This window comes from Nomascus leucogenys, chromosome 9 (assembly GCF_006542625.1).
Source record: "Nomascus leucogenys isolate Asia chromosome 9, Asia_NLE_v1, whole genome shotgun sequence".
Classification (NCBI taxonomy): Eukaryota; Metazoa; Chordata; class Mammalia; order Primates; family Hylobatidae; genus Nomascus; species Nomascus leucogenys.
This window is the reverse complement of record NC_044389.1, coordinates 92,255,524-92,399,702: the sequence shown is the minus strand read 5'-3', so window position 1 is coordinate 92,399,702 and position 144,179 is coordinate 92,255,524. Positions and strand designations below refer to the sequence as shown.

The following is a 144,179-nucleotide window of genomic DNA, read 5'->3' as shown; positions in this document are numbered from 1 at the left end:
TATATTTGCTCCATTCTAGCTAGTTAAAAAATCAAAACATCTCTCACCCCTATCAATGCTCTGGGAATTTTTTTTAGCTTACAGCTCTGTTGCAAGGCCTCATGGAGTTTTGCACTCCATATGGACAGCTTAGTAGTCAGCCAAAAGCTCAATAGAACTTTGTGTAGATTTGCAGGTTTCTGGAACTCTCCACAGTTCCCTCTTCCCCAATTTTCCACCCTGCAAACTCCATTTACCTTGACATCCCCAAACTCCAATCCCTCTCTCCTCAGCTCATGAAACTATTGTGGTCCACTTGGTTCCCTCTCACTGAAAAATGAGCTGACAATAGACAAGATTAATCGGAGAAAGAGGCATGCAAATTTATTTCGTGTGCACTGCATGGGGGAATTGCAGGAGAATGATTACCCTATAACCCAGTGAGGACTAGATGTTACACACCCTTCTTCACAGTGGTAGAGGAGAAAGAGATGTAGAAGTGAATGCTTCTCAGGGGAAATGAATGAGCCCAGAAAACAGGGCCTGAAACAAAGTTCTTCTGAGCTCTGTGGGGCAGTGGTGGGAAGGTGAGGAACAGAACTTCACTGTGAACAAAGATCATAAAGCCTCCCAGACCTCCCTCTCTCAGACCTGCCCTCAGGAAAATAGATGAAAAGTTTGTTTAGGAATGGTAACTCCCAGTATCTTCTCTGGTAGTTAATCCTTCCTGGTTGTTTGATGTGATTCCTAGGAAGGAGGTCTTAAGACAACTGCATTCTTCTTAGAAAGAAACTTTCTTAATCAGACGGAAATTCCAAAGTTAGTCACTCTTGGTGCTTAGGGAAAGTTTCTCTAAACAGGCAAGCAGGGAAAGTTCAGAGAGAGACCTTGAGGCTGCTTCCTTCATTCAGCCAGCATGTCAAAATGATATTTTGGGGTACTGCTTGCTGAGCATAATAGTTTTAATCTGTAAAGTGCCTCTAGGTGAAAACAATGATGATCATCAGTTTCACCATATTTGTTTTGCAATATCTAAAAACTGTTGTTTCAAATCCCATCAAAAAGTGGGCTAAGGACATGAATAGACAATTCGCAAAAGAAGCTACACAAATGGCCAAAAAACATATGAAAAAATGTTCAACATCACTAATTATCAGGGAAATGCAAATCAAAACCGCAATGAGATACCACCTTACTCCTGCAAGAATAGCCATAATCAAAAAAAAAAAAAAAAAAGATGTTGGCATGAATGCGGTGAAAAGGGAACACTTTAACACTGTTGGTGGGCATGTAAACCAGCACAACCACTATGAAAAACAGTGTGGAGATATCTTAAAGAGCTAAAAGTAGAACTACCATTTGATCCAGGAATCCCAATTCTGGGTATCTACCCAGAGGAAAAGAAGTCATTATATGTAAAATATATTAATACTTACACTTGCATGTTTATAGCAGCACAATTAATAATTGTGAAAATATGGAACTAGCCCAAATACCCATCAATCAATGACTGGGTAAAGAAAATATGGTATATATATATATATACTACGGAATACTACTCAGTCATAAAAAGGAATGAAATAATGGCATTTGCAGCAACCTAGGTGGAATTAGAGACCATTATTCTAAGTGAAGTAACTCAGGAATGGAAAACCAAACACTGTATGCTCTCACTCATAAGTGGGAACTAAGCTATGAGGACACAAAGGTGTAAGAATGATATAATGAACTTTGGGGACTTGGGAAAGAGTGGGATGGGGGGGGTACGGGATAAAAGACTACACATTGGGTACAGCATACATTGCTTGGGTGGTGGGTGCACCAAAATCCCGGAAATCACTGCTAAAGAACTTATTCGTGTAACCAAACACCATCTGTTCCCCAAAAACTCATTGAAATAAAAAAAGAACCTCCCCCACCAAATAAAAACTGTTGTTTGTTGCAAATATTTTGCCCCATTTTCCAGTTGCTTATGGCTAGTTCAGTATCAGGTTCTCTGTCATGGCTGAAAGAAGAAATATATATTTTCTCTTGGTTGCATCATTGAGCCACAGAATCACATAAAAATGACCTATACCATGGACTTTTTAGATATATGATCCAATAAATTTCTTTAAGACAGTATCAGTTGGATTTTTCTCCTGCCTACAACCAAAATGTGTATAAGTGGGACTCTATATAATGACTTGGATTTGCTGCCAAAAATGGAAATATTTAGTATTCTACCATTTTACCTGTTCTTTTTTCAAATTGATCTTTATCAATGCAAGTAGTGCTCTAATTTAGTTGCCACCTTCTATACACATTTACTGAGTACATAAACATAATTTAGATGCTATGCTAGAAACGAAGAGAGTAAGGGTAAAGAGCTTCCTGCTCTCAAGACATTATCAGTTTATTAAGGAAAATCTGCATATAAGCAAATAAAAGCAATACAGTTTGTTTTAGGTTGAATCACATCCCTCAAAAAGATATGTTGAAGTCCTGACCTCTGGTACTTGTGAATGTGATTTTTTTTTTTTTTTTTTCTGAAATAGGGTCTTTGCAGAGGTAATCAAGTTAACATGAAATCATACTGGATTAGGGTAGGCCCTAAGCTGATGACTAGTGTCCTAATAAAATGGGGGGAAATTTGAACACAGACGCAGAGAGGAGAATACTATGTGGAGAGAGGAGAATGCCATGTGGAGAAAGAAGCACAGAGACACGCAAGGGAGAAGGTCACATGAAGACAGAGGCAGATATTGGAGTGATGCATCTACATGCCAAGGAATGCCAAAGATTGCCAGAAACCACAAAAAGCTAGAAAGAGGCCGAAGGAAGGACTTGGAGAGCCTTGAGGAGAACAAGGACGTGGCTACACCTTGATTTCAAATTTCTAGCTTCCAGAACTATGAAAGAATAAGCTTCTCTTGTTTTAAGCCATCCAGTTTATGCTACTTTGTCACAGTAGCCCTAGAAAACAAATAACACAATTTTGTATATACAATGGTGGAAGTACATAGTAAAGCAGCAGCTACTAGGAGGGATTAGAAGGACCTGTTAATAGATTTTTATCTAGGTACTTTGTATCAGTCAGGAGAAGGTAATCAAGGAGGAAGGGCAGAAAAATATTTGAAGAAATATGGCCAAAAATTTCCTTAAATGGATTAGAGTCATGAACCCTCATATCCAAGATTCCCAAGTCTCAGTGACTGAAGACAACAAAGATTTCTCACGCACACAAAGTTCACTGAGGCTCTGGGAGATCTGCCTCAGCTTTTAAGACAATGTCACACCATTCTCAGTATGGTCCCCAGTGCAGGACTCTTCAGAAGAGCAGTCTTTGCTCCAGAGTTCTCTCTTTCAGTGGCAAAGACCCTGCCCTGTCTGTACTGTGGTCTGATGGCTCCTGCTGCCCAGTGCTGCTTTCTCCCTTTTTCCTTTTGTAAATTTTACTTCATAATTAAAGGTTTACACCCCTAACTCTGTCACTACAACTACTTCCTGGAGAATCTAACATGTGACATATCCCTTCCTTTTTCGCCCCACCATCATGGAAGGAATTTGGAAATCAAAGTTAAGCAAATTGAGAAAGGTCATTTCCCCACTTTTTGGCTCACAAAGAAGTATTTTCCACTAAATTCAGAGCACATTTTAATGAAAACAGGCCTAGGTAGGAGGCAAATATTCATTTAGCATAGTAAGAGGCTGTCTTAGTCTGTTTTGTGTTGCTATAAATATCAGAGACTGGGTAATTTATTTAAATAAAAGGTCTATTTGGTTCATGGTTCTAATGACTGCAAAATTCAAGATTGGGCATCTATATCTGGGTGAGGGCTTCAGGCTGCTTCCATTCATGAAAGAAGGTGAAGGGGAGCTGCATGTGCAGAGGTCCCATGGGAAGGGGGGATGTTCCAGCTTTTTAACAACCAGCGCTCATAAGAACTAATAGAGTGAGAATTCATTCACCTCTGAAAGGAAGCATTGATCAATTCACGAAGGATCTGCCCTCATGATCCAAAGGACCCCCATTAGCCCCAACCCCAGTGTTAAGAGATCAAATTTCAACATGAGGTTTAGAGGGGACAAACATCCAAACCTTTGCAGGGGTATTATTTTGTAAGACAAAAGGCCTAAGTCATAGTAATAGGAGGAAAAGACTGTCATGTGGTCTTCAGAAGAATATGAATTCTTAGTGGAGTCAGAGGAAGCCAGTTGTGGTCTATCCCTGGGGAGAGAGAGAGTTCGAATGGTCTTGCTCAACATTTGCCTCTTTTTCTTCTTTCAGAGCCAGGCCACAGTTGGGCAGAGGAAAACCCATCAACACCCAAGTGAGGCTTTTATTGGCAGATTTTGTAAGCCCAAGAAGACGTGAGATAAAGGTTCTTTTATTTCGTAGGATAATTAATATTCCCCCAAATTGGCCATATAAAGAGATCTTAGCCCCCAAAATCCCAACCAACAGTTTTCTGGAGCTGTGCTACTATAGGATGTTTACTAGAACACCTGAGTAATATTTTCATTTTTTATTTTTTCAAAGGTTGCTTTTATTCCATCCCAGTTCAATGTGTTTAATCTGGGGAGAAAAACACATGGCAGTACTTAGAAAGGGGTTGCTTCTGTTCCTAGCACTTGGCTGCTCATTATCTGAGCTTTTGTACCAACAGAGAGAACAACTCTCTAACTTTCTCTTAATGCTCCTTCCCTCAAAAGGGCCATGTTTAGTGCAAGGAGAAGGGATCCTTGTTGTACTGGTGATACATACATCTGTCTGTGCATCTAGGAGTTTTTTGGTGCAAATTGGTCTAATTTTATGAACCTCAGTTGTTTGCTTATTTTATAAAGTAGTTTCTCAAAGTCTGAAGTATGAGTCTCATAAAATTCAAAATGCTTCCACAAACCCCTTGGGCATAAGGTACCATGCTATCTTCCCAGCCACATCTCCTGCCCCTTCTCATGGGCTCCATCAGCTCATGTCGTGATAACTTTCTTGCCGTCTACAAAATGTATTTTGTCAATAATATTTCCTCTACTTGAAATAAGATATATCCATTGTCAACCTGGCTAAAATGTGATCATTTTGTGAAATTCAGCTTAAATCACTTCCTCCTAAGAGCTGTCTTGGGAGCTGACTCTTTGTCTTTCCTGAAGCTGGCAGTTTTCTGTCTTCTTCTCTGACTCTTCTCTCCTCTAATCACCTAGACTGAGAACTGGTAACTTAGTGTTAGGGTTTATATAAAAGACTAAAATTTTCTTGTAAATATTGTACATGTATCCCTAGCTCTGTTCATATCACTCAAATGAAGTAGAAAACATCTATAAAATGACAATGCTTCTTAAATAAATACTGTATTAGTCTGTTCTCATGCTGCTAATAAAGACATACCTGAGACTGGGTAATTTATAAACAAAAAAAAAGTTTAACAGACTCACAGTTCACATGGCTGGGGAGGCCTCACAATCATGGCAGAAGGCAAAGGAGGAGCAAAGGCATGTCTTACATGGTGGCAGGCAAGAGAGAGAGTGTGCAGGGGAACTTTCCTTTATAAAACCATCAGATCTCGTGAGACTTATTCACTATCATGAGAACAGCGTGGCAAAAACCTGATTAAATTACCTTGATTAAATTAAACCCTTGATTAAATTAAATCAAACCCTTGATTAAATTACCTCCCACCAAGTCCCTCCCACAATATGTGGGGATTATGGGAGCTACAATTCAAGATGAAATTTGGGTGGGGACACAGCCAAACCGTAAGAAATACCTTACTAAAACAAAGCAGTGGTATAAATAGCATCATTGCTATTCTCTTTAATATATATTACTGAAATAGGAGGTATTTAGTTCAGAAATATATGATGGGCCAAAATCCTGGAAGAGAAACGAAGAGAGAAATTTAATTAATCAAATTTAAATTTTCAAGACTCTTCCTTGGTTTTATCAAAATTTTGCTTCTGAATCTCTATTTGTCTAGTGAAGGACTAGATTAACTTTCTAATTCCAGAGATGGAGTGTGGGCAAAATATAAGTAAGTTTTTTGCTTCTTCTTATCCTCCTGAGATGCAAAGGGGAAAAACAAGAAAGGTCATTGGAGAAATAGACAGTGGAACATTCAAGTTTCTTACAATGCGGGATAGGGTAAGTGCCCATTGGCAGTAGAGAGGTGGGGATAGATTTGTTTCCAAAATTCATAGATTTCTAAGGAATTACAGTCTTTCTTGATGGTTGGCTCAGGAGAACACTGGCATGGCAGTCTCAGCAGCAGCAGAATGGGCTGGCTGTGTGTCCTATCACCTCAGACTGCCCCTACAGGTGAGGACCATTGTCCCTGGATTATGGAGTCAACTCCATATCAGGATATCAACTCCAAAATCAGGACACACCCCTGATTTTGTCAAGGCTGGTGGGATATTTTGGGTACAGGCTGCCTACACACATTAATTAGTATTTGTTTTGCTTTAATTTTCAATTTAAACAGTACTTTGTTTATCTTTAAATAGGTAATATAATCATGTTACACAAAAGGTACCAAATATTATACTGTAAAAATCAGTCTCTTTCCTACCCTGTCTAGCCATCCATTTCTCCTCCCCAGATGGGACAGCTATAATTACCTGCTTGTGCATCTTCCTCTCAACCAATGGTAGCATAATAGTCACATGAGTCCGCACCTTGCGTTTTTAACTTAATAGCTCTTTGAGATTATTCCAAACCAATACGTATGTCATTTCCTTTTTTTTTTTTTTTTTTTTTTGAGACAGAGTCTCACCCTGTCACTCTGGCTGGAGTGCAGTGACTCGATCTCAGCTTACTGCAACCTCTGCCTCCCAGGTTCAAGCAATTCTCCTGCCTCAGCCTCCCAAGTAGCTGGGACTACAGACGCATGCCATCACACCCGGCTAACTTTTGTATTTTTAGTAGAGACGGGGTTTCACCATGTTGACCAGGTTGGTCTCAAACACCTGACCTCAAATGATCCACCACCTCGGCCTCCCACGTGTTAGAATTACAGGCATGAGCCACCGTGCCCAGCCTGTCATTTCTTTTTTTTTAAACAGGTGCATAGTATTTAATCAGTAAATAAATCATTTAATCAGTCCCCTCTTTAGAGATTTATGTTGATTTTGTTCCCTTCAATTACAAATAAAGCTGACATGAATATTCTTGAACACATGCCATTTCTTATATGTGTAGGTACGTGCATTTAGTCTTTGATATTAGCAATTTATTCTACAGAGGTTGTACCTATTTAAAATCCCATAAGCTTGAGAGTGCCTGTTTTCCCATACTCTAACAGAGAGTATTATCAAACTTTTGATTTTTGATGTTCCGACGAGTGAAAAATGTTATCACATTATGGTGACAAATTGCATTTCTCTTATGTGCAGGGCTGCCATATGGTTGTGCAAGTTGTGCACTGCATAAATCTGGGAAGATTGTTTTAAATACACCCTGATATGAATAGTGCCATGTCAAAATTCTTGATGTCCAATCTGTATAACCATGGGCGGCGGCCCTATTCTGTGTGAGGCTGAAGTTGAGTCAACTTCACATGATTGAAAGTCATTATGTAGTAGCTCCTTTTCTATTAACTGCCATATTCCTTATTCGTTTTCTATAGGTTGTTGGATTTTTTAAATTGTAGGAGTTTTGCATATATTATATATTACCACATAGGTAGTAGTATACATTTGAAATATATTTTTCTAGTTCATTGTATTTTGATTTTGTGTATGTATATTGCTTTCATGGAAGGATTTTTTTTTGGTTATATGCTTAAACTTATCAATCTTTTCATTATGGCTACTTTTATTTTGGCCCTTTTTTAGAAAGCTCTCCTTGATTCCAAAATTTTTGTTCAGTATATATTCTCCAATATTCTTATGTAAATGGAGGAAAAACAAGAACTCTTTTTTTTTTAACAATACAAGTCCAGTTAGTTTGTGGAGAAGAAATGATAGAAATAAATTATTGTTAGGCAAACAAGATAGTAACAATTGTAGGCAAGAATCACTGTTGGGTGCTAAAATTAAGGGTAAACTTGTGATGAGAAACAGATAGGATGTTGCACAAAGTATCTCTCAACAGGTACTCACTAATTCCAAAGGGAAAAAGAATAACTTTATAGTGGAGACACCACCATAGATACCACCTTAACAAGTGATCAAAATGCACACTATCCATGGAAAGAAATTGACACCATGTGCCTCCTGATATGATGTGCTGAGAAGGGCACCTCATCCCTTCTGTGGGATTCTTGCCAAAAATACACAGTCTCAATCTAATCATCAGCAACCATTGACAAACCCAAACGGAGAAGCATTCTACAAAATAACTGGTCAATGCTCTTCATAAGTGTCAAGGTCATGAAAGACAAAAAAAAAAAAAAAAAAAAAGACTGGGTAATTGTTTCATATTGAAGGAGACTCAGGGAATTTGGCAACTAAGTGCAATATGGAATTTTGGACCAAAAACAAAGGACATTAGTGAGAGGAGACCCCTTCCAGTTTGTGAGAAGCCTCTGACCAATCTTGTATTTTTCAGAGAGGCTCTGCTTTTTCCTTTAAACCCAATCTGCCCTCTTTATTTTTTTCACAGAGGACACTGAAGTTCCATTAAGCCTGGAACCTGAATCATTACTCCCCAAAATACAAATTTCCCATTCTCCAAGGGTAAGGAAGTGTTAGCATTCAACTTTCTGAGGTGAAGGGCATTCCAGTCCCTCTATATTTCTATTTCTTCTAAGGCAAATGGAGAATAAACAAACAGGACAATCTGAATAAATATTTGTGTTTCTACAAAGAAAACTTATTTCCCATGTGGAGGTTCTCTACTCCCTAACTGCTAGGGTTGAGATGTTGATCTTTGCCTGAATTAGAGTTTCAAAAACAAACTTCTCATATTGGAAACAGTACCTTTCTGCATGTGATTTTTCTGCGGATACCCAAGAGTTACATTGAATAAGGTTTTAAAATAGAAGTAATGGCTTTAATATAGGTTTTGTATCTACTGAAACAACTCATGATTAATTCTCTCTTTAAAAAATGGTGGGCTCAATTTATTAAATAAGTAAATCTAACTCTTGTAAAAAAAAAAAAAGAGATGCAACTGCAGTCTTCTTTAAAATAATAAAAACAGAAACAAACACAGCATTCAAAATATAAGTAGCAGAAAATAAGTTGATGAAATTCTCCAAATGAAAGATTCAGGTTCCCAACAAAGAGAACCACTGGTTCTCTAATTTATATAAATAAAGATGTTTATGAATGAAAAGAGAAAAGAATTTCTGAAAAAAATATGATGGCCTTTCATTGCTTTCTCTCTCTCAGGTTTTTCAATTATTTCCTTGATTTCAATTATTTCTTATGATTCAGTAGTATCAGACTTCTAGAATAAATGAAGGAGCAAGTAAATAATCTCTCTTGAATTACATACCAACAAACTATGGAAATAGGGACATATGAAATACTCAGATAATTTTTAATTTGTGCATTTTAGGCATTATTCTCATGATCATTTGTATCTTGGTTCTATAGTGAGTCATTTTATCTGAAAATGATATATCCTTTACTTAAATAGGGTTGGCCAGGCATGGTGGCTCATGCCTATAATCCCAGTAGTTTGGGAGGTTGAGGCAGGAGGACTGCTTGAGCTCAGAAGTTCAAGACCAGGCTGGGCAATATAGTGAGACCCCATCTCTATAAGAAAATTTTTTAAAAAAATAGCCAAGTGCGGTGGGATACGCCTGTGGTCCCAGCTACTCAGGAGGCTAAGGTGTGGGGATCACTTGAGCCTGGGAGGCTGAGACTGCACTGAGCTGTGGTTGTACCACTGCACACCAACCTGTGTGACACAGCAAGACCCTGTCCCAAAAAAAAAAAAAAAAAAAAGGGAGAAAAAAGCAAACAACAACAATAACCTCCCAAACACAGGGTCAGCAACTGTATTTTCAGCATTTATTCAAACAGTTCTAATAATCTAAGAGTCAGTCAGTGGACTCTATTTTCACTTGATCATTTAAACTTTCAGTTCATCACTTTTTGTCAAGAAAAATATGTTTATAAATTACTTAGTATTTTCATATGTTTATATAAAATCTTCAAAATTCAGTTTTTCCACCTTAAGGCATGGAAATCTGTAAATTATAGAATATGAATTTTACTTTAAAAAGAATTTTGGCTTTTCTTCTAATATTGCTGGTGTTGCACAACAATGCTTTATAAGGTAGTTTTAACCATCATATAATTTTCCTAATAGTTATAATATTGGCAAATCTACATTCATGCTTAATTACATATTTCTACCAGTTACATATCTCCAAAACATTGGATGCTTTGCTTGGGTCATAGGGCAAATTGCCATGGAAATGGAATCTAGTGGCCTTGGTTTTAAGGCCAAAGTAATACATGACAGCTTGACTTTAGCTCTTAAGGTGAGTTTTGTCTTGCATGGAGGACCATCTTAGGCCCTTTACATCCTAAGTTTCCGTATTCAGGACTAGTGGATGATGGAACTTCTAGCGTCATCTGCTTATTGTCCATTTTGACGAGTAAATTACAATTCAAGATTTTGTAGTTAGAGTATAGAAATTACAAATATTTCTTTTCACAAAAACTAATCCTCTTTAACACAGTTAATTTGCATAAGTATAAATTATGCATTCTATTCAAATTAATTAGTTTCCAAGTGATGCAATTAGTAATGCCAACCTTAGAACAATATTTTTTTGAGTTGCATTATGTTCACTAAAATGCTCAAAGATGTGTATGGAAGGCTGAGCTGGGAGGATCCTTTGAGTGCAGGAGTTTTAGACCAATCTGGTGAAATAGTGAGACTCAAAAAAAGAAAAAATGCTCAACAATGTAATGAACATCCAAAATTGCAAGGCCCACATGAAAAATAATGTGACAATCAACATGAACAGACTCAAAGAAAAATAAAATCACAACTGTTGTTTAATGACTGTTAGAATTTGAATGTTAAAGACTAGGACTAGTGTATTAGTCTGTTCTCATGCTGCTAATAAAGACATACTCCAGACTGGGTAATTCATAAAGGAAAGAGGTTTAATGGACTCACAGTTCCACATGGCTAGGGAGACCTCAGAATCATGGTGGAAGGCAAAGGAGGAGCAAAGGCATGTCTCACATGGCAGCAGGCAAGAAAGCATGAGAGTCAAGCAAAAGGGGTTCCCCTTATAAAACTATCAGATCTTGTGAGACTTATTCACTACCATGAGAGCAGTATGGGGGAAACTGACCCAATCATTCAATTATCTCCCACTGGGTTCCTTCCACAACACATGGGAATTATGGGAGCTACAATTCAAGATGAGATTTGGGTGGGGACACAGCCAAACCATATCATTATACCCCTTGCCTCTCCTATGTTTCAAAACCAATCATGCCTTCCCAACAGTCCCCCAAAGTCTTAACTCATTTCAGCATTAACTAAAAAGTCTACAGTCCAAAATCTCATCTGAGACAAGGTGAGCCCCTTCTGCCTATGAGCCTGTAAAATCAAGAGCAAGTTAGTTACTTCCTAGATACAATGGGGGTACAGGCACTGGGTAAACAGAGTTGTTCTATATGGGAGAAATTGGCCAAAACAAAGGGGGCTCTAAGCCCCATAAGTTCAAAATCCAGTGGGGCAGTCAAATATTAAAGCTCCAAAATCATCTCCTGTGACTCCATGTCTCACATCCAGGTCACACTGATGCAAGAGGTGGGTTCCCAAGGCCTTGGGTACCTCCGCCCCTGTGACTTTGCAGGGTACTGCCCCACTCCTGGCTCCTTTCATGGGCTAGCATTGAGTGTCTGTGGCTTTTCCAGGTGTATGGTGTAAACTGCTGGTGGATCTACCATTATGGAGTCTGGAGGATGGTAGCTGTCTTCTCAAAGCTCCACTAGGCAGTGCCCCAGTGAGGACTCTCTGTGGGGGATCTGACCCCACATTTTCCTTCTGCACTGCCCTAGCAGAGGTTCTCCATGAGGACTCTTACCCTGCAGCACACCTCTGCCTAGACATCCAGGTGTTTCCATACATCCTCTGAAATCTAGGTGGAGGTTCTCAAACCTCAATTCTTGACTTCTGCGCACCATCAGGCTCAATAAATACCACATGGAAGCTGCCAAGGCTTGGGGTTTGCACACTCTGAATCCATGGCCCAAAGTGTACATTGGCCGCTTTTAGCCATGGCTGGAGTGGTTGGAATGCAGGGCACCAGGTCCCTAGGCTGCATGCAGCAGGCAGACCCTGGACCCAGCCCATTAAACCATTTTTTCCTCTTGGGCCTCTGGGCCTGTGATGGGAGAGGCTGCCATGAAGGTCTCTGACATGACCTGGAGACATTTTCCCCATTGTCCTGGTGATTAACATTTGGCTCCTTGTTACTTATGCAAATTTCTGCAGCAAGTATGAATTTCTTCTGAGGAAATGGGTTTTTCTTTTCTATCGCATATTCAAGTTGCAAATTTTCTGAACTTTTATGCTCTGTTTCCCTTTTAAAACTGAATGCTTTTAATAGCACACCCAAGTCACTTCTTGAATGCTTTTCTGCTTAGAAGTCTCTTTTGCCAGATACCCTAAATCATATCCTTCAAGTTCAAAGTTCCACAAATTATAGCAGGGACAAAATGCTGCCAGACTCTTTGCTAAAACATAGCAAAAGTCACCTTTACTCCAGTTCCCAGTAAGTTCCTCATCTCCATCTGAGACCACCTCAGCCTGGATTTCATTGTCAATATCACTATCAACATTTTGGTCAAAACCATTCAATAAGTCTCTAGGAAATTCCAAAGTTTCCCACATTTTCCTATCTTCTTCTGAGCCCTCCAAACTGTTCCAACCCCTGCCTATTACCCAGTCCCAAAGTCGCTTCCACATTTTCAGGTATCCTTACAGAAGCACCCCACTCCACTGGTACCAATTTAGTGTATTAGTCTGAAATCATGCTGGTAATAAAGACATACATGAGACTGGGTAGTTTATAAAAGAAAGAGGTTAATTGACTCACAGTTCCACATGGCTGGAGAGGCCTCATAATTATGGCGGAAGATGAAGGAGGATCAAAGGCATGTCTTACATGGTGGCAGGCAAGACAGAATGAGAGCCAAGGGAAGGGGGTTTCCCCTTATAAAACCATCAGATCCCATGAGACTTACTCACCACCACAAGAACAGTATGGGAGAAACCATTCCCCATGATTCAATCATCTCCCACTGGGTCCATCCCACAACATGTGGAAATTATGGGAGCTACAATTCAAGATGAGATTTGGGTGGGGATACAGTCAAATCATATCAACCAGTAGCCTAGTATTGTATGTACAAGGTCTCATGTATAAGGACCATGTAGTCATGCTGTGACTGTAATGAAAAAAATTATGTAAGAAGTGGGATATATGTAGAACCACATTTTCCTTTTGGCACAGGTAGAAATGTGTTTACAAAAGGTAGAGATGAAAGTTGAAGTAAAAATCTCACCTTATTTTGAGTAACAGAAAATGAAATCTCTTTATTTTGGTATTTTTTTCTTTTTGGACTTTTTCTTTATTTCAATGTATCAGCTCCATGATGAAAAACTTAGACTAATGTGATATAGAAAATTATTTCTGTTTAATAGTTTGTTTTGTTACCTAGTCTTTGTGTGAAGTTGTTCTCAGTCTTTCATTAAATAAACATTGCAGAATATTTTATTCCTCTTGAATTCTTTAATTCTTACAGGAGTCACATTTAAAATAAATCCACCATGCCTGCAATCAGCTGTTCAAAAAATTATTAACTCCTTCAAGATGCCTTGAAGTTTGAGGTCTATTAAAAATTTAAAAATTTTTAACCCTTTGATTTGGCAACTAATCTCTGGAGAATCATAATTTTCATCACCTTACATAATTTCACTTGTTAATATCACAGATTATACTCTACATGAAACTAAAAATTAAAACTTTAAATACTTAATAATTAAAACTTTTCACTATTAGATATATCTATCTGCTATAATAAAAAAAGTGGGATTCTTTCCCTTCCACTTATTTCAAAAGATCCTATAGTTGATCATCTGCATCATCCTTTGCTTATTTTTTCTATTGTACAAGTATTTGAGTCAAACCTTAGTTAATTGCAAGTGTTAACTATTTGCATATGTTTTAAAATCTTGAAATGAGTGACAGAAAATATAACGATTTTGAAATGAAAGTGTATTAGTCCATTCTCACATTGCTATAAAGAAATACCTCAGATTGGGTAATTTGTAAAGAAAGAGGGTTAATTGGCTCACAGTTCTGCAGGCTGTACAGGAAGCATAGCAGCTTCTGCTGCTGGAGAGGCCTCAGGAAACTTACAATCATGGCAGAAAGGTGAAGGGGAAACAGGCACATCTTACATGGCCAGAGCAGGAGTAAGAGAGAGAGAGTAGGGAGGTGCCACATACTTTTAAACAACCAGATCTCATGAGAACTCACTATCGTGACAACAGCACCAAGGGGGGGATGGTGTTAAACCATTCATGAGAAACTGCCCCCATGATCCAATTATCTCCCACCACGCCCCACCTCCAGCATTGGGGATTACATTTCAACATGAGATTTGGGTGGGGACAATTCTGCACAATTTTAGACCCCAAACTCTAATAATTTGTGGAAACAAAACTTACCATGCCCAAAATAATGCTGCCTTGGAACCAGATGCAAGCAGACTGGCCTGGGCCTTCAAACATGAAGAGCCTTCTAAATGCAGGCCATAGGATCCTCTCTAATCAGGGTGACAGTCACCACATGTTACTGGAAAGACTCAAGCCCAGACTTCCTTTTCTAGCAGTAATCTTGTATTATCTTGATCAAGCCAAAATCTCTGGTCCAATTTGGCCAGAAAACCCTAGAGAGATCAGACCCAGGATCCTGGTCTCAGTAGTTCTACATGCTATAGGATTACCTTACAGCTCACCACAACAGGCAAAAAGAAGAGCTCTTTGATCCATTCCCTCTACTTTCAACACACTGGCCTTCTGGGGGAGCCTCTCAACCACATTCTACTCAGTATAGTTTATTCTGGTGATTTGGAACTGGGTCTTAGATCAACCTAGTTCTTCTCAGTTCAGGAGATCGTTTCTTAAGCACAATTACTCTGGTTTTTGTTTGTTTTTTAAGACAAACTAAATGTCAGAAGCCAACCCAGGGGAATCAACTTTTACCAAGACGTTGCTCTGACAGGGGTACCTACTGTTTATCCACCAGTATGGATTACACATTCCAGGTAGAAGGATTTCTTCCACTACTGGAATAAGCCATTTTGAAGCATCCCTCGCAGAAGATGTTATCTCAAAGGGGTAGGTTGTCTCAGACATCTGTTTTTACTCTTTTTCTAAGTGAAATGTACCCTATTCTATCTTAAACTTCACAACCACTAGCAAACAAGCTGCTATCTCCACAATGCAAATGACAGAAACCAAGTTCAGAGTCAAAAGAATGTAAAAACTTGTCTAAGAAGTAAATGATTGCTACTTAGGGACCTTGTCCACTAAGTTAAGCTGATTTTAAAGGCCCGGAGTCAAGTACACAATGAGCCTTATTTACTTTGAAACTCTATCATTCAGGCTTTTAAATAATCTTTTTTATAGAGTGGCTGCCTCTCGTCTGAGGGGATCTTATTTTTCACTGTGGGCACTTGGTAGTGTTACCCTTCTGAATAGCCAACAGGGCTTCCCACTGTTTCATGACCATTTGCAGGGCAGTGTCAGTCTTTGGAGCCATTAATTTTTTTTCTTCTTCTCGGTACAAGAATACAAACACTGAAATTGTGCCAAGATTTTGCTTCCCCCATAGCATGAGGTAAAGAGGATTTACAGGCAAAGAGCTCCCTTGAACGGCAGCCAACAAAGCAGATAACTTTTAAATAACACAATGTGGTGGAAGAAACTGCCTTGTGGCAATCTACTGTTGAGAGAAACAGCAACTATTTACTGTACATATTGACAAACTATGTATGCTTAAGCTCTAGAAACGGTGAAAGTTTACCATACTATTTATGGCTTTCCTTACGTAGGTAACACTGAACTGAATGTTAAAGAAAACAGAAGTCTACATTTTTATTATTTATCTTCAACTAATTTCAGTTGATTTACAACAATAAACCATATGACTAATTCAATTTGGATGGAAATGAATTCAAAGACTGCATTAAAAGGAACGTATTATGATCATCTACCTCGTATTGTACAGATGTACCCTTTCACTTGAGGCAAATTTAGATTTCAAAAGTAGATAAATGATAGATAATTGCTTTCTTTACTGAAGAGTTTTCTTAGTTCAGGTTGCTATACAAATACCACAAGTGCGTTAAACAACACACATTTATTTCTCACAGTTTTGGAGGCTGAGAAGTGCAAGATCAAGGTGTGGGCAGATTCGATATCTGGTGAGGGCTCTCTTCCTGGTTTGCACACAACTGCCTTCTTGATATATCCTCATGTGGCAGAGACAGATCTCATGTTTTTTCCTCTTAAGGGCAGTAATCACATCATGAGGGCCTTACCCTAGTGACCTAATATAATCCTAATTATCTCCCAAAGGCCCCACCTCTAAATGCCATCGCATTGGGGATTAAGGATTCTACATATAAATTTTGGGGGGACGCTAACATTTGGTCCCTAGTAAAGGTTCTTTGCTTTTTGTCTGTGAAGTAATTCATTCTCAGATTTCTCTAAATAGTAAACTCTCTTACTGTTCTCAAAGTATAATTAGATTTCAAAAATTCTTTTTTTAAAAAAACCTATTTTCTAGAACGTATCTACAGAGTCAAATGAAGTTTTTTTGTGCTAAGACTCTCGGGTTGCTAAAAATGGGAGAGCTGATACTATCATGTGGTTTAATTAGTTTCTGACACTAACAGCACCAAAGTACTTGTGGGTAGCACATGGGAGATAAAACGTCATCTAGGCATGGAAATAGATATGTTGACTAAGACACAATCTAGGGGAGAAAGATGCTGAGTCTGAAGGTCCATAATGACTTAGATGCAGCAAGAGTGTTTTCCGGGGTGGGGTGGGAAAATCCATCATGATTTCTTATCTCTTCTAGTCCTAGTTTATGTTCACCTACAACTATAATTATAACATTGCAAAATTAACATGAATTAACATAGTTAATTTCCTGCTCAAATACTTCAATATCAGGAAAGAAAATTGGCTGATTTAGGGAAGGTAAGACTAAGTTTCATTTAAAATTATATAAAAGACACATTGCATGATCTCTGCATGTATGGATAATGCCAAGTTACTAGATTAGGACTGTTGGGAACAAAATTCTGTAGATCCAACCAGGAACTTAATGGCGGTCAGTAAGGCTTTAGATGAGTGCCTCTCAACCTTTTTCACACCAAGACACTTATAGAAAATGATAATATTTGTAAGTCACACTGAGCCTTCCAGTCAAACTGGAAGAGATTTGGGGAAGTCAATAGGTTAGAATGCAGTGGCACTATCATAGTGCACTGCAGCCTCAAACACCTGGGCTCAAGTGATCGTCCTGCCTCAGCCTCCCAAGTAGCTAGGACTATGGATACAGTAATTTCTCAACAAAATCTTACATATTCTTGATAGTCACCTTGCTCTGGAGCCTGGGCAACAGAACAAGACCCTGTCTCTGAAAACAAAAAAATAAAAGAAAATAAATTACATGCTGCATTTTCAAGTTGTAAATGAGATTGTGTATGTGTGTGTGTGTGTGTGTGTGTGTAAAATATTTGCAGGGGCAAAGCCAATGATCTCATTTAAAAATGTGAAGCTATTTATATTAGTAAATGTTTTATGAGATCAGTATTTAATATATCCACACTAATTTTTATTTCATTTTCTTTATCATAAATCTATAACAAAGAATATTAATTTTTTTCACTAAGGTGATTTGGTCAGAGACTTTACACAAGTAGATGTAAAAAGTGGCAAATTCTTGCTTTGTCTTTAATGAATGAAAACTGCTTTCTGGCTCTTATCAGATCATTTGTTCTCTGACCTTTTAAAATCATATTTCATAGGCTTATCACTTTTAAACACAATTCCTTTCTTTGACAAATGCAACATTGAAATACTTTGAGATAACAAATGGTTTTGAATCTTTTAAAATGTTTTATTATTTCAAAATTTTAATAAAGTGCTTCTTCCAGCAAAAATAGATACAGCTTTACTGATTTTTCTAATTCTTTAGGATACAAAGTCCAACACTTACTAAACATCAGTAGTGATTTCTTAAGTCCATGGATATTGACAGTGCACATTACTGTATTTCTTGTGGTCCTTCCAAACTTGGATCATGTGTATTAAAATGCTTGAAAATGTTTGTAAACACATTTTTTTAAGCTTACAACTAATCTTCGACTCTGTAAAGTAAGAATAATTTATACTCACATAAATTTCAATTATTATTTGAGCTCAGCTATTCTTAACAAAAAATTTCATTGGTTATCCTCCGTGCTACGAACCAGGAAAGAGTATTTTTTTGATCTTAATTCTTTACATAGAGCTGAAAACAGATATGACTATAGTGGCTTGGATTCACTATCTTGAGAATATCATTTAATGTGGACTGTAGATTCATGGAAAAATTTTTACAGTAACATTTTTGTGTAATTAAAATGATGGATTCTTTTACTCAGAGTATTTGAAATAAACTTTTTATGTAAAGACTTTAACCTACTATGAAAGCAGTATCATACCCATTTAAACAGTGTTTCTAACGTATCTTATTTGTTCTGACATATTCATATAGTACTTTAAATATCTTATTTCAAGAACTTTGTTTTGGTACCTCTTTGTAGGACAAATAATGTTTTTTTCCAAGCCTTTCTCTTTGGGCAGACTTAACTAGATTTATTAACTGCACATTACTAGAAACGTCCATAGAGTCATCAGTCTTTCTTTGATTTAAATATTTTCTAGAGTAGTGCTTCCTCTGTGTCACCTCACATGTCATAAATGCATCTACAAATGGTACTATACAAAAGTGACATCTTTTCTATGACTTTGCCTTGCTGTTCTCAAATTTTCACATGGGCTGTTAAATTGAATGATTCTGCAATTACACATGGAACTTGGCTTTAGCTATGAAATTGAACTTAATGTAATACTGGCGAATCTCATTTCACAAGAGAATTTTGTTTCTTATTTTGAACTTGCACATGCTTTAAGAAGTTCAAAGCTTTTTCTCTTTGAGATATAAATTTTGTGGGGTGGAGCTGGCCTGATTTGCTGGGCACTATTGTTTCACTTGATAACTTTTCCAAGACAAAAAAAAAAAATTAGCCTAATTAGGGTGAGGAGGAGAAAAATTAGTGAACATAAATGCCAAATCAAGATTAGCCTCATTATTCTGCTTGAAAGTGACTTAAACTTCCTGATCTCTTGGCTTTCTTAGTTGACCATTTCTGCAATATTATTTTGAAATTCTTCTCTCTGGCCAAGTGTGGTGGCTCATGACTGTAATCCCAGCATTTTGGGAGGCTGAGGCGGGCGGATCATGAGGTCTGGAGTTTGAGACCATCCTGGCCAACATGGTGAAACCCCATCTCCACTAAAAATACAAAAAATGAGCTAGGCATGGTGGCACGTGCCTGTAGTCCCAGCTACTCGGGAGGCTGAGGCAGGAGCATTGCTTGAACCTGGAAGGCAGAGGTTGCAGTGAACCCAGATCGCGCCACTGCACTCCAGCCTGGCAACAGAGTGAGACTCCATCTCAAAAAAAAACAAAAAAAAGAAAAAAGAAAGAAATTCATCTCTCAAGCTGAGCCTAGAAACTGTTCCTCCAGCCCTTGCAACCACACTACATGTTAAATTCCCTGCTAGTTAGAATTGATTTTGTTTTCTGCCACAGAATGATATAATACTTAGAACCAGAGTGGTTTTTGATCTTAGAAGGTCAAAGATAGAAATCCAGGACTGGTGATTTGACCTGCTTGAATTTGAAAACACTAAGAATCTGCTTAATTTGAGAGAATGTCTTTAAAAATTGGAAGTCATCTGTGGTTTTCTGGAAAGAAGTACCCATTGGACACATTTTTGTTTTTTTTTTTAAGAGACAGGATCTCACTCTGTCACCCAGGCTGGAGTGCAGTGACGTGATCATAGCTCAGTGCAGCCTCCAACTCCTCAGCTCAAGTCATCCTCCCACCTCAGCTTCCCAAGTAGCTGGGACCACAGGCATGTGCCACCACACCTGGCTAACTTTTTTGTAGAGATTGGGTCTCGTTTTGTTGCCCAGGACATATTGGACACAATTTTGACCGGTGGCTACTGCCATAGCACAATGTGGTAAACAAAAGAACTACAAGGGACATGGGATGGGCAGATTACTTCTGGTTATACCTGTTAGTTCTGAGACAAAAAAGGATAGGTTTAGAGTTTTAAATGCCTAGTAGAAGCCATGGCTACAGGACAAGAGAGTTCCTATGACTGCCACACACTGATTATCTTACCTCTTGTATCCACAGTCTGGACCTGTGGATTTCTGGTTTACAATGTGTGCTGAATGCACGGCTTCATCAGGCTTCTGAAAAGGCCTAGAAGCAATGATTGACCCAGCAGCAATGAACAACCTAGTGTCTAGATTATGGTCTCTAAATGCCATTTTCCAGTATAATGAACCTAGGTTCATTGGATTCCAGTTTGGGGACATAAAATATGTAAGATGAGCTGGAAACGTGTTTCATACCAAACAACAGGGAAGCTATCAAAGGCTACTGGAGTCACATCAAAAGGACACTGGACATTAAAGGGGCTCTCAGGCTGGGTGCAGTTGTTCACAGCTGTAATCCCAATACTTTGGGAGGCAGAGGCAGGAAAATTGCTTGAGGTCAGAAGTTTGAGACCAGCCTGGGAAACATGGTGAGACCTTGTTTTCACAATTTTTTTTTTTAATTAGCTGTGTGCCTATAATCCTAGCTACTCAGGAGGCTGAGGTGGGAGGATCACTTGAGCCCAGGAATTTGAGGTTGCAGTGAGTTATGATCACACTGCTATATTCCAGCTTGGGTGACAGAGCCAGACCTTGTCTTTAAAACAGACAAACAAATAAATGAAAAATTTAAAAAAGGGCTCCCACTGACCAATATAGGACAATTTATCAAAAAGAATAGTGACTATGATTGATTTTAATATATCTGTTAGAAACCCATGTGTTCATATTGCTAATAAACAAAGAACCAAAACTCGTTAATTACCTTTGGAGGTTCTAGGTAACAATGTATTACCCCCCAAAAACTGGTAAAAACAAGGAAAGAATAGAACATTTATCCTGCCTTTCCTATATGAACTGTATTTTCTGTTAATCAGATAGTTGATGATGAAAGATCTTAGAACTATAACTAATAAATTCAGAAGTAATGGAGGACATAGAAGATCACCATTCTGCAAACATCTAATGAAATCATGGACCCAGAAAATTATGCTCAATGGCTACTCAAGCTAATAGATAAAAAAAGAAAGCTGAATGGAATGTTACAGAGGTGATATCAGGCTAATAACACCTGAATCCACTCATTAAATCATCAAAAGGGAGATATCCAGAAATTTTATGTTTTCTGATGTGACACAATAGGAAATATATAGCATCGCCTGTGATGGGTTATTGTCAAAAATTGCACCTGAATGTATCACTCTCTGGATATAAACACCCATTTATAGAATAAAACAGCCTACAGACTACCATGTTAAATGGCATTATGGAAAACAATCACGAAAAAAAGGACAAATAAGTTACCTGGTTTCTTTAATAAATAGATAGCAAGATTTAACAAAGAGCAGGGTGAAATTGCTGTATGTTTTTTAAAACAAAGTTTTAAATTTAGAATAGTTTTAGATTTACAGAAAATTGTAAATATAGTATGGAGAGTCTCCATATGTGCGTCACCCGGTTCCCACTGTTGTTTACATTTTATATTACTATGACACATTTGCCACAACAAAAGAACCAACACTGCAACATGACTGTTAACTAAACTCCATAGTTCGTTCAGATTTTACTAGTTTCCCCCTAATGTCTTTTTTCTGCTTTTCAAAATGTTTCTTAATTTGGGTTTTTCTGATGTTTTTCCATTGTTAGACTGGGGTCATGGGTTTCGGAAGGAAGCCTGCAAAGGTGAAGTGCTGTTCTCATCACATCTTTGTTTCTTTATTATTATTATTATTATTATATTATTTATTGAGACAGGGTCTTGATCTGTCATCCAGGCTAGAGTCCACCAGCACAATCACAGCTTACTGCAGCTTCAACCTCCTGGGCTCAAGTGATCCTCCCACCTCAGACTCCCTAGTAGCAGGGACTACAGGTGCATGCCACCGCTCTTGGCTAATTTTTTGTCTTTAGTAGAGATAGAGTCTCACTATGTTGCCCAGACTGGTCTTGAAGTCCTGAACTCAAGTGATCCTCCCACGTTGGCCTCCCAAAGTGCTGGGATTACAGGCATGAGCCACCATGCCCAGCCACCATAACATTTTACCAAACTACATTCTACAAACATGACTTATCATGGAATAATGTTAACCTTGGCCACCTGGATGAGGCAGTGTTTGCCAGGTTCTCCACTCTAAAGTTAGTGTCCCTCTCTCCTTTCCATAATCTACTCTTTGGAAGCAAGTCACAAAGAGCAGCTTACACTCAAGAGTGGGGATATGGAAAGAGTTAAGCTATACCTCTGAGAAGGAGGATTATCTACATAAAACATTGGAAGTCTTCTATTTGTTTCCTCACCCCCATCTATTTTTTCAATTATTTATTTAAATCAATATGAACTGATGGGTATTTATTTAATACTTTGTGTTATAGTCAGTACTATGCTATTTATTTGGGTGCTCAAATGCTTCCAGCTTTGACCTCTAAAAGCTCCTTCAGGTTGACTCCTTTGTCCTTCTAACATACCCTCATCTTTTTGTTTTCTGAGCACTTCCTTACATTCTGGTAATACAAGATGCTCCAGATTAATCTTATATATATCCTGCCCAAGACTTAGAATAAATTATTTCTCCAAGGAGCCCCGATTTCCTTTATTGGAGAATGGTATTAGAAACAAAGACCTGGGTGCTAGAGGTACTTATTTCTGGAATGTCACTGCCTCTAGGTCCTCTTGGTAGACAGAGTTAGGGAATATATGAATGTATACTGACTCATAGAAACACATATTTATGATTATTTCTGCATCTATTCATCTGTGCATATATTAGGCTAAATATGAGTTTGCACTGATTCTGATCCAATCCTAGTTTGTTCTAGTCCTCTGCCTTGCTTATCTGTAATTTTTCTTTACAATAGTAGGAAACATGGCTCCCACCGCTTAACATACATTTATTTGCTCAACCTCGAAAATAAATGTACAATCACTCCAGAATTATCAACCTTCATAAACTCTATGAGAAACAACTTTGCCTGGTAAAATACACTATTTATTTACTGTTCCATTTGTTTTTAGTCTTAGAGTTTCCAGTCAAAACATGGTTTCCCAAAGTTAATTAGATCAGTTCATTTTCCCTGCCTGCTTCAGTGAGGTTATGTCACACATTTGTAACACAGTTAAGCTCTTTTATCACAGTCTGTTTCCCATCCTAGGCTCTTCCAATCCCCCGAATAATTTTTTTTAATTTGCATGCATTTAGGTTCATTTCTTATGCTATGGGTTTTGGCAAAACTATGGGTTTTGGCAAAAGTATAGCCTCATGTATCTACAACTACAAGATCATATTAGTTCCATCACCCTAAAAATTCCGTTTCCCTGTGCTTCCCCTAGTCAAATACATTTCCTGCTATAAAACTCTAGCAACCACTAGTCTGTTTTCATCCCTACAACTTTGCCATTTTAAAAATGTAGCATGAATGGAGTCATACAATTTTGTAGCCTTTTTGGTTTGGCCTTTTTCATTCAGCAAAGTGAATTTACAATTCATCAATTTTATTATGTAAATTAATAGCTCATTTCTTTTATTGAGGAATAGTATTCAATTATAAGAATATACCAGTTTGTTTATTTAATCCCCCTTGGTTGCTTCTAGTTTTTAGTGATTATAAATAAAGCTGCTATATACTTTCATTTGCAGGTTGTTATATGGATATATAATTTTGAATCTATTTTTTTAAATTATACTTAAGTTCTAGGGTACATGTGCACAACGAGCAAGTTTGTTACATAGGTATACATGTGCCCTGTTGGTTTGCTGCACCCATCAACTCGCCATTTACATTAGGTATTTCTCCTAATGCTATCCCTCCCCCAGCCCCCCAACCCCCCGACGGGCCCTGGTGTGTGATGTTCCCCTCCCTGTGTCCACGTGTTCTCACTGTTCAACTCTCACCTATGAATGAGAACACATGGTGTTTGGTTTTCTGTCCTTGTGATAGTTTGCTCAGAATGATGGTTTCCAGCTTCATCCATGTCCCTGCAAAGGACATGAACTCATTCTTTTTTATGGCTGCATAGTATTCCACGGTGTATATGTGCCACGTTTTCTTAATCCAGTCTATCATTGATGGACATTTGGGTTGGTTTCAAGTCTTTGCTATTGTGAATAGTGCTGCAATAAACATATGTGTGCATGTGTCTTTATAGTAGCATGATTTATAATCCTTTGGGTATATACCCAGTAATGGGATGGCTGGGTCAAATGGTATTTCCAGTTCTAGATCCTTGAGGAATCACCACACTGTCTTCCACAATGGTCGAACTAATTTACACTCCCACCAACAGTGTAAAAGTGTTCCTATTTCTCCACATCCTCTTTAGCATCTGTTGTTTCCTGACTTTTTAATGATTACCATTCTAACTGGCGTGAGATGGTATCTTGTTGTGGTTTTCATTTGCATTTCTCTGATGACCAGCGATGATGAGCGTTTTTTCATGTGTCTGTTGGCTGCATAAATGTCTTCTTTTGAGAAGTGATTGAATCCATTTACAAATTAGTAATATCACAAATCAAAGTGGGACATCACTATAGATAATACAGATATTAAAAGAATAACTCAGGAAAATACTATGAACAAATTCATACCAATAAATTTGACAACTTTCCTACACTGGACAAATTCTTCTAATTACATACACTACCCAAAGCTCACTGAAGAAGAAATAGATAATCTCAATAGCTGTGTACCTACTAAAAATAAAATTCATAATTAAAAACCTTCCCACAGAAAAAAAGAAGATAGCTTCACTGATATATTCTACCAAACATTAAAGGGAGAAAACTTACCAATTCTACATCAACAATTCCAGAGAATTGAAGAAGAGGAAATACCTCCCAAATTATTTTCTGAGGCCAGCATTATCATGAAACCATGATCACAGACATTATGAGAAAAGACAGCTACAGACCAAAGTCCCTCATGAGTATAGATGCAAAGATCTTTAACTGAATATTACCAAATCGAATCCAGTTTTGTGTAAAATGGTAATGCATAATATCCAAGTGGGACTTTATCCAGGAATGCAAGGTTGGTTCAACATTTGAAAATAATTCTGTGTAATATCAGCATGTTAACAGACCAGAGAGGAAAAACCATACAATTATTAAAGTAGATGTTAGCAAACACACTTGACAGATTTCAGCTTAATTCACTACAGTGATTCACCAGCAAACAAGGAGTGGAAGGAAACTTTCTTGACTTGATTAAGGGCACTTTTTAAAAGTTTATATTTCATGGTAAAGGCTGAATGCTTTCTCCCTAAGATTTGGCATGAGGCAAAATGTTCTTTTACCACTTTATTCAAAATTTACCTTGAGCAACAGGGCAAGAAAACTTTTGTTTCAAAAAGAAAGCCAGATTGGAAGCAAAAGTGTCTTTATTGGTAGATAACATGATCGTCTACATAAAAAATCCTAATGAATCTACAAAAAATTTACTAGAATAAGTGAGCTTAACAAGATCACAGTAGAAAAGATCAATATAAAAAATCAAATGTATTTGTTATACTAGAAATAACCATTTCAAAATTGAAATTTGAAAAATACTCTTTACAGTAGCATAAGAACTTACAAAAATACTCAGATGTAAGCTTTTAAAAATGTGTGAGACCTGCACATGAAGAAATAAATTTTAAAATACTCAAATAAATAAGGAGCTATACTATGTTAATAATTTAGAAAACTCAGTATTAAGCTGTCAATTCTTCCTGAATTTATCTATAGATTAAATGTAATTCTTATCAAAATTCCAGCAGGTTTTCTGGTGAAAATTGACATGCTAATTTTAAAATGTGTAGGAAAATGCAAAGGACATACAATGGCCAAAACAATTTGAAAAATAACAAATTTGATCTTTTTGATAATTCCTGTTACTTCATTTAAAGGTTTACTGTAAGCTACAATAAGCAAAAGATGGTGATATTAGTGTGAGGACAGATATATTGATCAAGGAAACAGAATAGAGCCCAGTAATAGATCCACTTACAAAGGGTAAATTTATCTTCGACAAAGATGCCAAAGTAATTCAATACATAAATAGTGTTTTCTTCAAGTGGTACTAGAACATTTGGACATTCATATGCAAAATTGTGATTCTCAAACCATCTCATACCATATACAGCAACTAATGTGACATGGATCATAGACCCAAATGTAAGAATCAAAACTGGAAGACTTCTAAAACAAAACATAAAAGGAAGTCTATTTTCTTCCCTTTGGACTAGGCAAAGATTTCTTAGGTAGGGCAAAAGCAAAATGAAATAAAACAAAATAAGACTAACCTTTGAAACAATGAATGAATTGGACTTTATCAAAACTGAAAGCTTCCAGTGTACAAAAGATATTTTTAAGAAACAAAATGATAAGCCACACGCTGTCAGAAAATATGTCCAAAATGTATATCTGACAAATGACCTGTATCCAGGATATACAGGGAACTCTTACAACTCAAGAATACAAACAACCCAATTAAAAGTAGGAAAAATATTTGAACAGGCACTTCACAAAAGAAGGTACAGAAATGGCTAATGATCACATAGAATGGGATCATCATCACTAGTCTTGAAGGAAATGCAGATTAAACCCAGAGGGAGAGACCATTACACTCCCACTAAAATGGCTAAAATTAAAAGGACTGACAACATCAAGTGCTGTAGAGCATATGAAGCAATGGCATCTCTCATTTTTGCTGGTGGGAATGCAAATACCGTATAGTTCCTTTGGAAAGCCATTTGGCAGGTTGTTATAACATTATACACGTGACATAAGACCCAGAAATTCCACTTCTGGGTATTTTCCCAAGAAGAGAGAAACATGTTCACACAAAACCCTGTATATTTAACCATATTTATTTATAACAGTCCCAAACTGGAAAGTACCAGAATGTCCATCAATCAGTAAATGGATGTTGTACATCTATGCAGTGCAATACCACTCAGCCATAAAGTGAGATAAGCTATGGATAAATGCAACACCATGGACAAATCTCCTAAACTATGCTAAATTAAAGAAGCCAGACACAAAAGGCAGCATATTGCATGGTTCTGTTTATAAGAAATTCTGGAAAAGTCAAAATGATAGGGAGAGAAAGCAAAGCAGTTGTTCCCAGGGAAGTGAGTTAGAGGGAGAGATTTGACTTCAAAGAGGCATGAGGGAAATTTGGGATGATGGAGATGGTCTCTGAAACTTCCCTGGGGTGATCGTTACACAACTGCAAACGCTTTTCCAAACCCATCCAACAGTATATGTTAAAATAAACATGATCGGCCTGGCGCGGTGGCTCATGCTTGTAATCCCAGCACTTTGGGAGGCTGAGGCGGGCGGATCACGAGGTCAGGAGATCGAGACCACGGTGAAACCCCATCTCTACTAAAAAAAAAATACAAAAAATTAGCCGGGCGTGGTGGCGGGCGCCTGTAGTCCCAGCTACTCAGAGAGGCTGAGGCAGGAGAATGGCATGAACCCGGGAGGCAGAGCTTGCAGTGAGCCGAGATTGCGCCACTGCACTCCAGCCTGGGCGACAGAGCGAGACTCCATCTCAAAAATAAATAAATAAATAAATAAAATAAATAAACATGATCTCCCGCACAAATTTGACTTACTCAGCAAAGACTAAGTCTATAAAACAAGAATGAAAGCAGTAGTTTTACTTATTTCATAAAAACACATCACAAGGGAACATCACACACCAGGGCCTGTCATGGGGTGGGGGGAGGCATAGCATTAGGAGATATACGTAATGTAAATGACGACTTAATGGGTGCAGCACACCAACATGGCACATGTATACAAATGTAACAAACCTGCACGTTGTGCACATGTACCCTAGAACTTACAGTATAATAAAAAAAAAATCACAACTTGTTGTAACACTATAATTTCAGGATGGGCTGGCATGATGTATTGGTGCAGAACATGGCTATAAAAGTCAAGCTGACCTTAGTTCAAGTCCTGTCTTTACCATTTACTAGTAGAGTGACCTTCTGCTAATCACCCTGTACTTCATTCAGACCTCACAGGATTACAGGGTAGATTTAATGGTGCGCTTTAACCACTTCATAATTGCCAGTCTCATAGTGAGTATTAAAAAAACTTTAGTTACTTGAAGAACATTTAGAAACAGCCTAGGTGGGGAGACATACATGTAAACAAATACATTACAATATCATGTGAAAATAACAAATAGAGCAAGTGTAAGGTACAGCTATAGCAACGAATGAGAAATGCTTCCCTCTGTCTGAAGAAGCTAATAAAGACTTTTTGGAGGAAATGATGACTAAGTTAAAATTTGAAAGATGAATAAGTGGTTTTCAGGCTGATTAGGGGAGTGAAGGGCACAAAATGTCATGGTGTACTTGGAGAATGCTGAGCAGTTTGCTATATTTTTGAACAATGACGGAAGCTATTGTAGTAGGAAGCAGTCAGTCAGAACAAGAAAGATATTGAGTGTCAATTTAAGAATCTTGTTGCATTTCATCATTTGTGTGTTAGAGCTGTTGGAGGCAGCAAGGACACAGACAAATTAAATTTGCATCTTAGAATGATTACTTTGATTGTCTTGGAGAAGATGAATTGAAGCTAGGACCAGTCTAGAGGATGGAAGACCTGCCAGAAGGCTTGTTAGATGAATTCAGGTAAAAGACAGTGACTTTCTGTACTTGGGCTATGGGAATGGAAAGGTGAGAATAAATTCAAGAAACTTTTAGGGGAATCCAACAATTAACTGTGTGAAAAGGAGAATAAGTCTAGGATGCCTGTCAGACTTGGTGGTCTGTTTGGGTAGACCACCTGTTGTTACCCCTAGATAAATGGAAAAACATGTCTATACTGGGAAAATGATGAGTTTAGGTGGGTAGTGTTGATGACTGAAGTGCCTGGGGGTATCCAGGTGGAACTGTGTAGCAAGTAGGATATATGGGTCTAGAGTTCAGTATCAGAGTCTGATGAGGAGCTACATATGTGCAATAGTTGAAGTCACAAATATAAATAAGATCACCTGGAAAAGCATATAGTGTGAAAAGAGAACAAGGGACAGATCCCTGGGAAATTTCAACATTTAAGATTCTGTAAAAAAACCACAAATGGGCATATATCCCTATAATCCCAGTTACTCAGGAAGCTGAGTCAGGAGGATTCCTTGAGGCCAGGAATTCAAGGCAAGCCTGGGCAACATAGACAGACCCTGTTGTATAGAAAAGATCTTAAATGATGGTCATAAAAGAAAGTAGGAGGAAGATCAAGAGCAAGTAGTATCAAGGAAACCAAGAAAAGAGTTTCAAGAATGAGGTGTCATTGAGTATTAATACAGCCGCAATGTCAAGCAAGATGAGCACTAAGAAGCATCCAATGGATATGGATAGTTTTAGTGCTGGGATGAAAACAGGTCACTATAGTCTGAAGAGTGAGTAGGAAGTTAAAAATGTGTAAGTATCTAATGCTGGCTACTTTTTTTGAAAAGTCATGACCAAGAAGAGAAAGAAAATAATAGGATAATGGTTAGAAGGAACAACAAGGGCCGGGCGCGGTGGCTCACGCCTGTAATCCCAGCACTTTGGGAGGCCGAGGCGGGTGGATCACGAGGTCAGGAGATTGAGACCATCCTGGCTAACACGGTGAAACCCCGTCTCTATTAAAAATACAAAAAAAAAATTAGCCGGGCGAGGTGGCGGGCGCCTGCAGTCCCAGCTACGCAGGAGGCTGAGGCAGGAGAATGGCGTGAACCCCAGGGGACGGAGCCTGCAGTGAGCCGAGATCGCGCCACTGCACTCCAGCCTGGGTGAAAGAGCGAGACTTCTTCTGAAAAAAAAAAAAAAAAAAAAAAAAAGAAGGAACAACAAGATCAAAGGGATTTTGTTTTTGCTTTTTAGATGAGGCATGGGAGGGGCTTCAACATAATTATATACCGACAGGAAAAAACGTGGAAGACAGGGAGAGGCTGAAAATACAGGAGTATATTATTCAAGGCCCAATCATATAACACTTGATGACGCTTATATCCTTGAAACTTCCTCCTTGGTTTCCTTGATACTACTTGGTCTTAATCCTTTTCCTACTTCTATGACCATTACTTAAGATGTTTTCTATACAGCAATCACACCGGATATTTGGCCATGGAAAACTGAATACAAATAATTGTTATAAAGCTGTTTATCAGGCAATTTAAACGGTGAGAAGAGAACATAAGATATATAAAAGTAGCAAGTATAAGAAGCATCTATCATTCTTAGGACTGGGAGACCAACAGGGGCCGGTAGGAGATGGAATTTGCAAAGTCTAAGAGGAGAGGGAGAGACTTTTCGCTAAAGGCAATCAAAAAGTATTTTATGACGATGGCATTTGAGCTGGGCTTAATTAAGTGGAAATGAAAGAATATTCCAGGTGTTGCACATGACCTGGGAAATAGAAGCTACTTTATAAATATTTGTTGAAAAATGAAGTGATGAACAGATGAGCAAAAAAGTTTAGAGAAAAGTGTGGAAAATTTGGGGAACAGTAAGTTTGGCTGGAGCTTGGATGGTGGAGATAGGTTGAAAATGTGGTTGCACAGATGGAATAGAGATGGAGCAGACGGTCTTAAATTCCAGGCCAATGTGTTGAAAATTTATCTTAGGAAGCCGCTGACATTTGAGTAGGGAAGTGACAAGACTGGAACGATGATTTCTGGAAGGCCGAATTGCCTGTGATATGTAGAAAGAACAGTAAGGAGAGAGGAACTGAAGTTATCAGCCAGAAGGCCAAAAAATGACGAGCTGGATTGAAGTCACAATAAGGATATGAGAAAGGGAACAAGCAGGAAACAAAATGTAAGCCGCCAAGAAGTGGCTGAAGTGATGACTGTGGTTGGGGGGCATGGGAGGAAGAAGGGAAATTGAAGCTCCTTCTGAGTCTAGGCAATTGGAAGAATGGCAGGAAGAGGAAAGAAAGAGGAAGAGAATGGGGCTTTGAAGGGCCATGAATTCTGTGGAAATGGATTGGACATCCTAGTGCAAGGAAATGTGGCAGTGCAGGTCTGCAGCTTAACGGAGCCTGGGCAGGTGGTGGCTGATGTGGGTTTCATCTGCACAGAGATTCTGGCTGACGCCTGTATTTGGAAGAATGCAAGAGTATTTGCGTATTTGAATCTACAGCCAGTCCTTGGGGCAGAAGCTGAGGCTGAACTGCCTCTTGATTTGCAGCTTCCACCGCCAGTTTCCATTCTCCCCTAAAGCACTAGATTCAGGTAATCGCGGACGCACTTGGCTCCTCCCGCAGTGACCGCTGCCCTCGGCGGGACAATGGGCGCCCTCGCAGCCCCGCGCGTTCCCAGGGCGCAGGCGCGGTGTGGCTTGGCGTCGCCTAGCAACGAGGCACAACAAGGGACTGGGGGTTCGTCTGCTGGGTTTGCGGAGCAGCTACTCGGCGGGATCTCCCGGCAGGTAAAGGTAACCCCGTGGGGTGGGGAGGCCCAAGGCAGAGGCCTGAGGAAAACCTGGGAAAGGAGAAGGTGCCACGTGGGCGCAGACTGCTGGGGTCAGTGAGGCAACACCTTGCTGGGCGTTGTTGGTTCCTGCCTCGCGCCCGCAGGGTTAGACGGGGCTTGGGGTAGGTTTCTTAAGCATCCTGCCACCTCCCATTCAACAGGTGACAAAACTGAGGCCCAGGAGGGGATCTGAGGTGAGATCAAGTCAGATTCCGTTACTTGACTGTGAGCAACTCAGAAGTGGCCTCGATTTCTCGAGCTCTCCTCCTCTTTAAATATTCTCAAAGCAGAACTCATTAGAAAATATTTAAAATCATAGGCTGAACGTTCACGAAGAACAAATACAAAGGACCAATCAACCTGTGAAAAAAAAAATGGCTCCAGTAGTCAAGAAGATGCATTTTTAGAGCAGAGTTGTTTGCATATCCAGTGCCCTGAAGTTTTCACCCAGTTAATTTACTGCTAGAGATTTTTTTTTATTATTATACTTTTAGGGTACATGTGCACAACGTGCAGGTTTGTTATATATGTATCCATGTGCCATGTTGGTGTGCTGCACCCATTAACTCGTCATTTAGCATTAGGTATATCTCCTAATGCTATCCCTCCCCCCTTCCCCCACCCCACAACAGTCCCCGGTGTGTGATGTTCTCCAACTGCTAGAGATTTATCCTAAAGAAATAGTTGGGGATACGGATGAAAATTTTATGCCCAAGGACGTTCTTTGCAGCCCTGTCCATATTTCCAGAAAATTAGAAAAAAAATTCAACAATCAGAGACTGGCTAGATAGCTAATGGATTTTAAAATATTTGAAATGGCATGTTATGCTAATCCACTGGAGATGATTGAAGCAATGAAGGGAAACTGAGACTTCATGAATTTATTTGTTAAGAATTTAGTAGGAATATGAACCCAGGAAGGGAAGGTGAAAGAAGGGGATAGAGATTGAGGCAGGATGGTAAAATCACTTTAGAAAAACACACAAAGCCAGGTGCGGTGTCTCACGCCTATAACCCCAGCACTTTGGGAGGCTGAGGCAGGTGGATCGCCTGAAGTCAGGAGTTCGAAACCACCCTGGTCAATGTGGGGAAACCCGTCTACTGAAAATACAAAAATTAGTGGAGCGTGGTGGCGGGTGCCTGTAATCCCAGCTACTCAGGAGGCTGAGGCAGGAGAATCACTTAAACCTGGGAGGTGGAGGTTGCAGTGAGCCAAGATCAGGCCACTCTTCAGCCTGGGTAACAGAGTGAGACTCTGTCTCAAAAAAGAGAAGAGAAGAGAAGAGAAGAGAAGAGAAGAGAAGAGAAGACAAATAGTATTGATCTCTCTGAGCTTATCTTTGGGTAATTTTTATTTTATTTGTTGTGCCCTTGTTTTCCAAATTCTCCACAGTGAAATGTATTACCCTTGTAAGGATCATCTTCATAGCTCATTGCCACTGACCTATGTCAGCTGTTCAGTCTCTCCTCCATTAACTGTCATACCCAATATGGTGATAAAGCACATAGGCTTTTTTGGGGGGGGGAGACAGAGTCTCACTCTGTCACCCAGGCTGGAGTGCAATGGCGTGATGTCAGCTTATTGCAACCTCTGCCTCCCGGCCTCAATTCTCCTGCCTCAGCCTCCCCAGTAGCTGGGACTACAGGCGCATGCCACTGCCACTCCAGGCTAATTTTTGTATTTTTAGTAAAGACAGAGTTTTGCCATGTTGTCCAGGCTGGTCTTGAACTCCTGACCTCAAGTGATCCACCCACCTCAGCCTCCCAAAGTGCTGGAATTACAGGAGTGAGTCACCACGCCAGGCCATGATAAAACACATAGGCTTTAAACTTCATTCTTTAGCTTAGGAGACGCTCTGTCATTGCAATACTGTCTGTGTAAGCTCTTCTAACCTCTGCACTATGCAATTGCTCAAAAACACTATCCTGAAGTAGGAAAAATTAGTTCCTAAGTGAAAATCAGATGATTTAAAACAACTTTATGCAGGTGTAATTAAATTGCTTCCTGAATATTATTCATAAGCAACTCTTTTATAAATCAAAGTCTGCTCTGTCTTGGAATTGGTTATAGAGTGCTATAAACTCTGTTTTTCCCTAGAGATTAATTGTAGGATAGATTCTCATTTGCCCAGAATAGTTTCTGCATGTCTGCCTGAAATATTGTAGGCATAAGGTCTAGGACCTGTTCACTTTTCAAGCACCTAAGGAAGATGTTTGAGATTTGAAAAAAAATGCTTATATTGGCTCTAAAATATGAAAAGAGAACTGAAAAATTAGTGTTAATTAAACGTTTTATTAATATAAATTTTTTATTACATTTGAAAACAATTTTCTCATTTTACAAGAATTTCCAGGTGTATGCACTGATTGCTGAGTAATTTCAAATACAAATTTCAAAAGTTTTTATGATGCAAATGACGTTTAATGGGTGATGCAGGCACATTTTAACATTTTAATATATTGGCTATAGTGTGAATAAGCTTGCCCAGGCCCTCAAAAGTCTTAAAAGTAGTATGGTCTGAAGTTAGAGACCTAGAATAAATGCCTTTCAGAAGTATCTAGGAGTTTCTATGAAGACGTGGCTTTTTAATGTATGTGATAAATTCTGGTCAGTGTCTCTAATGCTAGGAGTTACTTTTGACCCTTGACATACAATTTGAGCTAACCCTGACACTGACACTGTAGATTCTCCCCAAGGATTTTCTACTTCCTAGGATTTCTATTGAGACTATGGTGACTTCCTCAAGGCTATGATATACTGTTTAAGATTGCTCCTACTATATACCATTTAAGATGGCTCTGATGCTGAACATAATTCTACAAACTCTCATTGAAGAAAACTAGATAGATTTCCTGGGTTATTCTAATAGACATTAAGATCTTGAAAAGTTTTTTTTTTCTTTTTTTTTTGAGACAGTCTCACTCTGTTGCCCAGGCTGGAATGCAGTGGCACAATCTCGGCTCACTGCAGCCTCCACCTCCCGGGTTCAAGTGATTCTTGTGCCTCAGCCTCCTGAGTAGCTGGGACTACAATGCATGTGCCACCACACCTGGCTAATTTTTGTATTTTAGTAGAGACAAGATTTCACTATGTTGGCCAGGATGGTCTTGAACTCCTGACCTGGTGATTTGCCCACCTCAGCCTCCCAAAGAGCTGGGATTACAGGCATGAGCCACCTGCTCAGCCTGAGAAGTTCTTTGAACCTGGGCTGGGTTACTCCTCTGTGGTGTGTTAACTATGTATAAATTCCATTCCTTTCACTTTTTCCACACAGACATGGACATATGAGGACAAGTGGAAAGGAAGTAACCTCAGTTTCCCCAGAATGTATCTCTTCAGGTTTTTTAATTGTTTTACTGAGCTGTGGATTATATGAGAGAAAACATTTTGTTATCCAGGCAAAGGACACAAATGTTGATTCAAGACCTGGTAGATTTTGTATACCATTTATAAGATCATTACTCCTAGGAAAAATGGAGCTAATGAGGTTTATAAATATCAAATGCCAATTATGTACCAGACACTGTTGTAGGTGTTTGGGATAGATCAGTGCAAGATCTGCCTTTGTGGCACAAACATCCTTGCAGGTCTCAAAAGTAACTTGATGGGCTTAGTCTCTTAAGCCTATCATAAGCAAGCTATAAAAATGGTAAATGATTTCTTGTTATTTAAGTTATGCCACTAATATATTCACCTCCTTTCTAAACTGAAAGCCAGGACTAACGCTCAATGATCTTATCAATAAATTCCTTAAAATTGCAGAGTTTGAAATTGGGATGTAGGTGACATATTTGTACATATGTGATAATTTTTTTATGTATTGCATTGTGTTTTAGGAGGTAAAAATTTAAAGGAGAAAATAAACCTCCTCTCAAGGGTACAGGTAATTGAGAAATGCATGTGCAAATGTCACTTTAACCATATATTGCATCTTTTTCCAGGATGGGTAAAAAGATAAAGAAGGAAGTAGAGCCTCCTCCTAAGGATGTGGTAAGTTTCTGATTTGAATACTAGTAGCACTTTAACAACCAGTTATAAAAATAAATTGTTCACACAGTTTGGCATGTACCAGTATATACATGAATACGCGGTGGCAGAAGTCCAAAGTCTGACTAATGATAAGATTAGTCAGAGAAATCTAACATTATATAAACAAACATTTACAACATTGTCATCATATAATTAGCACAATTAGAGAGTAATTATTAGCTTTTCCAGTATGTAGATGGCATGTTTATAGCATAGTTAATGAATAAATAGTTTGGGTTGTTCTTTTAAATACTTACCATTTACATTTGCCAGCCTCTTATGTATGTTAATTAATCAAGTAAATTTTCAAAAATAACTGGAAGTTCTGTTATAACTATTAGATATGTATAGAAGGTTGTCTGGTGATGACCATTGCACGTGAGAAGTCCCTATCCTTTCCAGTTCTATCGAGAGACTAGCCTGGCATCATCATCTTTCTTCCAAATGCTAAGTAATTCATTCCCCACTGATAGCTCTTCTCTGTCTTTAAAAACAGGACTTTATCTTCTCTCTTTAAAGTTTATCAATTATTGAAAGGTTGTGTTAAAAGTGAAAAATGACCTTGGACAATTTTCAGTTTCGAAACTTATTTTGAAACAGACATTTGGTGTGATTTCCTTCAGATAAATCAGGAATAGAAAAGAAATCAGTGGAGTCCCCAGACTCACAGCAATTTCAAATTTGAAGGAAACTGGGCTAATGGCAGAAATCTGCCCCCCTGGGAGCTTTGTAGTTAAGATCCTGGGGGCCTTGAGCCAGCTCTGCCTCTTGCCAACTGTGTCATTGTGGCCAATTTGCCAAATTTGGCCAAGTTATTTCGGTTTTTCTTTAGCTCCTAAATGGGAATCATAATATCAAACTCGTTCCTGTTGTTGTATGAATTAAAACAAAATAAGTCACATAAAGGTCTTAGTGCCTGGCACGTAGCACTTGGAAAATAAGATCTATTATCAGGAGAATCCTCTGGACTCTGCTTCTGAGACACACACAAACACACACACACACACACACACACACACTTGCACCCCTGTGCAATCCACTAGGTATGATACTTCAATACAGTTGGGAACAAAATCTACAGAAGTGCCCATCTTCCCAGGTCCAGGCAGGATTTGCAGGGATATACATTGTGATCTCATTATGTTTCATCATTCTGGCTGCTTCTCTTAGGACATATTCCTAAAATGTTGCAGATTCTCTTATTTTTTTCATTGCATCCAAGGTTTGTATTACCCCCCTTTTTGCTACCAAATAGCATTAATGGCATCTTATTAGCAAAAACATATTCTGATTAAAATTAGAATTACAGGGCTAATAAACAATAGATGTATATGGCCAATACACTTTCTATAACTTCATAATGTCTTGCTGATATTGTCCTCTGGACTCCAATCCTTGGGGACACAATGGAGAACTTGAGAAACACAATCCTAGCATTAACAAAATAGAGCTCTTGCTTCCTCAGCTCCCAACAGCCTTGGAGGTAGCCAATGGCGAGTGTAACATTGACCAATGGTCCTTACTTTTCCCTGCCTTTCCCAGGGGACTTCTACTCTGACTATAAAACTGACAGAGTGTTGGGAGGCTGAGGTGGGCGGATCACGAGGTCGGGAGATCGGGACCATCCTGGCTAACATGGTGAAACTCCATCTCTACTAAAAATACAAAAAATTAGCCAGGTGTGGTGGTGGGCGCCTGTAGTCCCAGCTACTTGGGAGGCTGAGGCAGGAGAATGGCGTGAACCTGGGAGGCAGAGTTTGCAGTGAGCTGAGATCCCGCCACTGCACTTCAGTCTGGGCAACAGAGTGAGACTGCATCTCAAAAAACAAACAAACCAACCAACAAACAAACAAAAACTGACAGAGTGGTATTAAAATAATATCTAAGCCCTTTTCTAAAGTATTTGTTCTTATACTTCAAAGCAGTATGCCACAATTTACAGTATGTTAACCTGGAACTTGTTCCAGAATATACCTCTAAAGTCAATAAAGTTTTGTTGTACACATTGTAAATGAAAACCACATTTAAAGAGAAATATAACTACTTAAGAAAATAAACTTTTCTCTGTCAACTAATGGTACTTTGCTTCTTATATGTTTCCTAGAAATATTGTTTCCAAAGACTTTAATTTTTATCAGGCTTTCCTCTATAGTTTAAAATGAGTAATAAAGACAGCAAGAAAAGTGTTGGTATTAGGATTAGAACAAAAAGCTCCCTTTGCTTTTCTGAATATTCTCATTTGTTGTACCATTAATATATGCAGATATGGTACTGATTTACATTTCCTTCTCATAAAAGAGACACTAGCTAAGAAGACGCCTACATATGGAAAAGATACGGCTTGATCGACCAATACAACTATATTCTTCCTTTCCAAATCATTTCCATATCAGGCCAAAAGGTTGCTTGTGATGTGTTAATAAAAGGAAAATTTACTGTGGAATATTGCATAAAAGAATTCCTAATAGAAATGACTCTACTAGGCATGATTTAGTATAAGGCAAGATATTCAGTGTCTAAGAGTACCAGCTTTGGGGCTATCTCACCTGAGTTTGGGTCCTTACTCCATTATCCACTTATGCCCATCTATGAACTTGGGTGAACTTTCTAACCTCTGTGCACCACAGTGAGGATGTGATACTGCTTAATTCATTGGAATACCCACTCACATCAGTGAGGTAAGGTTAGATCAATGTAAGATGCTTAAAACAGTGCCTGGCATTAGGTAAGAGGTTGGTAGATGTTATTATTATTAATGATATAGTTGAGGGTGCTGTTCATCATTCTACAAAACTGAACAAGTTTGTATGAACTGTCAAAGGAGACAGGGAAGTCAGGGATGAGGCATGGAAGACCAGCTGGCCACTGAAGTCCCCTGAGGCCTGGTTCGTGGCCATCATGATTTATGGTCAGATCTTTGAGTTTGCAAGCATGGAAATTGTAGTCTTTTAATATTTCAGAGGTGATTGAGCTTCAGTGGATAAAGCCACAAGCTCTAAATTCCCGAGGGACTACGACCTGGCCCTGGAATCGTAATGATTAAGTATCAAGTTAACTGAACATTTATGTTAATGGGTCAGGACTTTCTTTCCTTAGTTAAATGCACACAGGAAGCTAAGCAGGGTGAGTACAGAATCAGAGCAATGGAAAGTAGTACAACATGCCCCCTCAGCTGCACAACCAAATCCAGTTCCTGGGAAGAGGGTGCGGTCTCCTGGGTTTTCCTGGACCTCCTTCATCAATCTCAGAACTCAACCTTTCATTCTTTGTCATAGACTGACAACACTACTACTATTATATTTTGCATATAATTTCACATAGAGAATGTACCTTCAAGGCCTACTGATAGCTCCATGGACCTCAGATTTAGAGCCCTCTCTCCTGACATCAGCAAACAGCACACAGTTAAGGCACTTTAAGGCCACAAGCATAAATAAATAAATAAATGGCCTGTGCTTGCCCTATTGGACAGCACAGAATCAGAACATTTTTATCATTGAAGATCTATTGGACAACACTATTCTAGACAGTATTATTCCTTAACAGAGACATAAAAATATTCTAGAAGCCTATGGCCACTCGAATTGACTGGGCTGAAAATTCAAAGCTTAGCCAAAATGCTTCCATTTACTTTCATTCTTTTTGTAAATAATTTTGTTTTATCATTTATTTTGCTATGTAAAGAAGTTATAAGGACTTCTTTTCCCATCTTTCTCCCTCCTGACAGTTAAACACTATGAATTAATAAAAAATATAAATTCATAAACAATATACATATATAAAACCATATGGATAATTTTCAGCTTGCTCACCTTACTCCAAAAGTTTGCTACTTTGATCAGGTTATAAAGTAAACTAAAAGGTATTTTAGCTACTTTCATTTTAATCTTTAGACATTTTAGCAAATCTTTCCTGATGTCTAGATATTCTCTACTGAAAGTTCCTATTAGATGAATGCTGTCTACCTCCTCCTGTTTATCTCTCTCTCTTTTCCTATACAATTAGTGTCTCATGATCTGGGACCACTGATGTGGTAAACATATTGAAATAGAAATTTTAAAAGCTTTTTATTTGTACTTATTGGCACCATAAAAATCACTCAGCTGTGATGATCTATTTTCGCTGAGGTCATCTTCATAATTTTGTATTTTTTTAAACCTGTGCTAAAACTACAGCCACTAGGCACACGTGGTTATTAAAATTTGAATTTATAATGATTAAAATTATTAATTTTAAAGGCCAGGTGCAGTGGGTCACAACTGTAATCCCAGCACTTTGGGAGGCTGAGGCGGGAGGATCGCTTGAAGCCAGGAGTTCAAGACCAGCCTGGGAAAAATAGCAAGACTTAAATGACGAGTTAATGGGTGCAGGAAATCAACATGGCACATGGATACATATGTAACAAACCTGCACATTGTGCACATGTACCCTAAAACCCTAAAGTATAATAAAAAATAAAAAAAAAATAGCAAGACTTTGTCTCTATTTTTTAAAAAAGAAGTTAAAAATTCAGATTCTCAGTCGCATTAGTTACATTTCAAGTGCTAAAGAACCACTTGTGGCCTGTGACTACCATATTGGATAGCACAAAATCAGAACATTTTCATTGCTGAAGTTCTGTTGGACGGCACTATTCTAGAAAGTATTATTCTTCAACAGAGACATAAAAATATCTCTAGAAGCCTATGCCACTCTAATTGACTGGGCTTAAAATTCAAAACTTAGCCAAAATGCTTCCATTTTCTTTCATTCTTTTTGTAAATAATTTTATCATTTATTTTGCACAGAGCATGAAATTATAATTTCTCAACGAGCTTGTTGGTGACTGACTTTCTCATGGGAAAGCAGATGGGATATGTAATGACAGCACAGTATTATTTATTTAGTCATGTGGCACTCTGTTATAGCTATCATTTATTCTCAGTGCCATTTTTAATAAAAAATTACTATAATGGTACAGGCTCTGTAGGAGAAACAAATGTCATGCCAAGTTTCTCTACTCTCTGCCAAACATTTGTATTTCTCCTTTGTCAGCCCATTGGATTGCAACTCTTACAGTCTCAAGCTTCCCTTTAAGTTTCTCATACCCCATATTATCTTTTTTTCTTTTTTGAGATAGGGTCTTGCTCTGTCTCCCAGGCTGGAGTGCAGTGGCACAATCATGGCTCACGGCAGCCTCCACCTCCCAGGCTCAAGTGATCCTCCCCGCTCAGCCTCTTGAGTAGCTGGGACTAAAGGTACACACTGCCATACCCGGCTAATTTTTATATGTTTTGTGGAGACAGGGTCACACTATGTTGCCCAGGCTGATCTCGAGCTCCTGGGCTCAAGAGGTCTTCCCACCTTGGCCTCCCAAGTGCTGTGATTACAAGCATGGCTCACTGCACCAGGTCTTTAAAATTAATTTTAACTATTATAGATTCACATTTAAATAACCAAGTGACTATTAAATGATATTTACTGAAGCTTATGTTTAATGTATTTTCGTGTACTCTACCTACTCCTCTGAGAGTTGTTCTTCTGTGGTGATCATGACATATCTGTCCTTAACCACAGTATCCTTATTCACACGCTTATATAATCAGCTTTAAAAATACAGAAACATGAGAGGTCTCTGGGGTGAAAGTTCCAACAGGGAAGGGAAATCTGTTTTGGATGTGGATTGGTGGAGAAGATGGCCAGCTGGGACGTAAGGGAAAGTGCCTTAAGTGGTGAAGATGATCTAAGGCTGTCGTTCTTAGAAGTTTGCAGGGCAATCAAGGAGACTTATGAAGGTAGGTTGAGATCTGTGGACACTCCTCCCTCTGAAATGTACTCCAAGTATTTTGCATATAATTTCACATAGAGAATGTACCTTCAAAGCCTACTGATAGCTCCATGGACCTCAGATTTAGAGCCCTCTCTCCTGACATCAGCAAACAGCACACAGTTAAGGCACTTTAAGGCCACAAGCATAGAAAAAGTTTCCAGGGGCACTTTAATACATTCCTTTACAGACATTTTCCAAGTACTACCATCACCCCAGTATTGTTCATAGGTGATGGAGACAGAGAAACAGCATGGTCCTTTGCCTAAAGAAATGTATTTATTTGCTGGACAAATATAGAGTGCCTACCGTATGCAAGCATTCTTCCACATCCTGGGCATAAAGATGGGGAGAAAGGAAGTTCAGGCCCCAAGGCAGCTTATATTATAATGGGAGAAACAGTCAATTAATAATAATATAATTCAGGTAGTGATACGATCAAAGAAGAAAAATAAAGTATGATATGGTAAGGAGTGTGATGGGGCCTTTTTAAATAGAATCTTGGTCAAGGCAGGCCTTCTTGGTGGGATCTCAACCAAAACACACTTAAATGAAATGAGGGGGTAATCTGTGCAAATATCTGGGAGGGGACCCCAGCCAGACCACAGTAACTAAAGCCTTACGCAGTGTGTTTGAGGAATGCCAGGAAGGTTGGTGTGACAGGAGATTAGTGAGCAAGGTGTAGGACGGGGTCACAAAGATGGTGAGATGGTGGCGACCACGTACGACATTAGGCTATGTTAAGCAAGTTGGATTTTTTCCTAATGTGCAAAAAGGAGAATTCGTTGGAAGGTGACAAAGAGAGGAGTAGTGACATCTGATTTATATTTAAAATGAAAAATAAGATCGTTCTAGCTACAATGTGGGAGAAACATGAAAATTGGAAGACCAGCTTGGAGGTTGTTACAGTAGTGCAGTTAAGATCTAATGGCAGCTTGGACCCAGGAAGTCACCGTGAAGAAGATGAGATGTGGCCAGAGTGAGGATGAGCTTTGAAGGTCGAGCTGGCAGGATGTGCTGATGGGTAGGACGTGGAGGGTGAGAAGGGGACAAGTTGAGAGATCAAGCCTGAGCAATGGAGCGAATAGAAGTACAACATACTGAAATAGACATGTAAATCAAAGACATAATGCAGTGTGTTAAATTCAGAAAAATGACAGCTGTGGAAGAAGAGAAAGAAAAGCAAGCAAGCAAGCCCAGTCGCCCAAGGAATTTCAACCCCCAAACCACCATGAATAAAAACAATAAAAAGTGTATCCAGAGAGATGGAGGCCTGACAATTAAATACACCATAACTCTCTGTAGTTTCAAGTATTATTGTATTATTTTCTTTAGAAATGAAATAAAACTCTCAAGAAGTCCTGGGTGACATGTGACATGGTGCTCCCAGATGGTGGCTTTAGTGAGAACTACTTTGGTAAGTTACTGAGGGTGAAAGTCAGATTGGATATGTGCAGCAAGGAATGAGAGTAAGAAAAGTAAGTATTCGTAAGGGTTTTGATTGTGAAAGACAAGGAAGGGTAACGTGGTGTACGGAGGATGATTACTATCTAGGGACAGATAAATAAACCAACTGGTTTTTATTTTAAAATAAAAGAGCTTCAAGAAATCGGAGTTCAAGGAGGATTAGGTGGCTGCAGTTTGCAGGGCAGAGTACCAAATAGAAGAGACCAACATACAGCAATAGCTCCAGAAATCCAGTTAATGGTCCTCTGGATTCTCTGAAATCTAATTTGTATGGGGTGAAACTCCACATGGCGAAGGACATGCATGAACAACTCTTAGGGTACCGTTAAGTCAAACCCTCTCTAGAGCTCACATGGGTCTGGGAAGCATTGTAATTTGCTTGGAAGGCATGGAGGGTCTTATTGAATACCTGGGGCATTAAGAAGAGTCCCCAGAAAAGTCATGCCTTAATAGTCGTGTGGCTAAACTATCCAGCCCTATAGTAAAGATTTCTCTAGTCCTGCCCTACCTAATGAAGCTTAAAAATGGGCTTTAAATAGATTAACCTGATCCATAAGTAAGATAACTGCCTGCCAGAACAAAATTCAATATCCTTTAAGGAACACTCCTCCTCCCCCAGCCCCCAAAAGAATCTAGATGCTCAGCTACGTAATTTTCACAATGCCCAGTATCCAATACAAAATTATTAGGTGTGCAAAAAAGGAAAATGTGACCTATAACCAGGAGAAAATCAGTTAATAAGCCAATAGAGGAGGTAAAATGGGATACCAAAAAAACCGAATTAACTGAAAAAAGGCAGGCTAAAAGGAACAGGGAGCAAATGTGACAAAATGAAAACAAATAGCAAGATGATCAATTAAAACCCAACCATATCAACAACCACATTGGATATAAATAACCTAATATCCCAATAAAAAGTGATTGTCCAACTGAGTAAAAAAGCAAGACTCAACTCTAACCTGTCTATAAGAATCCTCCTTTACATATAAAGGTACACATAAAAGTAAAAACATGGAAAAAGATATATACCATGCAAACACTAATCATAAGAAATCTGGAGCACCTATGTTAATACCAAATGAATTATATTACAATTGCAGGACAAAGAATATTACCTGAGAAAAAGATGGACATTTTATAATGATACAAAGGTTTATTTTTTTTGATGGTCGTAAGTGTTATGCACCTAATAACACAAGTTTAAGATACATGATGGCAAAAAAGGCTATGCGATAGCATAAGAAAAAATGAAACACTTAGACATCAGTTTAACAAAATAAAATCAATGCGTATATGCTGAAAACTATAAAACATTTCTGAGACAAATTAAGATCTAAATAACTGAAGAGATAAAAGTACTATGTTGGATACAGATACATTGCCGGTAGGAATGCAAATGGTAGAACTGCTTTGGAAAAATAAATTGTATTTTTTTCTTTTTTTGAGACAGGGGCTCACTCTTTTGCCCAGGCTGGAATGCAGTGGTATGACTGTAGCTCACTGCAGCCTTGAATTCCCGGGTCAAGTGATCCTCCCACCTCAGCCTCCCAAGTAGCTAGGACTACAGGTGCATGCCACCACACCTGGCTAATTTTTTCACTTTTTGTAGAGACAAGGTTTCACTATGTTGCCCAGGCTGGTCTTGAATTCTCGGCCTCAAGTGATTCTCCTGCCTCAGCCTCCCAAAGTGCTGGGATTACAGGCATGAGCTGCAGTGACCCAAAATTATGTTTTCTTATAAAGTTAAACATGCACTTGCCAGACAAGCCAGAAATTTTACTTCCGGGCATTTGCTCAAGAGAAATGAAAATATTTGTCCATAAGAAGACTTGTATAAAATGTGCATGGCAGCTTTTATACATAATGGTTCCAACCTGAAACAACCCAGAGGTCTATCAACAGTTGAATGGATAAACAAATCGTGATATACAATGGGATACTACTCAGCAGTAAAAAGAAAGGTAAAAACAAGTGAGATCCATGAAACATGGATCTCAAAAATATTCTGCCACATGAAAGAAGCCTACACAAAGGGTCCCTATGTACTAATTTCAGTACTACTAAATTATAGGACAGGCCAAACTGATCTGCAGTGAAAGAAAGGAGATCAGTGGTTGTCTGGGACCAGTCATAGGAGGGGAATCAACTGCAATGAGGCAGGAGAGAATGTTGTGGGGCATGGAAACCTTCACATATTGTTTGGAGTGGTTGGTTATACAGATGTGTATGTTTCTTAAAATTCTATAAAGATGTATACATTCCTCAAAACTCATCAAACTTACACTGAAAATAACTGCATTGTATTACATCTAAATTGGCCCTCTTTAAGCTGGATTCGAAAGAAGTAAAGGAAGAATTTAGTTGACAGGGAGGAGTTGACTACTCATGAGACAAAAGGGATGATTAATATAAAGTAAGATGAGAATGTGTCCGTTCTGTGAGAATAGGAGATTGAGTTACCTAATGTGCTAGTCTTAGCGTCTGGCACTTAATAGGGATTCAATAAATGTTTATTAAATAAATGAATTAATGAAGGTGAATGAGTTAAAAAGCCAAAGCACCTATTAGAGATTGGCCTTGGATATTTTCTCTGAGGTAATAGAATAACATGTGCAGATATAGGTAGATTTGAATCTGCAAGTTGGAAGTTGATGGAGTTTCCATCTGGTAACTTTATTTTTTCTGAAAATTTTGCTGGGTGAGGAGGAAAGAAAGGGGGAAGTAGGAGTGTTAAATGTTCAAGGATAGTAGAAATGTTTGAAATAATTTTGTTCTTTTGAGAAGAAAAATCAAGTTTACAAAAGAAATATAGAAACCTGATTTTCAGTGAGGACCCCTCAATTGCTGGTCATGAATTTATAATGATACTAGTTTTCTTCTAGTTTAACATTCTTTGAGAATGGTTGGACACTTGGGTATAAATGCAAAGAAGAAAATACTAGTGTTCACTTGTGGTTTGGGTTGAGAAGATTCATCTGATGAAAAGACAGAGAGACAAGGAGGTTTATGGTTTAGCAGAAGTGTTATTCAGATAATAGAACATGCAATCTAAGCAACTTAAGAGGGGAGGAAGGGAGAAAGCTGATAAAGGGAGAGAAAGCAGAGGGAGTAAATGGACTGGGGATCCAAATGCAATTGAAGAATCTCTGTAGTGGGAGTAGTTGAAAAAGTCAAGCTGTATCTTTCACCACTTGCTGGTTGGCTACCAAGAACCCCTCAGAGCCTGAACACTGTGGGTGCTGCAGGAAACCCATCTGTGGGCAGATAGAGAAAAATTAATGGATTCTCAAGCATAATAGTAGAAGACAAAGCTGAATGATAGATGGATGCTACTGAGTCAGTATTAGTAAAAGAGACAGGAGAGAACTTTCAAAAGTAATGAGAACACTTCTCTTCTGTCTAGGATATAGTGGAAGCAGGTAGCAGCAGGCATTTCTCCAGCTACAATAACTATGAAAAGCAGATGGATTTAAAACTATGATTGAAGAGCTTTGGAAAGGCAAATTAAAAAGACTGATAATACCAAGTGTTGGTGAGGATGTAGAGCAACTGGAACTCTCATTCATAGCTGGTGGGAATGTAAATTGATAAAACCACTTTGGAAAACTGTTCGACAGTACCTACAAAAGGGAAATATATGTCTACTCTATGACTCATCAATTCCATTCCTAGGTAAATACCCAAGAGAAATGTATGTATCCACAAAAAGACATGTAAAAGAATATTCATTGTGACTTATGATTTCCTCAAACTGGAAAGAAAAGAACCCAAACTGGTATATTTATATACTGGAATACATTATATAGCCATAAGAAATATGACTTAGCTATATAAGCAAAAATGTGAAAGAACTGCAACAGGTATTGCACTGAGCTAAAGAAACCAAATATGAAAGAGCGAATGTTGTATGATTCCTTATATGAAGTTCAAAAATGGAAAATTAAGTGATTATTTTAAAAGTCAGAATAATGGTTATCTCTCATGGGGGCAGGGTGGCTTAGGAAAGGAGTGTGAGGAAACCTTCAGAGATACTAGAAATGTTCTATATCTTAGTTGGAGGGATCTGAATTAATATTCTGGAAGATCAAGTGGAAGAAATACCCAATAACGCAGAGTCAATTTTGCTTTTTAATCCAATCTAACAGCCTTAGTTGGATTTATTTACCCTAGTGATGTATATTTTGATCATTGACATATTTGATTTTATTCCTATCATTTTATTTGAAGTTGTGGTTTTTCTTTGCTATGCTTTCATCTTGTAATTTCTTTTGTATTTTCTGTCCCTTTTCTGAATTGAGCAATTTCCCTTTGTTTCCCTTTCTTTCTGGCAGTGTGGAACTTCGGTTACTTGTTGGTAGCCTATCTATTAAATGCACATTTTAACCTACATTTTTTCTATTAATGTAAAAATAAGTAATAGCTAGGCAACATTCCTTTTTTTAAAACCAAAAATTTTCTTTACCTGTTTTGTTGAAAAAAAAAATCTGTTTTAATTCCAAGCCACTATTAGTTTTTTTCCTTATAAATCATTATCACTTCAGGAATCCTTTCTTAAGAATTGCATTGGCCGGGTGAGTTGGCTCATGCCTGTAATCCCAGCACTTTGGGAGGCTGAGGCACGTGGATTCCCTGAGGTCAGGAGTTCAAGACCAGCCTGGACAACATGGCAAAACCCCATCTCTACTAAAAATAGAAAAATTAGCCAGGCATGGTGGTGGGCATCTGTAATCCCAGCTACTCGGGAGGCTGAGGCAGGGAGAATAGCTTGAACCCAGGAGACGGAGGTTGCAGTAAGCCAAGATCACGCCATTGTACTCCAGCCTGGGCGACAGTGAGACTCCATCTCAAAAAAAAAAAAAAAAAAAAATGTATTATAATTCACATCATCTGCAACATTTAGTAAGCTAAACAGCAAAATACATTTTACTGTATTTTTTGATCCACTACAATTGTTTTTATATTTTAGTCCTCCCAAGTTGTGGCTGGAGATTTTGCCTGAGCAATTTGTTTAAGAGTGTATGGTTGATTAGTTTTTGAGTTTATGAATTCCTGAACATCTGAATGATAACCTAGCCAGATATAAACCTCCAGAGTCACAATCCTTTTCCCTTGGACCTTTGTTGATTATCTTCAATAAACAGTCAGGAGAAGGAAAGGTATAGGTCATTTGCTGAGGCCTTTCTTCTTATTATTCAATATTATTTCTGCTTCTTGTTGTAAATTTTCTATTTGGTCAAGCTAATATTTTATCCACCATAAACAAATATTCCCATTTTAAACCATCTTGTGTTATTTTCCCCATTTGCATATCCTCCCTTCTTATCGCCATCCATCCCATTTTATCTGTTCTTCAAATCATATCTGAAGTTCTACCACATCCATGGAGCTTTCTCTATTTACCCCAGTTTCAAATTAATTTCCCCACTCTCATCATAGTATTTATTGTCTCTGCCATATGTTTTGCACTTCATAAAATCCTAGAATTTTATATCTGGAAGAGATCATACTCCACCTTCCTAACTTTTCAGATTAAAAAAAGCCATGGTCAGTGAGCCACATGTGTCACCTGGGTGATGTGAGGTCCTCAGGCATTCTGGGGCTACCCTTTAATACCTAAAGAAGATGGTTCTCAAGCCCCAAACCCTAACTACATTCAGAAGTCCTCCCCTTAAGATTTCTGTGGATTTCCAGGGCCTTCTGCTCTCAAGATCAGTGTTGCAGCCAGCATCCCAGCCATTGCTCTTCACTCAGCTAGAGGCCACCTTTTCTCCCTGGATCATGTCTAGAAACACAAGTGCCACCAACTCGTTGTACACAACTGATTTTTTACTGAAGATCTGTCTTCTCTAAAAGGGTCTCTAAGAGGTTAAAGAACAAACAAGACTTTTGTAGCTCTTATAGCTTCTAGTATAGTGGGAGCCATAGAAAAACAGCAGCTTTACTTTGAATGTTAGACAATGCTGTTCTAAAATTCAGCAGCCATTTCTCCTCCAAAAGGGAAGTTTTATCCTGGCTATGTCCTTTCAGGTCATTGTTTCTTGCTATCTTCTTTCTTCTTTACTCTTCCAAACTCACACAATTATGTTTCCTTGGAGTAATGAGAGTAATATATTTCTTTATTCTCTACCTAAAACGAAACAATCTTAAAAATATTCCATGACATAGTAAGATGTCTATATAGGAAAGCCAACACAAAGAACCAGCTAAAGCTTTGAAATACAGTTTTTTTTCCTTTATCCTAAGCAGAACTCCATCCTTCATTAGTCTCTGGAAATGGAAGAAAAATAGTGTAATAATTTGTTTTCTCCTTGACCACAGAAAGCCTCTATGTGCTATGAACAATAGTTCGTTTCAATTACACATTTCAATTACACATGAATTCTCAGGACACAGGTCTTCTTAGAGTCCTATACTTTTCTTCAGACTGTATTATCATTTCCCCTGTTCCAGGTTTTATTCAATTTTACATTTTGTTATATGCTTTTTCTACTGTTTTTTTTTTATTATTTTACATATGTAATTCCTGCTTTTCTAGAGTCTAGTGGTTGGAAAGCAAGTATTGATTATTGAGATGGTCATGGAATAAAATATATACAGGTATTCAAGGATTTTGTGTATTGAGTAAACATTATATCATTTGATAAACATCCGTCATGTGCCAGATGATGTGCTAAGTGCTTTGTATACATGGCCTCTACTCCTTTCCTTGCTCCTTTGAGATGGTACCTTTGAGATAGGTACTATTATCCTCATCAAACAGAAAAGGAAATTGACATTTTAGGAGCATAATTCATTTGATTCCACATGGCTAAATTGAGAAACTAGACCTGTCAGATTCCAAAACATTTTGCTCTTCCCACCATACCCCAGGCATTCCAATGCTGACAATTGTTTCTCTAGCAGTTGATATATTTTTAATGAAAAACTTTGCAGTGCACTTATTGGGCAGTGACCACATCCTTTTTGCAAGATTACATTCTCTTTAAGTTTTAAGACCCATTCATTTTTAATGTAACTTTTAAAGCTCATATGTGAAACTGATAGCTTTCTTTCTGCCTTTCAGTTTGATCCATTAATGATTGAAAGCAAAAAAGCAGCAACTGTGGTATTAATGCTTAATTCTCCAGAAGAGGAAATTTTGGCTAAAGCATGTGAAGCCATTTATAAATTTGCTTTAAAAGGTTTGGATTTTTTTCAGTTTATCTTTCCGTTTCATTAATTTCTTAAAATATTTACTACCTCTTGGGCACTTTTCTTCCTAGTCTTTAACTTACTTGCTGTCAGATGAATTATTTCAGACAACCAGAATATTATTTAATGCATTACCTAAGAGCAATCTCTCTTCCTGAGTTCCTAGCTTAATCTTAAGGAGTAATTTAGTCACTGGGTAGAACGGTCATTCTGAAAGTTTCATTGTAGTTTTAGAAATTGCAAATGTCACAGAAGCTAAAAGAACTCCCAATAGTCAAGGCTGGAACAATTAGAACAACAAAGTAAAGCAGTATTGGCTTATAATCCGGGCGGAAAATAAGTATCCATGAGTCCATACTGATATAAATAAAATGGGTGAATAAATGGAAGAGACAAATCTCCTGTGCAGAAGAATTCCTAATAGTTTATGTAGACGCTCTTGACTTCAAGGAGGTGAAATATAACTTCCAACTCTTTGAGTGGGAGATCTACAGAGTGACTTATTTCCAAAGAGTACAATATAGAAATGGGGGAAAATAAGCTTACAGTGGATAAACCTGACAAACACCACCGCAGCTAGGTGATCAAAATCACACCACACGCCTGGGCGTGGTGGCTAATGCCTGTAATCTCAGCACTTTGGGAGGCCAAGGTGGATGGATCACTTGAGCCCAGGAGTTTGAGACCAGCCTTGGCAATGTGGCAAAGGCCCATCTCTATAGAAAAAAAAATACAAAAACTAGCCATGTGTAGTGGTGCATGCTTTTAGTCCCAGCTACTTGGGAAGCTGAGGTGGGAGGATCACTTGAGCCCAGGAGTTCAAGACCAGCCTTGGCAACATGGCAAAACCCCACCTCTACAAAAAATAGAAACATTAGCCAGGTGTGATGGCACATGTCTGCAGTCCCAGCTACTTGGGAGGCTGAGGTGGGAGGACTGCTTGACCCTGGGAGGCAGAGGTTGCAGTGAGCTGAGATTGTGCCACTGCACTTCAGCCTGGGCAGCAGAGAGAGACCCTGTCTCAAAAAACCAACCAACCAACCAAAAAAAAAAAAAAACAAAAAAAAAACCACCAACCGTGATAAGTCCTATCAATATTAGGTGCTCTTGATATGATGTGATGAAAATGACACTTTATTTGTGTTATTTTTCTTAAAAATCTATAACCCCAGTCTAATAATGATTTTTAAAATCAGACAAATCCCAGTTCAGGTACAAAATACCTAGCCAATGCTCCTCAAAACTGTCATGGCTATCTACAACAAGCAAGTTTGAGAAATTCACATAATGGAGGCATTATGAGTAATGACATAGGATCCTGGGACAGAAAGAAGATATTAGGTCAAAACTAAGGAAATCTGAATAACTAAGTACTTTCATTAATAATAGTGTCTTCAAATTAGTTCATTAACTGTAAAAAATGTACCATACTAATATCAAATGTTAATAATAGGGGAAACTGGGTCTGAGGTATATGCAAACTCTTTGTACTGTCTTTGTAAGTTTTCTGTAAAACTAACATTGTTGTAAAACATAAAACTTATTTAAAAATTATAAATATTACACAGCAGGTTCTACTGAAAGGTTTATTCATAGAGGATTTAAAAACATACAAGATGCTTATATTTTAGTCCTCATATTATTACAAATGATAAGATTATACTTTTATTATGTTGCATGACATTTTAATTGAGAATATTAATTTGAGAGTTTAGTGTAACTAAACTGATTTTTTTAAATAAACCATTTCAAACTAAGATAGGGACAATTTTGTTTTAAATAAATGATACTTGACATATTGTGTTGGAAACTGAATGAGAGAACAACAAATCATTCAATTAGCAAAGGGTACAATACTCACCTTGCTTTGTCACTCAGGTCATCATTGGGAACCCAGATGTAAACCAGAGTGTTTCTGGAAGGTACTATATCTTTTTGAGTGGATGGTATAGAATTCTGGGTCAAATTTCAGGGAGATATTTGATTGTGCATCTATGGCAGCATGAATCCCATTCAGTCTTATAGAGTCATTATACATCATCTGGCTGTCACATGTATCTATGTGTTATCTCTTTTTGCATGACATGAAGAAATAGGCATGTATTTCATATGAAATCAATACAGAAATAATTTTAAGTCTGATGTTTTATACTAGTAGTATTTTCTAAAATTTAAAAAAAAAAATGATAGGACTTTGGCTTCTGGCCACGACGGGACCACTCTACTGCCTGAAACAATGAGTGAAACAAACTCAATATGTGAAAGTAGAGTAGACTTACTCTATTGGCGGAAACAATGAAGAAAATAAACCAGATATATGAAATAACAGTTGACAAGACCATCAACATCAGACAATAAAGGGCAGTGACCACTGAGAGACAGGAAACAAGGGAAGTAAACCCTATGATTGCCTCAGATTTTTTACTTTAGAGAGCTTTTTGGCCATAGCACTGGAAAGGGTAACCTGGTGGATTCTCTGAGTTAAGAAGACAAACCTGAAAGTCCAGAGAAATAAAGGCATTCAGAGTTTTCAGGACAGAGTAAAGGAGAGGAATGAGTTTCACAGAAGGAGAACTCAGGAGATCTGTAAAGGGTCTCATTCTTGTCTTTAGAAGAGTAGTGAGCAGCATGTACATGTGAGGGTAATAGTTGGAACAAGAGGCACCCAAAGGATTGGGGTAACAGTGTGTGGTGCTCACATAGGGCTAGGAGTAATGCCTGTTTCCATCAGCCAGGCAGAAACTTCAGAATTCATGGAGCATTGTGTAGAATACACAGAGGAGTCTTGCCTCAGTGTGAGAAATAATTAGTCCTAGATTGTGCACTGTTCTAATACCACCTAGTAAATATTAAAAGCAAGACTTGAAAGGATTGAGTTGTTTCCAAGTAACTTAATTTGTCCCTGAAAAAAATCTTAATACAGAAATATCCATTGCCCAAGAAGGTAAAATTCACAATGTCTTTCATCCAATAAAAAAATTACCAGGCATGAAAAAAAGCAGAAAAAATGCATAATAAGATATAAACCAATGAGTAAATCAATTGACCCAGATGTTAGAATTAGCAGGAAAAGACATTAAAAGATTAATTACAACTGCATTCTATATGTTTAGAAAGTGAAAACATGGAAGCTATAAGACAGACCCAAATACAACTTCTAGAGATGAAAACTTCAGTGTCTGAAATGAAAAACACATAGGCTTTGATTAATGCAGATTGGGCATTGCAGAAGAAAAGATTAATGAACTTAAATACATAGTAACACAAACTGTCCAAAATGAAGGACAGTGAAAAGAGATTTTAAAAAGATGAACAGAGATTCAATGAGGTATGAGAAAAATTCAAGTGTCCAATATATGTGTAATTGGAGTCTCTGAAAAAGGGAGACAGGGACAGAAAAAGCATTTGAAGAAATAATGGCCAAATTTTCCCTAAATCTGATGAAAACTCTAAGTCCATGGATCCAAAAAGTTTGTCAAAACCCAAGTGCAAAGAATATGAAATAAACTATGCCATAGTACATTATAATCAAATTGCTTAAAACCAGTGCTAAAGAGAAAATCTTAAAAGCAGCCAGAATCAGTAAAAACATGTTACATTCAAATAAAGATAAGGATGACAATAGATAATAGCAAATTATAAATAAGGATGATTTATCATCAGAAATTATGAAAGTGAGAAGTCTGTAGAGCAACAATCTTTAAAGAATAAAAGAAAAATAAAAACTTTCAACACAGAATTACATACCCAGAAAAAAAACTTTCAAAAACGTAGGTGAAATAACGTTTTTTTTCCAAATATAAAAAAGCTAAAATAATTTATTTCTAGTAGATCTACACTACTACTTATAATAAAAAGAGGCCTTTTAGGCAGAAGGAAAATAACACTAGATGGAAATATGGATCTACAAAAAAGAATACAGAGTGCTAGAAATGGCAACATGTATGTTTTGTTATTTGCATCACTTCAAAAGCAAATTTATTATTTTAAACAAAAATAATCATATATTGTGCAATTTGAAACATATGTATAAATAAAATATATGGCAACAACAGCCCCAAGGTAGAAAGGGAAAAAATGGAAGTATACTATTGTTAGGATCTCATATGTGAAGGGGCATAATACCACTTCAAAGTAGACTGTGATAAGTTAAAGATGTATACTGCAACCCTAATGCAACCACTAAAATAACAAAATAAATGATAATATTAAATAAGCCAATGAAAGAAATAAAATGGAATCAGTAATATTCACAGAATACATAGAAAAGAAAGCAGAATATGAAGAAAAAAGAAAACATGGAATAATGGGGCATATAAAAAACAAATAACAAGATGGTGGATTTAAATCTAACTATATCAAAAATCAAATTAAATATAAATGTCCTAAATACCTTGATTAACAGGGAGAAATTGGTATATTGGATAAAAAGCAAGAGTAAACCACATGCCACCTTCAAGAAGTGCATTTAGAATATAAAGACAAAAATAACGCAAAAGGATGACAACAGATATGTCATGCTAGCATGAATCAAAAGAAAGCCCAAGCATTAGTAACAGAAATATTAATATTATAAAAGTAAACCGAGAAAAGAGCAGTACCAGAGATAAAGACGGTCATTTTATAATGATAAAGGGATCAGTTAATCAAAAGACTGTGAAAAATCTTTTTTTTTTTTTTTTTTTTTTTTTTTGAGACAGAGTCTTGCTCTGTCACCCAGGCTGGAGTGCAGTGGTGCGATCTCCACTCACTGCAAGCTCCGCTTCCTGGGTTCACACCATTCTCCTACCTCAGCCTCCCAAACAGCTGGGACTACAGGCGCCCACCACTACACTCGGCTAATTTTTTGTATTTTTAGTAGAGACAGGGTTTCACCGTGTTAGCCAGGATGGTCTCGATCTCCTGACCTCGTGAGCCACCTGTCTCGGCCTCCCAAAGTGCTGGGATTACAGGCATGAGCCAGTGTGCCTGGCCGAAAAATCTTAAACAGTTATGTACCAAATATGAGATCTTCAAAATACATGAAGCTAATAATACAAGGAGAAATAGATATCCACAATTAAAGCTGGAGATTTAAATACTCCTCTCAATAAATAAAAGAACAAGTAGACAGAAAATATATAAGGATATAAAGGATTTGACAATAACAATGAATTTAACCTAATTAATATTTATAGAACACTTTAAGAGCAGTAGAGTACACATTTTTTTTCAAGTGCATACAGAACATTTATCCAAATAGATCATATTCTAGGCCATAAAATAAGCCTCAATAAATTTTAAGTGATTCCAATAACACAAAATGTATTTTCATACCACCATGGAATTAAATTAGAAATCAATAATGCAGAAAACTCTGGATAATTGTTAAGTAGTTAGAAAATAAATAACATACTTTTAAATGACTTATGAATCAAAGAAGAAATCAAAACAAAAATCAGAATTGAAAATTAAAACACAGCAAAAGATGCCACTCAAAGTATTTAGAGAGAAGTTTATTGCACTAAATGCCTATACTGGAAAACAAGGAAAGTCTCAAACAAGTAATCTCAGCTTCTATCTTAAGAAACTAGAAAAAGAAGAACAAGGCTGGGCACAGTGGCTCACACCTGTAATCCCAGACGTTTGAAGAGGCTGAGGTGGGCAGATCATGAGGCCAGGAGATTGAGACCATACTGGCCAACATGGTGAAACCCCGTCTCTACCAAAATACAGAAAATTAGGTGTGGTGGCGTGCGTCTGTAATCCCAGCTACTTGGGAGGCTGAGGCAGGGGAATCTCTTGAACCTGAGAGGTGGAGGTTGCAGTGAACTGAGATCATGCCACTGCACTCCAGCCTGGCAACAGAGTGAGACTCCGTCTCAAAACAAAAACAAAAAACAAAAAACAAATTAAACCAAAAGTTAGTAATTATAAGGATATAATAGATATCTCAGTATGAATCAATGAAATAGAAAACAAAAAAAATTGATAGGCCATAAAAATGAAAAGCTGTTTTTTGAGATCAGTAAAAATGACAAACCTCGAGATGGATTGATAGACAAAATAAGAGAGAAGACAAATTATCCATATCAGGAGTGGGAGAAGGGACATCACTAGAGATCCTACAGATATTAACAGGATAAGAGGAATATTATGAATAAATTAATACCAATAAATTCTACAACTTAGATTAAGTGGACAAGTTTATTTCAAGACGTAAATTTCCAAGCTCACTAAAAAAGACAGCTTGAATAGCTCTATATTACAAAGACTGAAATTTGTAGTTAAAAACTTTCTCACAAACAAAACTTCAGGTCCAGATGGTTTTACTGGTGAATTCTATGAAACATTTAAGGAAGAAATAATACTAATTACACACAAATACTTTCAGAAAATTGAAAATGATGGCATACTTCCCAATTCATTCTGTGAAGCCACCACTACTGTATAAAGGCCCAAACAGCAAAAGGCAAGAAAAGAAAGAAATCTGCAAGTCAGTATGCCTTATTAACATAGATGTAAAAATTCTGAACAAAATGTTAGCAAATAAAATTTAACAATGTATAAAAAAAGCTAACACATCATGACTAAATGACTTATTCCCAGATTGCAAGGTTGGCTTAATAACTGAAAATTAATCAAGGTATTTTACCATGTGTGGTAGGTAGAAAAATAACCCCAAAATATCTACATCAGAATCCCTGGAAGCTATGAAAATAGTATGCTACATGACAAGGGAGAAATAAGAATGCTGATAGAATTAAGGTTGCTAACCAACTGACTTTGAGATGAGGAGATTACCTTGGATTATCTAGGTTGGGCCAACACAATCACAAAGGCCCTTACTGGTGAAAGAAGAAGGCAAGAGAGTCAGAATTGGAGAAGACATGATGGTGGACACAGAGGTCAGAAGGGTGTGATTTCTGGCTTTGAAGACGAAAGGGGCTCACTAGCCAAGGAATGCTACCTGGAAAAGAAAAGGAAATGGATTCCGCCATAGAGTTTAGCTCCTAAGGAGCACAGATAGCCCTGCCAACATTTTGACTTTCACCTACTGAGATATGTATCAGACTTCTGACTTCCAAACCATAAGATAATAAATTTGTGTTGTTAAACCACTAGATTTGTTATTACAGCAGCAATAAGAAAAAAATATATTTTTTAAAAGAAAAAAGAAAAACCGTATGATCATCTTAATACATGCAAAACAACCTTTTTTGGCAAAATCCGACATCCACTCCTGATAAAATGTCTGCAAATTAGGAATAGATATAAACCTTCTCTCCCTAATAAAAGATACCTACAAAAAAACCTATGGCTTACAACACACTTAATGGTAAAAAACTGAATGCTTTTCCCCTAAGATCAGGAGCAAGAGAAGGTTGTCTGCTATCATCACCTCTATTCAACATTGTATGGGAGGTTCTAGCCAATGCAATCAGGCAAGAAAAAGAAATAGAAGGCATCCAGAAAATTTGTAGTTAAAAACTTTCTCACAGATTAGAAAAAGGGGTAGAACTATCTCTATTGGATTTATATAAGATGACATAATCTGGCTCTGTTCACTCACCCTAATTATTTTGAGATTAATTCATATCGTAGCACTTCTTTTTATTGCTACCATTATATGGGTTTACCACAGTTTGCCTGAGTCATATGGTAAGTGTACATCAACATTTTAAGAAACTGCCAAACCATTTTCCAAAGTGATTTGTACTGTTTTATATTCTCACCAGCAATTTATGAGGGTTCCAATTTCTCTCTACACTAGCTGGCACTTGTTGCTGTTCATCTTTTTGATTATATTAATCCTTGTGGGTGTGAAGTGGTATCTCATTGCAGTTTTAATTTGCATTTCCCTAATGACTAATGATGTAGAGAAAAATGTACTTTATTGTCATTGTATATCCTCTTTGATGATGTATCTGTTCAAATCATTTGTTCACATATATTTTAAAATTTGGTTGTTTTCTTATTCAGTTTTAGAAATTATATATTCTGGATATACATCCTTTACTTCTGTATCAGGCATATATTTGCAGAATTTTTCTCACAATTTGTAGAATATCTTTTAAAAAAATTTTCTAGACTTTTTTTCTGTAAGCAATTTTAGGTTTATAGAAAAATGAGGCCAGGCACAGTGTCTTGTGGAGCCTGTAATTCCAGCACTTCGGGAGGCTGAGACAGAAGTATCACTTGAGCCCAGGAGTTTGAGACCAGCCTGGGAGACATAGTGAGACCCCATCTCTACCAAAAAAATCGAAAAAAAAAAAAATTAGCTAGGCATAGTAGTGGTTGCCTGTAGTCCCAGCTACTCAGAAGACTGAGGTGAGAGAATCGCTTGAGCCCAGGAGGTCAAGACTGCAGAGAGCCATGATCACACCACTGCACCCCAGCCTGAGTGACAGAGCAAGACTCTGTCTCAAGAAAAAAAAAAAAAAGAAAGAAAAGAAAAATGGGAAGTAGAGTTCCCATAAACACCCCTCCTCAATTTGTTTTCTCTATTATTACAGTTATCTTTTGCATTGTATTAGTCAGGATTCTCTAGAGAAAGAGAACCAATAGGACATACGTAGATATATATGAAAAGATTTGTAATGGGAATTGGCTCACATGATTGTGGAGGCTGAGAAGTCCCACGACAATACCATGTGCAAGCTGGAGAATAAGGAGAGCCGGGGTGTAATTCAGTCTGCGTCCTAAGGCCAGAGAACCAAAGCTGCTGCAAAGTCCTAGAGTTCCAAGGCCTGAGAATAGGAGCTCCGATGTCCCAGGGCAAGAGAAGATGGATGTCCCAGCTCAAAAAGAGAGAGGATTTTTCCTTTTTACACCCTCTGTTACTCAAGCCCTCAACAGATTGGATATTGCCCACTCACATTGGTGAGCGCACATCTTTACTCAGTTTAGAGATTCAAATGCTAATCTCTTCCAGGAACACTCTTGCAGACACACCCAGAAATGTTTTAGTAGCTATTTGTGCATCCCTTAGCTCAGTCGCTTTGGCACATAAAATTAATGTGATGACATCTATAGACAATTCTAACAAATCTACAAAAAAGGGCTAGAACGAATTAATTATGCAAGGAAGTATTTGTTGAGTGTCTATTACATGACCGGCACTGTCCAAGGCACCAAGGGTATGAGAAAATAGGGCAGGAAGGGCATCTGTCCTTATGGAGAGTTATCGTGGAGTAGGCAAGCAAAACCCAGAGGTTGTTAAGTGACATGACAAAAATACAGCAGGATAAAGAGGGGTGAGACAGACTTGGATGTGGTGACAGTAGTAGATAGGGTGATTGCAGGGGACTGCTCCAAGGAGGTGCAGTGTGAGCTCAGAACTGAAGACAAGATGAAGTCAGCTTTGTAAACAGGGGAAGGGAGAGGAGGAAATGTCCAGGATGCCTGTCCTTTAAGTTTATTCTGAGGGAAATATGAATGGAAGCCAAGAGGAATGTGAAAGGCAAATGGCAAATAAGAAATTGGAATGGCACAAGGCAGAATGCTGATGAGATCGATAATATCCATGTGGTTTTGTTTTACGTGTGATGTCAGGTGAGGAAAATAAAACAACCCTCCTTGAACTTGGAGCTGTGGAACCTTTAACTAAGCTACTCACCCATGAAGACAAAATCGTAAGAAGAAATGCTACTATGATATTTGGAATCCTGGCTTCTAATAGTAAGTATCAACTTTTAAAAATAATCAAATAATCCCATGTTAAAGCATTATCATTCTTTTAAATTTAACATTAAGGAATCTGTTTCAATTTTATTTCAACTGACTTTAATGTTCACAAAAACATTCTATCAGTATAATGCAGCAAACGTGTGATTTCACATTTTAAGGGATAATTTTAAAATAGGAAAATATGTGCAAGCACATCCATGCAAAAACTCCTGTCAGAATTGGGATGTAGTCCTACAAGCTGAGAGAGCAATCATTTTCTCTTAAAATTATTTTTCTTGAGTTAGTGTAATGTAATTTGCCTGCCTATACGTATCTTACATTTCATATATATTTCATAGTGAACAAAGCCTAAAGAGTTTTGATAAACTCATTTTTTTGAAACTGCAAACTATATTTTGCAAAAGATAAATTTAAATGTGCATTTAACCAAGGTAGGTGGATCACTTGAGGTCAGGAGTTCAAGACCAGCCTGGCCAACATGGTGAAACCCCGTCTCTACTAAAAATACAAAAAGTAGCCGGGAATAGTGGTGGGTGCCTGTAATCCCAGCTACTTGGGAGGCTGAGGCAGGAGAATTGCTTGAACTTGGGAGGTGGAGGTCGCAGTGAGCTGAGATCGCGCCACTGCACTCCAGCCTGGGTGACAGAGTGAGATTGTCTCTCAAAAGAATAAATTTTAGAAAGTGCATTTACTCCTTAAATCAGACCTATTACTTGCTCGGAATCATATATGTCATATTATTATATTAATATATAATATATAGCTAATGTTATGTAATATTAATCATGTGTACATGATTAACATTAATATGTGATTAATATCAATATATAAATATCAATAATTACTATATTGGTATAATATATTAATATGTAATTATATATTATATATTAAATAACATTAGTATCATATAATATGATGGTAAATATTAGTTAAAAGATGCTATCATGTCCATTAGAATATCAGTTTGAACACCATGCCAATAAACGCAGTCTGTGACTTATGAACAGGATATAGTTTCCTTGTCATTTTCTAATGGTAGTTTTTGAGTCAGCCACCAAAAACCCTGTAACTCATAATAAATTTTAAATGACACTCTTAGTGGAGACTGAATTCTAACATGAAACTTAGGCTGCTCTGAATAAGCACATGCCTATCATGGTACATGGCTAAAATCACTATACTTTCCCCATCTTACGATGATCTCAGCAAAACACAAGCAGGGATTCTTTCCTAGTCTTCCTGCCCCCCGCCCCCCGCCATTTTCCCTGGACCCCATGTGACGACAGTGAGGCCTCCTTATTCCTTGTCCAGCAGGGATTGTGGTATGAGTGTGTTCAGGGACAGTTATGAGTTATGAGTGGAAGTTGGGGAGAGACGTGGAAGGGCGGTTTTGTGTGGCATCTGTGCCATTACAGCCTCAGCTACAGAGACTGCATTTGCGGGCAGCTGCGGTGCTGGAAGCAGATGGGGCCCTGTGCGAGGAATCAGTGGAAGGCAGTGACTTTGGGAGCTCTGATGGTAGTCGTGCTGTAAGGCAGGGGCCTGGGAGTGTTTCCGGAGATGGCAACAGGGTGAGGACAGTCATGGCGGAGTGCATGTCCCACCAACTTAGACTATGATAATACTAGTTAACACTTCCATACACTGACAAGGGGCCAGGCACTGTGCTAAGTGCTATTGATATATTAAATCAATTAGTCCTATCTAACTGCCCTGTGAGGTAGGTACTATTATTATTCCCTTTACATCTGAGGTAATAGAGGCATACAGAAGTTAAATAAGGCAGTACTCAATTGAATTATGGGCCTTCCTAAATTTATCACAAAAATTATCTGTGTAACCATTCTATGTTAGTATCATAATGAATGTTTAACTAAAAACAAAAAAAGGAAAATTATAAGCAAAAAAGGGAAGATTTTTTGATTTCTTATGTTTTACTCTACTCACATACCATTGAATTTGAGAAACAAACATAGTTTGTGGCCAGACATGGTGGCTCACACCTATAATCCCAGCACTTTGGGAGGCTGAGGTGGGAGGATTGCTTGAGCTCAGGAGATTGAGGCTGCAGTGAGCCATGACCACACCACTGCACCCCAGCCTGGGTGACAGAGCGAAACCCTGTCTCAAAACAAAAACACACACACAAACCTTTGTAATACGTCTTATGCAACTCTTTATTTTAAAAGTAGGATAGATATCTCAAAGCATTAGTTTATTTGCCCAAAGTCATGCAGGTGGTTAGTAGTGGAACTGAGATTAGAGCCCTGCACACAGGCATACCTGTCTAGCTTTAATTAGGCTGACAAAAATAGTATAAAAATGCACTTTAAAACAGTCAATATACTTATTTTTAAGCATTTTTGGCATTTCTAATAATCAAATTGAATGTAAGCAATCAAGATGTATTAATTAAAATAGGCTGGGTAATTCTTACTTGCATTCTGTACAAAATTTATTAAAATCAGAATTTAAAAATACCCTCCCAGCAACACACACACACACAGATTACTATTACATAATAAATAAATGTAGGGCACAGTGACTCAACTCTTCTGATGTGTGTTCTAGGCACACTTTGCACTTTTATGGTTGTTTCTAGCGTCTTAGAAGGAAATACAGCTCATGATCGAGGAATATAGGCAGGCTAGAGAATGTGTGGGGTTGGCCCCACCTAGGTATGAAACCTGCCCCACCACTTGCTTTATGGTTTTGAGCCTCAATTTCCTTGTCTGTAAAATGAGATAATAATATTACCTGTCTCATAAGGGACTGTTCAGTAGATACTACCATTATCAGTATTATTATTTTGAGACAGGGTCTCACTCTGTTGCCCAGGCTAGAGTACAGCAGCGTGATCTCAGCTCACTGCAACCTCTGCCTCCCAGATTCAAGCGATTCTCCTGCCTCAGCCTCCCTAGTAGCTGGGATTACAGATACAAGCCACCATACCTGGCTAATTTTCATTATTTTTAGTAGGGTAGGGGTTTCGCCATGTTGGCCAGGCTGGTCTTGAACTCCTGACCTCAAGTAATTTACCCGCCTCAGCCTTTCAAAGTGCTGGGATTACAGGCATGAGCCACCACACCCGCCTATTATTATTATTAATAAACATCAATATTCTGTTTCTTCCTTTGTAGATGATGTTAAAAAATTGTTAAGGGAGTTAGATGTCATGAATTCTGTCATTGCCCAGCTTGCTCCAGAAGGTAACTTTGCATTCTATACCTGTTTTAAAAAATGGAACTGGTTTTTTACACTTGATTAAACTATATATTGAAAATCACTCATGAAATATTGTAAAGTGTAAAATCTCTCAAACCACAGCTCAATTTTGAGTTTATAAAAGAGGTGAGCTTTAAGCAAGATACAATTTGTGGAGCTTTGGTCTCCAAAGCATATTTTAAAGTAGTGGCTGAATAATAAGCAGTTGGCATACTTGTGTTATTTATTTTTGATACACAGAAGAAGTAGTTATCCATGAGTTTGCTAGTCTTTGTCTAGCAAACATGTCTGCAGAGTACACCAGTAAAGTGCAAATATTTGAACATGGGGGATTAGAGCCACTCATCAGACTACTGAGTAGCCCCGACCCGGATGTAAAGAAGAATTCTATGGAATGCATTTACAACTTGGTGCAGGTAAGATTAATTTCTAAAAAGTGTTCTGACGAAAGCTGATTTTAGAATTTATCTTCCCATTAAAAATAGAAAAAAGTAAAAACTCACCAGTTTTGCATCATCAGATCTTCTTGTTACTGGTATTTATCATTCAGAGAAAAAAAATAATGGAAGCTTAATGTAGATATCTTTCAATTTTCACATTTTGTAAGTCGTCGTCTCCTGTGAAAAAGTATTTTGGAAATGTATTTGTTTTTAAAGAATAGAATGGCATGCAAATAAAATGTACTTCTTTTGAAACAGGAAATCTATCTAATATGTGGAACCTATGCAGTTACTATTAATTGAACCCTGGTGGTCTAAGCACATTGGATGTAATATATACCCTATTCAATGTACTGAGATTTTGGTTTAGGCTTATTTGTTGCTAAAAATCTAGTGATTTGAGTATGCAGGACAGAAGTCATTGCCCACAATAGCAAGATGCTACCTCACTGTGCTGTTTTCCTTTGTCACAGAAAGAAACTGCCAACCTTCCCCTCCCCTACAGTCCTGTCTTTTGCACCCCCACCCCTGGAACACACACACACACACACCCTCACTCCCACAGCAGGTCAGCTTCCTGACACTTTGAACAGCCTTCTCTGCTGCTTAGATTCCTTAACAATCAGCATGCCCATTTGATGAGCTTTAGATCACCTGAAATTGGAAAGATGCAACTTTTAAATGGCCATTAATAGAGTAGGGAATGAGGAGATACCAAAACAAGAGTGAAGAAGAGGATTAATGGAGAGGCAACGTATTCAGGCAAAGAGAGACAAATAGGCTCATGTCAAAAGGCAGCAAAAGCAAAATTCCTGGCCCAGCATGCCGTTGCTACTCGACAGGACTGGTTTCACCCTCACCCCCACCTCCCTAAAAAAGACACCCTTATAAAGAAGCTCAGCCCCTCTTTTCCCTTCTCCGGTCACTTTGGCTTTACCTACTTGATTAAATATTCCTGTAGGTGTGTTGGTGTTTTAAATCCCAAGACTCCTTAGAGCACTATTTCCCTATTGTCTTAATCAAGAAGAAATCAAAATCATTACCTCCACAATTCTTAACAGCAGCACTGGCTAAAAACTGTGTATTAGTTTCCCAGGGCTGCTGTAACAAAGTACTACAAACTAGGTGGCTTAAAACTACAGACAGTCACAGTTCTGGAGGCCAGAAGTCCAAAATGAAGGTGTCAGTAGGACCACGTCCCCACTGAGACCAGCTAGGACCCTTCCTTTCCTCTTCCCAGCTTCGTGTAGTGGCCATCCATTGGTGGCGTCCCTTGGCTTGCGGCTGCATCTCAGCAAGCTCTCCCTCTGTCATCTCTCTCTCCTAAGGACACCAAATGTACAAGGACACCACTAAGGGCCCACCTTACTCCAGGATAACCTCATCTTAACTAATTATATCTGCAATGACCTTGTTTTCAGTAAGGTCACATTATGAGGTACTGGGGTTAAGACTTCAACATATATTTTGGGGGAACAATTCAACCCATGACAAAAAGCAACCTACAATTGTGTCTAAAGGAAACTGAATATTAGCGATCAATTGAAGGATGGACAGGGGAAAGCTAAGCTATAATTGGAGCCTTTTCCACCTTTAGTACTATTTACCATGTTTTGACTAAAGGTGTCATGTCTTAAAAGAGTTTGGGAGCTTTTCATGGCTGCTTGGCTTGTTTTCTTACACTCCCCCACCCACTTCTTCACTCACACAGAATCATAGACATACAGGCACAATTGTCTAGATTACAATGACCGCTTGATTGTGTAAATGTCTTAAATAAAGGTCATGTATCTGAATAAACCTGCTGTAAATTTGCATGCAGAGGGCCTGTCAACAGTACTGCATGCTAATAGGTATTTCATAAACAATCCATTTGAATGAGATAATAAGGAATGAGATAATAAGGAATCAATGCCATTTCATTGTATTAATTACTATTTGAAGCAGTATATTCAAGTGTGAAAAGATTTTCATTATGCATAGATTTTATTATAATGCTGTTTAATCAGAATTTGCTGTATAATAAACAATAGATACTACAAAAGTCATAGATCATGTATATTTTCTGTTGTAGACAATGTCTACATATTACAGTTAAAATAAATTTTGGTGTTGTCAATTGAAAGATTTCTTATTTTTGTGAGTTATTTTGGAAGGGAATCTGGAATAAAAGATGGGAAAATTGTAACTTATGTTCTTGTGTTAGAAAACAGAACTTCTCCATTCTTGAGAATGTATTTTGCTTAAAAAAATTGTTTTGTTCATCTGTATTTTGTGGCAGGATTTTCAGTGTCGAACTACACTTCAAGAACTAAATGCAATACCTCCTATCTTAGATCTCTTGAAGTCAGAATATCCAGTGATTCAGTTGTTGGCTCTCAAAGCCTTAGGTGTTATTACAAATGATAAGGAGTCTCGAACAATGCTAAGAGACAATCAAGGATTGGACCATCTTATTAAGATCCTAGAAACTAAGGTATTTAGTTTCATTCATTCCACCCTCTATGAGGAAATGTATCTCTCCCAAATGTTTAAAAGTGAAATTTTATTTAACATGTATTAAGTATAATGGATTAATTTGCATATTGCTACATAAAGTTTACTGGCCTGCTTAAATCAGGCTAATTGTAGAGGCCATTATAAACTAATTTTAAAAGTCTTCTAGCTTAGCAGACTTAAGAATTTTAAATTCTTGTCTATGATCTTCGTCTTGATTTCCTGAAACACCTAGGGTGAGTCTTTTAACCTTCATTATGGTTTTCTCTGGGATAAAGCAGAAGCGTAATTTACCTTCTAGATGCATTTTAATAATATTGGAGCTAAATGTTCATAGTTGCTAATAAGCTCCTTAAGAATTGAACTTTAAGAATATCTGTGCCTTCTGGGATCTCCTGGTTACAAAAACTCATCTAGCAGTTTATTGAAAACCGTTTAATTGACTTGAGTGGTTCAGATCTCTTCTGAATGTGTCCTGTGTCTTTAGCCACTAATTCCTTAGTGAAACAGTAATAAACAGATTTCAGATCCAGTATCCCTACTTTAATATTTAGTAAATTAATTCTAATAACAGAAATCTACTTGAAGTACCTCTTAGAAATTCCAGAGATAGGAACATATTGAAGGAGTAAAACGGAGTAATAACTTTGTATTCTGTTTCAAACTATCCAATTGTTAAATTTTTTTCTAAAAAAATGAGAACTCAGTTTGATGATACAGCACTGGGAAAATGAAGTACAATATAAAAGAGCAGCGATGGCACAAGCATGTTCCCAGCCATGTGGACCTACCTGCCTTTGATTTGTGGATCCCATATGTGATCCCCTATAATTACACTTGTGATGCAAAATCCTAGTAACACTATATAGTAAACATTTTATCCTGTTTTTTAAAAGGGGAACTGAAACCAGAAATGTTACTTAATTTGCCTTATGTCACACAGGTAAAAAGTGACTAACCACAGGGTTTATCTGATATGCCATAGTATTCTCACCTATCTGATATTTTACCTGTCTTCTTTTAATTAGGAAAGGGGATGGAAGCACCTACTAGGTGGCAGGGATTGTGATTTTATTAAATTTGAAATTCACTGAGGAATGTGATGGTATCTTTATCTATAAAATGAAAGTATCGATAATAAGTTTATCACTACATATATAATCATATATACCTATTATAGCATTAATCCTATTATACAAATAAGAAAAATGCCTCTCAAAGAGATTGAATAACTTGCCTATGGTTAGAGCTAGGAAATATGTGAGACGGGTTTTTTAAGAACTGGTATGTATCTATGTATATATTCCGGTGGGAAAAATTCAAAGAACACAAAAATATACAGAGTGAAAAATAAAAATGCTTCTCCACATCCTCACCTAAGAGTAGGTACAAGGCACAGGTGTCTGCTCCCATAATTTTTATTCAGCATTGTCCTGGAGGTTGGAACCAGGGCAATAAGCCCAAATAAATAAATGACACAAAAGACTAACAAACTGGGGCCAGGCGCAGTGGCTCACGTCTGTAATCCCAGCACTTTGGGAGGCTGAGGTGGGTGGTTCACAAGGTCAGGAGATCGAGACCATCTTGGCCAACATGGTGAAACCCCGTCTCTACTAAAAATACAAAAATTAGCTGGGTATGGTGGCACGTGCCTGTAATCCCAGCTACTTGGGAGGCTGAGGCAGAAGAATCACCTGAACCCAGGAGTCGGAGGATCGCACCACTGCACTCCAGCCTGGCAACAGGGCGAGACTCTGTCTCACAAAAAAAAAAAAAAAAAAAAAGACAAACTGGAAAGGAAGATGTAAAACTGTATTTATTCACAGATTGCATCTGTTATTTATTCAGATTGCATGACCATTTATACAGAAAATCCTAAGAAGACTACAGAAACTGACTAGAACTAATAAATAGATCTATCGAGGTCACAGAATGAAAGTTCAATACATAAAAATTTATATTTCTATATGTGAGCAATGAACAAAACAGTGAAAGAAAAAGTACAATTGAACTTATAATACATTCCTAAAATATGAACTACATGGAGATAAATTTATCAGAATTTTTGCAAAGTCTATACACTGAAAAATATAAAACTTTTTAAAAGGAACTAAAGAGATAATATATGTATATGGATTGAACACATTAATATGTCAGTTTCCACTTAATTACCTTTTGATTAGTTTTCAATTATCATATGATTATTGATTTGGTTATAGTTAAGCTTCCCATTTATATTTGTCTGATCTGTTTAATTCCACAGTTCCTCTCTTCCTGCCTTTTGTAGTGTTTTTTTTTTTTTTTTTTTTTTTTTTTGAGATGGAGTCTTGCTCTGTTGCCCAGGCTGGAGTGCAGTGGCACGATCTCTGCTCACTGCAATTTCCGCCTCCTGGGTTCAAGTGATTCTCCTACTCAGCCTCCCAACTAGCTGGGATTACAGGCATGTGCCACCACATCCAGCTAATTTTTGTATTTTTGGTGGGGGCGGGGGGGTTTCACCATGTTGGCCAGGCTGGTCTCGAACTCCTAACCTCAGGTGATCCTCCTGCCTTGGCTTCCCAAAGTACTGGGACTACAGGCATGAGCCACCATACCCACCCGGCCCCTGTAGGGTTTTTTTAGTGTTACATTTTAATTCCTCTCTTGGCTTTTTTGCTATATTTCTTTGTTCTATGTTTAGTGGTTGCTGTAGTGATTACAACACGCAAGTTAACTTTAACTTATAATAGTCTAGAGTTAATATTGAACTACTTCAAGTAAAATACTAGAACCTTTTAACAATGTATCTCTACTTTTCCTATTCTTAATATTGTTACATATTTTATATCTGTGTCCATTACAAACCCAACAATACAATGTAATAAATTTTGTTTTGAAGAGTCCTATATCATGTGTCCTTAAGATATTAAGGATTATATATTCATGTGTTTGTGTAATACCTATCCATATATTCATCTATCCATCAATATTTAGTATTTTATATTTACTCACATATGTATGATTTCTGATGCTTTTCATTTTTTCCTGTAGATCCATGTTGTCATCAAGGTCATTTCCCTTCAACCTGAAGAACCTCATTTAGCATTTCTTATAGTGTAAATATAATGGCATAAATTCTGTCTTTTAAATTTATCTGGAAGTGGCTTCCTTTTGCCTTTAATTTTGGAAAGATATTTTTGCTTGATACAAAATTCTTGGCTGCTAGTTTTTTTTTTTTTTAGCATTTTAAAATTTCTTCTGAATGGCAGTATTTCTGATGAAAATTCAGCCATTAAGCTTAACTATTTTCCTGTACATGATGTGTCACTTTTCTTTGGCTGCTTTCAACACTTTGCTCTTTGTGTTTGGCTTTCTGCATTTCTCTTCTGCATGGAAGTGATACAATTATATATCCTGCTTGGGGTGCTTGACCTTCTTAGATCTGTAAATTAGTGTTTTCTGCCAATCATAGAATGTTTCAGTCCTTATTTACGCAAATATTTTTTCTATTCCTTCTCTCCCTCTGGAACCCAATTACATATATGTTGTCTTGCTTGATATTTTACAAGACTCTAAGGCTCTGCTCACTTTTCTTCAATTTTTTTAGATTAAATAATGTCTTTTGATCTCTATGCAATTTATGTGATTCTTTTGGCATCTCTAATATGCCGTTTAGTCCACCTAGTGAATTTTTCTTTCTAGTTTTTGTACTTTTCAAGTCTTAAATTTCCATGTTTGAAGTTTCATTTCTCTATTGAGCTTTCCTCTGCGAACATATTTATCATAGCTGCTTTAAAGTCTTTAATTACTTAATTCACCAACATCTGGCCCTATCAGAGTAGATTTCTATTGACTGACTTTTTTCTGACTTTGAGTCACACTTTCCTGTTTCTTCTTTGCATGGTTAAGAATGAGCATTGTAGATAATACTTCCTAGTGATTCCAGATTCTGTTGTGTCCTTCTGAGGATTGTGGCTATTTTGCTCTACTAGGCGGTGAGCTACACACTGTCTCTCTAGTGGTGCAGCTGTTATCTCTGCTCAGTTCTTACAGTTTCTAGTTGCTGCTGTTTTTAGCCCAACTCCATGGAGGTCTCTCCAGAGCTTCTACAGTTTGGCGGTCACCTGTGGCTCCTCTGTCAGTCTCAGGCTCTGACCTCTGACACCTCAGACCAGTAAGGTTTCAGCATTCTGCCAAATGAGCTGCACATGGATTGAGGAATGCACTGTATTTAAAAGTAGTAAATTAATCAATTTCACCTAGCACAGCTCCCTCTTCAAGGATAAGATATGCTTTCTAGTCCTTGCCTGTTTATTTTCACCAGGGTCCCTGGGGTCTCCTCCATGCATGTATAGTTTAGTAGTCAGCCAGAGGTCTGGGCATAGTTTATACTCAGATTTTAGGTTATACCCTACATTAGAGTTCTCTAGAGAAATAGAACCAACAGGATGCATGTATATTGTACGTGTGCATGTGTATATGGGTGTATTAGTCCATTTTTACACTGCTATAAAGAACTGCCCGAGACTGGGTCATTTATAAGGAAAAGAGGTTTAATTGACTCACAGATCCTAGTGGATGAGGAGGCCTCAGGAAACTTACAATCATAGCAGAAGGGGAAACAGGTTCATCTTACATGGCAGCAGAGGAGCATGTGAAGGAGGAACTGTCAAACACTTATAAAACCATCAGATCTCATAAGAACTCACTCACTGTCATGAGAACAGCATGGGGGAACTGACCCCATGATCCAATCACCTCCCATCAGGTCCCTCCCTTGACACATGGGGATTATGTTACTTAATTTGCCTAGAGATCACAATTTGAGATATTTGGGTGAGGACACAGAGCCAAACCATATCAATGGATGTGTACTGGGGGGCAGGGGTGGGTAGTTGCTTTAAGGAATTGGCTCATGTTATTTTGGAGGCTTGGCAAGTCCAAAATCCACAGGTTAGACCAGTAGGCTGAAGACCCAGAGAAATGTTGTAATTCGAGTCCAGGGGTGCTGTACTGGCAGGATTCCCTCTGTGGCTAGATAGATCCGTCTTGTTCTATTAAGGCCTTCAACTGATTAGATGAGGTCCACCCATATCATAGAGGGTAATCTGCTTTACTCAAAGTCTGTTTTAAACATTAATCTCATGTAAAAAGTACTTTCACAGGAACATCTAGAATAGTATTTGGCCAAATATCTGGGTACTGTGGCCTAGAGAAAAATTCATCACAAGTTTTCTCCTTGTCATTTTAGTACCCATATACCTCTTAAATCATAATCTTCAGACAATAATGAGATCATACTTTTACCTAACATGATACAACTATCCTATATACAACCAAATATTTCCCAATGCTTACCCTAGAAGAGGATGCAAAATCCTTGGGTGATGTTTACCCTTCCTGGACCCACAAATCCTGGCTATGGGAGAAACGGCACCATATGGTAGACACTGATTGAGAGCATATACAGCATTCTGGAAAACCTTGCCCAAGCCCTGCAAGGTATTGCCACCTAGCTGGTGCTGTAACTGAGTCTTCAAAAGGCCATTCTATCAAGCCAGCTGCTTCAGGATGGTGGACAACATGGTGAAACCAGTGAATTCCATGAATATTGGCCACAATGTATTTGCTGTGAAAGTGAGTTCCTTCCCTTCATGATGGTGGATTATCCTTTCTGAGCATTTCTCACTTTTGGGATTTCCCCTTTACATTTCTAGCTATTTAGGTAAAACTGCAGTTTTCCATGGCTATGGGGATTCAGTAGATTTCCTCAGGCAAGACGGCCACACACTCGCAATACTTCTCTTATAGTCACAAATTATTTTAAAGTATATATTTTCATCAGCTTCTGTCTTGCTTTTTCAAAAAATGTTTTCTCCAGATTTCAAAATTGTTTTTTGTGGAAGACTGTATGAGCAACTTCATTGACTACCATTTCTGGAAGTTTCCTCCCTAGCATTACTTTTTATCTATAAAACATTTTGGAGTAAGGGAAAGGAGAAAAGACAGGGCACATGGCCAAGAAGAGTGATGTTACATTGATAAGCAGAACTCCTGTTCCCTGGGGCCTCTGTCACAATAAAAATCATTACTTTGTGTTCTGACTGACTTTATTTCCTCTTGCAGTCAAATTTGGGAAGTGTACATTTTAGTACAACTTTCTAAAGTTCTATTTGCTTTTATTGTTAGGAATTGAATGACCTTCATATAGAAGCACTTGCAGTGATAGCCAATTGCCTTGAAGACATGGATACCATGGTGCAGATTCAGCAGACAGGGGGACTTAAAAAGCTCCTGTCATTTGCAGAAAACTCTACAATTCCTGATATTCAGAAGAATGCAGCAAAAGCCATTACTAAAGCAGCTTATGATCGTATGTCTCATTTTATTTATTTTTTTTTATTTTGAGATAGGATCTCGCTCTATTTCTCAGGCTGGAGTGCTGTGGCGTGATCACAGCTCACTGCAGCCTCAACCTCCCCAGGTTACAAGTGATTCTCCCACCTCAGCCTTCCTAGTAGCTGGGACTACAGGCATGCACCACCATGCCTGGCTAATTTCTGTATCTTTTGTCGAGACAAGGTTTTGCTATGTTGCCCAGGCTAGTCTAGAACTCCTGGGCTCAAGCAATCTGCCCACTTTGACTGAGTTACAGGCATGAGCCACTGCACCCTGCCATGTCTTATTTTATATAAACAAAACATATGTAATTCCTCTTGTCTCAATTTTTATTAGTACTAACCAACACTAGAGTATTTGTCTGCTTTTAAAAAACCATTTGAGAATAGTGCTATATTTACTACTTAAGTCCAAACTCATCTTACTTCCAATGAGTTAGAGATTTGTCAGGGATATGAGGAACTCAATATGATTTTATTATCCTATTTTTCAAAATACAATTCATTTCTATATTAAGTTTTAAGCCTTTGTTTCGCTTGAATTTGGAATTATATAGAATGTATGCATTGTTTGTGAACCTGAAAGCATTGAAGAAATCCATATTCACAGTATCTATAAAGTAATTTTCAAGTTTCAGCTGGAGTCTAGTAGCACCATGTTACATAGCTGTGAAAAATATGCTCATACTATATACATAATACAATTTGCATTTCAGTGACAAGTTATGTTGACATAAATCTGTAAAATATGAGAGATTAATTACAGCACAAGCACAGATGAAATTATAGTTTTAATTTATGTATATTTGGAGTCTTTTATCTAATAAAAGATGTGATCTTATTTTTCCCCTTCTGCACCACTACTTTTATAAATGATGACAGCGTTGACTATTTTAAGTGATTTATATTCTAAACATATATACTCACATCTGTATATCTATATGTATACTATGGGAAACACTCCATTTTCAGCACACACTGGATTTCTTCAGGACAAAGCTTTAATGCAGGAAGCAAGATTTCACCATCCAGTATGTAGTGTGCATAGAGGGGCCTCATGAGTTATATTATAAATGCCTATTTGAGAGACTGGTTGTGAAATCAAGGTTTTTTAATACTGGCAAATTTGGTTTACCCAGTATTATATCAAGTGGAACTTAGACGTTATTATAGCTGGTCAGTTCTCTCTTCCTTCTATTCTAGTCCTTCTTAGCTAATTGAGACCCAAAGAGAAGTAAAATGGGGAGACATGGACAATGTCAAACCTAAAATGTTTGCATATCTTGGCATCTCTTTGGAGAGTATTTATATGTATCAAATGTGGCTGGTTCATTCTAAGTCTGTTCTCACTCATTTTGAGGTGGTGAGTTTGATGATGCCTACCCATCATGTGCCATAGTACTGGAAAGTATGCTGCACAGAATTCCTGATACTAGAGTTTTAGTACTAGTTCCACTACTGGCATTGTAATGACCTACTTAAGTGATTCTGAGTGAACTATAACTTCTCCAGAACAATGTATATATTCATTTACTCATGATTTCTTATTGAGTTCTCACCCAGAATAGGAAAGTAAACAGGCACTCACAATGCAGTGTTCAAAGTGATTAATGATGGAAACACAGGATCACCCAGGAAGGTTCCCAGCACAGACCTGGATCAGAAAAATATTCCTGAAATCAGTGATTAACAAACTAGGACCTAGAGTAAATAAGATAAATTGTCCGATCAAAGAAGGTTCAGATGGGATGGAGGAGGAGAAGCAGTTCTGAGAAGGAACAGTGTGTATAAAAGCCAGAGGAGGGATAACATGGTAAGTTCCAGAACCGAAAGTTTTCAGAATGGCTAATGACCAGAAAGCCACAGAACACTGAGCGCTCAGGCTATGGACGTGGTGAGGAGCCCAGTGCTCATGGACATTGTAAGCCCAGTTAAGGATTTTGGACTTTATTTTAATGGCAACAAAGAGCCACTGAAGTTACTCAGAAGGGAGGGAACATCACGGATTTTCACTTGTTAAAGAAAGAGAACTTGTGTTGCAAAGTGGAGAAGAGATTGGAAATGTTTAGGACCAGACACAGAAGACCAAAAGGGGGTTGCTGTAGTAATCTAGGTGAGATGTGAAGATGCCCTGAAACAGAGATGTGGTGTTCGGGACTGGCTCAAGGCACTTTGCAAGGAGAACCACCAGCACATGTGTGAGTATTTTTGAATGACTATGTTGGTTGAAAGAGGAGGAAGGCGATACCAAGGATGAGGCCAGGTTTCTGGCTTAGACAGCTGGAAGTAAAATAGTGCCACTCACAGAAATGGAGAACTCAAGAAGGGGAGCGGTTTTGCTTGAAGAAAAGGAATCAATCCTATTCTTGCTTTTTAAATTGTGGTGAAATACAAATACTATGAAATTTACCGTCTTCATCATTTTTAAGTGTACATTTCAGTGGCATTAAATGTATTCACATTTTTGTGGTGCTGTCCATCCACAGAAATCTTTTCATTTAGCAAAACTAAAAGTATACCAATTAAACAATAATTCCCACTCCTTCCTCACACAAACTCCTGGCAACCACTATTCTTTGTCTCTATGAATTTGATGACTCTAGATCCCTCATATATATGGAATCATACAGCATTTGTCCTTTTGCAAATGCATAGCACGTGGCATGATGTCCTTAAGTTTCATTGATGTTGTAGCATGTGTCACAATTTCCTCCCTTCTTAAGGCCAAAGAATATTCCATTGTCTGTACAGACCACATTTTGTTTATCCTTTCAACCATGGACGGACAGTTGGTTGCATCTGCCTTTTGGTTAATGTGAATAATGTTGCTAAGAATGTGGGTATACAGATGTCTCTTTGAGTCCCTGATTTCAATTATTTTGGATATATACCTAGAAGTGGAGTTACTGAATCATATGGTAATTATATTTTTAGTTCAGTTTTTTTGTTTTTTTTGTTTTTTTTTTTGAGACAGTCTCGCTCCATCACCCAGGCTGGAGTGCAGTGGTGTGAGCTCAGCTCACTGCAACCTCCACCTCCTGGCTTCAAGCGATTCTCCTGCTCAGCCTTCTGAGTAGCTGGGACTACAGGCACGCACCACCACACCCAGCTAATTTTTGTATTTGTAGTAGAGACACGGTTTCGCCATGTTAGCCAAGCTGGTCTCGAACTCCTGACCTCAGGCAATCTTCCCAACTCAGCCTCTCAAAGTGCTGGGATTACAGGTGTGAGCCACCACGCCCATCCTCTATTTTTAATTTTTTTGAGAAAGTGCCATATTGTTTTCTGTAGCAGCTGTACCATTTTACATTCCCATAACCAATGCACAAGAGTTCCAATTTCTCCACATCCTGGCCCACACTTGTTATTTTCTGTTTGTTGATAGTAGCCATCCTAATGGGTGTGAGGTGCTATCTCATTGTGCTTTTTATTTGCATGCCCTAATGATTAGCAACTTCGAGCATCTTTATCGTGTATTTATTGGCTACTTGCATGTCTTCTTTGGAGACGTCTATTCAAGTCCTTCTCCCATTTTTTGATTGGGTTGTTTTCTTGATGCTGAGTTACTGAAGTTCTTTATATATTATGGATATTAACCCCTTATCAGATATTATTTGAAAATAGTTTCTCCCATTCTGTGGGTTGCCTTTTTACCCTGTTGATTGTGTGCTTTGATGCACAAAAGTTTTAAATTGTGGTGTATTCCAATTTATCTATTTTGTTGGCTATGCTGTTTGCTGTTGGTGTCATATCCAATAACTCATTACCAAATATCAAAGCTTTTGCCCTGTTTTCTTCTAGGAGTTTTGTAGCTGTAGCTCTTACATGTAGGTCTTGATCCATTTTGAGTTTATTTTTTATACAGGGTATAAAATTATGGTCCCAGTTCATTCTTTTTCATGTAGACATAAATTTTTCCTAGCATCTTTTGTTGAAATTGGTTATTTGTAATAGAAAGGAAGTCAAGCAGATAGTCTTTAAATCCTTTCTGGCACTTAATGTTTTCTGATTCTACTTCCTTTTGTTAATTCTAAAATAACTTCATTCTAGTTTCAAGTTGTGTCTCCTCAATCTTTATGTTAGAATCTAATGACTAACTGTATTTACTTTATATATGTCATCTGTGATTGTATTATGTTCCCTTCAAACATCACTTTTTCAGACCGAAGAATTCAGATCTTTTTTAGTCTGTCTCCACACATGTCCTCAGGCCATCCTGGGATCATTCTCTTACCTCTTCAGGACTTCCTCTTGTATATTATACCCTCCTTGAAATGTGTTGATAAGTATTATGAAAGCGATTTTAAAAGTATGCACCATCATTTTATATTATCTATAGATAGGTTAATTTATCATTATTTTCCATTTCAGTCTTATGCAGCAAGTATTTTAGTCTCTTAACTACATTAGCATATTGGGCCAACCCTTTCAGGGAAGGACCTGCAGGGAGCCCCCAGATCATCTTTCTCAGTCAGGACCCAGAGCTCAAAGTTCCTCATTTTAACTTGTAACATTTTGGGGCTGGGCATGGTGGCTCACACCTGTAATCCTAGCACTTTGGGAGGTTGAGATGGGAAGATCACTTGACACCAGGAGTTCAAGACCAGCCTGGGCAACAGAGCAAGACCCCCCATCTCTACACAAATTTTTTTAAAAACGAGCCATGTGTAGTGTTGTGCCCCTGTAGTCCCAGCTACTTGGGAGGCTGAGGAAGGAAGATCACTTGAGCCCAGGAGTTTGAGGCTGCGGTGAGATATGATCATCCCACTGCACTCCAGCCTGGGTAACTGAGCAAGACCCTTAATAATAATAATAATAATAATAAATCCTAACATTTTTGATTTATAGTTAAAAATGCAAACTTGCTTTGGACTAGTATTGCATATTCTTTGAGGCCTGGTATAGGATCAATTTGTACAAGTGTTCCATTAAATCTTGGAAAGGCAGCCTCTGCTTACTATTTAAATAAACATTTATCATATACATGCTACATGCAAAGTATTGTTCCAGAAGATAAACAATGGATGGAATGAATAAATATTTTCTTAATAGACAAAAAGATATATTTCCTGTAGAATGCAGAGTTTAATTATCTTTTAGTTCAATTTTATAAATTATATTGGATCGTTTTATCCTTATTCTTTTTTTTAGCTATATGATCTGTCACAGATGAAGAGTAGTATGTTAGAAGTTTCCCAGTATATTATTTTTATTTTCTCGTCTTTTTTTTTTTTTTTTTTTTTGAGACAGAGTCTCACTCTGTCGACCAGGCTGGAGTGCAGTGGCACAATCTTGGCTCACTGCAAGCTCCACCTCCCGGGTTCTCGCCATTCTGCTGCCTCAGCCTCCCTGGTAGCTGAGACTACAGGTGCCTACCACCAGGCCAGGCTAATTTTTTTGTATTTTTAGTAAAGACGGGGTTTCACCGTGTTAGCCAGGACGGTCTTGATCTCCTGACCGCGTTCGTGATCCACCCGCCTCGGCCTCCCAAAGTGCTGGGGTTACAGGCATGAGCCACCGTGGTCGACCTATCTAATTTTATATTAAGTGACTTTGCTTTATGTTTTATATCCACTACTGATTTTTTTAATCTCACTTTTATTGCTCTTTAGCTTTTGATTCTAATTTGATATTAAGATTACCATGTATTATCAAACATGGTCTTGGCAGAAAAAGAATTCTGGACACTCCTGATGGTTTTAAAAGAGACAAATGAAGGAACTACTTTCAGAAGTATAATTAGGGTTAAGGGAATAAGCAAGAGATGATGAGGTCCCCAGAGATTAGCAATATTGGGGAAACCTTCACTACCACTAGGTCCAAAAGGCAAGGCAAATAAATATTGTTAGATTTATTTTTATAGCTACAATATTCACCCTTATTTCTGACATCATGTTTTATGTTTTCTGTTCATTTTTCTATGCTGTTCATTTCTTTGTATAGATTTTAAAAACTTTTATGAACAGTTACTTTAAAGATAAAGTTACTATAGTTATTTTAGATATTTAGCAATTTTGCTTCCACAATTCTTTCCCTTTCTGATGTTTCTAAGATCAATAATAGGTTATAGATTCCCCTCTCTAAAATCTGTTTTTGTTTTGTTTTGAGACTGAGTCTTGCTCTGTTGCCCAGGCTGGAGTGCGGTGGAGTGATCTCAGGTCACTGCAACCTCCGGCTCCTAGGTCCAAGTGATTCTGTTGCCCCAGACTCCCGAGTAGTTGGGATTATAGGTGCGTGCCATCATGCTCATCTAATTTTTGTATTTTTAGTTGAGACAGGGTTTCATCATGTTGGACAGGCTGGTCTTGAATCCCTGACCTCAAGTGATCCACCAGCCTCAGCCTCCCAAAGTGCTGGGATTACAGGCATGAGCCACCACACCTGGCCAAAGACTCTCTTTTTTAAGAATCACTTTGTCATTACATTCAATTTTAACCACATTTGTCATTTAGAGTTAGATACATATTGAATCTGTTTCAGTGTGTGCTGTCAGTTTCTCATAATAAAGCTTACCTGTCCTTATGATTTTATTTGATGCATTTCTTAAATTAACCAGAGTATATTTTTCAGTTAAAATTTCTTTAAGGTTTATCCAATAGTGATACGCTTTGAGATCTTACCTTACCTTTGCATAGGTTTGTTGCCTTCAAACATATATTTCAATTTAACTGGGTTTGGAATTGTTGCATCATAATATTTCTCCTTAAATATCTATGGAAGTGATGCCAGGCATGGTGGCTCACGCCTGTAATCCCAGCACTTTGGGAGGCCGAGGCAGGCGGCTCACCTGAGGTCAGGAATTTGAGGCCAGCCTGGCCAACATGGTGAAACCCCATCTCTACTAAAAATACAAAAAAAATTAGCCAGGTGTAGTGGTACATGCCTGTAATCCCAGCTACTCGGGAGGTTGAGGCAGGAGAATCGCTTGAACCCGGGAGGCAGAGGTTGCAGTGAGCCAAGATCGCAACATCACACTCCAGCCTGGGCAACAACAGCAAAAGTCCATCTCAAAAAAACAAAAACGAAAAACATATCTATGAAGCTTGCTTTTGTAGTGTTCAAGCCTGATTTCCATTATTTTGCATATATGATTTTTTTCCTGTATTAAGGTAGAATTTTTTATCCGGAGTTTGAAAATTTTGCCAAAATATGTCTGAGTCCCCCTCTCCACTGTCTCTACTACACAGGCAAGCCTTTGATCTCCAGAGTCATGATTTTTTCCCCTAATTCAGGAAGCTAGTTTTTTCCACTATACTTTGGATTCTTGTTTTTGTTTCACTTAATCTTTTTTCCTCATGAATACTTATTTTTAGACCATCTCTGTTCTCCTTTCTATGCAGTGTTTCATAATTTAGTTTTTAATGCTCATCATGGAATGCAGAGGATTCTGCCTGGGCCTAGTCTTAATGAATAGATGAAGCCTACAGGGTTCCCTTTGCCTGTTTTCTCATCAATTGAGAGGGCAATGGACTCCTTTAGCCCAATTGTGGATGACAAGGAGATTTTCCCATAATGCAGTATTGCAACGCCAGAGTTCTCTCTTCTCCCGATCCTACTGGTTTATATAAGAGGAAGGTGATAGAAGTTCAGAGCTTTCTAAGAGGCCCTTCATTGTCTGTGGCCTGGGTGACTTGTGGAAATTTGTTTCTTCCTCTATTCCCCTTGCCTCTTTCCCCAGGGTCCCCTTTTTCTCCTTTTCTTATCAATCTCTCTGACAGATCAGTCCATTTTAAATAGCCCCATCCCCTCAGCTCATCTCCATCATTTCACCTGCTGCACCTGACTTCTGTTTTCACTATTCTGCCAAAATGGTCCTTGTAGAATTTGACATTGACATCTCAACTCCCAAATCCTGCAGAGGCATTTTCAGTCCTTTTTAACTTGACCTCTGGGTGGGAATCCACACTGTTGATAGCCCTCTCCTCCTGTAAACTCTTTTATCCCATCGTTTCCAAAACACCCCTCTCTCCTGATTGTTCTCCAAATTACCAGAACAGCCTTCACCTTTACCACTTTCCTCAGCTTATTTCAACACTAAACTTGCCTTCTGTTTTATGTCTTGTTCTCTTGAAAATCTCCCTGAGCACTCTCACTTATGACTAATGTTTCAGCTGCCTCCTTATTTGCTTATGAATCCCAAATCTGTTTCTAATTCTGACCTGTCTTCTGAATTCCTGCCTGTATTTCTGACAGCTTCCAAGCACATCCAACTATACTGCCCACACTCCACTTTGGGGAGTGTTAAGTTTCTTTGACAATCTGAACAAAGAGTAACCTTCCGAAAATGTACAAATACACTACATTCTGCATATAATTGCAGGGAGTTCACGGACTGCCTGAAGCCCACCTGTCTTCTGAATCCACGGACCCCAGGTTAATAACTCTTGAGCTAGAATAAGCAGGACCAAATCCAGATAGCCCCACTTGGCATTAGAGGTTGTTCTACTTTACACAAGCACATGGCCACTGGTTATCAATTTGTTCTTCCTCAGATACTCTCCCTTGCGGTCTGGATTGTATAACTTTGTTAGACCATAATTTTATACTCATTTGCTCTGGTTTGGGCCTTTTGTCTGGATTCTGGTTTGGGAAATGCTGTTTTGATCTATTGGTATCCATGTTCTTCAAATGGCTAGATTTAGAGGAAATATCAAATTTTCTAATTCTGTTAATTTTCAAGGTGTCAATAAAATGACTGGTTTCTCTGTCCTTAAGAAATTAGAAAACCTGCTTCCTCGTGCTTTAACCTAGTATAGCCCACTCTGCTCTACATCTGCTACCAGTTTTCTCACACCAGACCCTCACCTGTTCCCACTATGGTAGATTAAAGCAACAACCTGTGCATGAACTAAAGTAACCCGACCCTCATTGGAATACCAAGCAAGCACAGCACAAAAGTTAACTTCCTTTGCTGAGCAGAACCTCATTTCCCAGATCTACCTTAACATCATTCAACCAACTGCCCATCTGTATTACAGTCGGGCTCCTTCACCATGGTCTTGCAGGTTTCCTCTATTACTGTGAAAACTTCCATTTTATAATTCAACTTACTCAACTGGTAATCTTCCTCTATCCCTTCTGACATAGCCTCCTTCCTTCTTAAATTGTTTTCATCCTTGGCAACTCTACAAAAACTGAAAAAGTATGCCAGGTGGATCTTCAAATTCAGTGAATGCAGAGGTGGTTTAATTTTCTTATAGCCTAGGAGATATCTGGTCTGAAAGCTTGATTCTTGGAACCTCTAGAAAGATGATTCCACGAAGATTCAAACTTTCTCTCTGTTCACATATCCCAATAAATTATTATGAGTGAACGCTCTTCTGATTGGAAGTGCAGGGCTTTGAGAAAATCTCTCCATTCCAGAAGCAGGATTTCCCCTAAGGACTCTGATCTGCCTTAGCCATGACATTTTTGGGCAGTACTGCCCACTTCTGACCAGAACACAATATTAGGGCAGAACCAACATCTTTGAGGCCAGTGCTAGAAGATAGGTTAAATCTTTGTCATTACCTAATTATTCTCCTCTATTTTGGTTGATTTATTTACCTCTTAACTCTTATTATCTGGCCAGATCTACCATATCCACCTCTTCCTCCTGCCTGGATTCTAGATTCTGCCTTCTTTTCAGGTCCTACCTGTATTTCTTGTTGTATTAGTCTGTTCTCACACTGCTATGAAGAAATACTTGAGACTGGGTAATTTATAAAGGAAAAAGGTTTAATTGACTCACAGTTCTGCCGGGCTGGTGAAGGCCTCAGGAAACTTAGAATCATGGCAGTAAGCACCTCTTTGCAGGGTGGCAGGAGAGAGAATGAATACCCAGCAAAGGGGAGGGGCCCCTGATAAAACCATCAGATCTCGTGAGAGCTAACTCACTATCAGGAGAACAGGATCGGGGAAACTGGCCCTGTGATTCAATTATTGCCACCTGTTCCCTCCCACAACATGTGGGGATTATGAGAACTGCAATTCAAGATGAGATGTGGGGACACAGCCAAACCATATCATTTGTCTACTTTGTATATCAACTCTTGCCTGCCTTGACCTCTATCTGCCAGACCCAGCCAGCTTAATCAGACATGTCTTATTTTATATTAGTTACAGTGGCAAACTCTTAAAAACTTAACAATGAATAAGAAAGCTATATCCTAATATTCCTGTATTGAAAGCATATAATCATGAAGAAGTTTAAAAAATTCCCACAGTTAGAAAACTCCATTTATAAGTAGATTTTGACAAATATTGCTCCTTACGCTGTTATTATACAATGTAACTATCAATAACAATTTATACACTTATTTTTACTTTCCATCATCATAGGAATATTTTTTTAGACAAGGTCATGCATTGTCATTGTATGTCAGAAACACATTCGAAACATCCAAACTCATAAACACACTTTCTTTAAGTGTTGTTTGTTGAGTAAACTTTTAACATGCATCTCAACTGTGGAAAGCCCAAATCAATATGCCTTTGACCTGGTACCAGTAGGAGGAAGGTGTTAATTACCGTGTTCCCATGAGGTTTATGAACTGGCATTAACATCTCAGCAGGAGCAAAAGTGGCACAATAGCAACTTCTGAGAATGGATGAAGGAAAGCATCATTACATACAGATTTGTTTCCAGTTAAGAAAACGTCATGCGTTTTATTTTAGGGATACTGAACAAATGTTATTTTTAAAGGACATTATGCTATTAGTAGCATAACTATCTTGCCATCTTTATGATCTGTGTAATTAAAACATAAATACTCCTTGGTGTAGCAATTCAAGGAAAGTATTTGGTTAATATGTTAATTCATCTTTTAACTCTATTATAGCCACGCTGCAGTCAGCACTTTTAAGTTTTAGTGAACACAGCTGCATTTTGAGAACACTCCCAGCAAGGTTGAGAAACTAATCGCCCTCAGTATCTATTTAAATTATTTAAAAAAATCTTTTCAATAATTGTAAATATACTGTTTTCTGAATGCAACAACTACATACTCCAAAGTTCGTTTTTTCAAATTAATCATTTTGGCCAATTTTCCTGATAGAATCCATGCTAAGAGGGTTCTGTTTAGAAAATTTGGTTTGGAGCCATCAGGGAAATCTTAATGAGAAATCTAAGCATTTTAGGTCAGAGACTCTGGAAAGTTTTGGATATTACTTATTCAGTGAAAAATAATAAGAACTGTGTATATTTAAAACATTTTCGGAGCCACATACTTTAGAGTTAAGTATTAACTGAAGCTTTTTTATGAAAAAAAGTTATGGCCTGCCTGAATTCTAATGGTAAATGAAAGGAACAAGAGATTAAAATGATAGGATTACAGGACATGGTTCATGATTGGTTTAAAATGAATGAGCAGGAGCATTAATAACTTAGCCTGTGCCAGTTGTGGCCAGATTGTTTAATATATATCTGTGTATCAGGTGAACAAAGGCCAAAAGTATTTGCAAATATGGTGCCATTTAAACGTGATACTGCTTCTCCGAAAAAGGACAATTTTTTTTGAGTCATCGTTGAAGGAAGGGAGAAATCATAACTTTACAATGGAAACCTAGCTGATGTTAATTTCTGAAAATATTTCTGAAAAAAAGCCAAGTTAATTAACATACGTATAAGTAATGAACTAGTTCCACATGTAAATATTGTAATCTAAATTAATATCAGCATTTTTTTGCAAAAATTCTTATTCTAATAGAATATTCTTCTCTTATATATCGTAAGAGTGCATATCACACATTCTTCCATTTCAATCACAAAAATAGAATTTATAAAGGTTAATTTTACAAACTTTACAAAGGGTATTAATAAATGATCAAATCTATGATGATTTTTTGAAGGAACCAAATTATTTAGCAAGGAATTATTTGTAGGTTGTTTCTTTTTATACTAGTCTCTGGTACATCTTTATTTCATCAAAACAGTTTGATTTAATATATTTTTTCTAGAACATACTTTAATAAAGAGGAACTTCTTTAGAATTAGTTAGAACATAAAAAAATTAGAATAGAACACAAAACAAAAAATTATTTTAATGTTCTCATTTAGCTTAATGCAGTATTTACGTTAGTATAGTAATGAGATTGTCATTTATAAAAAAATCAAACAAAGCCAAGAGAAAACAATGTTTTGGGAACAAAAGAACATTAAAAATACTTTGGTTTCAAACTTAGTGTTTTAAATGGGATGAATATAATGGTATGTACTTAGACCTCACTTTAAATAATTATTTTAATTTTTGCTACTTAAGTATGTATTGTCATTTGAGACAAAAATGATGATTATATTTTGATATAAAACTATAAATTTCTTAAGACTCGGGATCATACTTTACAACTATTTTTACTTTCTCCTCTCCTCTGCTCTTCTCCTGAAGGTCGTAAGCATCTAGCTCACCAGTTTGCACATCTTAGGCATTCTTCCAAGATTGGGTTTTATATTCAAAAGAACCATCAAATAAACTGGATTGTGTCCTTAGTGAACAAATAGCCTGTGAACACTGAGTACCAGGTCAGGTGCATGACTCGTGTTAAATCAGTGCTTGCTAAATCCAAAAACTTGCCTTTTTCCTATTATAGACTTTCCTTGGCCATAATATTGATCTCATACAAGGGAATAGGAAAAAACATTCATGATTCATTTTGCATAATTACTGTATTCTAAAGTTAAATAGTTGTAGATTTTGTCTAGTTTAGACTCTGATACTAGAACTACCAAATGGTTTGAATTCCTATTAGACTTTGGATGGGAAAGTAATAATACTTAGCAGTTTTTGCATTAAAATTTTGAATTTTTTTCCCTTTGGTGTGTGAAAGCTGAAAATAGAAAACTTTTTCAAGAACAACAGGTTGAAAAGTGCCTTGTAGCCCTTTTGGGTTCTGAAAATGATGGAACGAAAATTGCTGCTTCCCAAGCTATTTCAGCAATGTGTGAGAATTCAGGCAGCAAAGATTTTTTCAATAATCAGGGTAAGCCAACTGGAAACAACTCTTTTGAGCATTTTTAGGTTACTATATTTTAGTGCCCCTGGGCATTTTAAAAGTCACATTTTTACCTTCTCTTTCTGTAGGGATTCCACAGTTAATTCAGTTGCTAAAAAGTGACAATGAAGAGGTATGGGAAGCGGCAGCTCTAGCCCTGGCAAACCTAACCACTTGCAATCCTGCTAATGCAAAGTAAGTTCAGAGATCCTCACCCAGCACTGACCTGTGGGACAATTCACAGTCCAAGATGTTCTCATGTTAGTATATTGACTTTCACGATAGTCTATGAATTTCTTCAGATGGTCTATCTTGGGGTTATTCTTCAGAATCCCTTATGAAAATAGAATCATCAGATGGGCCTTCTTTCCAAAAATAGTACAAAATCTTAACTGTTTCTGAGTTTATTGGGAAAATGTGCAGGCCATTTGATTTCAGGGACCAGGAGGACTCTTGTAGAAGCTTCTGCAAATAAGACTGAATAATGCTGGAAATGTTAAAGACAAGATCGGATGAGCATTTGATAAATCTGGAAAAATGCTTAAAGATCCATCTTAAAAGGGTATAAACATTAGATAACATAGAAACATTTAAAAGGTCAGTGGCTCACACCTGTAATCTCAGCACTTTGGGAGGCTGAGGCGGGCGGATCATTTGAGGTCGGGAGTTCGAGACTAGCCTGGCCAACATGGTGAAACCCCATCTGTACTAAAAATACAAAAAATTAGCTGGGCATGGTGGCATGCGCCTGTAATCCCAGCCAGTCAGGAGGCTGAGGCAGCTGAATTGCTTGAACCTGGGAGGTGGAGGTTGCAGTGAGCTGAGATCATACCGTTGCACTCCAGCCTGGGTGCGACAGAGCGAGGCTCCACTTCAAACAAACAAACAAACAAACAAACCAAAGCATATTATGGGCAAATACTGTGAAGAAAAGTTAAGGAATAGGAATGCCTTCACTATCCCAAGCACTCTGGTGTGTAATTTATACTCATTTTAAAAATTACCAAAATAATCTGCCAGCAATTGAGGAAACTGAGACTTTTCAAGCTTACTTAATTTTCCCAGGTACACATTTTTATCAAAATAGCTGAGCTGGAAATCGATGCGGGTCTGTCAGACTCCAAAGTCTGAGTTCTTTCCTCTACAGGAGATAAGACTGCCTTATAAGACAGTAAGAATTTATTGAAGGCAACTTCCCTAAATAAAATAATTATTTGCCCTGCCTCCATCTCATTTGGTATGTTAGTTAGCTTTCATTTATTATTGCTTTGTGATATCATGGCTAAAATTACCCTTTTCTAACATGAAATAAATCTCCCTCTGCCTCCATCACATACTAATAGTTCTTAGCCTTTCTTTCCCTTTCTATTCTGCCACACAAATTATAAGATCCTAATGGAATGACTACAAATCTAACTGCCCGATAAAAACATAAGAGGAATGCATTAAGTGTCAAAACAAAACTGTGTTCCTTTAATAGCTACAATCTTTGACACAGTAATTTCCTAAATTAAGGGACATCATTATCTCTATGAAAGCACGCAAATTTCTGGAATATTGAGTCCTTCTAAGTAGCAATTTGAAAATAGCATATTCAGTGGTTTTTCCAATATGGTCGCACGGTGCAAAAACAAATCTTATCAGAGACACTAAACCATTTCTCTCTGCAGTCCATTTAGATTTGTATATGATCTAGAACACTTTTAACAAGCCTTGAGAGTGTATAGGTGTCTTGATTTGATGTGAGTTTGCCTGGCTTATATTTTTGGCTTTATTTTACATAAAATCATAGAAAATTAGGATGGTAAGTAGTTCTAAAAGGGACTTCCTTCAGATTATCTCTCTCAGTTTAATTATCTATTTTACAGATTTTTGTCATCTGACTCATAGTTCCATTTTGTTACCATAGAGAGGTCAGTCAGGACTAAATGATGCCTGACTTCTCTACTACAGTCAACTTTAGTTACGTAATTTAATTTTATTCTTGTAAATTTTTAATTGCAGTTATTTCTTTAACCTATTATATACTGTCCATTCTGTTTTTTTTAAATTTTGTATTTTGTAAGGGAAATGGAACATGAGTGAAAGTGGCTTTCTGAATATTCCTTGAGATCTATATAATTTTTACTTGGGATTTTCTGAGCTAAAAAGTATTGGAGATGAATGCTTTTAAGGAGGATATGGAATCAAATTTGACAGATTTATGCCAAATGCTGAAGACTGAAGTTGCAAAAGATTCTGGAGTCAATCAAAAGGAATGAACACGAATAAACCACATAGTCCTTCTAGAAGCTTCCTTGAGTTTAATTAGTAATGCCAAATATAACAGAAATGACAACAAATGTGATTGGTTATTTTTAATAAGATAATTTTCTACTCAGATCGTCTTTTAAAAATTGTTAGCTTAAACTCAGCATTGGTGAGTATTTCTGGCATCACTTTTAGTAGCGGTCCATTCAATCATCTCCCCAGGAAGCATCGTGGCTTTGCTGCTGGGGTGGTTGGAATCAAGGTTTTCTAATTATTTTTCTGTCACACGTAAGTAGCATAGGAGAGAAAAGCCCAGAGTTAACTTCCTCCAGGTGCATTTGATAGATGTTTGAATATTTGATCATTGCTATCCTAATTTTTAAAAATGCACATAAGCGTTGCAAATACTAATTTTATGTAGTTAAAATGTAACCCTTCTCCTACACGCATATCTTAATGTGCCTAAAGTGAATTTTTAAACTCTAATTCTTAAACTCAGGGCATCTTCTGGAATTGGAGGCTCATTTCGTGCATTGAGTAATCGCTGGTGTTGTCATGGTAACATATAATGTTGGTGCAATTTCCTTTATGTAATAGGTTTTTGCTTGGAAAATTGTGGGTAGATCAAAATTTTCTAAATTAAATAATCAACCCAGGGAAGGAGAAATGTACTTGTGGTAATGCTTTTTGTAAAACCAACAAATGCTTTTTTTATTAAAATCTTTTCATAATCTAAAAATAGAATTTTATAATCTTTATGTAAATTAATTTATAGTCTAATGTATCTGATTTCAGATTTTCACACATCTTGCTTTCTCATAACAAAAAAAATACTCAAATGTAATAAAATAGTATGATAATGAGCAATTTTAGTAGCAATCATAAATAAATAATCAGACCATTCATAGCCCTATGTAGAAGATCTTCAACTTTATTGAAGTAATCTGATCATCACCTTAATTGATGCCAAAAGATCTTACCTATTTGGTATTCTTTATGAATCAGGTTTCTTAGATACTCAAGTTTAGTAGATTTTTAAAAATTTACTTTTTTAATCCAAAAAAACTTTTAAAAATTTGTGATAAATTTGAATTAAAATCTTCTAAAATCCTTCCTTCTCAACCTTCTGTTTTTTTTTCAGACAGGGTGTCACTTTATTGCCCAGGCTGAAGTGCAATGGTACAATCGTAGCTCACTGCAGCCTAAACCTCCTGGGCTAAAGCGATCCTCCTGCCTCAGCCTTTCAGGTAGCTGAGATGACAGGCACGCACCATCCCACCCAGTTAATTTTTCTTTCTTTTTTTTTTTTTCTTTAGAGATGGGGTCTTACCATGTTGCCCAGGCTGGTCTCTCACACTCCTGAGCTCAAGCAATCCTCCTACCTTGGCCTCCCAAAGTGCTGGGATTACAGGTTTGAGCCTCTGCATTGAGCTCCCTCTCAGCCTTTTGAACTGATTACGCTGTTATTAAACTTTGGTGGGGAAAGTTATGGTTGCCATTTTGACTAAGTGGCTGCCATGTGACCCTCGGAGGTGTTCTCAGGGCCCCTTGGGGAAGGGGGGCTACTTGTCCCACTCGCTGGGTATAAATTGGGGGGGGGCAGCTCCTTTGACCTTTGATGCATTTTGTTGATTCCTTATCAAGCTTCTGAGAGCTGTTTTTCATTTTCACTGCCATCAGTGGATCTGACTGTCAGAGCTCTAACTTCCTCCCTGCCAGAGTTTCTTTCAAATCCTTCCTTTCTGTCCATGAAAAGCTTGGATTCCAGGTAACCCAGCTTTATCAAATTTTACATAAAAGCCATACAGGAGGGCCTGATGTCTCTTCTGTACGTACGTATTTTTTGCTTCTCAGAGGCCATTCCCCACCCCCACAGATAATTCTCATGTATGTTGTGGTTATGTGAAATTTCCAGGCATTTGAGTTATGGATACGTGGATATGGATGGTAGTTAAAAATTATTAACAAACATCAATCCTTTTACTTACAAATGGGCTAATGTTGTAGAGTAAAATAGACATAAAATATATCCTGGAAGTAAATTCCGCTTCCAGGAGTATTTTGCCTTAGGTCATTGTAGTGACATCCTCTTGCCTGGTAAACCTCTTCCCAGGCAGGCTGTGGTTCTCTCCCTCACCCCGTTTACATCTCTTTTAAATTGTCACCTTGGCGAAGCCACTTAGCATTACCACACGGCTTAAGATTGCACTCCACACATGCATATTCTCAACGCTCCTTCCCTGCTGCCCTTTTCACACACACTTATCATTTTCTATCATAGCATGTAACTCACCTGGTACACTTATCATCATTTATTTTCTGCACCACCCACCCCCCTGCACCCCCCTCCCCACACACCAACCGCTAGCATCCATGAAGGGAGCAGCCTTCATCTATTTAATTCACTGATGCATCCCAAGCATCTAGAACAGTGTCCATCCCATAGTAGGCATTCAAAGGAAAATAGGATAAAATAAAACCAAAAAATAGCCGGGCAAAGGTGTTTCACATCTGTAATCCCAGCACTTTGGGAGGCCAAGGCGGGTGGATTACTTGAGGTCAGGAGTTCGAGACCAGCCTGGCCAACATGGCGAAACCCCGTCTCTACTAAAAATACAAAAATTAGCCGGGCCTGGTGGTGCATACCTGTAATCCCAACTACATGGGAGGCTAAGGCATGAGAATCACTTGAACCCTGTAGGCAGAGGTTGCAGTGAGCCGAGATCGCGCCACTTCACCCCAGCCTGGGCAACAGAGTGAGACTCCATCTCAAAAAAAAAAAACCCAAAACAAAACAAAACAGAAAACCCAAAAGTAAAAGAAAAGTGAGGAAAACAAAGTCTATTTGACAAACAAAGTCTGTTGTCAAACAATCATTAATGGCCATTACTTAAAACAGAAAGCAATCATCAGTGTTGTTTTCTTTGTTTTTACATAACTTGGAAAACAGAAGCAACATTAGAGGCTTCCCTATAAGAGCCTTCTATTGATACTTCTAATTCTTTATTATCTACAGCATAAAGATTACTTAAAGTGGGTACAAATATGAAAAGGCAATGAATAAGAATAAAAATAACTATTTTTATAAAGGCATAGTAAAGGGGGATAAGAACGGCCAGATTCACTTATTAGCAATGAAAGAAGGAGAAAGCAAAGTAAAACTATTTTTAAGTGAATAAATAAAAGGTGAGAAGGCTAAAACAATGCCCATAGAAAGGAACAGATAAGAATGGAAACCAAGAAGCAATAATGAATTTTATAGAAAAATGTAACCCATTTAGTTGTTTGGACACATATCCTTTTTTGGTATACTGCTAATCTCTTTGACAGTTAACAATTTCTAATGCCTTTTGGAAATGAGAAAACTGTTTATTTTTGACATAGGAAATATTGTTTTCAGCTAAATTTCACGTTACATTTATCCTGTATGTTTCTATCTAATTAGTCATATCAAAGTTCCATATTATTTATGCAAGTACTGAGAGACTTATTCTCTGAGGAGCAGACCCTACATATTAAAAGAATGTTTTAAACTATTAATTTATAACATCACTGCCATCTGTTGGATCTGATCAGAATTAGAGTTTAAGTTATTCCAAGAAGAAAAAGGGTTCAGTGTTTTTCACTTCCCTTTGGCAATGCTAACTAAATTTCGCCACTGGTAAACTATGAAAAGATTAGAATAAATGTTCAGAACTAAAAAGATTAGTATAAATGTTGGCTAGATAGTTTTCAAAAGATGCAATTATCTTAGGAAATAAAATGCAATGAACAAAATAAAAATATACACAGTAAAACTACAATTATTTTAATACCTATAGAGAAGTGAGAACTGAAGTTTTGTTACAGTAAATGCATGATCATAAGTCCCTTGTTTACACATAGATCACACTTACTCTGATTCTTCATAATTATTCCATGTCATCCCCATGAAGAACTGAGTGATTTACCTAAATCTTAGAGACCCTTTTCTTTCCATTTCTTTGCTTTTTATTTTTTATTTGTTGTACCCCTTTTGACTTTCCATGACAGCAGTGACCCAACAAAGTTCTAAATGTTAGCACATATAGTGATGACTACAAAAATTAATTGATTGATTACTGGCCCATTGCCAACTTATACAATACCAGAGACAAAAAGCTCTTCCCCAGAAACTGTCTTGCTGTTGTGTTCCCTATGGTCAGGACCGCACAAAGTAATGATGAAATTGTAAGCAGTACACTCCAAAGGGACTCCACAAACAGATAGAACGCCCCCAAATTATATGGGTGTGCATTTGAGTGCTTTGGGAACCTTAGAATGTCCTCGTTACATGTGGATGACTTGTCATTTTGTATTATCAGTATTAAACATTCTCTTCACTAACATAGAAATAAAGCATTGACTAATTTTAATACTTATTAGAATTATTCATGGAGTATCATGCCTGAGAATGCCATGCAATTTGTAGAGAAAACTTTAGAACGTATGCCACATACAGAACTTCACACAGTGTTTCAAGAAAAGTCAATACTTCATCTAGTGCTTCAACAAAAATCAGTGCTGCATTTACTCACAGTGACCAAAGTCCTTATCAATCTTTTCAGTATTGTCAGGGAGGGGCATGATCTTAATGATTTCCTGGAATGTTAAGTTTCTCCAGCAGAAATAGGAAGCACTTTTCAAACCTTTTGAAAAATTTCTATCCCATTCAGTAAAGTTGGTGGGAAGATAATGTCTATTTATTGTTACCATTTATTTTATTCTATTGCTTTTAGGCTAATGGTTTCTCCTTAGAATTGCCTATATTTCATGGTGGAATGAAGGCTGAGTGCAGTGACTGATGATGGTCATTTTGAAGGGGGGAAAAATCTCTTAAAGTTAGCAAAATACAAACCACAAGTTTCACTTTTCCTTCTCCATCCCTGTACAGGAAGGGATGAAATGGCTAGACATGTGTCCCATCACCCTTTGAAAAATAAATGTTAACACCCTATTCTTAGAGCACACTTCTTGGCCGGTTACACAGACCCACTTACATAAAAGTAATCCTGTCATTTTGAATACTTTTTACTAAAGAAGCATTGAACATAGAGATAATCCACAGTGATTTACAAAATTAAAACGTAGTCCCATGAAAAATGCAAGTTCGTGTTGTAGACTTGATGTATAGGTTGCACTTAATATTGCTAAGGTTGTACAGCTATTGTCTTTGTTGCATAGGGTTTTTCATTTTCGGAGAGTTCCATTTTCTAACAATGCAAGGAACTGCGTCTTCATACTGACCCCTAGTGGCCGTTTAGGAGGACGTTGGGGGAGGGGCAAAAAAGGTAATGGAAGGATTGTTCTGTAGTTTAATGAAACGTACGTTAATTTAATTTGAAACACTCTCCAGTGTACCTAAGATAATATTTCCAAAACATTTTTAAAAGATTCCGATCTGAAAATCATTTCAACATGGTGCTTTTAGAGATAATATTCTACTGCTAAATGTGTGTTTCACAGATGCTTGTGTTTGACTTTGTCCGCTATTAAGGTGTAGTCATTTATAAATGTTTTGACGCATTCATTGTACCGGTAGCTGGACATCTTCTGTGCCATATAACCAGATAGGATAAATGCAATACTCTTGAACAACATAACCTAAGAAATCTCATTGCTATTATGGTTTCTCTAGAGTTGATTTTTTGCTCTTGACTTTGTATAATAGATTTTGTTTTACATTCTTATTTATATCATTTTGTTGTAAAATTCTAGATCCATTGAATTAGAATACTCACAATATGAGTATCTTGCAAGATAACTTAGCTAATTTCATAACTTTTTAGGAGGTTTTGTTTTGTATTAAGGATGACCTCTGGAAGAATGTATTTAACATGTTAATTAATACCTTAAAAGTCCTCTGGAATCAATAGATAAAATAAATGGGAAAAGTCCTCATGGTAAACCTGAGAATTATTCTTGCATTATTTCCGTCCAAGTTTACTGAGTGGATGCTTTTCTTTCTGCTCCTTAGAGCCTAGATTCCTCCCTGTCTGATGGAATCTTATTCTAAATGTTGGTTATACTGGATTGGAAAAATCATACTGAATTTGGAAAACATAGAATGAAAAGCTGAATTTTGCAATAGAATAAGTGGATTCCCTATCCCCATTTCATGTCAGTGGATGCCCACCTGACCTTGACCAACAGTATGAATTTGATTAGCTACTGATTTTGTGAGGCCAAGTGAATCCCATAAAAAGTTCACTTAGAAAATTATCCATGCTACTTTTATTACCTACAGTGCAGAGACTGATAAATGCATAACCTCGTTTTAAAGTTGCTAGAACTCTTTCAGGTTTAATTTCCAACATTACTTATTTTCAGAGGAAATCTTTATATTATGTGATTCCCCCCCCCTTTCAATTTGAAGCATACTTAAAACCTATATAAGGTTATTTTTACCAACCCTTGACTTTTTATGTTAATCATTTCTCTTGATTTTTCTTCACTCTGGAAATGGTCCTTTCCGCTCATTGATTACACTTGAGTGGAAAGGCTTGCGTAGGATTTCCGAGGAAACTGCCCCAGCTCTAGCCCTGCAGGTGTAGGAGATTTTGCTGTTTAGCTAAAAATTGTCTGAAAATGAAATTTTCATGCACATACACAAGTTTTACAATATGATCTTCCGTTTCCATGATCTGAAACTCTCTACCCTTGTGGCTCACTGAATGCTAAGAGGATGATGATGATGTTGTTGAAAGCTGGCAGTTATCGGCCAGGTATTGAGCTAAGTCCTTGAGTGGAATATATTAAATCCCAGAGCAGTCCTATGGGGGAAGGAATATTATTGTCATGCCCATTTTGCACATAAGGAAACCAAGGCCTGGTCCTTGCTCACAATCACAGAGGTGGTCTGTTCTGTACGTCCCCAGGGAGCTGGTAGGAGCTGAACCTCTTACTCTCCACTCCGGCAACTTTTCTCTCATTCTTTCCTCATCAGTGCCTCCAGGACCCTTAACTTCTCCACATTTTCCCCACCAGAAATTTCCCTTGTGCTGAAATTCATGATCTCTTTGAATTCCTCCAGCACTCCTTGTACTCACTCCAGTAGGCACCTTTGGAATCATCTTTCATCACTTCCTTTCCCTTTCTCTTTGCTTCTGACCCTCCTTCCACCTTTTTCCCCGGGTTCCTTTCCCCAGTCTCCCTTCTCCCCCTCTCTGCTTCCTCTGCCTCCTCCTCTTTCTCATTTTCCATTCCCTAAGGAATGATGTCCTAAAGCAAGTAAATTCTTTTGGTTTTTGTTTTCCTGAAAATACTATACTTTTTAAAGCTTAAGAGGTTTGAAAAATGTAAAAAGTAATAAATTAAAGGTCAGAAAACCATGTGTTTTGTTTTTTTTTTTTCTGGTCTCTGTTGATTTACTTTTGAGCAAGTTTTAGTCTCTCTGCATCCTGTCTTTTTTGACTATGAAACAAACAAGTAACAATGAATCTACACAATCTACTGTATTTTGTGCATGTAAGCGATTACCCCCTAACCAGTATCACAGGGAGTCTGGAATCCAGCTTCTTCCACTGGGGGCCAGATGTGATCCGTCTTTACAGCTGTTATCATTTCATCCCAAAATATAGGGAACTTACCACCTTGAGCGTAGGGTTTTTTTTTGTTTTTTCTTTTTTGTTTTGTTTTGGGGTTTTTTTGGTAATGATTCTACCATTATCTGGGTATTCTTTACTTGCTGGGCACTGTGCTAGGCTCTTGGGGTACCACAGGAAAGGAACACATCAGGCCTACATTTCAGTCAGGGAGGCCAGCAGTACACGAGTAATTTTAAAAAGGTAATTGCAGAATTGTTACAGTATAGGTAAACTTAAAACAGCACAATGCGGAGAGAGGGCCATGGCCCCGGGGTTAGGAAAGGGGCCTAGAGAATGATACAGGGCTTGTTAAGGAAGGGCTCTCTGAAGAAGTGACATCTGAGCTGCTGAGAATAAACCAGTCCTGGCAAGCGCAGGGATTTTTTTTGTTTGCTGTCGCACTAGAGCATTCAGCATCCTTATTATTTAGTTAAGAAAATCAACAACATGTTATCTCTAATTACTTTGGGATTGTATCCCTCGTCATTGACAGATATGTAAATAGGCTGATTTTCAGGCTAAACAGAAACATTTGGTAGCTGCAAAAGTCATTTATTATGAATATCCTAACTCCTCGACCATCATTCCTATTTTATTAGGAGACAAGTCAGCCATGCAAAAGAGAGTTGTTCTTTGCTGATGGCAGGTAGTTAATTACGAGTAGGGCATTCTAGCATTTGAAACAGGAGGTAGCATGTATGGAAGTGAAGTATTGTGATTGAACAGATAGGTCAATAAAGGCTCCGCGTCACTTGGGAGGAAATTACATTTGATTTCCCCAGACTTTGATTGACTGGCTCAAAATCGGTAGCAAAAACATGCATGCTCTTTGTGGAAGTGCTGGGGTAGCACTCACTATTCTCTTTGCAGTCATGCTGTTCTCTTTGAGAAAGCATAATGTCACCGCGGCTGCAACATCAAAGTGAATTCTGAAAGTCTCAAAATGAAACCGGCTAAGGTGCATCAATACGATGTTATCAATTTGGTTTCACATATTTCCTAGCATTTTTGGGGGGGCATTTTTCTTATTTTGCTATAGATGCAAACACATTTTTTTTTCCCTGTGGCTAGGCTTTACTTTAATTATGTTAATTTTAAAACCATCATTTTAAGCATTTGCCTACAGTTAATTGGTTCTCTCCCTTAATTGTGAAAAACTCCTTAAATAATATTTCTTTAAAAGACGAACATTCTCTTGGCTAGTTTTGTCAATCCTGGAGTTCAGCCAGAGTTTAGGGGCACATATACTAGCGTCCTGCAGCTGTGGGGCTGCGGCGGGATGATTCTTGTTCTGGACTCAGAAATTGACCATTTTAGCAAACACACTCCACTTCTTGGATCATTACCTTTGTTGAGAGACTGGCTGGAACAAGAGTCAGGAATTCTGTTTATAGCATTCCAAATCTGGCTGTGATAACCAGGAGACCTGTTTATCATAACGGCCAGTGTTCCACCTGTCCAGACTTCCTGCAGCCAGCAAGGCTTAAAAATGCCAGCTCTGAGTCGCTGCTGCGTACACACCGCCCCTGACCACTTGCAGTGTGTCTGCCACCAATATGTCTTCCTTGGAGTGACAAAACTCACGGAGACATATGAAAAGTCATGCTGGTGGGAATGGTTGTAATCACTGTTAACAAACAAGGTTCTTATTGCCAATATCACCATCTGTTCCATCGGGTTCCACATATTACCCTGTATGTGGGCTCTGTTAAACAGATTTCTATTCTGCCCAAGGTCACCCTTGATTCATGTTACTAGACTTTGCAGATGGGTTGAATGTGAACCTCAAATTGCAGCAAGGATTCAACTCTGAAAGGTACCAAATGGTGTCATCTGGTGCACACTCAAATAAACAGAGTCAACAATGTCTGCAAAGACAAAATAGAGACATCCCTTGATAAAAGAGATGAATATGTTCCCAAGAAGTTGCCTAAAGTGCAAAATTTTAATTCTTGAATACCATCTAAAAATTACCTCACTGTATAATTGGAGAAGCATGAGGGCGGGAGGAAATGAACCAATTTCAAGAGCAGCTGTAAGTGATAAAACTGGAAATCCCAGTGTTGGTGGATCCTATCCCTTCTTGCAAACTTAAAGCTGAGCTAAGCACTTTCCTCCTCCCTCCTTCTCAATACCTGCAGCGGATTTCTGCTCACACACCTTGAGTTGATTCGAGTCAACTAAAATATATTGATCTTCTCAGCACCAGAAATATAAATAAGACTCAAATATTACCTCTAAGAGGTATGTACCAGGTACAGACATAGCACAGTGGAGGGAGTGATTAACAAGGAGGACCATGATGGTCACAGATGACTTTGCAGAGGAAGGGACAGGTAAGCAGAGAGTGAAGAATGAGCTAGTGTTTTCTAGCCACAGGTGCCAGAGGGATAGGGAAGGGTGTTTGGGACAAGGGGACCACAAGTGCAAAGACACAGACATGAAATCGCACAGTGTTTTTAGTGAGCCATAGACGCTATTTGTGTTTGAATTTTTCCTCAGTGATGTTCTTAGTGTCCTTTCTGTAAGTGCTCTTTTATTGTGGGGCTTGGGCATTTGAATGAAAAATCTGCTGAATTCCATTCATGAGTGCTGCAAAGTAACATTTTTAAATTGTTACTTTTTTCTGATGTAAACATTTATGCCAGAATATCACATTTTTAAACAAAAAGAAATGCGTATATTTAGCACACAAATACTCTGAGCTCATGTTAAAAAGAAATCTCCTTTGGGGATCCAGAAGTGCCTCCTTGAGGAAAAGACATTTGCACTGAGCTGTGAAAGAGGGCTGGGCATTGTCCTGGGGGAAGAGGATGTCAGGAAATGGGAGCAGGGCAGGGGAGCCATGATGTCGGAAAGAGCCTGGCATATTGAAGGCTGCAAGAGAAGCCTAGAGCACGGAGCAATAGGAAGAGGCGGCGAGGGGCGGGGGGGTGCATGGGGCTGGCGTGAGAAGTGGGGGCCGCTTGTGTAAGGCCTCGGAGACCATGTCAGAAATTTGGGGGTAGGCCAGGCATGGTGGCTCACTCCTGTAATTCCAGCAATTTGGGATGCCAAGGTGGCAGGATTGCTTGAGGCCAGGAGTTTGGGACTAGCCTGGGCAACATAGCAAGACTCCATCTCTAGAAAAATAATTTAAAAATATAACAAAAAAGAAAAAGAAAAAATTGAGAACTTTATCCTAAGCAATGGGAAACTGTGAAAGTTTTAAGTAGGGGAGCAATATGATTATAATTTTAAAACATCACTTTAGCTGTAAGATGGAGGAAGGACTGGAGGGGGCAAGGAGAGACCTCTTAGGAGATTATTTATATCAACCCACAAGAGAGGATGCTGAATTGGATTCTGTGGGAGGATGGAGAGAAGGGAGAGATTTGAGAAATATGAAAGAGGAAAATAGTCAGGACTTGCTAATAGATTGACGTCACATGACATGTCAAGCTTCACCTCTGTTTACATATATCAAATGATATAAACAGATGTTTTTATACATTCCCATATTTGTTTTTTAGTTTGTTTTTTTCCCAATTTACATTTTAAACTCTTACTTGATTAAACTCCAACTGGATGGAGACTAATGATAGTAAATATCAGAAAATATTTTCAAATTATTGTGATGACATATGGCCCTATAATTCTGGATTTTAAAACAAAGCAGTTTGACTTCCATCCCATTCATTTGGATAATGCTATACTATTTGGGAAACTGAAATGTGTTTTAAAAATATGACAGGCTTCAGCTTGTGTACAGGGAAAAATACAACAGAATGCCTGAGGTTTGAAATAAACAGAATTAATTCAATTCTTTTTTGTTTTTTAAACAAACAATTTTGTTTAAAAAGAATTTTGTTCAATTCTTTTATGTTTTTTAAAGTATAAATTCTGCACTCTACTTCTATATATAAATTAGTTTTTTTAAGGCAAGAATGATAGTTTAATTTTCCACCATAATAAGTTAATCTCAGTTATTCTTTTTAGACTTAGTGCTGCATATAGCAAATTACGGGCAAATATGCACATATAATGCAGGTTGTGCCAGCTGTGCCTGCACGATTCATCTTTCTGTGCTGGCATTTATGTTCAATTTAGTAAAAGCTATATTCCACTGTGTACTAGAATCTTTGGTTTTTTAAACAGCTAGGTTTTTATGCATTTCCCTTTACTGTCTCCATGAAGAGCAAAGAAAAGAGCAGAAGGTAGAGATATAAATGAACCAAGTCAAAATATGCCTTTGTAGAGGAGAAAGAAAGAAACAAAATCAAAGCAGAAAGGCTGAGTGTTCAGATATACCTGATGTAAATTCCTGTATCTCCATGATCCAATTTTTCTTAGCTTCTTAGTTTTCAAGACCAGTGAAAAAGATGATGTATAACCCCGCGAACTCCTTTAGCTTTCCAAAAACACCCTGGTACACACAAAAGACAAAGTCTTTGAGAATTTATTGTATGCATTTACTTAAAATACTTCTGTTTCTTTCCTGGATACCATTGAAGTACCCTGCGATTGTATGCTCTTTCTTAACTCTACAGGATGTTTTAAAAAGTGAACATTCTCAAGGGAAAACCACCAAGTGACAAAGGAATCATACATTTTGGCCAAGGCATGTTTATAATGATTAAAAGATACAAGGTATTTGGTTTAAGGGGCTGATTACATTAAATACCTGAAAAATAAGTCAAAGGAAAAACTGATTTTTAAGGAGGTTAAGTATATATTATTAATTAGAAGATATGTACAATTTAACACTTTTGCTGGTAGTTGTAAAAGGTATTCGATATTTCCATTGCAAAAATATGAGATGTCTCTGATAAACTAATATATTAGAACCTCCAACTTCTCCCACTTTCATAAAACCTAATGAACGCCACGCCAATTAATAATAGGAGAGAAGATGAAAAGTGAAATTATCTTAAGAATGCTTATTTTATCCCCTAGGAAAGGAAATTAAATGCTGACCCTCGGGCTATTATAGTGAGTGATGCAGGGCCTTTGGATATTTTTGTAGAGGTAAATTTTGGTTACACGTCATCTAACCAAATTTTAATTTTAAGGGACGTCATCCTAGAGAAAGAATGGGAGATACCAAAGAAGGATTAAATGTACAAGGACTGGAGAAGGGGTAGAAACGAAATGAGGCTCTGCTTTTGCCTTTGTGGGATGTGGTGTGTTTGATGGACTGGTTTATATAAGCCAGGGTGGGAGGTGGTCCTGCGAGGGTGACACCAAGTGAGCCCTCCGTTCTCCAGAGCTGCTGTCCCTCTTCATTATGTTCCTGCCCAGTCACTGTGGTTCAGTTTCTTTCAGAGCTGGTGCCACAGTCACAGCCTCCTTACACCTATGGCTACCAGTCTCTTTATGGAGATTTCATTTACCTCCCCTCTGATGGACAATTGTCATAACTTCTTTTCTTGAGGTTGTGAGTCCTCCTTCACAATAAGCAAATTGAAGTGACAGTACCAAATTAAATTTAATTCATCACAATACAGGGTGATGGGCTGAATCATATAGCTTCAGTTTTTTTTTAATTTTGGTTATTATTATATAGTCCTAAATGAAAAAATGTGTCAAAAACTTAAAAGAGATGTTCATATTATTGACATCTCAAGTATTTTTATTGTCTTGACTTCTATTACTATGATGATTTAAATGGATTTTGAAAACAGAATTTTGGGTCTCCCTTTAAAATCAAGATGCTCTCTTTATCTTGTTGCTTGGAACATCTCCTATTTATAGCAATTCCAAACATTGAAGAACATAACTGAAGTATCTCCTACTCATTAAAATGCTCTAATTTTTGTTTTTACTACCTATGAGCTTTAAACTGATTTAAAAATAAGGACAGCTGGCATCTGGAGCCCTTCCACCCTGGCTTGATCTTGGAAGCTAAGCAGGGTAGGCTAGAAGTTGGATGGGAGACTGCCTGGGAAAACTGGGTGCTCAAAAACAAGGACTATTTTGTGGTCTTAAAAGAAGATTTAGGCTATCTAATTGTGAAAAAATGTTAGTATATTAATAGTAACTGTAGTCTTTTTATACTAGAGACAGGAAATTTAACAACTGAATATGCCTACATTACTAAAATTATCTATTTATATCCATATCATGACTTTGATCTTTAATGTTTAATTTGTAAAAGCAGTATTCACATGCAGAATGATTTGCTGGTTTCAAACCTGTTAACCTTTGACTACAATTAACAACCTAATTTGAAGAAGAGGAAGACAGGCTAATGAATTTTAACTTAAATCGGTAGTTCCCATGCTCACTCATTCCTACTATTTAAGGCTTTTGTTTTCTTAATAGCTAGGAATATTTTATCTTCAAGAAAACTTTCTAAGAATTTTATGGTTCATGTATGAAATCACACAAGAGTTTCTTTAAATAGAATTTCCTGGTCTTATAAGTAAATTAAAATAATAATAATGGTTGTACCATTTTTTAAAGAAATAGTAGTCATCTATTTCTGAGGTTTCTAAAAAGTAGTAATGATATATTTTTCTATAACCAAAAGCCATACAAGTAGAAAAAGAATTATTTAAATTCATTCATAGCTCAAAATTTCCCAGACTCCATTTAAATCACTAGCACTCAATTCTGGGTTCATTGCATGGCAAATTAATTTATTTCTAAAATAGTATTTCTGTACTCATTTGTTTTAGCAGCTTAGTTGCATGCTCCAAAGATAATTTTTTGAATTCAGATGAATCACATTCATTTCTCCTTCATTTACTCAGCGCTGCTGCTGAAGCTGATGGTATTGATCCATTAATAAACGTCCTGTCTAGTAAACGAGATGGAGCCATTGCCAACGCTGCTACAGTATTAACGAACATGGCCATGCAGGAGCCCCTGCGCCTGAACATACAGAATCACGACATCATGCATGCCATCATCAGCCCACTGCGTTCTGCAAACACAGTCGTCCAGAGCAAAGCTGCTCTCGCTGTCACTGCAACTGCGTGTGACGTTGAGGCCCGGACTGAGGTGAGAATTTTAATAACATGTGTTCTCTCACTTTTCTGGTTAGTACCTACTGGTGGATTCATTTGAAACATTTTTAAGTGATTGAACCTACCTGTCATTTAAGTCCTTCAAAACCGATAAAACAGTGGAAAACGAATTGGCATTGTCTTGTCTTGTTTATTAGCAAAGAAGGTGAGCATGCCCTATAAACCCAGCAATTCTAAGTGTATACCTAAGAGAATCTGTTGCCTCTGTGTACCAGGAAGCATTGTTTATAATATCTAAACAAATAATATCTGAAACAAATTGTCCGATTGTTAAGAAAATGGATAATGCATTGTGCTGTAGCCATAAAATAGAATCTCATGTCAGTGAAAATGAATGAGCTACAGCCCCGCATGTCAACAGAGATGAGTTCAAAAGCATTATGCCAAGCAAAAACAAGTTGTAGAAAAATACGTACTTATGATTCCATTTATGTAACGTTCAAAAGTATGCAAAGCTAAGCACTATGCTGTTTTGGCATGCATACATAGAAGTTAAAACTATAAACAAAATTGAGGGAATGCTGAATCCGAAATTCAAGAAAGCGGTTGCTTCTGTAGTGAGAAAGGGGGGCATGTAATTGGGTGGAACACCCAGGGGTTCATTGTCATTGATATGGTCATCTCTTAAGCTGGATAGTAGAGAAACAGGTGTGCTTTTTACTAGGACTCTTTAAATTATACATGTGGATTATTATATGTACTCTTGTGTTTCTCTTATATTTCTTATTTTTAAAACATACAATTGCATTTATCTGAAAATCTATTATATAAAAATGTCCTTGATAATTTATGGTGATCCTATTAAATCTTCAGAAAAACTTTATTTAGGCCAGGTGCGGTGGCTCACACTTGTTATCCCTGCACTTTGGGAGGTGGAGGCAGGTGGATTGCTTGAGGCCAGGAGTTCGAGGCCAGCCTGGGCAACATAGGGAGCTCCGCATCTCTACAAAAAGACTCTGCCTTCTAAAAGAATAAAAATACAACTGGACTTAAATCAACAAACATCCTTTTATTTTTCTCAATTTTCTCACATTTTCATGTCACCATGGCACTCATTTGAACAGCCTGGAACTTTGTTCTTCTCTGTCCCATAAAAATAACAAAACCAACGTTTATTTGGCACCTACTATGTGCCAGTGCTAAGCACTTTACATGAATTTAAGCCTCATTTGAGATAGGTATGTTTGTAATCCCCATATTACAGATGAAGAAAACGAGGCTTAAAGAAATATGCTCAAAGCAGAGTTGGTAAGTGGCGAGTCAGGGATATGAGAACACATCTGCGTCCAGAGCCCAAGCTTCACACTATGCTGTCTGCTCAAACAACTGCCTAATCTTTTTCTTCGGTCTCCTTGATCTCTATTCTATCTCCCTTGTTTGTTACCATTGACTCACTTCATTAGTGCTCACCCACTCAGGTAGTAGTAGGTACCAGATATGTATTTACCAACTACTGCATGCCAGGTGCTCTGCTGGGTATCAGGAGCACAGTGACAAACAAGGGTCCTGTTTATACCTCCATGCAGCCTGCAGGGGAGCCCACCTAGTTCCTGGAATATGCAGGAGACCCTTTACTTTTTTCCCTCCCCTCCTATTCCCTTTACTGGCTCCAGGCTGATCTTTTTTTTTTTTTTTTTTTTTTTTTTTTTTTTGAGACAGAGTCTCGCTCTGTCGCCCAGGCTGGAGTGCAGTGGTGCAATCTCGGCTCACTGCAAGCTCCGCCTCCCGGGTTCACGCCATTCTCCCGCCTCAGCCTCTCGAGTAGCTGGGACTACAGGCGCCCGCCACTGCGCCCAGCTAATTTTTTGCATTTTTAGTAGAGACGGGGTTTCACCATGTTCTCGATCTCCTGACCTCGTGATCCGCCCGCCTCGGCCTCCCAAAGTGCTGGGATTACAGGCGTGAGCCACCGCGCCCGGCCCAGGCTGATCTTTCTAACCTGTGGCCCTGGTCACATCATTGCGCATCCTCAATGGGAACGTTAAGCTGCTCGGCGCCATCTGCAGGGGCCCTGGTGACCTGCACCTGCCTACCTAAAAGTGTAAGCTCCAACTCTCTCCAGGTGGAACTCTACACTCCAGAAATGCCACACTGCTTGTAATTATGTCAGAATGCTCTGCTCTCACAGCTATACCTGCTTGATTTCTCTGCTTTCTCCCTTTTCCCCCACCTGATAAATTCCTATTTCTCCTTCAAAATCCAGCTCTACCCTCTTGTCCCCCAGGAGGCCTTTACTTCAGTTTTCAAACTAGGGTACATCTTTCTGTATGCTCCCATTGCACCTCTTGTCTTCCTTTTATGAATTTTAGGGTTCTGTGTAAAAGACTACAAGATCCTTGAGACTTTACGGAAGGAAACTGAGATTTTTCTCCCCTGTGTCCATGTCATTAATATATGCTGAATGAACAGTTGTTAAATGAATGAATGAATAAATGGAGGAATTAATGAATAAATTAAATCTTTGCCTAAAGGACATGTGGTGTTAGATTACTGTCTTATATTATACCTTATGCTTGCTAAGCAAAAGGATGCTTCAAGTGAACTTTCTAAGCTGTCCAAGTAATGTGTGATAACATGTAAGCCTCACCAGGGCCCCTGTGTTTGCGATGAGAGTGGCTGAAAGTAGAACAGATTCCACAGAGATGTTGCCTTAGGATACTACACATTCAAGCTGGTAGAATAAGAACGTTCTTTTTATCCTCCAGGCGCATGGATAATGCAGCATTACATTTCAGACGTGAGACAAGAACTCTGCCCAATCTTTTTTTTTCTGGTTGGAATAATTTTATACATGAGTGATGTCTTTTAATAATGTAATTAATGAAGTTCTATCCAATTCTTTTTCTTTTCCTCTTCAGTCCTTTGAGAAATGAAGACAAGACACTGTGTATAGCTAGCAAAGATGGGTCTTTCTCTGAAGAACTGCTTGAGTGTTGCTTTGGTTACAGTGCTGACTTGGTGGCCAGGCACAGTGACGTGGGGGGTCGTTGCTGGCATCGGTTCATCCAGCCTCAACCTTAGGGACTGTGTTAACTTCCTATTGCCACTGTAACAAATGACCACCACTTAGTGGCTTAAAGCCATGCAAATCGAATAGTATATGGTTGGGGAGGTCAGAAGTCTGAAGCTGTGTCTTATATGTCCTTGCCCTTTCAGCTTCCAGGGGCTTCCCACATTGCTTGGCTTGTGACCCTTCTTGGATCTTTGAAGTGCATCACTGCAACCTCTGCTTCCATCATGTCTCTTTTCTGCTTGCAGCACCTTCTGTCCCCCTCTTATAAAGATCCTTGTGATTACACTGAACCCTCCTGGCTAATACAGGATAACCTCCCCATCTTAAGACCCTTAATCATCTCTGCAGAGTCCCTTCCAGGGATGAGGATATCTTTGGGGGCCCCTTATTCTGTCTATCATACAGCCAAATGAACAGTTCAGTGTTCAGGAGCTGAGTGAATAAGCATCGGGCATCCCATGGGTGGGCAGTGAGAAGACAGACTCCTGCTGCAGTCTCCGTCCCACATAAAATCAGGATGACCTCCCTGGGATCTTTCCTGGGCCCCGAAAACTGGGCTCCTGCGTGTAAGGGTTTGCAATAGATTTTTCACCCCTGAATTTAATAAACCTAAAGATAGACACATTCTAAAGCATTTTTACATAGTTAAAACCTTTCAGCAATCAAATAATGAGATTTTTTTTAAAAAAGCACAAATAGTTACATTCTATACTCTTAATGTGTAACATTTTGGTTTCTGCTTTCAGTTAAGAAATTCTGGTGGATTGGAGCCCCTGGTAGAGCTGCTACGCTCCAAGAATGATGAAGTGAGGAAGCACGCCAGTTGGGCAGTGATGGTCTGTGCTGGTGACGAGCTGACGGCCAGTGAATTATGCAGGCTCGGGTGAGTGGATGCCATCTCAAGTTTCTGGCTCAGATGAAGAGCAGAAGATGGAGAGACACACTCTTCAGGCCCAAGGAATTTCAAGCCAAGTCTCCGCTGCTCTCTCAGTCCACAGAAGTTCTGCATGTCCCCAGAGCGGGCCTTGGCTTGGAAGGAACCGCCTGGAGGCAGAGGGGTCCTCATTCACCGCTCCCTCACTGCCCTTGAAAAAATCACCTTCAATATTTTCTTCTAATCCCTTTATCTTGATAAATGCTTCTCTTTTACGTTCTTCTGCTACTGCCAAACAAATTCTATTTGTCTCCCAACTTTCAAGGCTAAAATTAAATAGGCAAGCTGTGTCTATCACCTCTATTTCTTTCCCACCCATCTAAAACTTTCACCAGAATTCCACATTTCACCACCCTCACCAATCAGTTCTATTGACCAAAAGCAGATGAGTTTGTTGCCTTTAACACATCAGCAAATAGGGTTTTAAGTTTCATTTCTTTTCTTTCTTTCTTTCTTTCTTTCTTTCTTTCTTTCTTTCTTTCTTTCTTTTCTTTCCTTTTCTTTTTTTCTTTCTCTTTTTTTTCTTTTTGGCAGAGTCTTGCTCTGTCACCCAGGCTAAAGTGCAGTGGCGCAATCTCAGCTCACTGCAACCTCTGCCTCCTGGGTTCGCGATTCTCCTGTCTCAGCCTTCCGAGTAGCTGGGATTACTTTTCTGTATTTTTAATAGAAACGAGGTTTTGCCATGTTGGCCAGGCTAGTCTCAAACTCCTGACCTCAAGTGATCTGCCCGCCTCAGCCTCCCAAAGTGCTAGAATTACAGGCATAAGCCATCACATCTAGCCCCAGGTTTTAAGTTTCTATAGACAGGTTTCATTTATTAATTTCTAAACATTTGGCTTCTTTGCATATATTGTCTAGTTAGATGAAAAAGTTGAGGTCCAATACTAATTTTGCTTTTAGATGAACAGAGAACTTTTTCCCCCAAAAGCATCCTTTTCACCTGTTTGAACATGAGTTACTACTTGGCGTATGTATCCTTAAGAAGGGCAGATTTGTCTTCATAATTCTGCAGTATTACTTTATCTAAGAGAGTGGGGGAGGCTTTAAGCTCCATCTCCATTCTTCCTTCAGGATCTGAAGTCGGTATATAAATGGAGACTCAGTATTGGATGGCTTGTATAAAGCAAATAATGCTTTTTGCTTTTATTGACAGGGCTTTAGATATCCTTGAAGAGGTTAACCTATCAGGAACTCGGAAAAATAAATTTAGCGAGGCAGCTTATAATAAGTTGCTTAACAACAATCTTCCCCTGAAATACAGCCAGACCGGCTATTTGTCATCAAGTAACATAATTAACGATGGATTCTATGATTATGGTCGGGTAAGTGACAGCATTTATTTGTAGCTTACTATGTACAATAATAATTTTTCTTTAATCCTGATGCCATTACATTGCCATTTCATAATCACCTAATGTAATTTATATTTTTACAGGCAGAAACTTGAAAATCAGCACTTCATTCTTAACTTTAGTTATAAGATTTTGCATTTTTTGTTCAGTTTTAACTAGAATCTGCTTACTTGTAATTAAATCAGCTTGCTAATGGCAGTCTCAAGTTTCAGGTAGGATACAAAAGAAGAGATAGGTGGGCCTGGTGATGCATACCTGTAGTCCCAGCTATTCAGGAGGCTGAAGCAGGAGGATTGCTTGAGACCAGGAGCCCAGGAGTTTGAGGCTACAGTGCACTATGGTTGTGCCTGTGAATAGAAATTGCACTCCACCCCAGGCAGCATAGCAAGGCCCTGTCAAAAAAAAAAAAAAAAAAAAGGCATAAAAGAAGGAGCAGGTGACATGGCTCATGCCTGTAATCCCAGAACTTTGGGAGTCTGAGGTAGGAGAATCACTTGAGGCAGGAGTTCGAGATCAGCCTGGGGAACATAGTGATACCCTGTCTCTATAAAAAACTTTAAAAAATTAGCTGGGTATGGTGGCATGCATCTATAGTCTGCTCTACTCAGGAGGCTGAGTTAGGAGGATGGCTTGAGCCCAGAGTTCGAGGATGTAGTGAGCTATGATCACACCACTGCCCTCCAACCTGTCTTTAAAAAAAAAAGTGGCATTTAAAATTTGGGGGCTCTATTATTTCTATTACATGAATGTTGAGAGAAGTGAGAAGCTAGAAATTAAAATATTGAGGACACTTTTTACATGACCGGTTTAGTCAGTATTTTCTACTTCTTCTGGAAACCAAAAGCAATGAGGAGAATGGGGAAAATGTTAAAAACCCACAAATCCCATTTTAAGCAAAACTAGGATGCAGATATGATCTGCAGACTTCAAACAATTTTAAGGGTTGCCAAAAGCTCCCAAGATCAGGCAGAAGCTGTGCAGGAAGAAGAAGAAAAAGGAAAAGGAAAAGGAAAAACAAAAACATCACAGACAGGAACAAGAGGGCTAAAGACAGCAGAGCTCAGAAAGCAAGCACCACTAACACTGTATCCTTCCTGAGGTCATCGGAAAACTCAGAAGCGCAAAAGCTGTAGGTGTGGTTTGTCAGGCAGGTGCAAGAACTCAGGACATGGGGAGCGAGGCTGACAGCAGAAGCCTTCTTGGACCAATTTGGTTCCAAGAAGCAGAGGAGACAGGGCCATAAGTCACATCACTGAGCCCAGTTGCAGGAAGCACTCCATCGTGGTAGTGGAGAACTAGAGAAAATTTGAATAATTCAAAACAGCTTGCCTAAAACTCGACTCTTACTCTCCCTTCTGCCTCCCCCACCTCCTGCCACCACTGCCGTACCCCGTAACACACACAAACCACTGAGAAATTGCTCCCAGGAAGCCCATCTCCTTCAATTATGATAATTTAAAGAGAATGTTGCCGCATCAGGACAAAGCTGCTTTAAGAAAACCAAGAGGGGGCGGGGCGGGGCGGCTCACGCCTGTAATCCCACCACTTTGGGAGGCTGAGGCGGGCAGATCACGAGGTCAGGAGATCGAGACCATCCTGGCTAACACGGTAGAACCCCATCTCTACTAAATATACAAAAAATTAGCTGGGCGTGGTGGCGGGCGCCTGTAGTCCCAGCTACTCGGGAGGCTGAGGCAGGAGAATGGCGTGAACCCGGGAGGCGGAGCTTGCAGTGAGCCGAGATCACGCCACTGCACTCCAGCCTGGGCGACAGAGCTAGACTCGTCTCAAAAAAAAAAAAAAGAAAAAGAAAAAAAAAAAAAAAAAGAAAACCAAACCAAGGGGGGAAAGCAAACAAAAAAACTGAGGGGAAAAGCCGAAAAACGATCGCAGAACACTTACCAGGAAAACCTTGACGTAGATCAGATAACATCGTGAGAAAATGTGTTTGGTCATGAAGTTGTAAAACATTTAACGAGACAATTTCTTTTTTAAAGGGGGATGCTCTGATTCATTCATTCAGTAAATATTGTTTTAAGTTTCCGATATTGGAGGCTGTGAATATGTCAGTGAACAAAGGAGACCAAGGTCTCTGCTCCCATGGTATCAGTGCTGGAGGACAGAGAATAAACACCAAACATGATACTGAAATAAATGATATCCCAGGGTAAAAATGAGAGGCACTGGCCAGGCACGGTGGCTCACGCCTGTAATCCCAGCACTTTGGGAGGCCGAGGCGGGGTGGATCACCTGAGGTTAGGAGTTGGAGACCACCTGACCAACATGGCGAAACCCTGTCTCTACTAAAAATACAAAAATTAGCTAGGCATGGTAGCACGCACCTGTAATCCCAACTACTTGAGAGGCTGAGGTAGGAGAATCACTTGAACCTGGAACGCAGAGGTTGTAGTGAGCCGAGATGGCACTATTGCACTCCAGCCTGGCCGACAGAGCTAGACTCCATCTCAAAAAAAGGAGAAAAAAAAAAAGAAATGAGAGGTGCCATGGAGGGAGAAGAGAGCAGGGCAGAGGCAGGGTGAGGGGCTCTGAGATGCTGGGGAGCCCTGAGGTGGGCGGTTGCAATTTTAGAAGTTGTGGTCAGGTGGGTCTCACTGAGAGGGTGATCATTTCCAAGCCAAAACTTGCAGCAGGTGAGGGCCTTAGTCCCGGGCAAATCTGGGGCTGGGGGAAGTCCTAGGAAAATCTGGGGTTGTTTTCTAGGCAGAAGAATCAACCAGTGCAAGAGCTGTGAGGTGAATATATGTTTGGCATGTGCTAGGCACAGCAGGAAGGCCGGTGCAGCTAGAGCTGGGCTAGCAAAGTGGGAGGAGAGCAGACCCCAGACCAGAGACCTAACGAAGGCCAGGTTAAAGGTCTTTACTCTGAATGGAACAGGAACCGTGGCAGGGTCCTGGGCAGAAGAATGACAGTATCTGTCTTATTTTAAAAGGCTCACTTTTGCCTTCTTCCCAAAGGACCATGAAACGTATCTTGGATGACAAAGGGATTCAGCTATAACTTAATTGGAAAAAGATCTCAAAAGTGATCTAGTCTAGCCCTCTTCCTCCAGGCTGGTGAAACTGCCCACACAAGGCTTTGTCTAGCCTACTTTTAGATACGGCTCACAACACTTTTAGTCATCTGTTCCAGTATTCAGTTACTTTTGCAGGCAGTCAGCTCTCCCTTAGGTATATAGATGGATTTGCCAATCCAAATACTTCCAGGGGCCAAGATGATAATGACGGGATGAAACAGCTGAGTGTAAAGCAATCGAGATGATAAGGAACTGGATCTGTCCTGCCCAAAGGCAAGAACATTCACAAGCTTCAGGTTCCTATTTCTAATTTTATATATGTATATTGTACATGTGCATGTTTGTGTGTGTGAAATGAGACACCGCCAACAGCCGATAATATATTCTAACTGTATTCATTTTCGAAAACATGACCCATGCAGATACTATTTTTTGGTCCTTAAATTATCTTACAGATAAATCCCAGCACCAAACTGTTGCCTTTGAAGGAGCTCTGCTTACAAGAACCAAGTGACCTACGGGCTGTACTCTTAATAAACAGTAAATCTTATGTGTGAGTCTCTGCAGGGAGAGGGGATGCAGGGAAGCACATACTGCTTGTTGTTGTTTCTCCATCGACATGTGAATATGCAAAGATTCCCAGACTCTTTTCTCCTGTATCTAGCACCTCCATGAAAATAAACACCGGCTCATAAACTCACAGCCTGACGTGGAATAACCATGAAATAGCCACCACTGCAAATCAGTGCACTCTCTGCTCTCTTTCTTTGACTCCATACTGCCAGTCAATTTCAAGTGTATTCTGAAGTCAAGGCCTCTTACCATGGAGTCATTGAAGAAAGTGTAAATAGCAGCAAACCGAGATGAATCATGTTTACAATTCTCCAGGACTATGTGCTGGAGTACAGTTGCCACCCAACATTTTTCTTTGAGATAAGAAGTAAATGATAGAGCTAAAAATTAAAGCTTCCACGGTCTTCTTTAAAATGACCATGGCTGGGCACGGTGGCTGACGCTTATAACCCCAGCACTTCGGGAGCCGAGGTGGGCAGATCACGAGGTCAGGAGATCGAGGCCAACATGGTGAAACCCTGTCTCTACTAAAAAATAGAAAAATTAGCTGGGTGTGGTGGCGCACACCTGTAATCCCAGCTACTCAGGAGGCTGAGTCAGGAGAATTGCTTGAATCCGGGAGGCAGAGGTTGCAATGAGCTGAGATTGCACTGCCACTGCACTCTAGCCTGGCAACAGAGCGAGACTCCGTCTCAAAAAAAAAAAAGAGAGAGAGCGAGATCATGTATATCTACATATCCCTATAGTAGTTATGTGATACACTTTATACAAATAATTTATGTTCTAGCTTATGAAAGGCTTTATAATAGTCTTTTTGCAGTGGCTCACACCTATAATCCCAACCCTTTGTGAGGTTGATGCAGGCGGATCCTTTGAGCTCAGGAGTTTGAGAGCAGCTTGGGCAACATGGCGAAACCCCATCTATACAAAAAATACAAAAATTAGCCGGGTATGGTAGCACATGCCTGTAGTCCCAGCTACTTGGGGGACTGAGGTGGGAGGATCGCTTGAGCCCCGGAGGTCAAGTCTGCAGTGAACCATCATCTTACCACTGCACTCCGGCCCAGGCAACAGAGTGACATCCTGTCTCAAAAAACAAACAAAGAAAAAATGACTTCTCCTTTGTACTTTAAAAATAGTATGTCACTGTTAAAAGTCAGCTCCAGTTATGACTTTCGAAAAAAATTCTGTTTTGTGGAATAAAACGATAATCTATTGACAAATAGATTATTTTAATCTATATATAATTTTAAATGTGTAAAATTTTAGTTCTCCACCTTCATCTATGGAAGATAAATCAGATGTTGGTTATGGACGAAGTATTTCTTCTTCATCTTCCTTAAGATCAACTAAAGAAAAGACCAAGTAAGAAAATGATGTTTTATCTGTATGCAAATAACTTCCCCTTTAATTTGAGTGTGAAAAATGTTTTAGATTTTAGATTTGGGCAACTTGATTTTTATTCTTCTTATGGTAATACAGTTGCACAATTGCCTTTTACATTGCAATGGGAAAGATCTCTGGAATAGGAGCCAGGAAATCTGGTTTCGCCTTCTATTTCTTCGCCCTGTGGACCTGCAGTGATTTGGGCCACATGACTTAGTGTCTGTGTGGGTTTCGTTTCCTTAGCTGTGGATGAAATAACACCGGGTCTCTGGCTTCATCATGGGGAAAGGAATCAAATTACATCATGAAGTAAAAATTGTATAATGAAGTAAAAATGCCTTGTAAGCTCTAAATGCAAATGTACTGTTATTTTCCATATGATTGAAATTGCTTGGGTTTATTTTCAAATGACAAGAAAAAATAGTTATCATTTTAGTGCTGGATGTGGATCTCCCATAGAAGACAAATCGGAGCCAGCTTCTGGACGAAATACTGTTCTCAGCAAAAGCTCCACCAAAGAAAAAGGATGGAGGTAAGAAAGTGTCCTGAGTTCCTCATTACCCAGCCAGGCTGGTGGAAGGGAGGGGTGGCTCTTCAGCAGGAAGCTTTCTTCTGACATCAGTGTGTTGAACCAGGCAAGACTCATGAGATGAAATTAAAAAGGGACTTGATTTTTATCTCTTACCATCTCTTTAAAACTTACCCAGAGAGAATTATCTTCTGGCTCTGTCCAAAAACTCGGGTCACTTGGATCACTTGTAGGAAAAACAGGGTCCTACAGTCGCTTTAATTAAAACATGGCAACAGGGACAGCAGTCTCTAGTCAGTCCTTTGAAAGCCCAACCCTGGGTAACCAACTTGGTGTGAGAGTTTCTGCCTCCCGCCGCTGACTTTTGCAGGTTGGGAATCCACGCCCAGGTGTGTGGTCCCGTGCTCTCTCCTCCCACCCCACTTTTGCTTCCACAGCCCTCCCTGCCTCCCTCACTGTCTCTGACCCTCCATGGGAGAAGGAACGAGGAGGAAGAGAAGCAAATAGAGCAACATTCTTACTTGGTTGGGACAATTATAATGTCCTTTTGAGGTCTGTGTTGTTTTTTTTTTTTTCTGAGGCGGAGTCTCGCTCTGTTGCCCAGGCTGGAGTGCAGTGGCACCATCTGCCATCTTGGCTCACTGCAACCTCTGCCTCCCTGGTTCAAGCAATTCTCCTGCCTCAGCCTCCTGAGTAGCTAGGATCACAGGTGTGCATCACTATGCTCAGCTAATTTTTGTATTTTTACTGGAGACAAGGGTTTCACCTTGTTGGCCAGGCTGGTCTCGAACTCCTGATCTCATGATCTGCCTGCCTTGGCCTCCCAAAGTGCTGGGATTACAGGCATGAACCATCCTGCTTGGCCCTACATGTTTACATATTTTTAAAACATACTTCTCCTGTGAGAACTTTCCTGGAATCTTTGAAAAACTGTATTGAGTTATGGTAGACTTAAGCCTGTAAGGGCCACGGTGGCATTGGAGGCTGTGGGGAACAGATACCAGACCCCTGCTGTCTGAGGAGGCTGGGCCCCAAGTCTCCCAAGGCATAGGCAGTGGTTTGCCCTCCTCCTCAGACTGCTTTATTTTCTGCTCTGGCTTTCTTCTCTGTTGTTAGAGTCTTTGTTGCTCAATATTCTCATCACTGCTTCTCATCTGTTCCTGTGATTCCAGTCCCATAGCTTCTGCTTGCTCTCTCCTCTCCTTCCCTGTCCTTCCCTCCCCTCCTTCCCCTTCTCTTCCCTTCTCTCCAGCTTCCCTCTCCTTCCCTTCCCTCCACTTCTTTGTCCTTCCCTTCCCTCCTCTCTCCCTTCCCTTCCCTGTTCTTCTCTTCCCTTCCCTCCCCTCTCTTTCCCTTCCCTTCCCGTCTTTCTCCCCTTCCTTCCCATTCCCTGACCTACCCTCTTCTCTCTCCTTCCCTTTCCTCTCCTCTCCTTCCTTTCCCTCCCTGCTCCTTCCTTTCCCTCCCCTTTCCTTCCCTTTCCCTCCCCTTTCCTTCCCTTCCCTCCCCACTCTTTCCCTTCCCTCTCCTCTCCTTCCCTTTCCCTCCCACCCCTTCCCTTCCCTCCCCTCTCCTTCCCTTCCCTTCTCTCCTGTCTTCATTCCCTTCCCCCTTCTTCTTTTCTCTTCCCTTCCCTTCCCTCCCCTCCCGTCTCTTTCCCTTCCCTTCCCTTCTCTCTCCCTTCCTTCCCATTCCCTGACCTACTCTCTTCTCTCTCCTTCCCTTCCCTCCCCGCTCCTTCCTTTCCCTCCCTGCTCCTTCCTTTCCCTCCCCTTTCCTTCCCTTTTCCTCCCCACTTCTTCCCTTCCCTCCCCTCTCTTTCTCTTCCCTCTCCTCTCCTTTCCTTTCCCTCCCCTCTCCTTCCCTTCCCTCCCCCTTCCTTCCTTTCCCTCCCCCTCCTACACTTCTTCCCTTCCCTTTTCTCTCCTTCCCTTTTCTCCCCTCCCCTCCCCTCCCCACCCCTCCCCTCCCCTCCCCACCCCTCCCCTCCCCTTCCCTTCCCTTCCCTTTACTTCCCATTCCTTGTCCTTCTCTTTTCTTTGTTTTGCTCTGCCCTACCCTTTGGCCTCTCTGAGCTTCTCCCTGCTGGACTAAAAGCTCCTCAAGAACAAAGAAATGTTCTTATTTGAATATTTTATTTTCATCTCTTGTATTTAGCACAGTACCTGGTTGGCACTCATAGGCATTCACATTTATTCAAAAGAACAGAAATCCAAACTTTGGCAAGAAAAGGTTATTTCTGACAAGTTCCACACTTATAAATGATGCATCTGGAGCAAATAGGTTACCTTCTCTTTGTCTCTGTTTCCTCATCCGTAAAACTGAAATAAAAATAGAACCATTTTCATGGTGCTGTTGTAAGCCTCAAGTAAGTCACTACGTGTGAAATGCTTAGCGCGGTGCCTGGCACATGGTAAACAGTCAACCAATGTCAGCTCCTGTTGCTATTATTATTGTTGTACTAAACAGTTGCAAGGAGCCAAAACCCACTCCAACCATACAAGGACATAAAGGAATTCAGTGTAGGGATACAGAGGGTCCTCAGTGAAACAGGTGACAACTGTAGGGCCCGCCCACCTCTCTTCCCCTCTCTCTTTCTCTCTCCACCTGCATGGTAACTTACTTGTACTTGCTTCCTTGCTTGCTTTTTTTTATGGCCTCACCTCTAACTGTAGCTTGCATGTGACCTTGGTTTGCTAAGGGACCAAATCTGGCCCCAATTCCAAAACAGCCTTCCAGTTCAAAAGCCTGGCAGCAATCAAGTACAATCTCTCTCTGTCTCTTCGTGCATTTTCAGGAGATGCAATCTTATTTTCACAGGCCATCCAGAATGTTGGCTGCCTCTGAGACAAGTGTTCCCCTTTAGTCCACCCAGCTATGGCGCTGGGAAAGACTCGGCCTTCTGCTCCCTTGCTAGGGACAGGCCACTTGACTGATGAGCAGCCACAGGACCCTATCGTACATATAGTCCCTCAGTCAAAGTGCACCTTTCCCTCTGGTCCTCACCCAGACGGGTGAACATATCAGCTTTCATCTTTGGTTCTTCTGCTTTTCTTGGCTTTTTAAAATTGTCTGATTTTTCTTACAGCTCAATCTGGTTCTTAATCCTAAATCTTTTGGGCAATCCTTCTGGGTGGGAACTCATTTTGTGTACTTGTGAATATCAAGCTGCTGATCCTCACACAGCTATAGTTTGCTTTATTGTGATATTTGACACTGATGTTTTCCATAACACTGTGAAGCACTCACATCTTGATCTCATTAGATCCATGTCACTTTGTTCTATGGATAAATCCCTTATTTTCTGGCCCTTGGTGCTATCTTCTCATGCTTTGCAATACCGTACATATCAATGTTCTCCAGGAGTAGTACTCCTATTCCTACTCTCCACAGTTTTAGCTCCCACTCCAAAGCTGAGACCCTTCTCTTGAGTCCAGACCTGTGTGTCCAGTTGCCTGGTGGAGTCCTCTGCCCTGTCACTCTGAAGGCACCTTAAGTTCAATATGTTCCAACCTGAACTCATTGTTCACCGCAGCTCCCAAGCTCCCTCCCACTCTCTTCCCTCCCACTCTCTTCCCTCCCACTCTCTTCCCTCCCACTCTCTTCCCTCCCACTCTCTTCCCTGTGCTCGTTCATGTTAACCATATTCCCATACAATCACCCATGCCCAGGAATCATCTTGAAGTCCTTCTCATTTATCTCCAATATGGAATGACCAAGACAGTCCTATCCACTCTATGTCTTAACTCTCCTACATCTATTTCTTCCCTTCATTTTCACTTTTACTTCACTAGTTCAGGCCTTTATGTTATATGTAAATCACAGCAACCTCCTTATTGTACTGTAAATCCTCCCGCTTTCACATAGCCCTCCATAAACCCGTCCTCCATGCATGCACCCCCAGAGGTGCTAGCCCCCACCTTTTTTTTTTTTTTTTTTTTGAGACAGAATCTCACTCTGTCTCTAGGCTGAAGTGCAATGGTGTGATCCCAGCTCACTGCAACTTCCGCCTCCCAGGTTCGTGCAATTCTCGGGCCTCAGCCTCCCGAGTAGCTGCGTTACAGGTGCATGCCATCATGCCCAGCTAATTTTTTTAAAAAAAATTTTATTAGAGAAGGGGTTTTGCCATGTTGACCAGGCTGGTCTCAAACTCCTGGCGTCATGTGATCCACCCGCCTCGGCCTCCCAAAATGCTGGGAATTCAGGCATGAACCACCATGGCCAGCTGCTACACACCTTTTTAAATGAAAGTTAGATCATATGACTCTGTCGAAAACAAAGTTCCCTCTCATCTTATAGCTGAAGCCCACACTCCAAACATGGCCCACCCTGGAATAGCCTTTCTTGTTTTGTGGCAAGTTCCCATTCATTCTTTATTTTCTTTATAGCTTTGTTTTTGTGAAGCCTTTTCTGATCACACCAGGGTAAACATTTACTTTGTGCCCATTTTTTTGTGAATTTGGGTTTTTAATTATTTATATATTTAGCTATAGTTTTTCCTCACTTTATCGAGGCTTAATTGACAAATGAATTATTATGTACATTTAAACATGATGTTTTGATATCTGTGTATACTGTGAAATGTTTACCACGATTAAGTTATTTAACACTCTGTCACCTCACAGAGTTCCCTTTCATTTTTTGTAGTTTTGTGGTGAGAACATTGAAGATCTACTCTCTTAGCAAATTTCATGTATACATTATAGTATTATTAAATATAATGTAATGTCCCCATGCTGTACATTAGATCTCCAGAACACAGCCATTAGTCATCCCGTGAAACTGAAACTCCTTTGTGAATGGATTCTATCTCATCCATAGCCTGCACTGATTTGTGTTGATTTATTTGTCTTTCTTACTGAACAATGAGCTGTTTGAGATCTGGGACCATGCCTTTTTTTTTATCTTTATATCCGTAGAGCCTAGAATAGTATCAGGCTCATCAGGGGCAGTAAAAAATTATTTATTGATTAAATATTAAAAATTAATTATTGAATGCTGTTTGTTGAAAGGAACAGATGTTTGACTCCTTTATAGCATGTCCAGGGAGAACAAATATAAACAAATGACAATAATTATTCCTTCTTTGTACTGTCTTCACTTTCCCTCTTTCTCTGCAAATTCTGGCAGCTCACTCCCCACTTCAAGACAAACCCTGAAGCACTCCTAGGATTTAAGAGGATTGTTGGCATGAGGGAGAACACAGAGACTTTGGATTCAGACACAACTGGGCCTTGGTCTTCTGAACTGTAAATGAAAATGATGATCCCTGCCTCAAAGAGCTGCTGTAAGAGGAGAGATGGTGTCAGGAAAGTGCCTGACCATCACCTAGCACACTTAGGGGCTCAATGTGTGTCCCTTCTCTCTTCCCTTCTTAGCCTTTGGTCCATTGAGGGGTAGATTAGCCATAGCCCTGTTGTCCTGTTGCCTATCTTTTGGTCAACTCTTCTTGTCTTATGACTATTAAAACTTTGGACTCCTGGAAATAGAATAAAATATTTTAACTGCATTCATCTGATAAGCCATTGAGAATATTTTATGTTAAAAAGAGTGAGACAATAGCAAAGACATGGGATCAACCTAAATGCCCATCAATGATCGACTGGGTAAATAAAATGTGGTACATATACACCATGGAATATTATGCAACCACAAAAAAGAGTGAGATCATGTTCTTTGCAGAAACATGGATGGAGCTGGAAGCCATTATCCTTAGCAAACTGATGTAGGAACAGAAAACCAAATACTGTATGTTCTCACTTATAAGTGGGAGCTAAATGATGAGAGCACATGGACCCATAGAGGGGAACAACAACGCACACTGGGGCCTACTGGCGGGTGGAGGGTGGAAGGAGGGAGAGGGTTAGGAAAAATAAGGAATGGGTACTAGGCTCAATACCTGAGTGATGAGATAATCTGTACAAAAAAAAAAGCCCATGACACAAATTTGCCTGTGTAACAAACCTGCACATATACCTCTGAACTTAAAAAAAATGTAAAAGAAGGTCATAAAGGAAAAAAATAAATTAAAAAAGTGAGAGATATTGACAAAGAATAATGAGACATCGAGAACCATGGAGTGCTACATTTTTGAAAGGGAGAGGAGAGAAGAGATGGGAAAGAAGATCAATTACGTGTGAAGTGTTCTAATATGGAGAAGAGAAAGGGAAAGTATGGATTTCTTTTTCCTGATGAATATCATTACCATGCAGCATGTAAACTTAAATCTCTGTCTCCTGGGTGACGAGACACCATATTACTTTTGGTTTCGAAGGCTTTAGTTATACTCCCCTTCATGGCAAAACACTCATAGGAGACGTGATTAATTCGTTCCCTGGTTATCCACTCTCCTCCTTCCTTAGTCTTCACCGAAACCAACATATCTAACATTTCTTCTAAAGCTTTTCCTTATAGAGGACATTTGAATGTAAACATTTAAAAATAGCATTCACTAGACCTGTTTGTGAAATGTATGATAAGTTCTGTCTACACTGTTCTTTTGTATTCAGACCAGTTTTCATGAACGTTCACTTGATTGAACATGAGTTTATTACACACATTTAAAAGTTAGTTGTTTTTCTGTCTCCTTTTTCATATTCTCTTTCCACGCTGCTCATGTCTAGAGCCTTTTAGATATTTACAGCAAATGCTTTATTTAATACTTCTGTCACTCAATCTTGATCTACAGGATAATGATTTCCTAAAACATTTTTGTTTTTAAAATAATTTCCCACTACCCTCTTTTTAGCCATAACTTAAACTGTTGTTGCTTCTTCCCCCAAATCTTGACTACTAAAGTCTTTCAGAAACAGATATTGTCTCTTAGTCACATGTAAACACCTTCTTACCTTCTTTTCTACAATTCATTCATTCAACAAATACTTATTGCGCACCTTCTATGTGCCTGGAATTGTTCCAGTGCTGGAGATACAGCAGTAAACAAAAACCTTTGCCTTCATGAAACTTATATCGTAGTGAAAAGACAGACAACAAAGAAATATACACACTCACACACACTCACACAATCAGACACTACCCAGAACAAATCCTGTCTCTACTTTGAACAATGTCTTGTTCCCATCCTTTTGGAATAGATTGGGTGGATTAGGACACCCAATTTGAATACATTTCTTTCAACATTGAACTCCTGGAGACTTTCACATCTTTATCACTCATGTGGAATTTATTGAATGCTTCCTGGTATTGTGATTATTTTCCACATAACAAAGTCTTCTTGCTTAAATTGAAACCCCAAGAGGGCTGGGTTCATGACCTGTATTTCTCCCACCAGCCTTGTCCTAAAATTATGTATTTAAATAGTCGATGGTATCAAAAAGGAGCAAGGGATTAAACTTTGAAAATGTCAATAAGCGATTTAGAGCCAGCCAACTATTCTATATTTACCTGCCCTCCTTTTCATCCACCTATGAATGTAGAAAAATAACCCTTAGAGCTTTGGATCCCACAGTAAATCCCTGTTTCCTGAGGTAGTTTTGCTAAAGTTTCTGCAGGAGAGGTAAAAGTTCTGCTGTCTTTAACCAAAAACTGATGCTCTGAGAATTAATTTTACCAGAGTTAATTTTATAATTTCCAAATGTTTATTTCCATATGCATGAAATGAAATTTATTGAAGTACTGAAGTCCTTATTAATATAACCTGGCAGGCTTCATGGGAAAGAAGTCCAAAAGAAATGCTTCTATTTATAGCAATAAGAAACTACAGTTCAGGAGTTCCAGGAAATTCTCTTTTTAATCATTCATAAGATTGCATTTCCTGGAGGTGTATCAGATATTTTCTCCTTCATGCCAAATGACTCCTTGTTCTTACATCAGGCAGCACGCTCTGTGAGAAACACTCCTGCCTCTGTTTTGTAGGTAACTCTGAATAGTCACTCTATTCAGTGACTAAGTATTGGACTGACTGTTGGAACTGAGCTCTCCAATCTTACAACGCCACCTTGCAATTTTAGAAAACAGGTGAACCTATCTGTGCTTCCTGCACTTCTAATTGACCTTCCTACTATTGGTTTCTAATTTACTAAAATCTTAACTATGTATGTGACAATGTCCAATGTATTATTATTATTTTTTTACAAATAAGAGAAAGGGGTTAAGATGATCTCTCTGGGAAATACTAACTTTTGCTTAGAGATTTTATTAAAATGCATGGTGGGTGCATTCAATGATACATGATTAACCTTTCTACTTAGCTGCAGCAAATATAATATTTAATTAGAAAGTATAAAACTTTTAGTACTTGTTAAAACTAACATAGAGCTTTGTAATTCTCAAATAGCAGTTGACAGGATTATTTTTCTATTCTTTTCTTCAAAATAAAAAGAAAATTCATCTGGACCTCAGTCAATTCTTCCCTCCCACCTTGTGCTTCAAGTAATACTTAAAGATAAATAATTCCCAAACCCCCTAATTTACTGCTAGTGTAACAGATGCCCAATATGCGTGAGTATATAACAAGTGATTGACCGGGCATGGTGGCTCACGCCTGTAATCCCAACACTTTGGGAGGCCGAGATGGGCGGATCACTTGAGGTCAGGAGTTTGAGACCAGCCTGACCAACATGCTAAAACCCTGTCTCTACTAAAAATACAAAAATTAGCTGGGTATGGTGGTGAATGCTGGTAATCCCAGCTACCTGGGAGGCTGAAGCAGGAGAATCAGCTTGAGGCTGGGAGACAGAGGTTGCAGTGAGCCAAGATCACACTACTGCATTCCAGCCTGGGCAACAGAGCGAGACTTCGTCTCAAAAAACAAAACAAAACAAATCAAAACAAAACAGGTAATTCACCTGCCTGGTCTGGCCTAGCCCCATTTTCTTGATTTCTTGACCCTCTGACACATTTGTTATTTTAAGTTCCTTGTTCTCAAGAAGATAACAAAATAAAAGCTGCAATCAAAGCTACTGTTTAATCTTAATATTGTCAGATCCTATTATAATGAACAAGGTGTATAAGAAAATCTGCCCTCAGAAAGCAGGCTAATGTCACTGAGAGCAGTGTGGTAGATATTTAGATAAAGCAACAATTCTTTTTAATAATAAACAGAAGCATTTATTTGCATATCACTGGTTAATTGACAAAATTCTGCTGGAAAAATGGAAATGAACTAGCAGCAGTGTTGACTGCAAGTCAGGTATTAGAAACAGCATTGTGCTCCATGGAACTCCACCTACTCAAAGTCCCACCCAGGCCCGTTCTGGAGACTTCTCTCATCATGCAAAAGAGCTAAAGTCCTTGGGCAGGGAAGCAGGTCTGTGGTCACGGCTGGGGTTGTAGGACAGCCTCCCAGCCCACACTGGAGTCACCAAACTGTTTGGAGTCCTGGAAACTTAGGTTCTCATTTCATTCATTTTCGTTCACTTCTGCCCAAAGTCACGTTTGGCCATAGATGGTGCCTCTTGATCTGTCTCTGTGTGACTGTGGGTCAGCTGAGAGCCTCTGTGCTTCAAAACCAAAAAGGCATCTATAATGGTATCATTTATTAGACTTGCACCTTGGTAATTTTTTTTTTTTTTTTTTTTTGAGATGGAGTCTTGCACTGTCACCCAGGCTGGAGTGCTGCAGCTCAATCTCTGCTCACTGCAAGCTCCGTCTCCCAGGTTCAAGCCATTCTCCTGCCTCAGCCTCCCGAGTAGCTGGGACTACAGGCGCCTGCCACCACACCCGGCTAATTTTTTGTATTTTTAGTAGAGACAGGGTTTCACCATGTTAGCCAGGATGGTCTCGATCTTCTGACCTCGTGATCCGCCCGCCTTAGCCTCCCAAAGTGCTAGGATTACAGGCGTGAGCCACCGCGCCTGGCTGCACCTTGGTAATTTTTAAGGAAAAACAGCTAAAGCCAAAAACTGGAAAAGGATAGGCTGCGTCCTGGCACAGCTGTGAAGTGAGGAGGCTGTGACTTCCCTGACCCCTGCATCTTCCCTTTTAGATTTCCGTGAGTTCCTTGCAAAGCTGCTCTAGTGAGTGGCCGTGGACATCCTCCCCACTGCCTCCCAGAGGGCTGTCCAGCCTCACTGCTGTTTCTCCCAATGTGGGCTCTCAGCTAGCAGTGGAAAGTAGAGAAAGTAAGCCTTGCCGAGGCACAAATGACGGATAAGCTGTTATTTATCAGCTCAGAAGTATTTTAACAAAACGATTATTGCCTCCTTTGCTACTGAAAATGTTCAAGTTTCTGTCAAGCTGTTTAGGGGTGTTTGGTGCAAAGTAAAAAGTGGAGTGTAGGTCATACCAGCATCCCCTAGGGTGAGATGCAGAAAGTGAATAAAGACAGACAGTCCCTCTATGGTGTTAGAATATAAGTTGTGTAAAAGTAAAATCATAACTCTCATGTAAATATAAAGTGAATACACAGCAAGATTTATTTTAAAATTGATTTCTGTATACAATTCTATGAATTTTAATAAAAGTGGAGATTTATATAACCATCATCACAATCAGGATACAAAACAGTTCCATCACCCCAGATAATCCTAACCCCTGGTATTTCCTATTGGTTCTCTGTTACTGTAGTTTTTCTGTTTTGCTTTGTTTTGTTTTTTTTTAGAGACAGGGTCTCACTTTGTATTCCAGGCTGAAGTGCAGTGGTGTGATCTTGGCTCATTGCAACCTCCACTCACTGCAACTTCAACCTCCTGGACTCAAGTGATCCTCCCACCTCAGCCTCCCGAGTAGCTGGGACTACAGGTATGCACCACCACGCCTAGCTAATTTTTGTAAGGTTTCGTCATGTTGCCCAGGCTGGTCTGGAGCTCCTGAGCTCAAGCAATTTGTCTGCCTCTGCCTCCCAAAGTGCTGGGATGGCATGCGTGAGCCATCACCATGCAGCCACGCCTGTTAGTCTTTTTGAGAATGCCACATGAATAGGATCATACAGTGTGTAACCTTTGAGACTGTCCTTTCCACTCAGTGTAATGCCTTTGAGATTCTTCTGAATTGTTTTGTGTATCAGCAGTTTATTTTGGCGTATTATTTCACTGTGTGGATATACCACAGTATATGTCCACTCACCTGTTAAAGGACATTTGAGTTGTTTCTAGTTTTTGTTGATTATGAATAGAGCTGTTATAAACATTCGTGTGTGTGTGAATGTAAGTTTTTGTTTTGTTTTGTTTTGTTTTTTGAGGCGGAGTCTTGCTCTGTTGCCCAGGCTGGAGTGCAGTAGCATGATCTTGGCTCACTGCAAACTCCGCCTCCCAGGTTCAGGCAATTCTCCTGCTTTAGCCTCCCGAGTAACTGGGATTGCAGGCATGTGCCACCACACCCAGCTAATTTTGTATTTTTAGTAGAGATGGATGATGGTCTCTACTAAATGATGGCCAGGCTGGTCTCGAACTCCTGACCTCAAGTGATCCACTTGCCTTGGACTCCCAAAGTGCTGGGATTACAGGTGTGAGCCACCATACACAGCCAGTTTTAATTTCTGTTAAGGTAAATACCTGGGAGTGGGATTTCTGGGTTATATGGTAACTGTATGTTTAACTTTATAAGATACTAGCAAACTTTTCCAGAATAGCAATAGCATTTTGCTTTCTCACCAGCAATGTATGAGAGCTCCAGGTGCTCTACATCCTTGCTGGCACTTGGGATTGTTAGTATTTATTTATCTATTCTAATATGTAAATAGTGGTATCTCATCATGATCTTAATTTGCATTTCCCTAATAGCTAATGCTGTTAACATTAGGTTCTCATTTTTTCGTGTCCTTATTTGCCATCTTTATATCCTCTTTGGTGAAGTATCTGTTCAAGTATTTTGTCCATTTTTTAAATTGGGCTTTTGTTTTTGCTTTTTCTCAACTTTAATTTTAGGTTCAGAGGGTACAGGTGCAGGTTTGCTATGTGGGTAAATTGTGTGTTGCTGAGATTTAGTGTATGAATGATCCTGTCACCCAGGTAGTGAGACCAATACCAACAGGTAGATTTTCAACCCTTCCCCACCTCTCAACCTCCCCCACCCAGTAGCCCCCAGTGCACTAGTGTCTGTTATTCTAATCTTTATGTCCATGTGTAATGCAATGTTTAGCTCCCACTTATAACTGAGAACATGTGGTATTTGGTTTTCTGTTCCTGCATTAATTCACTTACGATAATGACCTCCAGCTGCATCCATGCTGCTGGAAAGGACATGATTTTATTCTTTTTTATGGCTGCATCGTATTCTATGGTGTATACATACGACATTTTTACTGTTGATGGACATCTAGGTAGATGCCATGTATTTGCTATCATGAATAGTGCTGCAATGAACATAGGAGTACATGTGTCTTTTTGGTACAATGATTTATTTTCCTTTGGGTGTACACCCAGTAATGGGATGGCTGGGTTGAATGATAGCTCTGTTTTAATTTCTTCAAAATCTCCAAACTTGTTTCCACAGTGGCTGAACTAATTTACAATCCCACCAACAGTGAATGAATGTTCCCTTTTCTCCACAACCTTGCCAACATCTGTTATTTTTTAGTTTTTAGTTTTTTAGTAATAGCCATTCTAACTGGTGTGAGATGGTATTCTCATTATGGTTTTGATTTGCATTTCTGTAATGATTAGTGACGTTGCAGATTTTTTCATATATTTGTTGGCCGCATGCATGTCTTCTTTTAAGAAGTCTCTGTTCATGTCCTTTGCCCATTTTTAATGGGGTCATTCATTTTTTTGCTTGTTGAATTGTTTAAGTTCTGTATATATTCTGGATATTTGTAGATCTTTGTTGGATGCATAGTTTGTGAATACTTTTCCCCATTCTGTAGGTTGCCTGTTTACTCTGTTGATAGTTTCTTTTGCTGTGCAGAAGCTGTTTGTTTTTTTACTGTTCAGTCTTGAGCATTCTTTGTCCTATATATGAGTCTTCTGTTGACCATGTGGCTTGCAAATATTTTCTCCCACTCTGTACCTTGTCTTTTTATTCCCTTAGCAGTATCTTTCTCAGAGCAAAAGTTTTTAATTTTGATGAAGTCAAATTTGTCAAAATTTTCTTTTATAGATTATGCTTTTGGTGTCATGTCTAAAAACTCCCTGCTTCTTGGTGAATGCCTTGAAAAAATACGTATATTAACATTTATATCTATAGAGTGTTTACATACATATATAGGCTAACCCTAGATCAAGAAGATTTCCTCCTTTGTTTTCTTCAAAATATTCAATGCTTTTAGGTTTTCTATTTAGGGCTAGCATTAATTTTGAGTTAATTTTTACATACAATGTGAGGCTTATGTTGAAATTTACTTTGCATATGAATGTCTAATTGTTCCAGGAACATTTGATGAAAAACAACATTTTTCTCTCTTGAATTATCTTTGTACCTTTGTCAAAAATCACTTGATGACTTCCTGCAGATCAAGTTGGCACAGACTAGTTTTTCTTTGCTCCTCCCTGCTAAATAGAATTATTAACCCTGGAAATAATGCAAGAGGCAAACAAAGGAGAACTCCAAAGGAGGCAAGAAGAAGGTGAACTGGCTGGCGACCCCATGACTGGGGAGAAAACACAGCAGCAGGGCATCTTATGTTCCCTCATCTAACAGAAGGCCCCCCAGCCTAGCAACAGAAAGCAACTAGTAGTCATTTGACAACACTAGGCAAACTCAGTGCCAATGACAAGGGGGTTGATTGGAGCCCCACTAACACTAGGAGTCTGGGTAAGCAAATGCCTCTTCTGACAGCCAGAGACCACTTTCCTTTTCCCCCTTCTACCCTTAGACCTTCTACCCCTACCCCTAGACCTGCCAAGAGATATCAAGGCAGCTGGGCAGGAGTAGCAAGAGGGACCTAGACACAGCAAGTGTACCTGAGGGGCTGACACTTGCTTCTCCCACCCAGAGATACTGGAGTGGCCAGAAGAGACCTGCTCAGCCCAGGGTGTGGCCAGCCTGGGAATCTGCTTTGTCGCAATAAGCCTGAGACGCCCTCTCCCACTGAGAAACACTGGGCAGGGGTGGAACCTGCAAGAGGGACCTAAGCACAATAAGTACCCTGGCAAAGGGCACTCCTTTGTCCCCATGGCATTGAAGCTACCTTCTCTCACCAAGAGACATGGAGTAGGGGATGATAATAGGGAGACATCTTGCCACAAGGGTCTTATCCATCTTACACAGGCTGGGGGAAACCAGCCACAACAAGCCCCTGCCTAGGGAAGCCTCTAGGTCCTTGCAGCCCTGAAATACCTATCCTTCACAGAGAGTCCCAGAATGGGGAAAGCCCTCGTATTCCTTCAGATAACACCAGGAGGGACCAGTGGGAGTCCCAGCAGCCTAGTTAAACTAAGCAGAAAAACACATACACTCACTGAATGTCTCTGAAAATTAACGTGTCATTGGAATCACTGCCTACAAAAGTAGTCCAGGACCTCTATACAGAACTCCAGGGAGACTGCTTACTAAAATAAATAAATAGACCCAGAGTTTCCCAATATAATAGACAACATATCCAGATAATGATCAACAAAAGACCTATCATATCAGGAACCAAGAAAATTACAATACCAATGAGAAATGACAATCAGTTAATGCCAACATGAAGACAAATCAGATGTTGGAATTATCTGACCTGGATTTTAAAGCATTCATAATGAATGTGCTTCAACAATCCATTACAAATGTTCTTGAAATAACCGAAAAAAATAGAAAATTTCAACAACAAAAATAGCAGTTATAAAAAAGGAAACAAATAGAAATTATAGAACTGAAAAATATAATAACAGAAATAAAAAGTCTCACTGGAAGGATACAATAATAAAATGGAGATGATAGATGATAGAATCAGTGAACTTGAGGACAGAGCAGTAGAATTCACTCAACCTATATAACCAAGAGAAAAATTAACTGGAAAAAAAATGAACAAAGCCTCAAGGACTTATGGGACAATAATAAAAGATCCAACTTATGGGACAATAATAAAAGATCCAACATTCATATCATTGCAGTTCCAGAAGGAGAGGAGAGAGGGTAGGACTGAAAGAGTATTCAAACAGATAATGATCTGTTGAATCATCTGTTGGTGAAAGATATAAACAGTTTGATTAAAGAAGAGAAGAAGATTCTAAATAGGATAAACCCAAAGAAAACAACACTAAGTTTATTATAATTAAACTTCTGAAATCAAAAGACAAAAATCTCTTGAAAGCAGCCAAAGAAAAACTATGCATTTCTTGTAGGAAAACATCAACTCATGTGACAGTGCCTTTCTTATTTGAAACTATAGAATCCAGGTGGAAGTGGCATGTTTTTCAAGTGCTGAAAGAAAAGAACTATCAACCACAAATATCTAGTGAAACCATTCTTCAGCAATGAAGAAGACAAATAAAGGACTTCTCAGGTAAAGGAAAACTAAACAACTTACAGTTAGCAGGCCTATCCTAACAGATTGGCTAAAGAATGTTCTTCAAACAGAAAGGAAATGATGAAAGAATCCAGAAGGATCAGGAAGAAAGAGGAATGCAGTATATATATATATATCTCCATGCAGTAGACTATCCATTTCCTCATGAGTATTATAAGTCACATTTGATGATTGAAACAAAATGTATAACATCTGATACTCAAGACAATGATATTTTAAAGTAAAGGAAGTAAAGGCACCTGAAAGGAGGTGAGGCTTCCATACTTTACTTGAAGCAGTAAAATGTGGATACCAGTACACTGTGATAAGCCATATTTGTATATTGTAATATCTACTGTAACCACTAAAATAACTATACAAAAAGCTATGCTCAAAAAGCCATAAATAAGTCAAGATGGAATCCTAAAAACAATGTTCAAGTAATACACAAGAAGGCAAGAAAAGAAGAGCAGAGGAATAAAAACCAATTGAAAGACAGATTGGCAGAGTGGATAAGAAGTTACAATCCGACTGTATGCTGTTTAAAGAAACTAACTTCAAATTCATTTGACATAGGTAGGTTGAAAGTAAAAGGATAGACAAAAATACCACGTAAACATTAACTTTTTATGGAGCAGGAATGGGTTTTAAAATATCTTATAAATTAGACTACAGAGCAAAGAAAATTACTAGAAATAAAGAGGGACATTATATTAGTGATCAAATGAATTAACTTATGAGGAAGACATAATGATCTAATGTGTGTGAACCAAACAACAAAGCCTCAAAATAAATGAAGCAAAGAAAACCTGATAGCACTGAAAGGAGAATTTGACAAGTTCACAATTATAATTGGGACTTCAACACTGCCCCCAAACCCCAGCAACTGGTAGAACTTCTAGGCGGAAAATTTGCAAGGATACAGAACATTTGAGCAACAGCAGCAACCAACAAGATCTCATTGACATATGTAGAACACTCCAACAATAACAGCAGAATACATGTTTTATTAAAAGTGCACGTGAAAACTCACAAATACCCTGAGCCATAATAAAAACCTCAGGAAATTTAAAATACTTGAAATTATACATAATATGTACAACAATCATGATAAATCAGATTAGAAATTAATAACAGAAATACAACAAGAAAATCTCTAAACAAGTGAAAATTGAATGATGCACTTCTCAATAATCCATGGGACATAAAAGGACATCTCAAAAAAAATTAAGAACATAGGACTGAAAGAAAATTAAAATAAAGCATATCAAAATTTGTGGGGCACACATTAAGGAGTGTTGAGAGGAAAATCTATTGTACTAAATGCTTACGTTAGAAACAAAAAGAGGTCTCAAATCAATAATCTGAGCTTCTACCTCAAGAAACTAGAAAAAGGAGAGCAAAACACTGCCAACACAAACAGAAAGAAGGAAATAATAAAGGTCAGAAATCAATGAAATTTAAAACAGAAACAATAGAGTAAATCAATGAAATAAAAATCTGTTTCTTTAAAAAGTTCAATAACTTGGGTAAACTTCTGCAAAGATGACAATTAATCAAAGAGAGAGGACACAAATTGCCAAAACCAGGAATGAAAGAAGGAATTATTACTACACACAATAAAGGATAATAAAGAAATGCTACAAGCAACTTAGTTCAGCAACTTAGATGCAATGAATGGACCAATTATTTATCAAAAACTACAAACTACCCAAACTAACCAAAGATGAAAAAGACAACAGCCCTGTAACTATTAAATAAATTTAATTGATTAAAATTTTTTTCAAAAAAGAAATCTCTTGATCCAGATAGTTTCATTGGCAAATTTCACCAAACATTTAAAGAAATAACATCAATTCTACACAATTTTTTTCAGAAAATAGGAAAATAGAGGACACTTCTCAACTCACGAGAATCTAATGCCAATCTATTTGCATTAGGTTACTCTAATGCCAGTACCAGACAAGGACATTACAAGAAAATTACAGATCAATATTCCTCATTAACACAGATCCCTAAATCCTGTATGAAATACTAGCAAATCAAATTCAGCGGTATATACAAAGAATAATTTATCTGAGCAACTTGAGGGCTTTATCCTAGGAATGCAAGCCTGTGTCATGCTTGTCAATCAATGTAATCCATCATATTAGCAGTATAAAGAGAAAAATCAACTTATATTAACTGACATGGAAAAAGCATTTGGCAAAATTCAACATCTACTTATGACATTGACATGATAAAAATAAAAATAAAACTGTTGAAAAAAGGAATAAAAGGGAATTGCCTCAACTTGATAAAAGCCATCTACAAAATAATCTACAGATCACATCATACTTAATGGTAAAAGACTGCAAAGATCATGAACAAGACAAAATATCATCTGTTTTGGCCACCCCTGTTCAACATTGTATTGGAATTCCTAGACATTGCAATAAGGCAATTTTTAAAAGTTAAACAGATTGGAAAGTGTGGGAGAAAAAAAAAACCTATCTCTATTTGCAGACAACATGATTGTCTAAATAGAAAATCCTTAAGAAATCCACGTTAAAAAAAACTCTTGGAACTAATAGATGAGTTCAGTAATATGTCAGGATATAAGGTCAATACAGTCAACATACAAAAATCAATCATGTTTCTATATGCTAGCAATGAACAATTGAAAACCAAACATTTTGTAAATATTTTAAATAGCTTTAAGAAATGAAATATGAAATAAAAATGAAAGTGAAAGAAAACATATCCAAGACTTGCATATTGAAACTATAAAAACACTTACAAAAGAAATCAAGGAATCACTAAACGAAGAGACATACCATGCTCAAATATTGGAAAATGCGAAATAGTAAAAATGTCGATTTTTCCCCAGTTGCTCTATAGATTTGATGCAATTCCATCAAAATTCTAGCAGGATTTTTTGTAGATATAAACAAGCAGATTCTAAAACTTTTATGGAAAGGTAAATAAACTGATAGCCAAAATAATTTTGAAAAAGGACAATAAAGTTGAATTAATCCCTACCTGATGTTAAGACTTACTATAAAGCTACATTAACCAAGATCATGTGGTATTGGTGAAGGGATTGACACATCAATGAACAGAATACAGCCTAGAAATAGATGACAAAAGTAAGGCCAAGGAAGTTTTTAACTGAAATGTTTGTGAGGTAATAACATGCTGTTACAAGAAGTAATATAGAGCAATTCCATGTACCCTAATTATACAATTTTGAAAACTATAGAACAATATCATAACTAGGATATTGACATTGATACAATCCAATCATTTTATTCAAGTTTATTTTTCTTCTACGTGTGTGTATTTAGTTTTATACACTTTTATCACATGTGTAGGTTTATGCCTCTACTAGCACAGTTAAGATAATAAATAGTTTCATCACCACGTGGACCCTCAAGTCGAATTGCCCCAGTACCATTTGTTAAAAAGACCATCCTTCTTCCATTGAATTGCTTTTGCACCTTTGTCAAAAGTCAGTTGAGCATATTTTTTTTGGTTTCTATTTCTGGGTCCTCAGTTCTGTTACATCCATCCATATGTCTATCCCTCTACTAGTACCACTCTGTCTGAATTACTGTAGCTATATAGTAAGCCTTACTATCAAGTACAGTGATTCTTCCCACTCTATTTTTCTTTGTCAAGATTGATGTAGCTATCTTAAAATCCGTGCCTTTTCATATAAATTCTAGAATAAGATTTTCTATTATATGTCTAGAAAAAACCGCTGGGATATTGATAGGAATTGCATTAAAACCAGAAATCATTCTGGGGGAGAACTGACATCTTTAATAGTTACATCTTCAAATCCATGAACACAGTACGTCTCATCATTTATCTAAGTCTTCTTTGATTGCTTTTCTTAGCATTTTTAATATCCAGCACACAGATCATGTAGGAATTCAACATGTTTTGCAAAGTTTATCTGTAAGTATTTTATTTGGAGCAATTGTAAATGCTTCAAACAGTTTTTTGGTTTTAGTTTTGATTTGCACATGTTCCTTGTTACTTGCTATGTGAAACACAATTGGTTTTTGTGTGTTGATCTTATATCCTGACCCTTTGATGAACTCATTTATAGTAGTTTTTTTTTTTTTTTTGAGAATTCCTTGGGAGTTTCTACATAGACAGTCATGTCATCTGCTTTGTGTTTCGTTTTCAAGAGTTTGATTTTGATGTATCTGAGAATAGATTTCTTTGGGTTTACCTTATTGGCATTCACTGAAATTCCTGACTGTGTGGATTTATGTTTTCAACCAAATTGAGGGAGCCATCTCAGCCTTTCCTTCTTTATTCAATGTGTTTTTTCTATACTGTACCCTTTCTCTTCTCTGTCTGGGACTTTGATGACACCAATCTTAGACCTTTTTAATTGTACCACAGGTCCCTGAGCGTCTGTCAATTGTTTTTTTCAATCTTTTGTTTTCTATCCAGGCACTGTGGCTCAAACCTGTAATCACAGCATTTTGGGAGGCCAAGGCAGGAGTTTCGCTTGAGCTCAGGAGTTGGAGACAAGCCTGGGCAACATAGTGAGACCTTGTCTTTACAAAAAAATAAAAAATAAAATTAGCTGAGCATGGTGGCACACACCTGTACTCCCAGCTACTCAGGAGGCTGAGGTGGGAGGATCACTTGAGCAGTGGAAGTTTGAGGCTACAGTGAGAAGTGGTGGCAGCCAGTGCACCCCAGCCTGGGCAACAAGTGAAACCCTGTCTCAAAAACAAACAAACAAACAATAACAACAACAACAATTTTGTTCTCTGTGTTGTTCAGATTGGATGATTTTTATTGTTCTATCTTCAAGTTCATTGGCTAGTTCCTCTTTTATCTTCATTATGCTGTTAAACCCATTTAGGGAGTTATGTTCTTTTAAACTTTTAATTACGTATTTCTCAGTTCCAAAATTATATATTTATGTCTTCTATTTATTCTAAGATTTTTAAACTTCTATTCATTTCAAGAGTATTTGATCTTACTTCTTGAAGCATTTTTAAAGTCTTTGTGTAATCAACATCTGTGTCATCTAGGCAATGGTGTCTATTGATTGTCTTTTCCTATATGAGTTGAGATTTTCTTGGTTCTTCCTATAATGAGTAATTTTATATTATAATAAGTTATAAGTCCTATGGGTCTTATTTGTGGGCTGTATTTACATTCTAAGAATATTCCTTTTGGGTGTGTTTTAGCAGGCAATTGACTAAGTTGAGTTCAGGCTTCCAATTCCAACCAGGCTTCTGTGGATTGTCATTCCTATGTCAGCTGAATTTTCAAAGTCTTTGCAGTGCTATTTGGATTGGTTCTGCATGTATGGCAACCAGTATCCACTTTGGGACTTGGATGGCAGTCTATCCAGTAGTTCAGTTTTCACAGTCTATGTATGTGCTGTTGAGGGTCAAGCCATGTATGCACAGCTCAGGATAAGCCTAGGAATTTATAAATAATTTTATGGGGTTGCTTTTCTGAGCTCCTTCTTTTCCATAATCTTCCTTGCCTTTCCTGATTCTTTGGGGGCTTCCCTTTAGGTCCTCCAGCCAGAAAACTTTATTTGTCTTGATCTACTGCACTCTTGCCATGACTGCACCCATATCTACAGCCAAATAGCAGAAGGTCTGAGGTAGTATAAAGCAATTTTAGGCTCTTATAGGATCCTAGTGCCACCAGTGCCACCACTGTCAGAGGATTCCTTGTGGGCTTAGAATGCACAAGAATGAAGAAAAATAGAAGAACAAAAATTAAAACTGGGGCTTTCCTTTATTCTTTTTCTTCCTCTCAAGAGGGCATCTTCTTGAGCTTCTCTGTCTGTGCTGATGTTCACTTCCAGTTGCTGGGCTAAGTTTATTTCAGCATGGGGAATTGTGGAATTCAACAGAAGGATAAACCATCATCAGTAGAATATCAATTCAAATTTTATTCTCTGCTCTTCCTGTTGCTATTTACTTTTCAGAGTCCTCAAATAGCTGTTGCATGCATCCTGTCCAGCTTTTGTGACTGTATTCAATGGGACAGACAGGGTGAAGTATGCTTACTCCACATTACCTGGAATAAGAACCCATGCTATTGTTTTTGTTTGACTCATTAATTAGAGAGGGAACCAGTAAGATGTTCATACTGGTTCAAAGAACTGTTGAGGTGGAAGGTATTTCCATCCAATTTAACTAAGGAATATTAGAAAAAGATTGCTGAGTTACATGCCAAATTGATTAACATCCTATAGGACAATAAACTGTAACCTTTGAGAGTATCTTTTTCATTGGACAGGAATTATTTGCATCTCTACATGTTAAAATATACATGCTAACTAGTAATTCTCTAAGGCCAAAACTTTTAATTAAAATTTCATTTTTATTAAGTACTAAACTAAGTACATTTCTCTAGATAAACCTTGGATGAGTCTTTGTTCTTGTACGTCATGGAGATTACATGCCATTCTTATTCTGTAAGGTTTTTTTTTTTTGCTTTATTTCCTTGTTTTGAATAATTTTTCTTAAAAATAGCAATCCAAATTATTCCTGCAGAAGGTCTTAACTGAAGTAAGAGATGATGTAGCTGGCTTAGACTCTCTGAGAAGGCAACCCAATTGTTTCCAATTCAATAAATATGTATTACATACCTACTACTATGTGCCAGACACCTTGCTAGGCAATTGTGCAGAAGACCAATATATGATTTTCATAATATACATCAATCACACAATGTTCTCTTGAAAATTAGTTTGTCTTGCCTAATATAGACTGTAAAATTCTCCAATTGTCATTGAGAATGAAAATTTGAAAACTTTATGTATGTATAAAATACAGTCATTCCTCAGTATCTATGGGGAATTGGTTTCATGAAGCCCTATAGATACCAAAATCCATGCATACTCTAGACCCACAGTCAGCTCTGTGGAACCCACATATATGAAAAGTCAGCTGTCTGTATCTGTGGGTTTTACATAGCACAAATACTGTATTTTCAGTCACATTTGGTTGTGGAATGCAGAACCCACGGATAAGAAGGGCCAACTGTATTTACTGAAAAAAATCCACATATAAGTGGATCCACACAGTTCAATCTCGTGTTGCTCAAGGGTTCACTGTACCTTTTTTCTGTGATGCTCTTCTCAGAAATGCAAGAGCATTTGTTTGTTCATTTGTTTAGCAGAAGATGTCATTTTGATTGCCCTTGTTTACTTTCAAAGGAAAAGCAGAGGAAAAAAAGAAGAGGAAAAAGTGAAAGAGGAGGAAGAGGTTATGGCGGTACCAAAATTTGTTGGTGAAGGAAGCTCTGACAAAGAATGGTGTCCTCCCTCTGACCCTGATTTCTCTATGTATGTGTATGAGGTGACCAAATCAATACTGCCCATAACCAATATTAAGGAACAGATTAAGGATCTTGCAAAGTAAGTTGTCTATGTATATATGTGTTTTTAATTTCTGAAAAAATTTTAGTGTCATATACATTTTAGCCATGTTTTAGACAAATACGCCATAAATAAAATTGAAGCTTACAGCACTCTGACTCTGACACAGAAACACAATGAATTGGAAAAGTCCTCAATTTCTATTTAGGTCATATGTTCACTTAGAATCAGAGATAGGAGCTGGAAATTGCTTCAAGAAAAATGCCTGTTATTTTCTTCAGCTAGACCATGAAAAGCATCTTTCAATGTGATCCTGCAGAAGTTATGAATGAATCAAAAGTTTGAAAATTAAATCATCCCTTAGGTGGATGGGGTGTTCATAAGTTAAAGGAATCCTACTGTGAATTATTTGTAAACTGATAAATTTTCTAATACAAATGTCCAATGTCTCTTTTTCTGATCCGTTTCTGATATTTCGTGTTTCACGTTACTCTAAGTGGGGCGTGAGCATTCTAAACAATGGCTGCTTAGGCAGGCTCAGGGCTCTGTATAAGCCAGTGAAGTTGTCTTCTTCATTAGAGTGTTTAATTACACCAGGTAAAGGCTGGAATTGGACTTGGTAGCTGTAAGGGGTTAGGAATCACCAGAAGTGAGGACAGGCTTCGTGACTGACACCACTCAGTAGGTAAGCTGCTGGCTTGTGCAACAGCTGCGGTCTCCATGGGAGCTTGCATCTCCTCCAAATAGCAGTGAGTTGCTATCATGAAACCTGGATGTGACAACTGCAAGTAACACAGCTGCCAGATCACTGACTTTTTGTCAGCCAGAACTGGAAGAGAACATTTTTGGCTGCTGAAGTATTCCTGATGTCCTTGAGAAGTGATGGCTCAAGCGGAACTCTGTCTTCGCTTATGTGAACGTTTGTCAAATCTCTTCATGCTTTGTTCCTATCAGTAACACTTTTCATCATTCTCAAATAATTGTCTTTTTTTAACCTGAGCCCACACCAAGATACAGAGAGAGGCAGAGATATGTCCCCATGGCTCTGGTCCTTGGCATTCAGTAGAGTACCCCTGGCTTGGTGGAACTGCAGTCAGTTCAACAGCTTTCTCCCCAACTCTTTCTCTCTCTCTCTTTTTTTTCTTTTTTTAAATCATTGTTCTTCTTTGCTTGGTTTCTCAGGCAGCAAGAGGAATTTCTTTAAAATTCGTAATTTGGGCCAGGCACACTAGCACATGCTTGTAATCCCAGTGCTTTGGGAGGCCAAGACGGGAAGATTTATTGAAGCCAGGAGTTTGAGACCAGCCTGGGCAACATAGTGAGACTCTCATCTCTCTTTATAAATACAAATTAAAAACTAAAATTGCAATTCTGCCTTTACTCCAAGAATGTAGTGGTCTTCATAGACAAAGGGTATAGCAGGTGTGTTTACTGACTTCTTCAGTGAGAGCCTAATATTAGGAGAAATCCACAAGCAAAGTATACCACGTTTATCCTGCCTTGCCCACAGATCTGTGACTTTATTTTCTTTTTGCCTCTTCCTCTTCTTCCTTGCTCCTGACTTCAGTGTTAAGTCATACCATGTCTTTCTCTAAATTAAAATAAATTTTTAAAGAAAAAATAAAAATATAAAACTTGAAAATGTTTGTAAATCTAATGGGAAAATTTTCTGTGTTTGTCTTGTCTCTGAGTTTAAATTCCTTGAAAGAAGAACGGTATGTTACTTCAACTCCTTCCTTGGATTTCAGATTAAAATATTTAAAAATACTTTTCAAGACTAAGATAAAATTTTAAAACTGCATTGATATTTAGTGTTATATTGATTTTATCTTGTGATAAGTATTGGGAAAAATTAGCGCTCATTTTCTCCTTCAAATTGAATGAAATTGCTAGAATTTCCGTTTATATATGATGGCTTGCATACAGTAAGCATGCTAACCTATTTATGGTTAGTACTTTCTCAAAAATAAAGCACAATAAAAATCACAGCAAATGTCATTTTTACATATATATTTACATGTAATTACACTCAAAGCATCCTAAGTGAGTTATTAAAATTGACTGATTTGATCTCAATGTAATTGACACAGGTATGTGGCAGAAAAAATGGGTGGTAAGATTCCAAAAGAGAAACTACCTGATTTCAGCTGGGAACTTCACATAAGTGAACTGAAATTTCAACTTAAATGCAATGTTATACCGATTGGACATGTCAAAAAAGGAATCTTCTACCATAGAGCTTTGCTGTTCAAGGTATGTAAGGTATTTTGCCTCATTTGCCATTAAGTAAAAATGCTTTGTCTTTATCATATGGGAGTAGTCCAGTTGCTAACATTTAACTGGATATTATTAATTCTACCATTTAGATTTATTTATATCTGACATATAAGTGTATATATACATATATACAAGCATACACCTACATATATATGAATATATACATGCATACACACACATACCTGCCTATATAGTCACCAGACTACTAGAAGCATATTTATTCAATCGTGACCATACACCTACTATGGCGAGGACCTCTGCTAGGGCCTGAGAGTACAGAGATACTAAAATGACAGTCCCTGCACTCCAGGGGTACCTAAACCAGACTTGCAGCTTCCAAAGTAAAGTCAGGGAAAATTCCAGAAAAAGAGCTGATATATAACCCAAGTATGAGAGGCTGCATAGGCTTTCCTCAAGTAAAGAAGGAAAACAAGCGTATTCTAAACAGAGAAAACATCTTATGCAAAATAATACAGGTATGAGAATCAGTGGTCTATTTGAGGAAGGTAGAATAGTTTGTGTGCATGAGGAAAAGAGGAGGGGTGAATGCTAGATCATAACGCATCATGTAATTTTGGGCATTATTACCCTAAAATATAACAGTAGCCACTGAAAGTATTCAAGGGGGTAACATCATTTTGAAACACTATTCAGGCAACAGAATGGGGAATGAATTAGAGCAGGGGCAAGACTAGAGACAGGAAAACCAGTTAGAAGGTGACCGAGCAAGAAGTGTGGTTGATCCATACTAAATCCTGACATGTAGATGTGGAAGAGCCAATGAATTTAGAGGACATAATCGAAAGGAGTTGGTGACTGCCTAGGCATGGTGCGAGAGAATACATGAGGAGAACAAAATGATTTCTGGGCTTTGAGTGGGGCAGCTGGTAATGATGGCATTATTCCCTGAAATGGGGACATCAGAGAAGGATCAGGTTGAAGAGAGGGGGTGATCTTTTGCTCCATCATATCCAGTGTCTGGCATATCATAGAAGCTGGAAAAATGTGAACTATAGACTAAATGCATAAATTTCCTACCCTTTCCCAAATACTTATAAACATCATTGCATTCACATGCATCTTACCTCCAGTTCCAAGCTAATTCTATTATCTAAGTGCCAGCCTTTCCTATTCCTTTGGATTGCCTGCTGTATCAATTCTTCCTTCTCTCCTGTCTTAACTCTCTTCTCTCTCTTAGCTATTTTCCCCTTTAAAATCTAAACATGCTTAAGTCTGCAGTATATAAAGAGAAAATATAAAGCTTTTATCATAATAGCTACAATTACTACCTTAAATCCTATTACCGTGACTAATGTCATTTTGAACTATATGCCAGGGATATGATAACTATAATTGTGAAGAGTTTCAAAAATGCCAAATATAGAAATGACTACCCTTACTTTAAAGGTGAGCAAACTGATACCTGGAGAAATAATTTTACCCAAGGTCAACCATAGGTGGAGCTGAAATTTGAGCCCATGCCTACCTGAATAAAATACCTACCACACTGCTTCTACCCATAGATAATTCCCATTCCTGGTCAAAATTCTGAGTCATCTTAGCTCCTTGTCATTCTTTGGCACACCTCTCATTTTTGTCCTAACTCACGGCCATCTGGCTTTTGCTCCCACTCTCTCAATAAGGACCTTAGTGATCTCCCTATTGTCTGCCTTGCTTAACAGATCAAAGAATTGGAGAACACCTCCAGGTCTCTCTTAAATATTGGGGTTCCTCAAGGTTCTGACCCAGACACTCTTCTGTTCTCCCTTTATGTACTTCGCAGGGTGAGGTTTTCCTTCATATGGCCTTAAATACTACCTAAATACCTAAAATCTACAGATTATTTCCTTCATCCTTCAAACCTCCCCTGATTCCAGATCTATGTATGTGGTTAATATCCAGCTAGCTCTATATGAGTGTCTCATAGGCACTGTATTTTCAAGTTGGGCTACTATAACAAAATACCATAGACTGGAAGATTAAACAGCAGTCATTTATTTCTCATAGTTCTGGAGGCTGAGAAGTCCAAGATCAGAGTGCCGGCAGATTCAGTGTCTAGTGAGGGCTCCCTTCCTGGTTTGCAGACAGCCACCTTTTTGCCATATCCTCAAATGGCAGAGAAAAGGCTCCCATTGTATCCTCACATGGTGGAGAGCAAGCATGCTCTCCTGTCTCTTATTATAGGGACACTAATCCCATCGTGGGGTCTACCCTCATGACCTCATCTAAACCTAATCTCCTTCCAAAGACCCCCACCTCCAAATACCATCACATTAGGGATTAGGGCTTCAACATATGAATTTGGGGGAGTATACAAACATTCAGTTCATAGCAGGCATCTTAAGCTCATTATGCCAAACAGAATTACCCTCACATCTCAACTGAGTCATACAATTAATTACCCAGAAACCTCCCACCATTGAAATTCTGAACACCAATACTCACTGATAAAATATCTTATCCTTCCCCTCCTCCTAAATCCTTCAGTCCTTCTATATATACTCTTTATCTCCCTTATTTTCTTCCAGTTTTTTGGCCTGTTTGGCTTTACTTTCTTCCCTAGGCAGGACAGACAAATAGACCACAGACCTAATAATTCACTCACTCACTAATTTCCCCCATTCCCTCTCCTCCCGTCCTTCCACCCTCTGCCTTGCCAACCAGGCCTTGTTCTGATTGTCTGTCCTTTTCACTCATACACGCCACCTACAAGCCACTCCTCTATAGGCCACCCTTTCCCAGCTCCTAGTGGCAGGCTTTTTCCTATTTCCTTCAGCTACTGGGCCCCACATCTGCCCTTTGCCAAGTGCTTCCATCTGCACTGCTCCCCTCTAAGCAGGTGACCTTGTGTCCCGCTTCACAAACAAAACAGGGAGTTTCAGATGGGAATTCCTTCACCTCAGTCAGCAGCAGTTATTACCCTGACATTAAAAACTCAGACTCCAGAGACAGATGCCCTGGCTTTCACTTTCCGTCACCACATACCATGACCTTGGGAAAATTATGAGACCTCAGTTTTACCCTCTATAAAATGGGGAAAACGATAGCATCTATTCCACCGGGTTGGTTGTTTTGATGATTTACAAGGCTTTGACACGGAGTGTTACTTTTGGAAACATCTTATAATTATATATTTATTTTTGTCTCTCTGCCCCACTGAACTATGAGTGTCATACATTCAGATACTGTTTGTGTTACAGTTGATTCTTTACCAGTAGGTCTATATAGAATGTAAGGCTCTAGAAATGATAACCATGTCTTAATCATCATGGTCCACCCAAGACACAGTGACCTGGTGCAGTCATTATATTGTCAGTAATCAATAAATTAATATATACATATACAGGGTACTAAAACAACACAATTCCTGCCTTCTGGTGCTGTGTAGTATTAACTGAGTATGTAGCCTTGCCACTGCTTTAAGCACTGGACAGATAATTGACTTCATCTTCCTAACACCTTATGAAGAAAGTACTGTTGCTCCCCTCATTTCTCAGATGAAGCCATGGAAGCCCAGAGATGCCAAGTCCCTTGCTGTGGTGCGCGGCTAGTCGGTCTCAGGTCTGGGCTACAATCCAGACCCAGGCAGGCTGAGCCAGCTCTCCTGTTCACTATAAAGTGGCTGAGTAGTCTCCAGATTAGAGATACTTTGTTTTAATAACCTCAAAATCAGGAATCATCAGAGGACAAATTGAAGAGACAATTTCCAAGGAACCTAAGCAGTCTCTGGTGAGGTGGCAGCAAGGAGCCCTAGGACCAGGCACCCACAGTTCTGCCTCTCCTGCCCCATGGCACGCAGAATAATTTAGCTGGAAAGAGCCCCCACCCCAGGGTGATGCCTCCATTCAGTCTCACTGCATTTCACAGCCAAGGAGAGCCCAGAAGTTTGGAAAGATGGATAGATGCACTAGTGCCAAGAGTGCACAGAATAGCTTTTTTCCAACCACCTTCCCCATCTGATACAATAGTGTTACTACCTGGAAAAGGTCACTTCCCAGCAGGACCTACACAGAGATTTTGCATCTACAGAATCTTGAGTGAATTTATCACATTTGATAGAGGGAATTTATCACATTTGATTGGCCCCTATACCAATAGTCCACATCTTTCAGCCTCCTGTAGAAACATTTCTTTGCAAGACTTGTGTATTTCACCTTCAATCAAGGTGGGCAATTACAAATAGGATATTCCCCACCCCTCTCCCACATCACCCTTGACTGAGCTCTTGTTTTCTCCTGCAGGCTCTGGCGGATAGAATTGGCATTGGTTGCTCCCTAGTTCGCGGAGAGTACGGTAGAGCGTGGAATGAAGTCATGCTGCAGAATGAATCTCGGAAGGGAGTGATTGGGGGCCTCCCCACTCCTGAGATGTATGTGGTTGACCTCATGTTCCATCCAGGTGGACTGATGAAGTTGAGAAGTCGAGAGGCTGATCTTTACAGATTCCTTTAAGCCATCAGACGAACACAAGAGAGGCTCAAACAAGAAATTCATTGTGTACACTCTCTAAGACATTCACCAAATTGATTTTATCTCTTTAAATAAAAACTTTAAAGTATTAGAAATGTTTTCTCTGCAAAGGAATTAGGAAACTTGGAGTGAACTTTGCTGTGCTTCTGATTTCAGGCTTTTGGCAAGAGTTCTGTCTTATTAGATCATTTTCTGCTCACTGACCGTCACATAAAGCTGATTGTTGTCAAAATTCATCCAGCCCACTGTGTCCTGAGGAGCGTCTCTGTCATTTAGGAATCACATGTAGCGCTCAGCTGCTGCACCCAGGACAACACTGTGGCCTCATGACTGTCATCTTTCTTGCCCAGAATGTTTCAGACACTCTCAGTTAAGCAAACTAAGTGAATTTTTAGTATTTGCAGTCACCTTGTCTCAGTTTCATTTAAGATTTTGATAGTTTAGATAGAATAAACACAGATCTGTTTGAGCATTACAAATTCCTTTCTGAAAATTTTTGTTTCTATTTTTAAAAATTAATCATTAAAAACACTTTAATATAGTGAGTTAAGAATATTTCTAAAGTATATTTCCATAAAATGTTTTTGTTTTCATCTTGTCTGTGTTAGCTTGGAAACAGACCTTCAGCTAAAAACAATTCTGATTTGCTCTTCCACATTTTAATGCTGGGCCATTAATATATTATTTTCAATGTATAGAACTAAAAAATTTTTATTTTTTGGAAAACTTTGAAGCATAAAGGTAGAGCAAATCTTTGCTGAGGAATTGTGTTTTAGTATTGAGCACAAAATGGGGAGTAAATTCACATTTCAAATGATAAGACAAAAACTACTAATGTGGTGAATCTCATGAAGTATATATTGCCTAGTCATGCTTAAAGTCCAGTGTTGACCTGTATAGTCATTTTCGTAGAAGACGTTTTAAGGTGAATTTGATTTTAGAAATTAAAGCTAAGATTATTTTGTATTAATTTGTAATTTCAAAGAATATAATTCTTTATTTCAGAATAAATTTCTTTATTTCTGGTGTGGTAATTATATTTGTGTGGTAATTATATTTATCATAGAATTTTATGAAATTAGAGTGTGGATTATAGGATACAAACCTATTTGTAGGTTTTTCCCCTGCATTTTCAAGTCTGTTTTGATCCAGAAAGTATTTAAAGTGGATTACAAAGATCCATGGGATATAAGAAGGAAAAAAAATTAATGAAATACAGGCATAAGTGTAGGAAAGCCCAATAAAGCAGGAATAAGATTTGTATCCAAAGATTAGAATTCACAAAAATGCAGTGCATTTGTTAGAGATGAATGGAAATTTGACTCTATACTCACTGGCAGCCAGTGTGAGGGGAAATGTTATGTATCCATTACGTGATTTACACTAGGATCTGCTAGACAAAAGCACAGACCAGTTTCTCAGGTGGAACAAATATCAGGGGAATTTCTCTTTGGTAGATTCATAGAGATGGCAAAATGTAATATGGAAAATAACATCGTCAAAAACCAACCTCCTAGTAAGTTCTGAAAAGAAGGCCCCA

At 38.5% G+C, this 144,179-nt stretch overlaps 1 protein-coding gene across 4 annotated transcripts; it reads left to right on the top strand.

The window, feature by feature from the left end:
* The first annotated feature begins 31,730 nt into the window (after positions 1-31,730).
* Positions 31,731-143,657, top strand: ARMC3 (armadillo repeat containing 3). 4 transcript variants are annotated; one of them, XM_030818463.1, is made up of 19 exons: positions 31,744-31,809; positions 35,796-35,844; positions 50,220-50,337; positions 59,882-60,007; positions 63,157-63,225; positions 63,482-63,657; positions 65,963-66,157; positions 72,346-72,529; positions 85,359-85,511; positions 85,613-85,718; positions 102,112-102,361; positions 106,147-106,283; positions 107,488-107,656; positions 111,176-111,273; positions 112,563-112,658; positions 113,095-113,211; positions 135,732-135,932; positions 137,984-138,146; positions 142,412-142,724. In XM_030818463.1, the coding sequence occupies exons 2-19, from the start codon at positions 35,797-35,799 to the stop codon at positions 142,619-142,621; spliced, it is 2,616 nt and encodes an 871-aa protein (XP_030674323.1). In that variant the 5' UTR covers positions 31,744-31,809; position 35,796; the 3' UTR covers positions 142,622-142,724. The 4 variants fall into 4 exon arrangements, with proteins under 4 accessions (XP_030674326.1, XP_030674323.1, XP_030674324.1 ...); XM_030818464.1 differs by having other exon boundaries at positions 31,750-31,809; positions 113,116-113,211; XM_030818465.1 differs by lacking the exons at positions 135,732-135,932; positions 137,984-138,146; positions 142,412-142,724 and adding an exon at positions 118,339-118,717 and having other exon boundaries at positions 31,766-31,809.
* Positions 143,658-144,179: the final 522 nt, after the last annotated feature.

Coding starts and splice junctions, on each gene's coding strand:
- ARMC3 (XM_030818463.1), top strand. CDS start 35,797: ATGGGTAAAAAGATAAAGAAGGAAGTAGAGCCTCCTCCTAAGGATGTG. Junction 72,530..85,358: donor TACTAAAGCAGCTTATGATC/GTATGTCTCATT, acceptor GGTGTGTGAAAG/CTGAAAATAGAAAACTTTTT. Junction 107,657..111,175: donor GATTCTATGATTATGGTCGG/GTAAGTGACAGC, acceptor ATTATCTTACAG/ATAAATCCCAGCACCAAACT.